Source organism: Strigops habroptila, chromosome 6 (assembly GCF_004027225.2).
Source record: "Strigops habroptila isolate Jane chromosome 6, bStrHab1.2.pri, whole genome shotgun sequence".
Classification (NCBI taxonomy): domain Eukaryota; kingdom Metazoa; phylum Chordata; class Aves; order Psittaciformes; family Psittacidae; genus Strigops; species Strigops habroptila.
This window is the reverse complement of record NC_044282.2, coordinates 52,754,672-52,889,592: the sequence shown is the minus strand read 5'-3', so window position 1 is coordinate 52,889,592 and position 134,921 is coordinate 52,754,672. Positions and strand designations below refer to the sequence as shown.

The 134,921-nt window shown below is 41.0% G+C and overlaps 5 protein-coding genes and 1 long non-coding RNA gene across 11 annotated transcripts in view; 5 read left to right on the top strand and 1 right to left on the bottom strand.

The window, feature by feature from the left end:
- Positions 1-10,931, top strand: part of LAPTM4A (lysosomal protein transmembrane 4 alpha) — a 14,928-nt gene extending 3,997 nt beyond the window's left edge. The window contains exons 1-7 of one of the 4 annotated variants that reach the window (XM_030489288.1): positions 639-1,627; positions 5,216-5,336; positions 6,851-6,927; positions 7,024-7,146; positions 8,343-8,438; positions 9,535-9,633; positions 10,151-10,848. In XM_030489288.1, coding sequence (XP_030345148.1) covers positions 1,574-1,627; positions 5,216-5,336; positions 6,851-6,927; positions 7,024-7,146; positions 8,343-8,438; positions 9,535-9,633; positions 10,151-10,225 — 645 coding nt within the window. In that variant the 5' untranslated portion in view covers positions 639-1,573 and the 3' untranslated portion in view covers positions 10,226-10,848. Of the gene's footprint in view, positions 1-638; positions 1,628-4,349; positions 4,420-5,215; positions 5,337-6,850; positions 6,928-7,023; positions 7,147-8,342; positions 8,439-9,534; positions 9,634-10,150 lie in introns of those variants that run through there. The other 3 variants (XM_030489289.1, XM_030489287.1, XM_030489291.1) reach the window with 3 other exon arrangements.
- Positions 10,932-13,387: 2,456 nt separating this feature from the next.
- Positions 13,388-28,649, top strand: MATN3 (matrilin 3). Its single transcript, XM_030489286.1, has 8 exons — positions 13,388-13,526; positions 15,387-15,956; positions 19,384-19,506; positions 19,908-20,030; positions 21,283-21,405; positions 22,218-22,340; positions 26,209-26,316; positions 28,135-28,649. Exons 1-8 carry the CDS (start codon positions 13,388-13,390, stop codon positions 28,188-28,190), a joined length of 1,365 nt encoding a protein of 454 aa, XP_030345146.1. The 3' UTR covers positions 28,191-28,649.
- Positions 28,650-31,517: 2,868 nt separating this feature from the next.
- On the top strand, positions 31,518-80,869 carry WDR35 (WD repeat domain 35). 2 transcript variants are annotated; one of them, XM_030490177.1, is made up of 29 exons: positions 31,518-31,646; positions 32,201-32,318; positions 33,114-33,185; positions 35,365-35,457; positions 37,002-37,130; positions 37,348-37,481; positions 38,963-39,128; positions 39,225-39,370; positions 40,890-41,015; positions 44,333-44,518; positions 45,070-45,102; positions 47,053-47,113; positions 54,718-54,862; positions 58,903-58,972; positions 59,703-59,762; positions 61,337-61,446; positions 63,090-63,300; positions 63,855-63,935; positions 64,069-64,205; positions 68,423-68,626; positions 70,507-70,653; positions 71,326-71,458; positions 72,374-72,484; positions 73,584-73,748; positions 74,816-74,956; positions 75,740-75,896; positions 76,471-76,711; positions 77,805-79,429; positions 80,470-80,869. In XM_030490177.1, the coding sequence occupies exons 1-28, from the start codon at positions 31,623-31,625 to the stop codon at positions 77,950-77,952; spliced, it is 3,549 nt and encodes a 1,182-aa protein (XP_030346037.1). In that variant the 5' UTR covers positions 31,518-31,622; the 3' UTR covers positions 77,953-79,429; positions 80,470-80,869. The 2 variants fall into 2 exon arrangements, with proteins under 2 accessions (XP_030346037.1, XP_030346038.1); XM_030490178.1 differs by lacking the exon at positions 45,070-45,102.
- Positions 78,947-81,621, top strand: TTC32 (tetratricopeptide repeat domain 32). The gene is made up of 3 exons (XM_030490179.1): positions 78,947-79,188; positions 79,269-79,429; positions 80,470-81,621. Exons 1-3 carry the CDS (start codon positions 79,061-79,063, stop codon positions 80,595-80,597), a joined length of 417 nt encoding a protein of 138 aa, XP_030346039.1. The 5' UTR covers positions 78,947-79,060; the 3' UTR covers positions 80,598-81,621.
- A 4,385-nt stretch (positions 81,622-86,006) lies between these two features.
- On the bottom strand, positions 86,007-102,476 carry LOC115609991. 2 transcript variants are annotated; one of them, XM_030490879.1, is made up of 23 exons: positions 102,365-102,476; positions 102,213-102,271; positions 101,985-102,077; positions 100,189-100,316; positions 98,673-98,819; positions 97,578-97,649; positions 96,450-96,617; positions 96,261-96,357; positions 95,214-95,431; positions 93,904-94,057; positions 92,806-93,014; positions 91,473-91,590; positions 90,389-90,594; positions 89,629-89,746; positions 89,381-89,547; positions 89,156-89,256; positions 88,944-89,065; positions 88,785-88,835; positions 88,512-88,698; positions 88,315-88,435; positions 87,215-87,311; positions 86,923-87,024; positions 86,007-86,411 (listed from the first exon to the last, which is right to left on the bottom strand). In XM_030490879.1, exons 1-22 carry the CDS (start codon positions 102,391-102,393, stop codon positions 86,942-86,944), a joined length of 2,745 nt encoding a protein of 914 aa, XP_030346739.1. In that variant the 5' UTR covers positions 102,394-102,476; the 3' UTR covers positions 86,007-86,411; positions 86,923-86,941. The 2 variants fall into 2 exon arrangements, with proteins under 2 accessions (XP_030346739.1, XP_030346740.1); XM_030490880.1 differs by lacking the exons at positions 90,389-90,594; positions 91,473-91,590.
- Positions 102,477-103,038: 562 nt separating this feature from the next.
- On the top strand, positions 103,039-107,417 carry LOC115609754. The gene is made up of 3 exons (XR_003991979.1): positions 103,039-103,161; positions 104,446-104,536; positions 106,621-107,417. It is a non-coding gene; the product is annotated as an uncharacterized LOC115609754 (long non-coding RNA).
- Positions 107,418-134,921: the final 27,504 nt, after the last annotated feature.

Genomic DNA, 134,921 nt, shown 5'->3' with positions numbered 1-134,921 from the left:
TGTCTGAGTCTCTGCAAGTATCTGTGGTACTTATGGACCGACAGTGGAAAGTATGTGAGTCATTGATGAGGCTGATGTCGTCAGAGCTGGAGTAATGTGTGAGACCAAGCGTTGCTTTGTTCTCTTGTAACTGCAACAGATTCAGGCTGCTAGAAGGGAAGAATATAGTGAGTTCGCGGTAGCAGCGTGCATGTGAAGTACTTCATAGTTGTGTTTTTTCTATAAACTGTATCAGCTAAACTATGTATTGAAAATATTTACCCATTTCTTCCCAGCTGTCAGCTGGGAAAAGGTGATAACTCTGAAGTCTGACAATTGTTAGCTGTTTGAGCTGAAATAAGGTCTTACCACGAAGCCTTAGGTGGTCTTGCCTAATGCTTTAAATCAGAATTCAACTATAATTCATACCTTTTGAAGGCTAAGTATGATTTGGACAGTGATAATTAAACTTGCCATTCTGCTAACAAAAAGAAAAAGAGAATTAAATGGCCTAGGGCATGTTAAGGTAATTAATGCACCGTTTAAGTGTGTCACTAACTTCAGTCGTTCAGACACTAGCTTGTGATAAGTGTTTCTAAATTAATTTGATAACCAGTGCTTGAAAGTTACAGTGGGACAAATAATAACTCTTAGGGTGGGATTTTTTGGTTTATTGGTGGTTTTTTTGTTTGTTTGTTTGTTTTGCAAGGGAGGTAGCTTTTTGGTGGGGGAGAATGCTCAGTTCAACAATAGCTTCGTGTTACTGAAAATCTTGGTCAGCTTTTATTTACTGGACAGGCTCTGTTCTCGTGCTGTGCACTCCTGAAGGAATTTGATACCAAACATAACATGGAGTCTCATAGCAATCTACTCCAGATGTTTTTAGTAAGATAAGAGTTTTGGCTACTTAATACATGTGTGTTATTCTTATGTAACAGTTTCTTTAGGCATTTTCCTATTCCTTGCTTATTTGTGTACTTACAAACCTTGCACCTAATTAACTTTTCTCCTTACTAAACTAATTATATCACTGTCCTTGTTGTGTACTTTAGGGAGTCTATGGAGAGCAAAGACATTATCTTGTAAAACGTCTTCTGTTGATGCTGTGTGGTCAAACTGTGTCTTTTAAGCGTGCTTCAGTCTGTGTGCTGCTGTTTCTGTTAAATACGTAAAGCTGTATGTGCAAAAAGATGAGTTAAGAACATTTCTAGCGGACTCATTCTTGAGTTCCAGCACTAATATAGTTTGGTTTACTCTGCAACACCCACTACTGTCCTGTGTAGGAAGGAAAAAGAAACCTGCTGTTCCTAGCTCCATAATTGCAAATGTGTGGCTTTGGAATTTGTTGCTTCCTGTAAACTTTCTTATTAGGCACAGTGTTTTCCAGAAACCGGAAGCATGAACACTGCGCTGGCAAAAATCAGATCAGAGTTCAATAAACACTCTAAAAGTACTAGCATTGTTTTGGAGGGAGTGGCTGTTTCGTTCTGGCAGCAAACTTCAGCGGTGGAATCAAAATGATGCAATTGCTACTGGTTAGCAGGAGGGTGAGGAGGATCTCGAGTCATTTGTTCACTGAGCAAGATCTCCAGAAATGAAGAAATGTAACTGGTCCCAGTCTAATCTTGAAAGTGCTAGAAGGTCTGAAGTACCCCATTTAAAATTATTAATTTTATTATTTCAGTATAATTAAAAACCAAAACAAAACCCCCATCTATCTTTGTTTCTTCAGGAATATATTTAAGGAAAAACACAGGGAAAGTCAGAGATAAGAAAGATGAGAAGGTGGAGTAGGGCAAGGCGATCTTCCTCTTCTTTCTCACTCATAAAAGGAAATAAGCAAATGATAAGTTGAATTCTTGTTTATGTCCAAGACTTCTAGTCACTTGAAGTTCTTGGGGAAACCTGGACTTCGTGCTCAGGCCTCCAGAGAGACAAAGCACTTGCATAATTAGGTTTTAAATGTATACCGTGGAGATACAGCTCACTGATTAAAAAGATAATGCTTGTTATAGTCCCACAGCCATTTGAGTTCTGATCATATGTGGAGCTAATATTTCTGTTACCAGTTTGTAATGAATGCTGACTTTCTACTTTAATACCAGATACTGGATTTTTTAATTTTGATAGAAGCTACATGAAACTTTAAGTTCAGTTATCCCAATTTTAACAGTAAAATATACTTCTTAAATCACTACAAAACTAAACTAAATTTTTTCATCTTAGTGGAGTCATCTTTTGAATAAGGATTTGAACATGCATTTTGTACTTTTTTTTTTTTTCTTATTTTTTTACTTTCTAACAAAAAAGACTAGGTTGGAGACTGCTGGGACACCTGAGGTGTCACCTCAGAATGGGACATTGCCCACCAAGTTGGATTTGTCAGGATCGGTATTTTTTTTAGGGGATGGCAGTTATCTTCAGTTTACACTGAGGCTTACCTGTGCTGAGAGTTTTCTGACTTCCCCATGTAGACCATTTGTGAACATATATTTTATTCACAGCGAGTATATTCTTTGAAGCTGTGACAGTGCCTTGCAATCCAAACCATCCTCTTGCTGCTAGTCACACTATCAGGTTGAAACCAGCATTGTGGTCTTGCTGTTAAATCAAGCTTCTGTGAAAGAAGAATGGTGATGGTTAAAATACAGGCTCTGGCTTTGTGCTTAAAAGGACTACTAATTTTGAGTTGTTGGTTACTCTTAGTTGAAATCCATATATTGAATATGATGAATTGCTCTGTGATGTGATTGACAAATAGTAGTAATGGAGTCCTGGAAACCCTGGGGTGTTAATTGGCAGAGCTTTGGATTTGTTGTTGTTTTTAAGTTACTATTTTTATTCTCTCTCACTGATCCTAATAGATTGGATTTTGAATGACTGTTTAATTTCCTATTTTCTTTCATGCCATTTCAGGTTGAGAAAATAAAGTAATACTTGAAACTGCACTCAGTAACTGGTGAAATTGCAGAGGACTTTGGTATGCTAAATTAGGACCATGGATAGGATGAGAATAGGATAAAAAAGTGACAGATGTAGGATCAGTCTCACCATTCCAAGGCATTCAAATTCCTCAGTATTTCTATATTAATTCAAGTGCTGCTTGCTCTTTACCTTGAGGCAGACAACCTGTCATGGTAGTAAAACTTGGTATTTAAGTAATAATTGAATTTCATCCTGAACTTTATCGTTGTTTCAGTTAAAATTATGACTGTTTATAAACAATAAATGATTTGACTATGAATTAATGTGTCTTTGTTTTATGAAGTAGAAATCCATGCTTCAACTGCCAGAGATCTGAATCTTGACATAGGCTTTTTAAAACAGGGATAGAGCAGGAAGGTACTTTCCAAAGTGTAGGTTGATACCCCTCGTTCACTTGGAGAGGATGGAAGAGAAGCCTTGAAAATACCTTGAGAGCAGAAAGCCAGAGTAGAGAAGGATGAAATGGGAATAGTGAGAGAATGTAGTATTCTATGCATTTGAATAATGGGGAGGCAAAATACAAGATTTAGACAAGTGGCAGATGAACAACTTGACAGTTCACCCTGTAGGAAGTGTCTTGTGAGGGGAAAAATGTGTTCATTTCAAGGCTAAAGATGTTGGTGGCTAAACTTAGTTCTTCACTGCCAGCTATACTAGTTACTATATTTTACATTCCAAGGCATAAAATGGAGGATACAAGTGGCTGAAAGTAGCTGGGATTTCTAATAAGTTTGTATAATGCATGATGACATGATAACATTTCTACAGAACAATCAGCTTTGATTTCACTGAAAGGTTCTTCTTAGCAGAAAGTGTAAGCAACCTGATTGCCATGATAGCTCTAAATCGGGGGGGGGGGGACACGACTAAAACCAAAATAAACAACAACAAAATCCTGTTTAAAAAAAAAAAGCTGGTAGAAAGGGTGAGTCTTACTGGTAGGAACTGTGAGTCTTAAAAGCCAAAACTCCTTTTAAATGGTCAAATGCTTTTTTACCTTGCTGAAAACTTTTCGTAACTGCGTAGCCACCACTGCTGTCATTAACTCCTGGAACCAAGCCAGTATAAGAAGGACTATCTGGCAGATATGCTAAGTTGTGAGAAACTGCAAACCAGTTTGTTTTTTTTTCTTTTGAGGCTGATTGTAAAAGATCCTGCTGCAGTGCCTGAATACTGATCGGCAGCTTCAAAATGCCACCATTACTTTTTTTTTATTGTTACGCAACCTTTGGCATGTCTCTCCACATAATAGTAACAGAAACTGTGCCCTGTAAGTCTCGAATAGGTTATAAATACTGTGAAGGCATGGTTTTTGTTTTTTTTTTCTCTCTCCAAAGTCTTAAGCTACTTTTGATTCCCTTGAGCTCTTCCTAGTACTGAAAGCATTTCTGGTATGTAACAAAATGTGGAAGCAGAAGTAGTCTTCAGTGGCAGTGTAAGTGAGGAGAAGGACTGGTAAGCATGTAGCCAGTGCTGAATGCTTAGAAATTCTGGGGTTTAGCCTTTGTGTGAAATTTTGTTTTAACTTCACCTGTGTTTGTGTAGCCTTCCTGATAAGGCCTAATGAGGTTTTAATAAATGATCTGGGAAGGGGAGAGACGTATGTGCGTTCTTTCCTGCTTGTATTAAACTAGCATTTCTTGGGAGAAACCAAGAAGCGAGCTACACTTGATCAGAGCTGTAGTGGAAGTTTTTCCTCATGCTCTCAGTATTTACTGTGTGATGCTTACACATTCCCTTGTACTGCCTGCCCCCCAGTGCTGTCTGAGAGAAGGGTGCAGTACCTTATTTGTGCATTAAGTTAACTCTGCCTTTCAGTTTGTTGTAGAAAGCAGAAACTCTTCCCACATATTCCTTGTTGCGTCTGTTTCCTTCTTGGCCTCTTTAACTGTTTCCAGTTTTCTGGTTCACAGATCTGTGTGTTCATCATGCAGCATCATTTATGTCATTTGCTCTCTACAAACCCTATCCAGCACTTGTTGGTTTATTTGCAAAGTTGTTTAGTTGTGAGTCATTAAAACTAGCAAGTGTTCAGTGCTCTTCTGGTTATTTTGATAGTGGTTTAACTAAACCATCTTGAAACTTAATTGTAAGTTCAGTTCTGTGTTGGGTTTTTTTGTTGGTTTTTTTCTTCCCCATATAGGTAAAGCAAAGAGTTTCTAACTAAAATAAAAGTTTTATTAGTGTGTCTTTGAGAAGCTCATAGCTGTTACAGTGTAAATAACCTTTAGGTAACTGTGATCCTTCTCAGGTGGTGAACTTGCTGATGGGCATCTTGCTGACGGTGGAAGTGACTCATCCAAATACAGTGCCAACTGTTGATATCCAGTATGAAGTCATTGGCAATTACTATGCTTCTGAGAGAATGGCTGGTAGGTGTACAGCTCTGTTGTCTGATTAGAAATAAAGCATGCAGTATTGTGGTGTATATGCCTTACACTAGGTGTGTAACGTATGCATACAGCTTTTAAATATGGTTGTCTTGTTGTCTTGAAGTTCTCTTCAATTATTCTGGGATTGAGTTGTTCTACAAGAGTTTTGAGGGTTTGAGAGATCTGTTTTACAGTCTTAATGTTAATTATTCATGGTTTGGCTTGAGGATCTCTCAGTTCTGACCTGTGACTGTCGCTCAAGTTTGCTAGTAATGAAATGAGAGTGGGAAAGGGCCAAATACCTCAGCCAACATTTTAAGTAAAATTAAAGCAGATACCTGTAAAATGTCACACGTTCAGAAATGCGTGTCGGTGTTCTTGGTAGCTTTAAGCTTATGACTGAGACACTTTAGTGTAAAATGGCTATCACGTGCTTTGGACTCTAAGGTTTTTGTTTCCCATGTTAGGATATGGGCCAGAGGGTTTTGTATGCATGAAGGGATGTTACAATTTTGATTGTGCATGTGGATATTGTGAGTAACAGTACTTGCTGGTTATTGCTGAGTACTTAGGGCTTCCTGATCAATGCAGTGCATTTTGGTCATGGGAGGACCTCCTTCTTGATGCCATCTGTGTGTGTAGATATTATTATCTTCTACTGAATTGGGTCAATGAGCGCTTCTGTGTTGTATATTCTCAAATCAGTTGCAGACTAGAAGGTTATGATTCTCAGATGATCTCTTTCAAGCATAGGAACCACAACAGTTTGGCTTCAGCATTGCTAAAAACATTAACTTACCACATCTATAGACTCTCAAACTGGCTTCTTTCTCTCTGTTTAAAACTGTAAATTGCTTGCTGTAGGAGAGCAAGTATAATCTAACTCATGGAAAGCAGCTGTGCTTCTGTCATCAGTAACTGTGATGCACGGGGAGAATCTTTATCATTCAGTTTCCCTGAGTGTCCTGGATTCTGCTACTACTTGGCTTTTGTTCAACTGCCTTTTCTTGTAAATAATGGGATACCTTCTACACAGTGATTTCCTGTTTTCCTCAGTGTTACTGAAGGAGCAGTGCTGCTCCTGCGGCCAATGACTGAATTATATAATCAAACCATTTTAAAGTGTAAAAGTTGATACTGGGCTGGCTTTACTTAAAATTCTTTCCATTTGTAAAGATAATTGCCCACATAGTTTTAGCACTGACATATATTGCAAATCAGCATCATTATGTTTAATTACTATCAATCTGTGTCAGGCTTCTAACTCGTGTGTCTGAGCTTTATTCAGGTTTTTGATTAAGGCAGAGGGATTTTTACAAATGCCTCCTGGTTTTCTTGAACCAGGTCTTCTCCCATTGAGAGAGATGAGAGTTACTGAGTTCTGCTGCTGCTTGTGTGCAGAAATGTAACTGTTGAGAGCAGAACCTAGTCATGGATACAGCTCAGGTATCTGTCAGCTGCAGCATGACAGCTTCAGGAAATGATTGATGCTTATTGTTTTTCTTTCAATGCAGAAAATGCCTGTGTTCTGTTTGCAATCTCCCTCCTCATGTTCACGATCAGTGCAATGATGGTGTATGGTGCAATTGCTGTAAGTATGTTTATAGCCCATAGTTTAAAACTTGCTACTTGAATTTTTAACTAAATATCTTCCAGGGTGCCACTTTTTCTTTTTTCTCTTTCTTAGCATCGTGTAGGCTGGCTGATCCCATTCTTCTGTTACCAACTCTTTGACTTTGTGCTCAGCTGTCTGGTTGCCATCAGTTCTCTAACCTACCTGCCCAGAATCAAGGATTATCTGGATCAGTTGGTAAGTGTTTGTTCAGCTTCAGTTGATGCTTTACATTTGAAATTAAACTTTGGATTAATTGTGTGACTGAGCTATAGTTACTTTCCTGTGCCTAAGAAAGAGGAATTCAGACTGCAGCAGCCACGGGGGATGAGTGCTAGGGTGGTTGTGAGAAGGAGACCTTACCAGAAGTGGAAGAGCTAAAGGTGTCATTGTCCCCTAGAAGGAAAGCCAGCAAGAGTAAAGAAAGAATTGTGATGGGAATTGTTGGTTTAAACTGCCTTTGCTGTGTTTGTACTCAAAACGATGATGTTTGTAACCCTTTAAGCAATGTGGTCTGCAGTAGGTTTGCTCCTGCAGATAAAAATGTGTTGATGCTTATTTGGTGGGGAAAGGGAAGAAAAGCATAGATAAGGATAGCTATATAGGATCCTACAGCATTATGGGATGGAATCTGTGATTCTGAGGGTTCTTTTTTACATTCTGTATGGCTCTTCTTAGTTTGCAACAATATCTTCTAAGGAAACTGTAATGAAGTTTTCATTAACACAGCCTGTCTTTTAACTGCAAGAAGACTCAATAGATAGAAACACTGTGAGTTAATGGGGGTCACAAGCTCTTTCTGGCTGGTGTTCAAGTAGATGTTTAAAAAAAAAATCCTTTTTAAAACAGATTAGAAAAATGGTGTTGGAGAGAGGCTTTGTTACTGTGGTCAGGGAAACAGAAGAGTGAAATTCACAGAAGTTCTTTGTTTTGGCTCTTCTGAAGCTCAGGCAAATTCTTCCCATTCTGCTCTGCAGACATGCAACTTACTGTTGGACTGACAGGAGGTAATCAACGTGTAAGTCGTTAAAGAGTTGTAGAGGACCACAGGTACAAATGTTGTGCTACAGCTGTTAAAAGGGGAATTCCATGGATATCTGTATCAGTATGAGATTGAGGAAGTGACTAGGGGCATAGTACAAGGCTGCTGTATAGGTAGCCCTTCTCTGAAGTGACCTGTTCTTGCAGGACAGGCAGTATGAATACTGTGCTTCATGGGAGGATAAAGAAGAAACTAGTGAGAAACAGAGCTCTTTGTTTCTGGGAGAGTAGTTTATGCAAGAGTTTGTTGCATTTGGTGTGAAGTTTGGATGATGTTCTGTCATATTTGTTACTATGCAGTGTTCATGCTTATCTCATCCCTTTCTCTCCCTTCCTTATTTCTTTTTAAATAGCCAGATTTCCCTTACAAAGATGATCTTCTTGCCTTGGACTCCAGCTGTCTCTTGTTTATTGTTTTGGTGGTCTTTGCTTTATTTATCATCTTAAAGGTAAGTTCAAACTTAACCATCTGTCTGTTTCATGAGTTACTATATAAAGATGTTATCAGTCGGAGTTAATTCTCAGTGCTTGGTGTTGTCACTCACTGTGCCTAACAAACCAGGGGTGAGTGTTTTGGAAGGAAGGTGGTGAAAGGAGGAAATTCATAAGTTAATTCAGAGCTGCATCTTTCTACCTACTGAAGGGTGATATTACCAGTTATTTTCTTTTTGAAAATCTAAATACAGAGGCATTCATTTGAATTACAAAAGCTGTTGTGCTGACAAGGCATATTAGAGAAATGAGTTGATAATATACATTGGCCACATCAATATTCCTTTATTGCATTCAGACTGTATTTAAGAAGAAATGAAGTAATAAAAAAGAGGTTTCCTAATTTTCTATACTTCTTCCAAGAGGAATGTCGCACTGGGGGAGTGGAAGCCTAATATGGTAGATCATGTTTTTGTAGTGATTGCGAAATTCAGTACCTTGTGTATAACCACGTGCTAACCTGACGATGAAAAATTGAGATATTAATGTTATACAGATAATAAAAAATGTAATCATCTACACAACATGACAGGATGTCTTTCTGCAGCAGTTAATGCTGACTGAAAGTCCAGGCTACTCTGCTCTGCCATCTTCTCCTTGCCTTGCCACCCCAGCTGTTTGTTTGTGCCCTCTCTTTCTCACTGGTAGTTGGACAAGTAGCAATGCCAACTCAGGGATGAGTAGGATTGTGCTGGTCTGTCCTCCTCCTCCTCGTCTTCCTCCTGGCAAGTTTGGACTGAGATCCACAGAAGCACAAGCCAGTTGAGGATTAATTTGACTAGCACTGCTGAGGCAGATAGATAGCTGAATGGATCTGTGAATTCTTTTGCTAAAACCTCTGTGGCTCATGATCTCAGTCACTCTGATAGCAGAGCTAAATGGGGAACAAGACAGGTATGTGGCTACATCTGGGAAATGGCAACTGTGCCTCGGAGATATATTGATTAAGTTGATTTATGCTCCTTTTTGTCATATGAATGTAAGCCAGCATCTAATTTCTGAATCAGCTAATGCATATGAGGTCTCTAAAAAGAGAAATCTCTCTTCTTTCAGGCATATCTAATTAACTGTGTATGGAACTGCTATAAATACATCAACAACAGAAATTTGCCAGAGATAGCTGTGTACCCTGCTTTTGAAGCTCCTCCACAGGTAAAACCTCTTTGAGATAAAAGGAACCTGTATCATTTAATTTTGAAGTAGAAAATCACTGTCTCATGTGTGTTTACAAGCCTTGTCCAGCTTTCTAAACAAAGACTAGAAAGATGAAAAAAGTTAAAGCAGTTGATGTTATGGTGGGTTATTTTTTAGTTGCATTCTTACAGTGCATAAAGTAGGATGCTTTATAGAGAGAAGTCTTTGGATGTTCTTGTAGTGGAGCTTTCTGATGGTGCTAGTGAAATTCTTCATTGCTACTTTGCAAAACTGGGAGGTGGTGGGGTGGAAAGGATGACCTTGGGTTAGGTTAACCAGAGCAGTAAATACTGTTGCACTTTCTTCCACTTCCTTACTATCTTACTAGAAACAGCAGGAAGTTCTTAAACATTTACCTGCAACAGAGGATTAAGTTGCTGATGGGGCATCAATGCTTCTGTTCTGTTTCATTTTGTTGGGGTTTTTTTTCCCCCTAAACTTCTACATTAATCTCTTCAAAATGTCTTCTCCTCAGTATGTTCTGCCCACTTATGAAATGGCAGTGAAGATGCCTGAGAAGGAACCTCCACCTCCCTACATACCTGCCTGAAGCAATTTTTATGTTGATTAACATCTGTACCAGCTTCCTGGGGGTTTTGTCTTTTAATCTTGCAAAACTGCTTAAGTAATAGAAATATTCAGGGCTTTAGGAGCAAACCGTTCTGTTTAAAATGTTTGATACAAACTTACTAAGCAAAACACATCTGAGAGTGATTTTGTTTGCTTTAATTTTTGTTCTCCTTAATGCTCTTAAACATTTTATTGCCTTAGGGCCTCACACTGCAAGAACTTATGCATGTGACTAACTTGTGGCTTTTAATAACACCAACTGAGCCAATCTGCAATTGAAGTTAGCTACAATTATAAGTGTCTGCAGGATCATGCCCTTAATTTATATTAATTTTTTTGTAAAGTAGGTCATAAAGACAATCTGATCGTGCAGCAAAATGACAGTTTGCCTTTATCCAGTTTCTGGAGGGGGACGGGGTTTGAATGTGGTATATATGTGACTCTTTTTACTTTGCACTTTCCTGATATGTTATCTTACCTTCATTGTGGTATTTTGGTTATCCCTTGTCTTGAAACATAGTAGTCTTCAGGAAGAAGTGAGGGTGGCACGAGAGTTCTATTACCATGTGCTGCAAAGGCAAGAAAAATAAATAGAAATGTGAAGATGGTTGCATGCTTCTAATCTTTATATGTATTTTCCTCTTTGTGATAAAGGATACTTAAATAAATCTTTTACAAAATGTTTATCAGTAGCCTCAGTTGGTCTGTTTGTTGGGTTTGGGGATTTTAAGTGTTTCAGTGTGCTGCAGGTGGTCCCAGATACATGCAACTTACTGAACATGGGCTTCCTATAGGTTGTTTAGTGGCTGGTCTGTTCTTCAGCAAAAGTCTTCCTGTGGGTGGAAAATGGGGATTCCCTTTGAGGTATTAAGCTCCATTTGCAGCCTTTGCAGTTCATGTACGCGGTTGTCTTCTGCTTGTCTGGTTGCTACTTACACATAAGCTGGGAAAAGGGAATTGTACTGGAGGCTTCTGGCTCTTGGGGCAAATTTGATGTCTGATGAGCTCAGGCATTAAGAACAGGACAGACAGCCAGAGGGACTGCGATGTGGTTTACACTGGAAAATGTCCGAAGTCGTTGGACAGATGTTCTAAAAAAAGAAACAAACAAAAAACTAAACAACAGAAAAATTTTCTACTCTTCCTTCTGTGTAGTAAGAGGTAAAAGATAACTTGGTGATCTGCTACAAATTTCTACAGCACGACTGTTGGTTATTCCAGCCTGTTCAAGCACATGCCTCCTTCCTGTTCCCCTAACAGTATTAACCACCAGTAATAGTTTCATGAGCTTTCCTTTTACTGAAGTTTTCCTTTATATGAGTTTTCCTTTTACATCTGTGAGACCACCTTAGGCCATGGCGGTACAAGGCCCTTGTGCTGCTGCTCCGGCAGTACGTGCCCTTCCCCTCACCCTGCATACCTGTCTCTGTTGGCAGATGTGCTCAGAGTCCAGGTTTCAAAGAGCTGCACTGCATCAGGGCTTACAAAGGGACTCCAAAACCCAAGGGATATGTAGGTGCTGGCCGAGCACCTCGACTTTGGTGGGGCTTAAAGACCATGTGAAACTGGTGTAAGAAACACAGCTGGAACTGCTGCGTGTGTGGTACTTGTGTACCCATCTCAGAGCGCACACTGTGGCCACAATCCATCTGCTCCAGGGCGACTCCCTGTGTGCTACAGAATGAAGCTGAAGCCTTGCTCTGTCCTTGGCTGGCTGACTGACCGTGAGCGGGGAACTTGGATGTGTTGGGTATGGGCAGAGCTCTGGCCCTGACGTGGCCACTGAAGCTTCCCAAAATGCAGGTGGGTAACCACATGGCTGAGCAGTATTTGGTGGCAGCAGACGCTGCCTGAAGTTGCTGTGCAGTGTGTGTGCATGCATGTGCTGTTGCTCAGAGCTGCAGCTCCCTCCAGGAGATGAAAGCTGGTTTACTCCACTAGGCCCTGTCCTGTGGCGTTCTTCTATGTGAAGGGTGGTGGTCCCTCTGCTCTGATGCTGTTTGCAGTCTTTGTGAGTGTATGATGGCCTCATCTACCGGGCAGTCAAGACAGTACTTGATGAAGTGGGGCAGTACCTGCCTGGGACCATTCTGCTGGTGGGGTGTGGAGTTGTGTGGGATCTTGTTCTGAATCATAGAACAGTTTGGTTTGGAAGGGACCTTAAAGCTCATCTAGTTACAAACCCCCTGCCATGGGCAGGGACACCTTCCACTAGACCAGGTTGCTCCAAGCCTTGTCCAATCTGGCCTTGAACACTGCCAGGGATGGGGCAGCCACAGCTTCTCTGGGCAACCCGTGCCAGTGTCTCATCACCCTCATAGTGAACAACTTCCTAACATCTAATCTTAATCTACCCTCTGTCATCTTAAAGACATTCCACTTTGTCATATCCCTACATGGCCTTGTAAAAAGCCCCTCTCCAGCTTTCTTGTAGGCCCCTTTAGGTTTTGGAAGTTGCTTTAATGTCTTCTCAGAGTCTTCTCCAGGCTGAACAAGCCAAACTTTCTCAGCCTGTCTTCATAGGAGAGGTGCTCCAGCTCTCGGAGCATCTTCAGGCTTCCTGTTCCCCTTACAGATGCTAAGGGCAAAATGACGGCTCTGAGTCAACTGTGGAGTCAGCAAAGGTGTCTTCTAAAATACTGTGCTGGAGATTGTAGTAGATTTGTGCCCTAAATCGTGCTTTCCCCTAGAGCTTGCTGCAGCTTCCCACAGGAACTGGCGAGATCTGCAGTGCCAGGGACTAGACAAAGTGCCCTGCGTTAGGTCTGACAACAGGGGAGGTGGTTTATTGTTCCTCGGTGATCACGCTGTGAGCTTTTTCTCCCATTCTTTGCAAATACTGTCCTGGAGCTAAAGCCGTGAGACCAGAAGTGCAAAGTTGGCAGTCCTGGATCAAGTGATTCCAGCGCTCGGAGGAAAGCTGTGGTTGTGCTTGAGCTCCCGCTGCTCCCAGGTTTGAAGCCTGTCCACGCCCTGCCGCCGGCTACCACAGCCGCGCTCCGACCCTCACAGCCCTTCCTTCCCTCCCCGGGCGGGGCGGCGGGGGCAGCCACTGCCGCCTCGGTCCCGTCCCCGTGTCCCCGGCCGCCGCCGGCAGCTTTAAAGGCGGCGGGGCGGCAGCGGCGGCAGCGGCGGCGGCACCATGCGGCGGGCGCTCGGCATCCTCGGCTGCTGCCTGGCGCTGCTGCCGCTGCTGCTGCCCGCGGCGCGGGGCTCCCCGCACCGCCTTCGCCGGCATCCGCGCCCGGACGGGAGCCGCTCCGGGGGCCTCGGCACCGCAGGTACCGGGCCGGCCGGGGACGATCCCCCGCTCGTTCCCTCCCTCGCTCCTCGCTGCGCTCGCCGCTCTCCAGCCGCTCCGGTGCAGCCCGCGCTGCTTATGTTCCCTGCTCCTTACGTGCTAAGCCGGGAAGCTACGCCCGGGGGACAACTCGGGGTAGCTGCAGCGGTCCGGGAACCGCTCGCTTGCAGCGACAAGTGCTAACTACTTTCTCTTGTGCAAAACTGGCCTTGCTAATCTTTAAACCCGACATAGCTCTTCCCTACCTGGATTCATTTCTTGAAACGTCTTTATTTCAGACTCACGGAGGGATCAGGCTACTGAAAAGGTTTGGGGTTTTTTTCCCCTTAATCTAGAAAGTAGAATTTTTCTGCCTACAAACCTTGCATTTGGTCTTTTTTTTGTAGGACAAGTGTTGTGAGTCTTTTTCTTCCATGTCTTAAGATACATGTGCATGTACAAACATTTCTTCATGTTTTCTCAGCTTCCCAGAGGGCACAAAGCCATTCTTCTAAATCATTATGCAAAAAACTGAGTTGTGGAATGCATGTAGAATTGTCTGTAATACACCTGGAGGGGATCCTAGATTCATCCAGTCCATTACTCTGTCCAAAGGCAAAATTAACTCTGCTGCTGTGTTTCCTGATGGAAGTAAGCTCTACCTGCGCAATTTGATTTCTTTCTTTCCTTTTTCGCTTGCACAAGAGAAAAAAGGGGTTTTAATGCATTGGAAGAAAAAGAAGTGCTGTTTTCACCCATACTTTTTAGAGACTTGTAAAGATTTTTATTTTTATTTTTTAACTGGAATGCAATAATAAAAGTAGCTTGGAGAGGTGTGTCGGGTTCCCAAAACAGCTCTCAGGGAGCGTATGCAAACCGAACACCTTATATGTTGTTATTTAATGCGCTGTTGAGCTGGAACCTCGCTTTTACTGAAATACTCTGCTTTTGGGTTGTCTGTTTTTCCCAAACCAGCTGCACAAATCCACACCCTGATGGTACAAAGCAAGTACATGGCATTGTCAGTGTCAGGTCAGGATGTCAGGATGGAGCACACAAGCTTTGCTTTGCTGCCTGCTGTTGCTGTCTTGGTTATTTTTTGTCTTCCTAGAAGTGATGCTTGTCTCTAATCTGAGCTATGGCTTTTCTGTTTCTATATCTGTATAAATCTGTATAGATTTATATGTCAACGAGGAAATTTGGAAGCTAGAAATCTGTGTGTAAATGTTTGTTTTTACATGTAAAATTACTTCATAAGTAATTTAATTTTCTTCTCTGCTCTAGAATCCTTAGAACAGTAACAACTTCTAAAGAAGCCCTTATCGCAGCACCATTTGCATCTTTTTCCTGTTGGCCTTTATTTCTTCTTCTTGTGTACTTTCGATTGTGAATTACAAAAACCAAATAATTCCTAATCAGCAATCTATATTATTAGGATCTGTTCACTATGTAATCTAGCCTGTTGTTTTACCATTTTATTTCTGTAACTTATAAAAATGGAATTCAGGCTTTATGAAAATAAAAAGTAAGTACATTAATATATGATTGCTAAATTTCTGCATTGGCTATTACATATGAACTACAACCCTTTGTTTCAAGGGTAGTTAGACATTTTGTGGGCTGAAATGTGAACCTATCAGTCAGTGCTTAGAAAAATTCTATTACTGATTACTTGCCAAAATTAACATTTAAGAATTTCTAATGCATCGCTCACTATAATTTTAAGCTTCTTTGGAAAGAATGAAGGGTGCCAACATTTATCTGATAGGAACAGTTTGCCATGATGGCTTTCACTGCCCAAGGGTGAGAGCTCTGATCCTGTGTGGGAGATGACTGAAGTGTTTCCCTTCCCTCTCGACAGACTCTGCCTGCAAGAACCGGCCCCTCGACCTCGTCTTCATCGTAGACAGCTCCCGCAGTGTCCGACCTGAAGAGTTTGAGAAAGTGAAAATTTTCTTATCAAAAATGATTGATACTCTGGATGTTGGTGAAAGAACAACCCGTGTGGCAGTCATGAATTATGCCAGCACTGTCAAGGTAGAGTTCCCCCTCCGGACCTACTTTGATAAAGCATCAATGAAAGAGGCTATATCGCACATTGAGCCCTTGTCTGCTGGCACAATGACCGGCCTTGCCATCCAAACTGCCATGGATGAAGTCTTCACGGAGGAAATGGGCACCCGGCCAGCAACCTTCAATATCCCCAAGGTGGTCATTGTTGTGACAGATGGACGGCCACAAGACCAGGTTCAAGATGTGGCAGCAAGCGCCCGGACAGCTGGCATTGAGATCTACGCAGTGGGGGTAGACCGGGCAGACATGCAGTCCCTGAGGATAATGGCCAGTGAACCACTGGATGAACATGTCTTCTATGTGGAGACCTATGGTGTGATCGAAAAGCTGACATCCCAATTCAGAGAGACTTTCTGTGGTAAGGTGGTCAGTCCAAGAGGGCAGTGTAATTTGGCTCCTTCTGGCTTCTACTGTGGTCCTACTCTCTAAGAAAGCAGTGTTTCTTTTTCAGAAGTGTTATGTGTGACATCTAAATATTCCCTTTGCCATCCATTGAACAAACAAGCCAACCCTTTCATTCAGTGAAGGCCAAGTAATGACCTTTAATTTTGAGTGGTGACCTTACCATGCAAGTAACAGACCTGATTTCAGTGGACCTTTTTGTTCCTGGCTGGTCTGATTTAGTGCAAGAGAAAGCATGTCAATCTGGCCGGGATTTGGCTATGTATATTTACTGACTTACTGAGGGCCCACACCAGAGCAGCGCAGTCTACTCATGTCTTTTGCCATCTCACTGGGAAGCTAGGAGGGTGAAAGGGTGGTGCTGAAGGGTTTCTTACAGAGTCAGAGTAGGACAGTAGTGTAGCAGGTGAGAAATTTGGTGCAGGATGAAGTGCCCAAACACAATGGCAGGTCTACTCAGGATAGGTTCTGCAGGCATTGTTAGACTTTTTCAGTGCACCAGACTTGGACCTTTCTCTGTTTCTCTGCAACTTGATTTAGACAGAGAACTGTGGGACAGGTTAAATTAGCTTTGCTTTTTCAGGACTGGTCTTGGAAAAATGTTGGATGTCTTTTTGGTTTGAGCTAGAAGTCCACTACCAATCCTAGGCCAGTGTGGGTTGTTATTCTCATTTACGGAAAAAAACAGGTCATGTATTTGGAGTATTTAGAACTTTCTATAGCTAGCTATGACACAGCCCTACTCACAAAAATCAAATTATGACTTTTTAACAATTAAAAACTCATACGAAGTAGATTTTTCTAGTACATTTCTAAGGAAATTTCTTGTAAAATGAGTCTCCATCAAGTAATTGGTAAAATTGGATGTAAAGAACATTATAAGGGAATTAAAATAACAGCCATTGCCTCAGGAACTTGGTTGGCAATGTCTCACTTTGTTATTTCAGAGCCTTACTAAAAATTGCCACCATGCCTCTTGAATACGTTCAGAGTGAATAGATGTCTTTTTCTAGGTATGAAATAAATGTGTAGAACTATCTGCAGACAGGACACTTTGCCCAATAATTAACATAGGAAATGCCTTGAGGTTTGGCTTGACATCATGTTGGGTTGCTGATGTGACCAGACCCTCTCTCTGGTAGCTGGAAGGGTACAAGTGCCCACCTAGCTGGACAGGTATGTGTGCTGTGAACATAGCACTAATTTTACATCTATGTTCTCACCAAAGCAAGTCCTTTCATAGCACCATAGAAAAATCTCTTGTTCTCAAAGGTAAACTTACTGTTTATTGTGCCAAAGTGTAGAAATTATGGCCTTACTAGGCTGGAGGATAAATCAAAGAGAGTTCACACATACACACTTCCAGTGTAACTCTGAGTTACCTGAGTGCAGTTAGCCAGAATCTGTGGGATTCATGAATAAGAACAGGGTAAAAGGAATCGTTTTTAAAAAGGTTCCTAAAACCAAATGAATCTAAAAGGGTCTTGTAAGATTATGTGGCTAAACTGGGTCTTTTCCAGCTCCTGACTGCTTTCTGGTCAGAAATTTAGACTCACCAGTGACAATTAGGATTTTCTTTTCTTTGGCCAAGGCAAATAAATTTGTTTGTAGGGTGAACTGAAAACAGTGAAACTAATGTTCAGGGGCAAAATAGTTGGCTAAGATCAAGTTCTTGATGCATTGAGAGCATCATTCAACGTGAGACCATCCTGGAGATGGAAAATCTTAGTGTTGAATTGGTGTCCAAGTCAGTTGAGGCTAGAATTTCCTACCACAAAAATCTATCATTTGAGTCTGAGCTTCTCAGTTATGTTTGAAAATATCACCCACAGATTTTGTTCACAAATCATGGAGATGAATTCTCCTATTCCCAAGGGTGTAGCAGAATGAAAAGATGCTGGATTGGTTTGAGATTTATTTTTACCAATGGAAACACAAGACCTTATTAGGGGACATCAAAATTTTTTAGAAAAAAGGGAAATGTTGCTTTGCATTCAGAAATACATGAGAAGATTCAAGCACTCTGGCTTCTCATTTCTTATCTCGCATATCTTATGGCTTTGCAGTTTGGTTTTACCAGTAGTCCATGGACACATTGTAAGAGAGTATCTAGGTCTCCTTTACAATCTGTGGAGAGAAACAGAGGCATCTTGAGGTGACCAAAGAAGTAGCAGATCCAAAGCTAAATACACTTGATAAAAACTAGTCACTAATTAATTAGTTATGTAGTTAGATCAGCTGTGAAGGAAAAGGCTGTCAGTACATAAAGTGCATTGCAGAGACAGCCCAGTGTTACCACAGTTGTGTTGTGTGTCCTGTCACCCCAGCACACGCGGATCAGCTGCCATCCACCATGCTGCTTTTCCTGTCACTGTTTGCTGTTTTCTCAGTCTGATGAGACAGATGACCTTACCATTTGCTGGGGAATTAGCTGGTCCTCAAAAATTCAATCTCATTTTGTAGTTTTCAGTTTCAGCTTCTCAGTTCTCTGAGGTTTGGACTTTTATTTCTGTGCTGTCCTTCAATTCAGAGGTCCATGTGCCTGTAAAGCTACCTTACTGTAGAAACTTCCCTCCGTATCTTCTTTTGGTTTTGACTTTTTGATCTGGTGGGTCAAGGCAACTGCAGCCCTCACACCCCTGTCTTGCACTGGTGGGTTTCTTTGCTGGCTGATACATCTGGATTATCATGACACAGACATTCTTTTCATCCCTGAGAAGAGAGTGTATTATCCTAGTGCCTCTGAGTAATTTTTCTCTTCCTCCTGGTCCTGATGTTCTTTCTGTTGCTATTTTATTTTATTTTATTTTATTTTATTTTATTTTATTTTATTTTAGTATAGTATATTTTATTTTATTTTAGTATATTATTTTCTGTTGCATTTCAGTTTACATGGGAGTTTTTTACAGTGCAGCAGGAGTTCATAAATCAGGTTGTATGCCAGCGAGCAGAAGTTAGTAAGCTGCCAGACAGTGACAGATACATTTTGGGGTTATTTCAGTTGCTTATCTGTAATAGAAAGGGACTGGATACAAAAAGCCAGAAGGTCCTTTTCATTGCCGAGTTCTCATTTCTAGTGTAATGTTACAAAATGCTTAAAATCTCTCTCTGTTGCACCCTTTTCAATCCATCCTGGCTTTCTGCCACCTCAGGTGTTGTGTTATTTCAATGCAGTTGTTCCAGTGTCATTTATGACCTCTTTCTTCTGGCTACAGAATGATGCAAAAGATGCCTGTAACTTTGTGTGACAGTGACACAGCGCTGACATTTACTGCTACTAATCCAGCAAACAGTGCAAGATGTACTTTTGTAAGCATAAATTATTAATGACTGTTCCTCTCCTCTGGGATGACTGAAATTCCTTTTCTGTAAATACCCTTTAGCTGCAAATGTGTGTGCTCTTGGGGCCCATGACTGTGAGCAGGTCTGTGTGAGTAACAGCGGATCCTACCTTTGTGATTGCTATGGCGGCTACGCTCTGAATCCAGATAAGAGAACCTGCTCAGGTATTACTCCTTTGGTAAATATGCTCAACTAGAAAAATATCACTTTTTAACACCATAATGGATTTGAGAAGCTACTTGTGTATTTCTGTTGAAACAGTGACCATCTGTATCTTCAATAATAAATAAAACTTTGCTGCAAGTAATGGTGAGAAATAGTTTGATTCCATCACCATCCTTTTTATTATGCCTACAGATCCATTCATTAGGATGCCAAAACAAAGACTTCAGATGTAGACACAGTATAGATACTTTCTCCTACCAGTTATTCTAATTCTTTCAATTACTACTGCCATTTCTGAGCTGATTCCAAATCAAAATATATCAAAAAATGTGAAGATGCACTCCATCTCAAACTACTTTTTATTAACAATGACTTGTTTTTTTTAATGTGTGTTTTACAGCTGTGGACATGTGTGCACCTGGAAGGCATGAATGTGATCAGATCTGTGTGAGAAACAATGGATCCTATGTCTGTGACTGCTATGAAGGCTACACCCTGAATTCAGATAAGAAGACTTGCTCAGGTAGGAATTAAAGGCTACTTTAATACATGAAACTCATGGAGACATGGTCATGTTTTCTGTGAGTTATATTGATTTTTTCTAGTTGAAAAATTGCTTACAGACATCAACTCTTAAAACAAAAATTCACCTGGAGCTTTTCCCCTTGGTTCCAATAACAATAGCATTGTATTTTTCTTTCAATGCATTGATTAAAAAAATGCAATGTGGCACTCACCTACCATTTCATGGTCTTCACAGTACTTCATAAACTTAGCCCCTGTGAGAGAATGAACCTACTTGGAGATGCCCTGCAGCAATGGGTCTCCACTGGAGAGTTAGTGCCATTTGCCCATAGAGAATTTAAAGCCTGATAATCTTCCCATGTGCTCTCCATCTTTCCTGTGCTCTCCATCTCTCCCCTGTAAAACTCAGGGGGTTTTACAGCTTGCTGCTTCTGCTCCCAAAGCTGTGCTGGGCTCTGCTATACGGCAACCCCAGTCTTACACCGGCAGCAGCTTCTTCCTTTCCTACTCCTTGAATTGGCACCCTGAAAAAATAGCCTATTATAAAAACTTCTTTTCCTCCAAATACTTCTCTTTGTTGTTTCTTTTAATCCACAAGTTCTGAGCAGCACCAGCCTTAGGGTAGCTATTGTATAACTGGTAAGTGCATCTCTCCCTTTGAGAGCACATAAGCATTCTTCTCACTAAAGTTTTCACTCTTCTTGTTTCTGAAGACAGAACATAATCTTCTAATGCTCCTGCTTATTTGTGTGTTTGTTTTTTTTCTCACTAGGGTTTTTATCTCTCTGCCATTTAATAGCATTTCTACATACCTTGCCTGGCTTTTTGTGTCTGTCTTCAGCTCATGGACAAAAAGTATGAAGTTATATTTGGACTCACCATAGTTACTGCTAATATTGCAAGAAACAACTTCTGCCTTGGCACACAGCAGGTTATTGCTCATCTCAGTATGGTGTTTTAGCTTCATCCTTACTGGGCATATTCAGCACTGTTATAATTGCTCATGAAAATCAGACTTGCGTGAGATGTGGTGTAGTAATGTCTTGCAGTCCTGGTATCTGCCTCCTCCATTAAACAATTAGTAACTGAATTTAGTTGTCTGCAGCATAATATAATAATGTAGTAGGGTGCTGGCTGAATCGTAATTTGAATCCTAATTAAAGTGTATTTATAAATGTTGAAGCATTTAAAATGCTTGGGTGTCTGGGAGAGATAAATAAGTTTCTTTTCTAAAACATGGTTCACCACAGCCATGGACATGTGTGCACCTGGAAGGCATGATTGTGCACAGGTCTGTTTGAATAATGATGGATCCTACAGCTGTGACTGCTATGAAGGATACACTCTGAATGCAGACAAGAAGACTTGCTCAGGTGAGACCTGATTAAGGAAATATTGTGTTCAGCTAAAAGCAAGTAGCTCTTAAAAGCCAGGTTAATTTCTCTTATTTCTCTGGTAAATTATCCAAGTGTTTCTCAACAATACAGGTGTTTGTGATGCAACAAAAATAGTCTAGGTCCAGGAGGGGTCTTGACTTTTCCTTTTTTAATTTTTCTTTCCCTTCGTTCTTTCTTTCCATCATTCTTTCTTTCCTTGTGCCTTACTGGACCTCCTTACTGCAAAGATATCCAAATATAGGAACTCCCTCTCAACTTGCCCTTTCGGAGTTGACGTGTTAAATTTGGCAGAAATTATCAGCCTCACACATAAGGTGCCCACTTTGTAACTGGCAGCGGGTACCATGTCTCTTTTTTTCAACAGCCATGTATACTCTTCTGTTTACAGTGTTTTCACTCTGTAAAACAGCGTCTTATACAACCCAATTAGAGCTGAAATCATGCCAAATAATTTCTTAAAATCCAGTTATTTGTTCTCTGAAATTCCTCTGGATAATTATTTTGCAACTGGATCACTGCTAATTCAGTTCCTTTTGCAATCTGTTATAACTCCAAAACAGTGTTGCCAATATTCCAAAAATTGTATTAATTTTATGATGCTGATTGCCAGATGAAAACGCTCTTTGTTTTCCCTGCTATGGCTAATAGCGTGCTGACGTGCAATAAAAACATCCTGGTTTGATTCCAAATGAATATATGCTTGCAAAATGGAATTACTAACACCAATTTAAAAATCTGAAGATTTGGGTATTGATTAATATTCTTCTATTCTCATGTGCCTTCCTCAGCTGTGGACATGTGTGAACCCGGAAGGCATGACTGTGATCAGGTCTGTGTGAGAGACGATCTGTCCTATACCTGTGACTGTTACCAAGGCTACACCCTGAACCCAGACAAGAAGACGTGCTCAAGTAAGAGCAGATTGCTGTTCCATATGCCCCACACCCTCCCCAGCTCAGTACATATATTGAAGTAGCTCTCATTAGAAGGTTTGGATCTGTTTAGAAACTTTCACATGCATTCACATGTTATAAGACAGTTCTGTGTCACTCTGCCTTTACCACTTTGAGCAACGTTCAGAGATGCAAAGCACTTTATAGGCAACAATGCTAGTAACTGCTTACCATTTGGTCTTTATCATCTTACAACTAAGGCCTTCACTATATGTAAAAAAATATTATGCAATATTCAGCAAGCCCAGAACTGAGACATAATTAAAGAGAGAAGAATTGGGGTTAGTCGCACAGTAAAACACTTTGCAGTACTGTGAATCTGTGTACCACCACGCAGGAGACAGTTTGATGTGATGTCCTCCCCTCTCAACTGAATTCATGTTGCCATTTGTTTCTTTAGCTTCCCAGGGACTTTGTGTCATAGTAAATATGCAATCATTTTAGAAGGTTTCTTTCCTTCCTGGTCTCCTGACTAAAGTTACTGCGTACTGGAAACTTTTCCTAGCATGCCTTTGGAGGTGACCTGGCACTTCACATCTCGTGACGCCAGCCAGCTGCAGTCCGAGTGAGCACAGACTGTACAAAGCAAGGGCTGAGGAAGACCCCAGTAAGGCAATTAGTTCATCTCACTGCTCCAGGGCAAGATCAGTTACACATCTCAGTAGTTCCCAGTAAGATTCATGTAGGATAGGCTCCCACATGGAAAACCATTGCCATTGGGAAGCATTAAAAAGCTATCATCCTGTTTTTGGGTAACCGCTTCTCCAAAATGCATTCTGTAGGAACCGATGTGTCTGCACCAGGAACCCATGACTGTGAGCAGGTCTGTGTGAGTAATGGTGGATCATGTACCTGTGACTGATATGAAGGCTTTACCTTAAATCCAGATGAGAAAACATGCTCAATTAATAATTTAATGTTCTGGGTTTGTTTGTTTTTGTTGTGTTTTTTTCCCCCTGAATATATTTACTGAAGTACCTCTCTTTAATGTATCAAAGCCTTTTAATCTGCTTAAGAAGCATTCTGTCAACTCACAAACTCCCTGAAAGTATAACCCCTTCTCATTCTTTTCTACTTGTTTCCACTAATGTATCAAGCTAATTTGATCCTTCTTGTATAGCAGTTATTGTATTTAAAACTACAGTTGACTCTTACTTATCACCATACTTTTAAGGACTTCACTGTATTTAAAAAAAATGTATAATCTGTTATAATCTGCAGTTTCTTATGAAATGGGAATACCTGGGGGGATTGGCAAAGCAAGGCTCTGGGGCATCTGTCTCAATCGTGTACCAGCACTTGGAGGATGGTGGGGAGGCACAGACGAACAGAACTGGTGTCAGAAGAACTGCAGTGCCAAACCATATCTTCTTGTCCACTCCTCCAAGATGAGTGGGGCAGGCATGAATGCACTGTTTTTCCTTCAGATGGGCAATACTGGCATCAACTATTGCCAGAATCTCTCCACCATTTAATTCAGAATCATAGTCAGACTGGAAGGGACCTCAAGAGGTACCTAGTACAATTTCTGGTTCAGAGCAGGAATAACTTGCCATTACACCAAGTGGCTAAGAACCCCATGTAAGAGCAAAGTTATAAAATAGGTGTATATAGCCGAACACCATCTGCAAATATAGTAATTTTTAATAGGTCTGGACTTAAACATAAATGCAGTATAAAAACGCAACTCTAGCATGTTCTGTATGACTTGCTGGGCATCCCAGTGGCAACAGGTCTGTCCAAGATTTTGAATATCAAATACTGGAAGACTCTACATTTCACAGAAGGACTGTAGAAGACTTCAGGGTACCCTTGGGCATTTGCCAAGGTTGGCTGGAAAAGTAATTTCGTTAAAACAGACATAATCCAAGGACAATCTGGATCTGGATCTGTCGTTGGAGAATTTAATTGCAAACATAAAAAAACCCTGGTAGCTGGTTGGAAACCAACCATGTTGGTGTGATATTTTGAACTGGCCTTCCTCCAGCTGACTCCTGAACAGCTCTTCTTTGTACATTAACCATAAAGCCTGTGAAACATTCCAAAGAAGGGAGCTGAACAAATACCGGTTCAGTGGAATCAAGGAGACACCAGTTTCAATATGGGCTCTAAGACAAATTGATTTCTCCACTGCTAGAAATGAATCTGTTCATAGATTTTGCAGTTTCCCTGCAAAATGGAAGTATCAATGGCATGGTTGAGAAACAAAAAAAGAAACCCCCAAAATTCAGAAAAAGAAAAAAAAAAAGGTGAGAAGTTGTATCCAGGTATAATATTTCTATTGTTTTACTGTTATAATGCTCACATTATTTGTTTGGCATTTATCAGCTATGCATTTATAAACTTACAGAAAAAATAACTGAATAATCTGCTGTTGTTGCCTTTGGAGGCAATGTAAAAAAACCCCATGTATAAAGAGACAGATTTTACATGCAAGTAAGACCTCTTGATAACTTGTTAAACAGGTATTTCATACTTGTGGGCCCTCTTTTAAGAAGGCTCTACCTTTGGAAACTTATTATTCTGGTCTCAGATGTAGATGGTAATCTCACTACAGTACTTGTGCTTCCGTGGCTGCTGATATGTTTGTTATAAGCCTGCAGCAAGTGGTGCAGCTTAACACCTATTTTCCTTATAGAGTAGGTAAGGTTAAATTGCCTTTCATGTAGCTAAGAACTCACAGTCATCAGCAGATGTCTGACATCATACCACAATGAAATTATCGTCTCTGAGCCCTTTGTGATCATCCCTGGTCTTGTGGTGGATTATGGAGAAAAAGGAATTCTTCAGGACAGCTGAGGCTGGTCCCCCGTAAGTCTGGAAGACAGAGGGCAAGACCTAGGAACGGGTTCAACAGAACCACTGTGGAGTGGGGCAGTGCTTGCTTTCTCTTTCTTAGGAGGCTAATGACTTCTCTGCCATACTAGCTGGCTCCTCCATTAATATTGCTGTGCCTTTTTACTAGATTTTAAACTAATTTGGGCCTGTTTGAAGGGGTTGTTCCCTCTATCCATATTCATGCGACATTGGACTGTTCACACCTCTCGAATCAAAAATTATACTCCCTATGCATGTATATTGTCAACATTACAAACCAAGACTACTTGTGGGGTGATACACATTGATAATCTAGCTGAATCTCTATTGCTTAGTATTTTAAATGAATACATGTGTTCCTGCTTTCATTTTTGTAGTATTTACCAGTGGTAAATTAAATTCTTCTGATTTCTTTCCAAGCTGAGATTTCAGTATCTAAATTCCATCTACATATCAGAAACTGATGGAAACTGATGAATCTCTGACACTGACTGACTCTTTTTGAGGTTAAAATCTACGTGCCTTCCTGCTTGGCTTGCAAAACTCCTAGAGGCTTAATTTTGGACTAATGCATTCTCAGAAGTGCTGTGTTTGGCAGTGATGGGTACTCCAAATGCCATTACAATCCAGCTCTGACAGGGCAGCAACCTTGATTTTTGTATAGATAGATTTAGTTTCTCTTTAGATACATTTAGATATAAGTAAGAAATTGTTTACTGCGAGGGTGGTGAGGCACTCGCACAGGTTGTCCAGAGAAGCTGTGGCTGCCCCATCTCTGGCAGTGTTCAAGGCCAGGGGCTTTGAGCAACCTGGTCTAGTGGAATTTGTGTCTCTGACTACACACCAGCCATCACTCACTGCTATCCCTTCTTCCCGACTGCCCTGGGTTTCAGTGCTTGCTATAGTCTCACAGCATGAGGTCAACTCCTGTTGCAGAATCAAGCGTTTTCCTGGGATTTAAGTGTTTGATAATTGTCATAAATATTCTAAATGCTGTTTTCTCTCTTAGGAGCCACAGTGAGCAGTCTCGTAACTACTGAAGAGTCCTGTAAGTGTGAAGCCATAGCTGCCCTACAGGACTCGGTCACCTCACGCCTTGAAGCTCTGTCTACAAAATATATCCTTTTTCTTACATGATCTTCTGCATTCAGAAGAATGGTATTTTAGAGGTAGCTGTTTTGATATAAGCCATGGAAGGAACATCCCTTAAAACAGAAAGTGTTTTCATGCTGATTTTAGAAACGTTATGGAGCAAAATCCTGGTTGTTTCAAATACCAGAATGTTTTTACACTTCATTGAAGGGCTTTAGTACCAAGATACAAATAAAATATATATGCCCACGTCCCCTAGGTTATATATGCTATGTTGAACATCAAGCACTGCTTTATTCATAATTCTTCCAGACAACTTTTACTGTTATAGCAAATGCTCAGTTTTGAGCCCTCCTATTATGTCCCAAAATTTTCAAGACAACTTCACATGCAGGGTTAACACAGTCCCATTAGCTGCAGTATTCCTCTTCATCCCACCTCTGCAGGCAGGCATTGTCCCAACCAATTTTCATGGACCTTCTTCTTTCCCATGAAAATGTGCTAGCCTATGAATATATAGCTGCTGGGATATAGGAGAATGGGAGAGCTGGGAGGCAGGGTGATGAGGTTGGAGGCAAACCTTGGCTCCATGATTCACCCAAGGTACCGGCTGTTGGGTGTGAGTTGCGCTGCGCTGGAATTTGCTGGCTTCATTTGCTGCAGTGAGGCGCCTGTGGCAGTGAAATGCGGTCAGCCCCCAGATTAGACATTTTACAAACATCTGGGAGAGGAAAAAACAAACAAAAAAGTGAAAGTAGTGAACTCTGAACCACAGCAAACCTGAATGCTATAATAAATGCCCTCAGATGGCACAGCAGGAACTAGTAACTGGAAGTTAAAGCTGGGCAAACTGTGGTTCATCATAAGGCACAATTTTTAGATGTGACAGTGGTTGATCACTGTTACAATTTGCCAAGGATTGTAGTAGATTTCCATCACTGGAAATTTTTGAGACTGCATGCTTTTTTCCTGTAAAAGGTGCTCTTGTTCAAATAGGAATTGACTTAGATGAGCACTACGCCTGTGGTTGTCATCCTGATCCCTGTGCCTTCAAAATCAAGGAAGAGTGGAGTATTTAGGATTAATCAAAGAAGGAGAGCAAACTAGTAAGTTTTATATGTGAACTCATTTATACAGATAAACTAATTTCTCAGGTCGCCAAAGTTTCTGAAAGCCAAATGAAAACTTCTGCCAACGACACAAGACTTCCCCAGTGCTTGAATAAATTCAGTTATTTTTGTAAGATCTGATTGCAAATCCCTCTGCTTGCAGTGTGATTGGAGTTCAGTTTATCTGTCTGGAAAAAGTGAAGGGAAGATGCTGATTTTCCTTGGATTGTAATATATAATTCCATGGAATCCAGGTAGTTAAAACTGAATACCAAGATAATGAAACCTGTAACATCATCTCAATAGTATCGCGTCCTTCAGAGATCAGTCTTTCTTCCCAAGAGATAAGGAATAAAATGCAGTGGTTTCAAGTTAGGAATATACTTTATTACAAATAACTGAGGCTTTCTTCCAAAGTTATTCTTTGGTGGGCAATTTGTATCCCTGGCATCCTTTCAAGGCAACATGGAAAAAGCAGCAGAGACAGCCACCTGCTGCTCTTCAGCTCTGAATGTCACTTGGTCCAACTCCTTCTAAGAAATTAGGGTTGTTGAGATCATTTGGGAAGTTGCCAGACCTTGGCACATCTCTAAAATGTTTTGAAATCTCTGGTTCATGCATGTATTGACCTCATCTAGAAAACAGACTGTTTGTTGAAAATGTAGCAATGAGAAAGTTTATAGATAAAACAAAACTTGTAGACATTGAATTTTTTGCCCTTAACCACTGACCACTAGATGAAGTGTCTGAGAAGCTGGAGGCATATCAAGGCAGGCAGCAGGTTGTCTGAGCTATCATTTTACTTAATTTTCAAATACTCTTTCAGAATCAATGCTTTTTATTGAGTTCAGCAAGCTTTATTTTGTGGCACAGCTCACAAAACAGCAGTTGGTTTGTTATTACTGACAAATAATATGTCAAGAAGACTTCAGGAAGACAACAGACCCTGAGGATCTTCATGCGCAGTCGCTTTATAACCATAAAGCTATCTATACCTGCTGTGCTTTGTTGTACAAGCAGTACAGCAGGTACTGCTTTTCTGCAATAACTGCATTTTTATTATCTTGTTTAAAAGTAAATACAGAAAAAAAGAAAAAAAAAGAATGGATACAGTATATGACATTGTATAAAACTGTGAAATAGCAAGGCAGAGTAAATAATGTGTCCATGTCTTCTATCCATTAAATGAGAAAGTAAGTTGGGGTCTTGTAATGTATTTTAACAAAATAAATTATGTTATGCACGCTGATGTTGGAATGTTTTGTATATACAACTGAAAAATTATGTGTGTTATGAAATAAAAGGTTTACCAAAAACAGGGAAACAAACCCTCAAAGATAAAGGAGGCATAAATGGAAGATACTGACAGAATTAAACAGTGCACTACGCCCAAGTCACATAGTTGGGAAAATAATAATTTGATTTTAAAACCTGCAAGTCCTTGTTAATATAGATAAAAGGTTTTATAGTATTTTCAAGTATTAATAATGTTGTTTAACACTCAGAAGGATAAAGGCATCCTCCAAATTTTAGTTTTTCATCCTGCAAGATTTACTTATGTTATTAGTCAGTTATTTCTGTTCTTGTTCCATGGACAAGATTGAGAAGTCAAGTACTGAGACTACTTGTGTCAATTGGGCTTGTAGAATAAAACACGCAAGCTAACAATTAAAAAATTTAATCGTTAAAGGAATTCACTCATTTTGTACACTCGGCATTTATAATCATCCAAATACTTTAGAAACTATATTTAAATATATTTGAAGATGGAGACAAAACTATGATTATTAATAATATATTTTCTTAAAGAATTGAAAAATCTAATGTATTTTGTAGAGATCTACAATATAATTATTACACAAAATATTTCATCAGTAGCTGGTATGCCAAGGACATATTATAATGACATCTGTGCTTTCTTCATACCCTGCACATGATAGATACAAACAATTGCAAGGAAAATCAACAGGCAGAAGTTCACTTGCCACATTCACCATACATACGAGTGGGACTTCAGGTGTATCTATGCAGTGATGTTAGGATAATAGATATTAGTACTAAATAGCACAGGTGAACATGGAACAAAAATAAGAGTATAAACTCTCCAAGACTGCTGGATTGGTCTGTGGTTGTTATTTTGTGATGTGTCCCCACTGACACTAATTTGCTGTAGTTCAATTAAAGTTAGCATGGGACAAGCTAGCTATGCTACACTTGCTTCCTCAAAGCGCTGTGTGTATTTTTTCTGTAAGTCATGGGGTTTTATATTCACTTTGCTTACTTTCATGTCCTCTGCTTAGACATGGGTATTATACAAGCATTTAGAAGGCCAGAAGTGTGTCTTGGCCTCCGTAATCGGTAAGAATAAACATGTTGTAAATCTAATGCAAGACTTTTCAACTTCTTGGCAACTGGGAGTGGATGACATCAGTCCCATTTACACTAAGGCCAGTTGTCAGATGAGAAGTATAATTTTATATGATAGTGGAAAACTGTCCTGAAGACCAGATGTGTTTTGCAAGCTGTCAGCTGGGCAGGCTTTGTTTCAGGCATTAGTGTGCATAACTCCATTTTACATTACAACTGATAGTATTTACATTCAATTCCTCTGTTCAATTATCTTGTCTCAGTTTGTGTTTGTGAGCAATGGGTAAAACTCCAAAGTGACATATGTGGTATCTTTAAAATAGGACACACCAGAATGTCCTATTGACTGAAATTTTGACTTAAAATATAGATGTGGAATGAGTAATTAAATTGTTTTAATTATTGGGGCAGTAGAACTTTCAGACTAATGTAGAGAACTGTTGTGAAAAGAACTAAATTTGATCTTTTGGGTGGTATTTTAAAATTTTTATTCTGAATAGAGTATTTCTGTTAGAAGAGACCTACAACAAGCATCTAGTCCAACTGCCTGACCTCAGGCATTTTTTAAATTACTGTTAGCTATCTTATTCAGTTCTAAAATGCTTACAGGGGTTCAGCCAGCTTTGATTTATACGTCTGTCTTATGTACGTGCTTCTAAGTTGGCATCCGTCAAAAACCTGAGTGCCCAGTGCTCCTCAGTGCTGCATGTTCATGTAACGTCAATAAAATGATGATGACGATAACGATGTGGCTGGCTCTATTACTCTACGTTTCCAGATGGCTTCTCTGAGGGGAAGAGCACTAACCTTGACAAGATGCAGGTTTGAGAACTTGGCTTCAAGGTGATCCTCCTTTGACATTAAACAAATTGCTTCTATTTCAGTGTTTGTATTGTGGATAATTGCACTGTGGAGTGCTTAGCCGCTGTGAAAGCCAGGGAGATGCTCTGGGAGACATAGCACTTCTAGCTCCTCCTGTGTCAGGCAGGCGAGTTTTAAGAGCAGGATGCAGAAGACACAGGACAGTCTGCTGCACATCTCCCATGTTCAGCTACAAAACAGCATCGGTATGGAAAATATTTATTTTGCAGCTGCGTCCAGCCTAGCTTGGAGCCAGTGCTGCAGAGCCAGGCTGCTCCTGAAGCCCCTGCGGCACGAGTCCAGGCTTGATCCTTCCATGGGGCTCGCTTACCCTCTCTAACCCACTGAATCAGGGCGTTATTCACCTGTGAATGTGAGTAACTGCCCGACCAGACTTAGCCGTAGGTGCAGGGAGCACCTTCCGAGGGAGCGGGAAGGGCGCCCAGTGCCTCAGCCGCATCCGCCGGTTACTTCGGTTAACAGCTACGCTCGGGGCACCTCTTGAGCTTGGGCTAACCCTCAGGATGTACAGATACAAGTTACACTAAAAACACTGTGTACAAACAATCTGGGATTCACAAGCTTTCGGGTTTCCCTCATGTAAAAGCAGAGTGACCGTTATTAACGAATTACCACTGCTTTCTATCCACGGTGAGTACGACCGTTAATCACTGTGGCAGGGCGGGCAAAGCCCCAGCCCACCTTCCCGCTCAGGGGAGCCATCCTCTGCCGTGGCTGCCGGCAGGCGACGGGCAGAAGGCAGGACAGCGCCTCATGGCTGACAGCGCCTGAGGCGGCGCCCCTGCGTCGGGGCCAGACGGGGGTAAGAGCACATTAATGGCGCCCGTGTTTCTCTTCCCGCTCCCGGAAGAAGAGGAGCGCCCCGGGGCTCACTTCCGGCGGCGGTTGCCGGGGTGACGCGGTCAGCGGGGAGGCCGCGCTGGGCCTGCTGCGCCGTGCTGCCGTGAGGGGCGGCGCGCCCCGCTCCGCCGGGATGTTCATCTACCTGTGCAAGAAGGTGCTCCTGGGGCACGGAGGAGAGCCGGGGCGGCAGGGGGCAGGCGGGGAGCCCCCGGGGGCTGGGAGCGCAGCGGCCTCGGGGCGCTGAGGGGACCCTCGGGGCTCTCTCCCGCTGGCTGCGGCGCTGGTGGTGCGGCCGCGGGGGTTGGTCCTTGCCCAGGGTGATGCCCTGATCTGCCCTGCCAGCTCCTCCGCGGCCTGCGTTCAGGGCTTGGGGCTTCTTTGGTCTTGAGATGTCGGCTCAGCTCTTGTCAGAGCCCTGTGCATCCCTCTTCCTTGCTCATGACATCTTCTCTGCGCACCTTTAAAGATGTCCTGCTATTATGATTTACTGCATGTGTTCGCTTACCTTTTCTCAAGCCTTGTGTTGCAGTTTCTCTAGTGCTTGTAATTCCGATTGCTTTTGTTTCTTTTTGCACGTACTGATCTGTTGATACAAATAAGTTTATCTGGTGTGCTATCATCAGTATCTTTGAGGTGTTCAGATAGACAATTTTAAAATAAAACATGATTCTTACAGCTGTGTAGAGATACAAAATACTTCTTTTTCAGATTGCAATTCCTGGTAATGTTCGATTAAGATGTATTTCCTGGAATAAGGATCAAGGTTTCATAGCCTGTGGTGGAGAGGATGGATTACTAAAAGTCTTAAAATTAGAAACACAGACAGGTAAATGAGTGCGGGTAGTTTTAGGTTGTGTTTGGTTTTTTGTTTGTTTATTTGTTTTTCTTAAGAACAAAATCCACTGCACTTCAGAAAGCGTAACTCCTTCCACAAGTTACTTGACAATATTGCACATGTTTTAAATCTGTACATAGTTACGTATTTACCAAAACATCCAATGTGCTGTTACTTTCTTTTGAACAGATTTCCTCCAGCTTGTCTTACCTGGCACATGTGTAATTTGTGTACCTGTTGCATCTGCTGAAGTTTTCTGCAGCGCTTTTTTTCCTTTTTCAGGGCATATGTTTCATTCTTGTTCTTTTTGTATAGGCTTCCAGTTTATTTTGGAATTTATTTCATGATTTCTTTATTTTGTTTGAATGTTCTCTACCATCTTCATTATTTTAGGGAGAAAGCTGTCAATTTTTTTCTTTTCTGAATAAAAATGTCCCAAGAAAAGTAAAATCTAATATATTTTCAAATTATTTTAAACTTTTTTTTTTTTTTCCCCGTAACAAAACATGATAGCCATAGTTGTGGTGGGGTTTTTTTGTTTGTTTTGTTGTTTTTTTTCCTGAAAGACTGCTTAACCGTAAAAAATGTATGAATTTGGATGACAGATGTGAATAGCAAATGCATTGAACTGAGGGGTGGAAAATTTATCATGCAGTCACAATTTACATACTTTCAGGTGAATAATTTTACCTATGTAAATAGTGATTAAAGCTGCAGTATTGATAGAGACACAGTAATATGTGTGCTTTGTTAGGCTGATTTTATAGCTGTTTTTTTTATTTTTAGATGAAGCAAAAATAAAGGGACTTGCAGCTCCTAGCAATCTTTCTGTGAATCAAACTCTTGAAGGTCATAGTGGTAAGTGTACTTTCGCTTAGAATAAAAAAATAAAAAACTTCACAAAATTAACTTTTGTGAAGTTAATAGAGTAATTTTGACATAACTTTTTAGTACAAGTCTGAAACAAAGATTATCAGTGTTCAGCTCAGGTATGTAATAGCTTGGCTATCTATTTTTACCAAGTTATCTGATGAAAGACCTACAGTTATGATCTGTGAGTGAATTACTGCTTTGAGAATCAAACTGATCTAGCCTTACCTCAGTTCTGGCTGATGTGTAATGCAAAATGCGTGCTGCACAAACCAAGCTCAGCTCTGCCTCTTATTAAAGTTTGCTTATGGATTTTGCAAGGCTAAGTCTGTGTCCTTTGATATTACAGCCTGGCTTGTGTTTTGTATTACCTCAGGCTTTTCTTTTTCCAAATTATTTGGTACCTGTTCATTATCCTGAGAAAGAAATATTGATATTTATTTAAGTGGATGGTGCTGTGATATGTGTTATGTTATAGACAGACTTTATTTTTTTGTTTTTTTGTTTTTAATCATGCAGTGACACTGGTATAGCACTTGTTATCTCTGACTTTAGCATGGTTAATCTGGAAGTGCTACTCAATTGCGTGGGACTGGAATATATTTTTCAGTGTTTATGTAGAAGATCATGATATGTTCGTTCACATACTGCATTTGTAGATGACAAAGAATGTTTTATAGCAGAAGAGAAAAGCTAAACAGATGGGCAGTTCATGCTGGAGTTGCTGAGTTAAACAATGATGGCTTTACTTTGGTTTTACTGTGGTTTCTTTTTAAAAAAAGAACAATTTTCTTTTACACTTTTTACATAAAGTTTTGAATTCTGTATAATAGGCTAAAATCAGAAATGACACTAAAAACCTTCTTAAGCATTTTTTCTAGCAACACATGTGGATGGATAAGCTTTTATTTTTTTATAATATATGAGATGTCCTTGTATGTTATGGTAGCTTCACATTTTCTTCTGAAGAAATAATGTTTAGTTCAGGACACCTATTTTCTGCCTTAAATATATCTTTATTTTCCCTTTATTGGCAAATTACAGTATGTGTACATACATAGACTGCAGTATAGAATCACAGAATGGTTTGGATTGGAAAGGACCTTAAGATCATCTAGTTCCAACCCCTCTGCCGTGGGCAGGGACAGCTCCCATATACAGACAAAGTTTAGAGGTTAGAAAACAGGCTAGAGAAGGATAGTGTATGAAAGTAAAAACTGAATGCAGGGAAGCATTAAACTCTTGTGAAAGAAATGTTAAATGATCATCATCTGTGGACAATGGGATATGAAGAGAATGCTAAAATCCTTACATTATTTGAAGAAGTGGCCTTTTCATGAGGATTTGCAGTTGAAACCTGCCAACAGTCAGGTTATTTTAGGAGCTTCATTAAATATGATCAAAAAAAAAAAAAAAAGAAAAAGAATTTATTTAGTGGATACTTTGAATGGATGTTTTAAATTCTGAAATAGATTACTGTTACCTTCACAAATTCATGACATTCAGGGTATCTTTAATTGCATCTGTTGATAAAGTTCATGACTAGAAGTCTGAAAAATGGAAAGGATACAGAGGAAATGGATGACTAACAGTGAGGGCATGAGGGAATGTGGTGCTTGAAGTGGCCAAGTTCATATCCAGTGTTGAAATCAAACGCTGCTTAGAAGCTGCTATTTGAAGATGTGTCAGGTCAAATATTTATGAGTAGGATCTATATGAGACTTGAGAGTCTGAAGCAATTGTGTGTAGAGTGCTCTTTCTGGTAATTGTGAGGGAGATTTTGTTTTAAAAGTGCAGCATTACTGAGAATTAACATACTAAGGGGAAGAGAAAACTAAAACTTCTTATGACAGTAGTTTTATTGACTTCCCAAACTAACCTGTCAGAGGTGATCAGAAACTGCAAAACTATGATTTGGGTTTCACATATTGAAGCAATATTCTGAGCAGAATTTGGAGAGGATGTTAGTCAAGTGGGTGAATACAGAAGCAAAAATAGCTGTTTAGCAGGATTTTGACAGAAGAAATGAGAGATACAGAAAGAATGCCGAAAACTAAATTAGAGCCAGCAGTGCAAATTTCTGAAAAGCTCCAGGTTGATCAAGTTGGATGTGGTGGGTCTTATTAACTTACTTAAATGGTGTAAATAAAAATGTATCATTTTCTAGGTTCTGTGCAAGTGGTGACATGGAATGAACAGTATCAAAAACTGACTACAAGTGATCAAAATGGACTTATCATTGTGTGGATGCTGTATAAAGGTACTCTGCGGGATAAATCTGAGATGGGATAATATTCTATGTTGTGAGAAATTTTTTTTTTCTTTTCTCTTTTTGTTCTTTTTTTTTCTTTTTTGTTTTCCAGCAGTTAAAAAAATTCTTTCCCAGACTTTTTATTTTGCAGACTGTAAAGCTCAAAATAGATTTTAAACAATTTCCAAGTTTTTATTGTAATACTTGTCGACATTTTTCATAGTGTAGTCACATATAGTGGTGGTCCTGCAGAGATACCTTAGGAGAAAATACAAATTTTTAGCCACGTGCTTTGTAAACTGCTCTAAATTTCTAGTTTCCTTCTCTGTAACTTTATTCCCTTGGAGGAAAACAGTATATTGAACAAAAAAAGAAGCAGTGCTTGACTGTATAGGTTCTGTTCTGGGTGTTGTAGTATTTAAAGAGTTCTAAAAGTGCATCAAGCACAGAAGTATTGGTGGTAGAACTACAAGAATTAAGCAACCCTGATGAGAACATCAATTATATACTTTCATAAAAACAACCTTTAAAAATGTGTAATTAAAGGAGTGGACTAATATGACTAATCCGTGTGTTGCTCTAATTGGCTTTTATTTTTCTTGATCTTTTCATATGTACATGTACCTTTTTTGGTACACTTAAATTCAGTTGAAATCCAGCAAACCTCACAGTGAAATTAACCATTTTCCAGCACATGTGGGAAAGAAAAAGAAAATAAAGGGGTTTTCTCTTGGGGATTTTTGTTTAATGAAAAATGGAGACAAAATCTCAGCTCAGCTTCTCATTTCAGGAATAAAGAATATCACTTGATTATCTTTCTGCCTGAAATGTGGTGGTTTCTGTCACATAAATCATCTCTTAGTTTGGAAAAGAATCAGTAAATTACTTAATACATATTGCTGTCAAAGATGGTTGTTCACTGTTTTATGTTTCCTAGTGTGTTCTTGTCAGTTCTGAAATTACGTAAGGACAGATCTCTTCCTGTAGGGCCCCTCTTGGACTTTGGCTCCCCTCTCCATTCCTCGTTTTTCAGGTTCTTTTTGGAAATAAGTAGCTCACATCTTAACACTGGGTTTCACAATAGTTATATCTCTGTAGTCTGGGGACACTATGGAGTTGTCTTGCTAGACTTTTACTGAAAGGGCAGAACAACTTTAATTCCTTTCTAAAACTTACTACTTCTGTAGCTTTCTGTTTGTTGTAAATTACACTGCAGAGTCATATATAACCCACCTTCTCATGTATACTTCTAAGCAGACCATTTTATAGGTTTCTCCGTTTCATTGAACACATAATTTGACTGCTTGGTAACTTTGATAAACTTTTTGTGTGTCTGTATTACGTTTTTATTATCCTGTATTTAATAATACATATCCACTATGTATTTATTTTTTTAACAACTTCAGGAATGCATATGGCTAACAAACTTCATTACCATCCTATTTGCATATCTTTTAAAATGGGTAATTTTACTCTTTGGATTCAGTATCTCATATCCGCTAGAGAATTATCAAATCAGAAGTATAACTCAGTTTTTCATTCACTACTAATAGGTGCTTGGTACGAAGAGATGATTAACAATAGAAATAAATCTGTTGTTCGAAGTATGAGCTGGAATGCTGATGGAAAAAAGATTTGTATTGTGTATGAAGATGGAGCTGTGATTGTTGGATCAGTGGATGGTAAAATTTAAGCTCTACTAATTGTTGTGGTATTACATAGCGCTTGTTTTCAGTATTATGTACGTAGTGGCTCTTTCTCTAGATAAATAGGATTAATAGTTACTTTCTAATTGTTGCTTTGACTTTCTTTAGCTATTTTAGTTTTTATGTTGGTAACTTGCATCCTATTTTTAACTTTGTGTCATGTTTATTAAGTGCAATCAATGTTCTGTTACAGGCAATCGCATTTGGGGAAAAGATTTGAAAGGTACCCACCTGTGCCACGTGGCCTGGTCCTCCGATAGCAAAGTTTTACTCTTTGGAATGTCAAATGGAGAAATTCACATTTATGACAATCAGGGAAATTTTATTGTAAGTTCATGGTGGTATATAAAGGTATTAACAAACAGGCTTACTTAACTTACTAAACTTAACTTACAAAAACTTACTTTCTCTTAATGTATTTCATGTTTGTTTAGTTGGTGGATTTCATAGTTGGTAGACTTCAGTACTGAGAACTGGACAAGATCTTGTGCAGAGAGTTTTTATTCAAGATCTATGCAGCAGCAGCATTTTAATATAAATATTTCTTTCTTGGTAGCTAAATAAATATCACATAAACTAATGCCTTTTTGCCTTGCAATAGTTATTGAAAATGTGAAAACGTGTGTGATACTAATTAAATGAAGCTTATGTTAAAAGTACTAGTGTAGTATAAAGCAGTAGTTAGAATAAAGCAATGTTTTCCATTGCTGCTGTCATTCTTTATTACATAAGGAATGTTACATGCTTCAGAGAATACCCAGTAGTGAGTGAGTTCTGCATTCCTGCAACTTTGGCTTGCTTATTTATTTTTGTCTACTTATTTGGAGTACTGGAATATATAATAATGCTATGACAAAATGCAAAATGGAAGTAAAACACAGACTTTAAATGAGTGATGTTCCAAAGAACCGTGTTAACTCTTAGATACCTCGTATGGTGAATTTCCCATTCCCCGTCTCCCTTTCCCATTCCCCGTCTCCCTTTCCCATTCCCCTTCTCCCCTTCTCATTCCCCTTCTGGCCTTTCCTTCTTTAACCCCCCGCTGTACCATTCTTTCTTCCCACTGCTCTCGTCATGGTGTTTCTACCATGTGCTGTAGATTATTGAAATTCTTTAAGTAAGTTGTTGTCCGTCCCTCCCAGCACTATGTATGGTTGTGTGTGCCAGCCCTTGCCCTCTCTTCCATAACTTACCTGGTAGCCCTCCTTGAAGTGATCCAGATGCACTCTTATCTTTCAGAAAGAGCCTGTTTCTGTGTTACCAGGTGTCCAGGGCTAATTATTATAAAAGTAAACTTAATTGTTGTTCTAATTTGGACACCTATTTTTTCCAGTTATTTTTATGTTTTATTCAAGTGACTTTTATGAAGAAAAAGCTGACAGAAAGTTTCCTTTTTAAAAAAATCTTGTGGCCAGGATTGGTTTAAATTATTTGTATTTTTTTGCAAAGTTCCAGCAGGGTTCTTTGTGCGCATGCACATGCATGTTTGTAGTGGTGGAGTTTTCTTTGTTTGGGTTTTTTTTTTTGTTTCTTTGTTTTCTTTGAAAAGTAACTCAAAAACGAAGAGTGAAAATGCCCATATTAAAGTTCTTCTTTGTAGTTAAAATACATGTTTTTGTGCTTCTGATCTGGCTTCAAATAAGGAAGTTTTTCACACTTAAAATTTTGAGAATGTGAGAAGTTTTCTTAGGACAGGAAAAAATTTTGCATAGATGTCTATTCTTTTGCAACGTACCAGTAGAGATGTAAATTGTTCTTCTAAATAGCATGTTGTATATGACTTTAAATAATTAGTGATTCTTGTTTAGGTGAAAATGAAACTGAGTTGTTTGGTGAACTTAACTGGAGCATTCAGCATTGCTGGAATCCATTGGTATCATGGCACAGAGGGCTACATTGAACCAGATTGTCCTTGTCTTGCTGTCTGTTATGACAATGGAAGATGCCAGATAATGAGAGATGAGAATGACCATAGTAGGTACCAAATGTGTGGTGCTAATTAATGAGCTGCTCTTGACTCAAAATGTCAACTTGTGTTTATATTCTTTATGTTTATTTCTTAAAAACTAGATCCTGTTTTGATTGACACTGGTATGATTGTGGTATGTATCCAGTGGAACCACTGTGGAAGTGTATTGGCGGTGGCAGGCTCCCTAAAAACAGCTTCTCAAGATAAAGATGTAAACATTGTACAGTTCTATACTCCGTTTGGTGAGGTAAAAATGTTTAATATATAACTTAAATGTTTTTTTTTTAATCTTGGTATGATTTGTCTATGTATTCATTACTGGTGGAATCTGGATGTCAAAATGTAGGTGTTTAGTGTGTTTAATGTGCTCTAAGGTATCTAGGGTATCTACCTGATCTGGAAAGATGATACAGGATCAGGTTCCCTTTTAGAACAGCAAGTTAGTGGTCAGCATGAAAATCTGAGTGCATCTCATAAAATACTAAATGATGGGATATGTATAGTGTCTATCTTTGAACACCTAACTCTGAGTTCAGACTTAGCAATAGGTGATCATCATCTACAGGGGTTTCCTTAGTTGAAAGTATTAAATGGAACTAAAGGTTTTAGCAATAATGTTATGTCTCAGGTTGCTAATGTCCTTCAAATTAACTGAAACAGGTGTTCCAGATGCTGTATCTACTATTTAGAAGTAAATCTGTTAGATTTTTGAATTGTTTTGTCCTAGTTCTCATATTCAAGTACAGGCTTAGTGTTTTGGATGACTGTATCTTCTGTGAATAGTGTGTGATCAGTATGTGGACTTGGTATTTGCATCTCATCAAAGGCATGAAATAGGTACTACACTATGCCATTTCACTGAGAACAGTTTATTTAGGCTCAAAGTTATGCCCTCAAAAGGCAAGTTAGATCTAAGCGTAAGTATCAGTGGTCTGCTCGGTAAAATGCTGTATTTTTTTAAAGTCCAAGACTATTCAGAATCTGACAGTTAATAATACATGAATGTATCCTTTATTACATACACTCATATTATTTGCAAACAAAAAGCTTCCCAGAAACAAGTGCTCTGTGGGACTAAGGTTACAGTTCTTGAAAACGTCTTTTTCAATTGTTTCCTTCAGTCAACTTCAAATTCCACAGCAAAATAAAGATACAAAAAAAGATGGAAAGTCTGTTTCTTTGCTAGCTCTTAAATTGGAAATGGACATCTAACTGCCTTTCTTAGACTTTTTTGAAAGGGAATAAAGAGGAAAACGCCCTTTGCCTCACTACGAATTGTGTACCTATGCAACTAATTCGTTGCATGGTCTTGACATAGATTAGCTATTTGTTGTAATTTCTTTAAACCATCAGTTAAGGATGTACTGTACATCAACTGGGGCATGTCAGGTAGCGGTGTTACTGTTGTGTATATTTTAGTAGCGATTGAAATTATAAAGGTGATTCAAGTTACCAAACTGAGGAAAAACTGTTTATATTGTCATTCTCCATCTGTTATTTATTTTTGTAAGTTTGAACCGTCACTGAGTTCTGGTTTTTCTTTCTCTCTGAAAAAGAAAAAAAATTGAGGCAAAAGAACACTTTATGGAAATGCATGTTAAATACCTGCTTGTTTGCATTTGTATTGTATTTGGAGAGTCATTACAGGGTACTGTAAAGAGGATCTGTGTTTGGTTTTCATCAACTATCAAAACTGTTGTTAATGTATTTTAGAGTGTTTTCCTATGATAAATACCAAATCTTTCCCTTTCCTTGTTTTACACAAGCATTTGCGCACACTGAAAGTACCTGGCAAACAGATCTCTGCCTTGTCTTGGGAAGGAAGTGGACTGAAAATTGCACTGGCTGTCGATTCTTATATATACTTTGCAAACATTCGTCCTGATTACAAGGTACATTGTAACGTGGCACTTAATTGTATTGATAAGTTTCCTGTTATTATCTTTCTGAGTGTGTTGAAAAAATAGTTTACTATATAAATCAGCGCTTAACTTATGATTACTGCTTGATCAGCAGGACTGACTTGGAAGTTTTAGTGGAATGTGAGTCTCTTGGTGGTGGAATGACTTTAGCCATTGCTTTTACAATGAATGTATGATTTTATTTTCATAATATGTAAATGTATGCTTTGTTAATATTGGGCATGTTTCTAATGTTGGTAGTAACAGGCTGTCACGCAGGTAAGGCTTCAGTGTCTTCATTGCTGTTTGGTTAAACTGAGTGGGCTAAGTGATACAATGGGAGTTGTTTGAGCCTTAGTTTTACTGTCATACTTTTGGTGGTGAATTAGAAGTTTGAACCAGGAGAATTGTTTCGAAACCTGAACAGTAGAAACGAACACAACCTGATAGGTGTATTTCCTACTTACATTTTAATTCCCAATATACTTTAAAAATGTGTGAATTCAGCTAATTCTGAATCATGTTTTTATTCTGTCTACCTCATAGGGTTTTTGTTCGTTTGGCTGGGTTTTTTTGTTTAGAGTTAGGACTATTTAACTTAAATTTACAGCTTAATAAAAAAAAGGCAATTACTGTCCAGTATACAGTATTGTATTCTTTTTTTTCCCCCCCCCACTACATTATATGTTCTTTAATCATCCGTGTGTAACTGCTGTGATTAAAGAGACAGAATGTAATGTGAGGAACATACTGCAGCTATATTGAAATGTATTGTTCCACTCAGTTGTGAAAAATCATTGGTCAGGGAGTTATATACACCAATCTGCTAGGAAGCAATCTCAGATAGCTTGCTGTAAATCTGCTGGAAAAGACTTTGGAAATTTGAGCTGGAATTAGTCTTGCAGGAAATGCTACCTAATGTTTATTCTGGGAAATGTGTAACAGCTGGAGCACAGGCCTATTGCTTTTTCTTGAACTCATCAATATCAATGAGACTATGTGTGTTTCAAGATCTGGCACAGTTTGCAAATGAATAATATTTTGAAACCTGAGTTTTAGAAACTGCATATGTAAGCTCCTTTTTTTGTTTTTGTTCCCTTTTGCATATTTAAAGTGGAAAAAGATGTGCTCATATGAATTTATTTCTGCAGCAAATAAACTCTTAACCTGTAGGTAGTATAGTCAGTTTCAATGTTAAATATTTTTGTGGTGAATGATATGTGTTGTCCTTCAATAAATAACCCACATTACTACTGCTATGTTCTTTCTGACTACATCAGTAACTAGATATTCTAAAAAGTTACAGTCCTTAAATGGTAGTGATTCAAAGCTGTCATTAACTGTGGCTGGGTTGGAATTAATGAACTGGAGATGAAGTGTTAGTATCACATTATCTGTCTCCTGAATAATCCCGTTTCCTGTATTTTTCAGGTATTATCATAATAAGAGAAAGGGGTTCTAAATTAATATTACAGTAAAAACTATGAATAGAGCTGACCTTTTTTAAGCTATTCATAGTTTACATGGAATCTTTCTGGAGTTGTAATACTAATTTAGAGTCTATACCTCTAGTTGCATTTCTTCTGGTATATATTACCTTGTTCAAATCTACATTGGATTTCACTTTATATCCTCGTCATCCATCATTCTGGGCTCCTTTGACACGTTTTGAAATCAGTTTTAGATTTGACAAACATGATTTACAGTTTACTGAGTTGTTACCTTATAACTTACTCCTCTCATATAAATTTTGAATATTCAGAATAGTGTAAGTTCCAGTTTGCATCTCTGGGAAGGATCCAGTGGGTAGTGCTCTGATTGGAATAAGGGTAGCTTTTTACAACCCTTCTATTTTTCTTCCTGTATCCAAAATGAGCTTGATTTTCTTCAAAATCCAGGTCGGTTGTATCAGTTAGGTCATCTTCATTAACATGCCTGTGGCCTTTCTGAAAGATAATAAATGAGAGTAATAAATGAAAGAGGTACAACTTCTAGGGCTAAAAACATGATGACTGTCCAGTGTGTTGTATTTATCTATGTTCATCTAATCCCTTTATCTATCTATCTATCTATCTGTTTATTTATTACATCTCTACCTTGTGTGAAAGCTGGATTTACTGATCTGTGATTCCAAAAATCACAATGTTTTTTACATCTGCCTACTCCTGTTCCTCTGGCTATCTTCCACAGCATTATGTTTGAATTCCCGTTGAACTCTACTTGAGAGATAACCTTTGGGTTCTGACAATTTATTACCATTCAGTTTATAGATGTGTTCTAAAAGTTCTTTCGCTAATAGTTTATTGTCTTGGTTTCATTACTTGTAGAGTGTGGGTACCCTTCTGGCCAGCTCTCTAGCAAACTTTCTGCTCTCACTAGTAAATGCTGATGCAGAGAATCCTAGTAGTTTTCCTACAATTTCATCATCATCCTGAAATGTTTTGCTTTATATCTCCTTTATTGGTCAGCTTCACCTCTTTTCTGAGATGTTTTCTGCATTTGCTTGTTAGAAAAGGTCTTCATTACTGATTTCTATAATTAGTTGAATGCAATAAAATACATCTTCATGGGTTTTACAGTGTTCATAGAATCACAGAATGGTTTGGGTTAGAAGGGACTTCAAAGATCACGTAGTTCCAACCCCTCTGCCATGGGCACAGACACCTTCCACTACACTCCAAGGTGCTTGGATATTCCATTTCTTCTTTTGCCTTTTTGCCCTTTCTGCTACCTGTTACATGAATAATTACGTTCTTCTGGGCAGAAGGGAGGATTTTTCTCATGTCATTAATATGGAAGATGTGATGTGAGTTGTTATATTGCTTTAATATAATCGGTTATTTTTGTCTGCTTCAGGAATTGCACTGTTTGAGGTGTTTGTTTATTTCCCTTGGGAAATGAACTTTGAGTTTTCAAATCAATAGTCACAGAGCAAGCATTTTCATGGCAAAAACCATCATCACAGTGGGTATTCCTGTGTACCTGCTGAACAAGGAAGAAACAAGGGAAAGTGAGATCTTGTCTCATTTTGAGGTTGATCCTTCAATTCTGATTGCAGTAGGCTATTCTGGTGATAGGAAGGCTTCTTTTGCCTGTTTCATACTATGCAAATAACTTACTACCAGAACTGTGTTCACATACTTTTAATAAATCCGTTCATCACCAGAACAGTAGAGAGTATTGAATACTGTATATGTATATACTATATATTGTGTATATGAGTAAACACTCTTTCATAGCTGTGAACAATTTATCATTGAATTCTTATAATTTCTGATGGGTTTTATCAAAATTGTCTCTCTTGGTAGTGGGGTTACTGCTCCAACACGGTTGTTTATGCTTATACCCGACCTGATCGTCCAGAATACTGTGTAGTCTTTTGGGACACAAAGAACAATGAGAAGTATGTGAAATATGTCAAGAGCTTGATTTCCATAACAACTTATGGAGACTTCTGTGTTTTAGCAACTAAAGCAGATGAAAATCAACCTCAGGTAAAGTCTTTTAATTTTCACTTGAAACACTCTGTTCCACATGTAAGTGCTTTACGCCAGAATAAGATGAAATATAAAATTCTGAATCTGTCTCAGTGTGTCATTCAGTTGTCATTTGACAGAATGGCACTAGAATGGACTCAGTGTTTAAAAAAAAGAATCCCAACAAAGTCGTTGCAAAAATGTGCAGAACTGATTAACTGCCTCTATATTTTAATTCCTTGTAGCCATTAGTAACTTACTGAAAACTGCAGCCTTCCAAATTAATGTTTCTTTAGAAATATTTAGAATGATTCTCCAAAGACAAGCTGAAGACAAGGAGAGCATCAGAATGGTAACGAATACTTAATCAGTCAGAAGTGATGGGGGGGGGGAAGTGAAATTTTTAGGTAAATCCCATGTTCCTACAGACTGCTCCGTTTGTTTATTTATTTTAAATGGAGTGACAAATGATATCATTTGGTTAATGTATGTTTGGTTAGCGTGATGGATTTTCTTCTTGTGTTTGCTTCTGAATTATTTTCTATATCACTTGTATATTGCTTACAAAGGAGGAGCATGAGACCGAGTCAATTGGTGCAACGGTAAAAAAAAAAATGCTTTATGCTGCTTTGCTTGATTGCACAATAGGTGGTACTGTCATATGGCTTGAAAATCTGCTACCCATGGCCAAAACCATTTGGTGAAGTTGAGTGCAATAAAATGAGATTTTTTTTTCTGGATTTTGCTTTATAATAGGAAACAGACAGTGGAGGCACATGGTGTAACTTTCTTGAGCATTTTAGCATCTAAGAATTACAGATAATGAGCATCTTTCAATTCTTTTGAAATGGCTCCAGTGTAATTATTAACACTGGGGGGGGGTGTCAGCTTTTAGGAAATGAAATGAACAAGCTTATCCTTTGCGTAGCAGTTCATTAGAGTTGCTTTATGAAAAACAAATTTGTTTTGCAATAGATTTTGGTCATTAGAATTGTGATTTCAAGATGGCATCAGCAATAGCTGATGGGCAAAAAGGACTAGTTTCAGCAGGAACTGTTTAAAGGTGAATGTGAGTAAGTTAGTTACAAAGAACTTACTGTTGATACCCATAGCAAGGTTTGAGCTTTCTGTTTTCATCAAATCAGACAATGATTTGATGTTCCTGCTCCTGGCACCACTCTATCTAGCTTGCGCAGCCTCTGTCTTGGATGCTGTTACTCCATAAGACCTTGGCAGTCTCTGATCTGCTGAGGTAGAGCCTCAGAAATAAGTAAAAAGTGCATAAAAGAGAAATTGATTATAGAGTGAATGTTGGGATAATTTACCAGAGAAGAATTAATATAAACGTAATGGAAACAAAAATTTAAATAATTTTAAAAGCCAGAAGTGGTTTCCTACAGAAGTGGAGACTCAACATATTTTTTTTGAAAAGATAAATTTGAGAATGCTGGTGGTATATTTAACTCATGAAGTAAAAATACTATTTTTGAGAAGGTTTTATTAGTGGCAGAGCCAGAATAATAAGCTAATTAATGAACAGAAATCCTTGTTCAGAACTTTTTCATTGAAAGAATGAAGTTCATATAGTAGCTGAAAACCTGAATTCTGCCATTCTCGTGTAATGAAAGAGCTATCAATCAGTCAGTTTCAAGGGGTAAGCTGTACAGTTGCTGTAGACTTTACAGTAAAAGTTGCTACTTAATTTCTCATTCAAGACATTCTTATTTCCTCGTGCAACCATCATAAAGCTATTTAATCCTTAATTTAGATCTGGAGAAATAAATACATTAGCAACAACAGTGAAGCACTGGTGTGTAGGTCAATTTTTATTTATTTGCATTTTCTTGAGTTTAACAGACTAAGCTGAGGTACCTGTGCTACAAAAGCCTTCCCGAGCAGGATTACAAGAGGGGCTAAACTAACAAAACTCACTAGCTTTTTAGTATCTGCAGTACGGTAAGGTAGAGGATAGCCTTTTTCACAATTCTCCCCACACTGTAGCCTTCTTGGAGGTTCAAGGAGATCAAGGTCTGCAAAAGACCCTTGCTATAGCCTAACTTCTGGGAGCTAGCGAGGGGCTCTGATGTAGTTTATTAGATTACCTATTGCATGGACAGCTATGCGACAGTTGAGTCACTAAGAAATTGCTGGTGTATCATGCTAGTAAATCATTGCAGTGCAGCATGTGCTTCGCTCAGCAGGGGATGAGACACTGGCTGTCTTGCCCGTGTGTTATCTGTACCACCTGCTGGCAGTACATCCCATGTAATGTATTTTGTCTGGTAGATTTGCTCCTTCGCTTAAGACAGCTGGTCATGTCCCTGTTTTGCCCTTGGCTTCGTTTATAGTGCTAATTGGCAAATACCTCATTACTCTCATGCTTGTGCTGCTTTATAGTTACTGCAGTTGTGGTCCCTCTGTTTTCTGTTGCTGACCAGCATTAGATTGTGTGAAATGTGGGTTATGAGATACACTTTCACAGAAAACCTCATACAACTTCCTGATTTAGAAAAGATGTGGTACCAATGACACTTGCTTTTATTTTCATACAGTATGTGCTGGTTCTCTGCAATTCTATTGGCACTCCCTTGGACCCAAAATACATTGATATTGGTAAGCAACCTGCAATAGTCTTACTCTGTTGCATTTTTTTCTAGTCTTTATAATGAACTTCTTATGCAGGTTGGTTGTTCAATGAAACAATCGCTGTGTGGTAACACCCCTTGCATCCAAATGTTTTCACCTTCTGTTCTATACATGGTTTAACTATGATTTTTATATTGGCTTCTCACTTAGACTTGACTCTCCCTAAATGTAATAAACGTGTAATCAGGGGTTCCCATGTTGTGAACTGTAATTTGTACTGGAAATGACCTATCTTCTCTGCAAAAAGTAACTCTTCTGTCTAAATTAATCTCTTTAGAGAAGTTAGTTCCAAGCCACACTGCTAATACTTGGTGTTAATATTAAACGGACAGCCATTCTATCTGGTAAAATAGATGGGAAAAGTGGCTAACAAAGTTTTGGTAAGAGAAATGATGGGGAAAGTAAGGTGAAGAACTGTAAGACAAGGAAGGAACAACAATTCACAGAAGCATATAGGTAGGAAAAAAATCAAGCCAAGAATAGAAATAGTTGAGGTCATAAAGATGATTATTTTTCTCAATCAGTACTATTGTCACCAAAATCTGGGAAATAAGCTCTCTAACCAGAATGACAGGTTAGACTACTGAACAGTTTTATTTTTCATTATGCAGTAGGTTTTTAAGTGTCATTTTCTAGCATTGTTCAGTTTTTCAGTGATAGCAGGAAGAAATCAGCTGTGGGTCATTCATATATATATAGAGAGAGAGAGAGAGAAATTCATGGCTTATATTGTAGATCAAAATTGAAATGAAGAGTATCCTGCTCTGATGAATCAGTTTTACTTCTTTGTCCTCTGGAATGTGTGTGAAATATTGTCATACTTATGTTATTTCTGTTTATGTCAATTTTACAATGGATGGAGGGGAGAAAACAAAGAAACAAACCAACCTCACTAAAAAACCCCAAACTGAGCACTGAAGTAAGATGGTGTGGTGGGTGGTCGTGGTGTGGGTGGGGTGTCTGTTGTGTTCCCCGTGTCCCGTTCTCTTTCCTGATCAGATGTTTACGCTGTATGTGCCTACTTAGTCTCCTGGACTGACTTGACAGGTGGGATTGGAGTGGTGGGAGGAGGATTCAGGGAGTTACAGGAAGTAGTTTCTATCATTTCTACAGTTGATGTCTAAAATAAGTTCAGTGAATCATTCCTGAAAGGGGTCTTTTTGCCCTCTGCTGAGTACAAACAAGCCCAGGGCAACCATCTCATCTCTGTCAAAGATGTCTAAAAATAGGTGAGACAAATCCCACTCAAATGGTCAAAATTAGCTTTGCATGTCCACCTCTAAGTCTGCATTTAAGATCTTTTTCTTTGCATTTTTCTAGTGTTCTGTTTATGTGAGCTTTCTAAAGCTATCTGTAATAGTTTTATTTATTTACGTTGTAAACAAAGGTATCAGTTTGTGATTCCCCCATTACAACCCATCTCCTTCAGCTGTCTGAACACAAGAAAAAAATCTTCCCCTGTGACTGAAAACAGTTAAAGAGAAATGCAATTTAATTGAAAAATGATGTAGTTATTCCAGCTGGGTTTGAATTGTGCTGAAGAGATTAAGATATCTGGAAAAAGCTTCTCTTCCTTTAGCTTAACTAAGCATTCTGCAGTCTGCTGCTGTTCCCTCCAGGGTCAGAGGATCAGTTTAGTGCCTAGATCTAACATGTGGTTTCCTAGTGTGAGTTCATTTGTGAAAATGCTAGGTGTTGTAGGCTTCAACCTCATAGACAGGCAAATACCTGAGGTGAGGAATATTTGGATTTTTGAGTCCTGAAAATTTTCTGTAGTCTCAGTAGCTCAAACATAACAAGCAAGTCTTTCTTTGCTGTATAGTCAACAGCCAAAGATTCAGCCTTTTCTTTATATATACAGTCTGTAAGACTCCTTTTGAGTTAGCCCACCAAACTTACAGAAGGGACTGAAGGTGGAAGTGAAAAGCAAGCACCAACAATTGCAAGACTTTTGGAACATGTTGTGCTGGTTTTATCATAGCTGCTTTCCTTTTCTGTGATCTTTGAAGATAAATCTTTATAGAATGACTTGATATAAGGTCAGTTTGTGCGAGACGTAGACACTTGTACACAGTCAAGGCCTTAACATGCAGTATATCATGCTGTTTATCACAGTTGGAGCTTCTTGGCAGTAGAAAGTATAATCGGTCCAGTTTGGCAGGGTGCTGAACTTAAGCAGCTGACTGGCCTTGCTGAGATCAATAGAGAGAGAACACCTTGTAAAACCTTAAAGGCAGATGACCTTCTGTAAGTTCTTTCAAGATTCCAGATGGTACACACATCTGAATTGTATGAATTGTCAATTTATAACATTTTATAAAATTATTTCAACAAAGTACTGTTAATCTCCTAATGACAAAATAGTTGTGACCATGCACAATGTTTGAGTCACCCCCAGGAGGTGCAAATCTTACACCAGTAGTTCAAGAACGGCTCAAAAAAAGTGCTTATTCCCTTTATTCTGTTGAATTTTTAATTACGTCATTAGCTTTCTAATGCTTGCCTCTGCTAACAGTGGCAAAAAAGGATTAATCAGTCATTTTCTGGTGAAAAGCCATCACTTCAACTTTCTTTAGACGTTGATGTATGGTTACACCTTAAAGTTCTTCCTAATGTTGCTCTTATTTTGACCAAAGGCATTTTTCTTCCTGTGCTTCCTGTGCCTTGTGTTTAGGGTCCTTCACAATACCTAGTGTTTGCTTGCCCATAAATTACTCTTTTCTACATTGTCTAGCATTATTATGTTCCATAGGTACAAACATTAACCAACACAGTTTCTTCTGTGTTTGTTTCACAGGCTTTCTGTCAAAAGTCCTTTAATGAATAACTAAATATAAACTATAGAAGGTTAAATATCTTGTTATATAATATCTTTTTAATGGAAACACGACAGATGGTATCTGCTAAGAAAATGTCACTCAGGCTGGATTATATCATCTTCTTACATGTGCTTAGGAGCACTGGCATAGCGAAGTGTTGAGTTATCTTTTACACATGTGTTAGCGCCCAGTGCAATGGGTATAACAGCCTGATCAGTGTACAGGTGGGTTAAAGGCAGAGTGATGGAATCATACCTCCGTGTATCGCCTCCTTCCTGGACACCTTAACAAGGACAACTGATCTGCATGTGAAACAGCACTTGAACTGCCGGTACTTGAAGTTGATAATTTTAAACTATAAGTGATTTTCAGTATCTTGTTGTGTTCTGTAATCTGTGGCTGTTCATGAGTTGTCCCATGTGCAGTTCAGTTGTCCCTGCTGCTGTCTGATGCTTTCTTCTATTTATGAGCGAACATTTCTAGAGACATTTGAATCAAGCTCTAAAATTAGTCTGATCAATAACATCTACCTAAGTTGGTCACAGTTTCTGAGAAACAGCCTTTAACAGGCTTTTATGAAAGCAGCAGTTTAGTTTTGCGTCTGTCAGATTGCTTCCTTTCAACCAGATTTAGGTGGGATTACTTGTCTCTCATGTTTGTATATCTCATTTCATATACTAGAAAGTGTCTTAGCTTTGTCATGCAGTGAAGTAATATAGTCATGCACTAAATCTGTTTTCCATTATTTTTTTAAAGAAGATTAGACATAAAAGCAGGTGTTTTCTAACTGTTTTGAAGTGAGATGGAGTGAGCGTGGATGAAATACTGACATAACAAAAGGTTGTTTGAGATTCCTGGATATCTAAGAAATAAAGTTTCCTTCAGAGAGAAGGTTTTATGAAGGGACAGTGAAGAGAAATGAGGTGAGAAAAGAAAAGAAGGGCCAGAGAAAACTTAAAGGGCAGTTGTTCCACATGTTGATGTTGTTTTGATGGGGTGGTGTGTTTAATTGATTTCAGTATTTGATCATTGAAAAGTAAGACAACTGTTTAAATGTTTTCAATGTCTGAAAATTAAGTATTAAGGCATTAATAATGAAGTTAGCTATCTGCAGAATCAGTGGGAAGAACTAGACAAGCTAAGAAGCCCACATGTTTAGCATGGAAAACTGCCATGCAGTGGAAATGCTGACTAGAGGAGTATCCTCTTGCCTCCTGACTTACGGTGCTTGCTTTTCTGTCTGTTTAATAGCCAGAGCATGAATTCTTTGAAGGGCACTGATGCCCAAGTGAGCAGCACTTGCTGCTAAAATTGAGGCCACTGCATAAGATGATAATACTTCCCTACACTAAAGGAAACTAAGTAGTTAAACCAGCTGCTTAGAAAGGAATTCTAGATCTTCCTCCACCTGAAGGGATTGAAACAAGCATCTTTCCTTTCCCAGGAAAGGACAAATCCCATTCCTTCCTTCTCTGTTCAGCAACAGCCCAAACTTGGGAGTGGCTGGCGCATCCTTTCCTCATATTCAATCTATGCTGTTACACAGCCAAGAAAGAAAGCATTTTAGGAGTAGAGTGTAGCCCAATGATTAAGGCTCTGAGGTGAGAAGGGGGAGTAGAATACTTTTATTTGGAAGGGACCTATAACAATCACCTAGTCCAACTGCCTGACCACTCCAGCACTGACCAAAAGTTAAAACACATTATTAAGGGCATTGTCCAAATGCCTCTTAAACATGGACAGGCTTGGGGCATCAAGCACCTCTCTAAAAAGCCTGTTCCAGTGTTTGACTACCATCTCTGTAAAGAAATGCTTCCTAATGTTCAGTCCATGCTTGGATTTTAGTTTCTTTTCCCACATATTTTTCTGTTTCTATTTTTTTTTTTTAATGTTTGCTTGTTTAGTGCCTGTCCAGTATAAAATGCTAGAGCAATTCTAGAAAAAATTCCCATATGCCCTCCTTTTATGCAGTTGTTTAAGCTACGTAGGCAATTTTGTAAAAGTTTTGGTTCCCACACGTAGATGCTGCTTTTCTGGATGTGTTTTTGAAAAGATGTGATATTGATGATTGTGTGCTGTGTATCCCTCTCCCTGTGATTTCATATTTGGCTTAAATCCTTCCATCGCTGTTGGAACGCAGGGAGAGCCCTGCCCTCCCTGCTCGCTGCTCATTCCTGCCCTCTCCAGAATTAGTGATTTTCTGTTTCATCCAACTTAAACTAATCTTTTATTTATTTATTTTTAAGTCAGTTAGATGAATGAACTGATCCAGCTTTGTGGTCAAACTAGTGGTAGAGCTGATACAAAAGAAATGGCAGGGAAATGTGCCAGGGGTTGGTATGTGGGGTTTTTTTTTGATAGCAACAATCAGTTTAAGTCTTAGGCATGCTCATAAACTGCCTAATTGATTGTATTCCTCTGGATAAAGCATGGATGTGTTGCCATCTTGTTTCTGTATCACAATAGGGCTTATGTGAACATCCTTTCTTTTCCCCAGTTTGGATACTTTGAGGTGTGTGCAAATCGTAGAATGGTTTGGGTTGGAAAGCTCATCTAGTTCCAATTCCCCTGCCATGGTCAGGGACACCTTCCACTAGACCAGATTGCTCAAAGCCCCATCCAAGCTGGCTTTGAACACTTCCAGGGATGGGGCATGCATCTAGGGATAGGTAAATGAGTAAGTTTAGCCTCCATGGGAGCTGTAGGTCAAATGGGGAGGCCCCGGTCAGTCTGAGAAATGCCCATGGCTTTCAGAGATGGGCTTAGTTTAGCCTTGTCTTGGAGTAAAGTGTTTAAACATTGACTAAACTGAGTCCAGATATGAGGCTTAGTACTAAAATCTTGTGATTTGAGCAAGAAAAAGCCTTATTCCCACACAGGTCAGGAGATTCTCATGTTTCATTTTTAAAGGATAAAAGCATTGATTGTTACAGCAGGTACAGCTGCAAGGTAGTAAAAGAACACAGCAAATACATGGAATTTATTAATGCTGTTAATGAAACAGAGGAGACTGCATCTTCAGTTGTATGTGACTAATTATTGAAATGAATGTGCTATGTGAAGTATACTGAATTGCATATAATGTAAACAACTGTATTGCTCACATGTTAAGCATTGTCGCTCAGCCCTCTTACCCACTATTTACATTTGTACTGGAAAGTATTCTACAGCTATCAGGTAGCTTACATAATTCTCTTGGTTTCAAAGAGATAAAATCTGTTCAACCAATCTTTGGCCATCTGTCTCTCGTAGCTCTGCTCTTCTTTATGGCAGGCTTATAGCTCCCTCCAGAGTTCTGTTCCTTGCTAAAATACAGAAGAAAATGTGATTGCTGTAAAAGAATCAGATTTTGTGCTCACAGCATATTATCTGTATGACTCTGTTTCACTAACAGCCTGGGCTACACGATTCTTTTGAATTTGCCTGTTTTGTCTGGTAGCATACTGATTTACCTGTAGAATTTAAAGACATTGCGGGGTTTACTTAATAGGTTACAACATTTTTTCTGCGCCTTTTTATGTGCATTCACTGGTTTTCAGGTGAATCGGAGGATTGTAAAAGGGAAAAAAAAAGAGCCACAATGCAGTCAAGACAGTGCATTATAAAGAATAATGTAATGGCTTGAGTATATAAATGTATCATATGTATTTTTTTATTTCGTTCACCAAACACTGGCAGCAAGAATGAGATACTCAATTTATCCACATATCCTAAATGGGCTTAGGGCTAAAGTATAAAAAAAATGCCCAGCCTTCCTACACTGTGATCTTTGGATGCAATAAAGGAAACTTAAGTGCACACTTTGCTAGATATTTAATTTGCTGCCATGCAGATAAAGAACTGTTATTTGGCCCAGCTATTAACTAAGACACAAACAGCATTTCTAGTTCTTGTCTAACTGAAAATTTGTTAACTGCTTTTAAGTGGCGCTAATCAAAGAATCTCTTATAGATTGTCAGCTTTGGAGTAGTATTCCTTTTGTTTATATTGGAATAATTACAAATATGTCAGATATGGAGGTATTTTATAGATCATAGAATCATAGAATAGTTAGGGTTGGAAAGGACCTTAAGATCATCTAGTTCCAACCCCCAAACCATGGGCAGGGACACCTTGCACTAAACCATGTCGCCCAAGGCTCTGTCCAGCCTGGCCTTGAACACCACCAGGGATGAAGCATCCACAATTTCCTTGGGCAACCCATTCCAGTGCCTCACCACCCTCACAGAAAAGAACTTCCTCCTTATATCCAATCTAAACTTCCCCTGTTTAAGTTTGAAGCCATTACCCCTTGTCCTACCACTACAGTCCCTAAGGAAGAGTCCCTCTCCAGCATCCTTATAGGCCCCCTTCAGATGCTGGAGATGTGAAATATTCCTGAATTGGTCATAAACCTGGCAATTCGTTTATATGTATTTGATGTCTTCTGCATTAGCACATGGAAATTTGCTGGAATAATACAGAGAACAGTGCTGATTTTAAAATCAGAACTTGTAAAAAATTTCTGTGTTCTTCTGACCAAGGCCACAAGGCCCCAATGAAATTTCTTACCAATTAATGAAAACTGCTGCTAGGTCGTGTGCGTGGGGGGCTGTTTTGGGGTTTTTTTTGGGGTGTTGGTTTGTTCTTTGTTTGTTTTTTCCTTTTAACCTATGGAGATATGGTATCATCCATTTCGGAAAAAGTTTACAAATTAACTTCTAGTCCAGTACTTGCTGCTCTAATTTTACAACCGTTTGGGTTTCATAACAGGGCCGTTGTTTGTCACAATGACCAAAACGCATGTGGTAGCAGCTTCAAAAGAAGCGTTTTACGTCTGGCAGTATCGCGTGGCCAAGAAGCTCACAGCAATGGAATTTAATCAGGTAGCACGGACCAGAAAAGAAGGCAGGGAAAGGTTTGTCTTCTGACTTTGTCATTTTTCTTCCTTTCCATGGATATCATTGATAAAGGTGGATTTTCCCATGCCTAAAATGTGAACACACGTCTTCACATTTTTTTTTTTACTCAGATTTGCTGACTTGCCAGCGTCTAAGACTAAATACTAAAGAATAGTTTTTCATAACAAATCATAGAATCATAGAATCATAGAATCGTAAGGGTTGGAAAGGACCTTAAGATCATCTAGTTCCAACCCCCCTGCCATGGGCAGGGACACCTCGCACTAAACCATGTGGTCCAAGGCTCTGTCCAACCTGGCCTTGAACATTGCCAGGGATGGAGCATTCGCAACCTCCCTGGGCAACCCATTCCAGTGCTTCAGCACCCTCACTGTAAAGAACTTCTTCCTTATATCTAGTCTAAACTTCCCCTGTTTAAGTTTGAACCCATTACCCCTTGTCCTACCACTACAGTCCCTAAAGAAGAGTCCCTCCCCAGCATCCTTGTAGACCCCCTTCAGATACTGGAAGGCTGCTATGAGGTCTCCACACAGCCTTCTCTTCTCCAGGCTGAACAGCCCCAACTCTCTCAGCCTGTCTTCATACGGGAGGTGCTCCAGCCCTCTTATCATCCTCGTGGCCCTCCTCTGGACTCGCTCCAACAGCTCCATGTCCTTTTTATGTTGAGGACACCAGAACTGTATGCAGTACTCCAAGTGGGGTCTCACAAGAGCAGAGTAGAGGGGCAGGATCACCTCCTTGACCTGCTGGTCACGCTTCTTTTGATGCAGCCCAGGATGCGGTTGGCTTTCTGGGCTGCAAGCACACACTGAAGCTGGCTCATGTTAAGCTTCTCGTCAACCAACACCCCCAAGTCCTTTTCTGCAGGGCTGCTCTGAATCTCTTCTCTGCCCAGCCTGTAGCAGTGCCTGGGGTTGCCCCGAACCAGGTGTAGGACCTTGCACTTGGCTTGGTTAAACTTCATAAGGTTGGCATCGGCCCACCTCACGAGTGTGTCAAGGTCCCTCTGGATGGCATCCCTTCCCTCCAGCGTATCAACCGAACCACACAGCTTGGTGTCGTCGGCAAACTTGCTGAGGGCGCACTCAATCCCACTGTCCATGTCGCCGACAAAGATGTTGAACAGGACCGGTCCCAACACCGATCCCTGAGGGACACCACTCATTACAGGTTTCCAACTGGACATCGAGCCATTTACCACAACTCTTTGCGTGCGGCCATCGAGCCAGTTCTTTATCCACCGAGTGGTCCATCTATCAAATTGATGTCTCTCCAATTTAGAGACAAGGATGTCATGTGGGACAGTGTCGAATGCTTTGCACAAGTCCAGGTAGATGACATCAACTGCTCTGCCGCTGTCCATCAGTTCCGTGGCTCCATCATAGAAGGCCACCAAATTGGTCAGGCAGGATTTCCCCTTAGTGAAGCCATGTTGGCTGTCACCAACCACCTCGTTGTTTTTCATGTGCCTTAGCATGTTTTCCAGGAGAAACTGTTCCAAGATTTTGCCAGGCACAGAGGTGAGACTGACTGGTCTGTAGTTCCCCGGGTCTTCCACCTTCCCCTTCTTGAAAATGGGGGTTATATTGCCCTTCTTCCAGTCATCGGGAACTTCACCTGACTGCCAGGATTTTTCGAATATGATGGACAGTGGTTTAGCAACTTAAATGTGTGTTTGTTATCCAAATCTCATAGACTTTTTTGGACTAGTTCCTGTTCAGTGTCTCCATATAAACATAGAATCGTAGAACAGTTTGAGTTGGAACGGACCACAAGATCATCTAGTTCCAACTCCCTGCCATGGGCGGGGACACCTTCCACTAGACCAAGTTGCTAAGGCTCTGTCCAGCCTGGCCTTGAACACTGCCAGGGATAGAGCATTTACCACTTCTTTGGGCAACCTGTTCCAGTGCCTCACCACTCTCACAGTAAAGAACTTCTTCCTTATATCTGAACTTCCCCTCTTTTAGTTTGAACCCATTACCCTTCGTCTTGTTGCTAGAGTCCCTGTTGAAGAGTCCCTCTCCACCATCCTTGTAGACCCCCTTCAGATACTGGAAGGCTTCTATGAGGTCTCCATGTAGCCTTCTCTCCTCCAGGTTGAATAGCCCCAACTTTCTCAGCCTGTCTTCATATGGGAGGTGCTCCATCCCCCTTATCATCCTCGTGGCCCTCCTCTGGACTTGCTCCAGCAGCTCCATGTCCCTCTTATATCGAGGACACCAGAACTGCACACAGCGCTCCAAGTGGGGTCTCACAAGAGCAGAGTAGAGGGGCAGGATCACCTCCTTTGACCTGCTGGTCATGCTTCTTTTGATGCAGCCCAGGATACCCTTGGCTTTCTGGGCTGCAAGTGCACACTGCCGGCTCATGTTAAGCTTCTCATCAACCAACACCCCCAAGTCCTTCTCTGCAGGGCTGCTCTGAATCACTTTTCTGCCCAGCCTGTATTTGTGCCTGGGATTGCCCTGACCCAGGTGTAGGACCTTGCACTTGGCTTTATTGAACTTCACAAGGTTGGCATTGGCCCACCTTCCCTCCAGCGTTTCAACTGAAGCACACAGCTTGGTGTCGTCAGCAAACTTGCTGAGGGTGCACTCAATCCCACTGTCCATGTCTCCAACAAAAATGTTAAACAGGACTGGTCCCAACACCGACCCCTGAGGGACACCACTCGTTACTGGTCTCCAGTTGAACATTGAGCCGTTGACTGCAAATCTCTGTGTGCAGCCATCCAGCCAATTTTTTATTCACTGAGTGGTCCAACCATCAAATTGATGTCTCTCCACTTTAGAGACAAGGATGTCATGTGGGACAGTGTCGAATGCTTTGCACAAGTCCAGGTAGACAACATCTACTGCTCTGTCCCTATCCATCAGTTCTGTAGCCCCACCATAGAAGGCCACCAAATTAGTTAGGCAGGATTTGCCCTTAGTGAAGCTGTCACCAACCACCTCGTTGTTTTTCATGTGCCTTTTCATTTGCTTGCTGTGTGCTTCCCTTACAGAGCTGTTTGTCTACATGCTTTTTTCCCCTCCTCGTTTTCTCCTCTATACTCTTGGTTTCTCCTCTGTACTCTATACTCAAAGCAGCTATACTGCTTTGATAACTTTAACTGCTTCTCGTGTGTCAGTGGCTATAAGGACATAGTCTATCCAGCTAGTTCTTGCATAAAGACACTCGTGTCTGAGTGTATCTTTGACATCTAAGCCTGTATGGACTTTCATCCTTTCAAACTAAACAACAAGCCAAAGTCAACATCTTCTTGCCTCCAAAATATTTCCTTCCCAGGTTCTCATTAGTAGCATAAACTTTTCTGTCACCTCCACAAGCTTGCAACTTTGTTATGATTTTCTTTTGTGTTATTTTATGTTTTCTTCCTTAGAGATGCTATAGCTTTCTATAAATCCACTGTCTCCTGTCACCATATGTTCATAATAATGAGTAATTGTTTGTACATGGTATAATAACTAACATTGTTCTAGTACCTGAATGTCCTAGCCTTGGACAAGATTGCAAATTTGATAGAAATGCTGAAAAAGTAAGTAATTGTAATTCAGCATAAACTATGATTTTAATATTGTAAGATCTTTTCTAATGTTACTTTCTAAGGCAAAAGAGAAGTCATGATGAAGTATTGAATATAGTAATATATACATTTTGTGGGTATGAAGATGAAGTTCTTCATAAGGACGGAGAAGAGCCTGTCTGAGGAAATACGGAAGTTCATGTTTGAAAAGGGATAATTGGGGTGGTTGATGATTTGCAGGAATTTCTTGTTGCAGAATGAAAGTTTATAGATCACATGGGAATAGACCATCAGAGGCAGTGAAAGTGAAAGCAAGTAACGTATCTTTATATCAATTCAAAGTAGGGTTATCAAAGGGGATACTACTGGAACATAAGATCAGGCATAGCTTTTATCCTCTATTCCAATTGCAATGGTTTCTTCTCCAAGGATTGAGGATACCTTTATGCTATCAAAAATGATCTTTTCTTTGGGCACACCTTTTCTCCTAACTTCCCTTTTCTACAGGATTTATCATGTTGATGACACCCCTTCAGGACCTGCAGGTGGACACCTTGATTACGGCAGAGCTATTGAAGTGAGTGATGTTTTTAACTAGTTAATTGTGGTGTCACTGGTAGCTTGAAAGAGAAGTAGTTAGCATTGCGTTATTTACTTTCACAGATTTTCATCAGTAGAAATGGTCATGCTTAAACTTTCTTTTACTGCTGTTTTGTACAGAAGTGTTATTTTAATTCCCTCTGGTAAGTGTATTGTTACTGTGCCATTATGTATTACTGGCAATATATACCAAACTGTAGGGAACATAGAAAAAGTATATTCCAGGTCCAGTATGTGGACACCTGCTGTCTTCTTGGTGAGAAGCAGCTCCCCTTACTTCATCAGAGTATAAGCTCATTGAAACTCAGTAACCCTTGTAACCTTTTCTAGTATTTTTACCCTTTTTCACTTTATGTGTGTGTGTGCATGTGCATGCTTGCTTTTGTACTTACCAATGTAGCTGAAATTACTGGCCTCACAAGTTAGGCGTAGTTGCCTTCTTGTGTTTTCTGTTAAACACCTGTTACATTTTGGGTTTCTTATTTTTCTGGAGGAGGGGCAGGGGAAAAAAGGAAGCTCTTTAATATTATTATTGTCATGATTCTCATAAGAAAGGCTACTAATATCATAAGCCATCCAAATACTGTATGCTGACAAGGTTTAATAGCCGCTTTTCATGTGGATACTTAGCAACATTCTTGTGTATTTATTTAAATAAAACTTCTTTCTTACCAGTGCATTAAAACTGAAACATATTACTTGTATAGTTTCAGGGAACAAGAGATCCAATTTGTGCAATAACAGCATCTGATAAGATGCTACTTGTGGTAAGTTACATAATTAAAATAACTCCTAATTGCCTCTTTTGCTTGTAGGCAGGAGAGTCTTCTGCAGTGTGTTCGTAGGCAGTCATCATTTCAAAGCATTTCTGAATTTAGAATTTACACAGATAAAATCTCTTCCTAGGTGTCCTCAACGATAACTTTAACAGGTTCTTCCATTAACCTGGACTATTTATTTAGCAGGGCTGACTCACTAAGTGCTTAGAATTTAAGCACAGACTAGTTGCCTGAGTTAGTACTTACATGTAGGGTTTAATAAAATCCAGGTCTGAACTTAATTCTGTAATCTGAGTTGTGGGAAGTCTCTTCTAGGCTGTATGTAAATGCACAAAGATTTACAAAGTTTGTACCATTAATATGTAAATAGACAATGTGTGAGGTATTGTGTCATGCCAAACATCTGGTCCTTTTTTTTTTTCCTGATGAGAAAAGAGTGATCTCATTAGATGAACAGACATATGGGCGGGCTTTAATACCGACCAACTGAGCAGAACAAAGATAGAAAAAGAAGACTTTTTACATTTTTATCCACCTTCCTACCAGCATTGGACAGGGTTTTTTCCCTGTTCTTCTCTTTTGTTATGTAGACCATGTCTGAATGTTCATGGGGAATTGTTGGACTCCTGACACTCTTCTGTGGGCTGTGTGTGGACTTCAGTTATTTTTTTTAACAGCCTTGATTTAATCAGATCTGTAAATTGTAGGAGCTTAATAAAGTATTTGTTTAAATATGGTTGGTGAGAAGCACAAAATGACCCAGCAATGTGCACTTGCAGCCCAGACATCCAACTGTGTCCTGTGCTGCGTCAAAAGAAGTGTGACCAGCAGGTCGAGGGAGGGGATTCTCCCCCTCTACTCTCCTCTCGTGAGACCCCACCTGCAGGACTGCATCCAGCTCTGGGGCCTCCAACACAAGAGTCGTGGACCTGTTGGAGTGAGTCCGGAGGAGGCCACAAAGATGACTGGAGGGCTGGAGCACCTCTCCTATATAGACAGGCTGAGAGAGCTGGGCTTGTTCAGCCTGGAGAAGAGAAGGCTCTGGGAAGACTTTAGAGTAGCTTCCAGTGCCTAAAGAGGGTCTATAAGAAGCCTGGAGAGGGACTTGTTACCCTTAGGGCATGTAGGGATAGGACCAGGGGGAATGGTTTTAGAATCATAGAGGGTAGATTTAGATTAGGTATTAGGAAGAAGTTTTTTCCTGTGAGAGTGGTGAGGCACTGAAAAAGGTTGCTCGGAGAAGCTGTGGCTGCCCCATCTCTGGCAGTGTTCAAGGCCAGACTGGATGAGGCTTGGAGCAACCTGGTCTAGTGGAAGGTGTCCCTGCCCGTGACAGGGGGGTTAGAACTAAATGAGCTTTAAGGTCCCTTCCAAACCAAACCATTTGTTATTCTAAATCACAGAATTTGGATCTTTCAAGGTGATGACGTTCTCCATTTCCATTTCTGCTCTGTCACTTATGCAAAAACTCTTTTGTCTAGGACAGCATATAAATAAAACCTTTTTAAAGAGTTTATTAATGGTAAAAATTCTCTCAATAAGCAAGCATTGCTTCTTGCTAGGGAAGAGAGTCTGGCACTCTTCAGAGATACAGTCTTCCCAACGTTGGTATAGTACAGAAGTTTACCCTGAACTGTCATGCGTATCAGCTGTCTTTGAACTGTAACTCCAGGTAAGTTACGGATCTGCTTCTAATGCAGGTATCAATTTTAAAATAAACCAATACAACATGAGTTCTATGAGTCTATAATAACTATGTAGTAATTTAGCTTTAAACTACTAATTGTAGTTGTTATTAATGGTTGCTTAAACATTTATTTATTGCTAATTAATTACACCTGGCCAGTCATCAGATTGCTCAGACTGTGTTAGTAAAGCTGTCTTATGTTTTTAACTCTTTACAGTGTGTGTGTGAAGTTTCAGGCAACATATATGGAAGTATCTTTGTGTTACTAGGTTAACCAAGCATAAGCTTCATGTGATCATGACATGAATTGATGAAAATATGGCATAACTTGAAACTTTACATCTCTAAGGCTTCTTTCTATTTCTGTGTCTGTCTGATGCCTGGAAACTTTGTTCATCCCATGTTAATTTTCCACTGTTACAAGCTGTAGCTGGTGGCAGTGCTTCTGGCAAGACTGTTCTTCCTAAGCTTCAGCAGTGCCAGTACTGAAGATGCTTTCTACTTAACAGCTATTTTTTTTTGCAAGAGAGAGTGCAAGAGTCTTGGCAAAAAAGACAAAAATATACTGATTAAAGAGAACTTGTAAGACAACTTTAATAACTTCAAAATAACTTTATAAATTCAAACAAAATTCATAATGCATATGTAGATCACTTACCTTTTTAGGTATAGGCCAAAAATAGATGGCTTCAGTTAAAAGGCAATGTAGAATCATAGGTTGGAAAAGACCTGTAAGATCATCAAGTCCAACCATTACCCCAGGACTGCCAAGACCACCACTAAACCATGTCAAACATGATCTAATCAGAGCTGCACTGATTTTGTTTTTGACCCAAGCTGTTGCCTTCCTAAATGACTTTGTTCTGGTGAAAAAGGCTCAGATCCATAAGTATTTTGAAGTTAACTTTCTAAATTGCTTTTGAAATTTTAATAGGGATTAAGAGTGTCTAAATACCTTTCAATAAATGCATTTAAAATGGCACTGCAGTAAATACAGACTCCTATGATTCACTGAACACCTATTTAATTGGAAATTTTCAAATGTAATCCCTTAGAAATGATATTTTCCCATATTTTGAATGACTTCAAAGATTAATTGGATTATACTTCATGTTGTGTGGAAAAAAACCTAAAGAATACTATGTAGAAATAGAAGAAATCCTATTTTCGAGATTAACAGTTTACATTTCTGCTTTGTCTTTTTACTTTAAGAATCTGCTTCGCTCCCTCCTAGTAAATAATGAATAACAGTTCTGTTCAGTTGTTAATTTTAGGCTCTGTCAAAAAGTTTGGTGAGGGGCAAAACTTGCAATTTACTCAACATGGTATCTGAGCTACTAAGGATCTTCAAAATGCTGGATGAAAAACGGGCATATTTCAGAACCTTTGCAGGGCCAGATCCTGCATGAGGAGATGAAAAACTTTCCAGGTCTCTGGCCTCTCTCTGCTGTGCAGATAAATGAAAATCACATGCATCTCACTGAATCTGTGGAATTATATTGGTATTAGATTAGAGGGGAAATTTGGCCTGAGTGTGCCAGTTTAGGGAACTATTTCATATTTACAACCTTCAGTAGTATTATTTGGCTGCCTTCTTTTTTTTTTTTCCTTCCTTTGTTTTTCTGCAGTCGTGTTGCTGTCATAGACCTTTCAGGTGTTTTGACTTTCTTTGACTTGGATACACGGGTAGTAACCAGTACAGGACAGCAAATGATAGGTGAGCAGCTGAAACTGGAACGCAAAGATGTCTGGGATATGAAATGGGCCAAAGATAACCCAGATCTGTTTGCAATGATGGAGAAAACAAGAATGTATGTTTTCAGAAACTTGGATCCAGAGGTAAATATTAACATATGTAAACTACCCATTTTACAAACCCTCTTGTAAGTGAATGGCTCTGTGTTGAATAGTATTATTCTTGTGCTTACCATTCAATTAGGCAAGTGTTTATATATTCAGACTTGCTCCTGGTAATCTCAAAATCTTGTCAGCTCTCATATGGGACTGCTGTTTAGAAACAAGTAAGTAAAATGAACTATCAGTCTTGGAAAGATAAAAATGCTGTCATATTTTTCTTAAATGTATGTATGAAACACAATTTCAGTACAGATATTTGTAAAACAGTTCAGTTGAATCTAAATATTGACAAGTGTGGCAAGTGTTCCTTCACCTCTTTGTCATAATTTATAGAAAATAGGAGTATTTTAAATTATGTCTGTGTATATGGAATTGTCAATAATGCTGCTGATTTAGTATTTGTTTCCTGTTGGAAATGCAATTAAATCCCAGTTAGGGGACGAAGAAAGTCTCTTTATGTTATACATAATGAATTTGGTTAGGATTTAATGAGACAGAATACAAGTTCATTCCTTTGTAACTTATTTAACTTTAAGGAACCTATACAAACTTCTGGATATATTTGCAACTTTGAAGACTTAGAAATCAAATCTGTTCTTCTCGATGAAATATTAAAGGTTAGTATAATTAATTTGTATTTTGTAGGAAAAAGTTGTTGTCTGTCTTGGTAACTTGAATGGTAGATATCTAGGTTGGGTGAAAATAAAGGTGACATGGAATAAAATTATGTTTCTTTATCCATTATGTTAGAATCCTGAACATCCTAACAAAGATTACGTCATCAATTTTGAGATTCGATCATTACGAGACAGTCGAGCATTGATTGAAAAAGTTGGCATTGAGGAATCTTCCCAATTCATAGAAGACAATCCACATCCCAGACTTTGGTAAAATCTCTTTATAAGCCAATTTTGTTTAAATTTGTGTTCTTTTATATTCCTTTCCTGTTCAGACAGATCTAGTATTAAAGTAAAAAACTTCCAATTAGAATCAGCCAAAGCAGCATACACTTTAAACATATCATTTAAGAAAAAGAAAAATCACCCCCCAAAAAGGTAACAGTGCTCTGCTGCAATCTGAAGGAATGCTATTCTAAGTGAGAACATCTCTTCAGTGGGCTGAATTGCCTCCCAGGGAATATTACAGCATTATGGGAAGGCCCAAAGAGAGCCTTGCAGTCCCCTGCTAGCGTGGCTCCCCACCTCTTTCACAGCTAGTGTTTTGGGGCAGTTTCAAGCTGTGTGGCATTATGATTTCTAAGAATGCAAGAAAGGGAGTTTTTTGTTCCTGAGCATTTGAGAATTCATGTTTCGGGAGATGCTGAGCAAGTGTTCCAAGACTTCTCAGCAGCCATCTCAAAAAAAAGAACTTGGGGCTAGTGCTTCCCAGGGCTCCTAGTTCTTGAACCCAAAGAAGAGGGCTGTTACTAAATTGGAACAGTTGTTTAATTACCTAGAATTTCTAGGTAATGTGTGTGGTGTGTGTCATAATAGTGGGTATAGGGTACAAGCTCAGGACATCTTTTTGCTCTATACTGTATGAACCCTGAAATGCAGTGCTCCCTGCTTGTGGGGGCGAATCTAAAGGAAATGAAAAAGCTGGCAGAAAACTAAGTTGGTTAAATCAAAATTCAAATTGATCATAAGTTGAGAGGGTATTTATTTATTTATATGTTTTATATTGAACATTGATGACAAAGAACTTAAAACCCAGAAAAGGGAACACATAGGATGATAACTAGGTAAGAGCAGTGGATTAATCTTGTAGCATTTTGGACAGGCTTTAAAGGACAGAAATAAGAAGGGCTGGGTATGTTAATCATGTTATGATGCAGCCCCTCAGAAGCAGTCTGAGAAAAGAAGATGTTGGCTAAACTAAACATGGACTCAGCTATTAAACTAAACTTGAAAAGCCTGCACAGCAAATATGTATCAGTAAACCTGTGAAAACAGGAGTTCTGGAAATCTGTTTTATAATCTTGTGTCATAAGGGCTGGAAGAGTGAATAAATGCCTGAGTAGATACTTCAATGAAAATTCAGTAGCAGAAATTGAAACTCCATTGACAAGTCTCTTGTTGAATGATGCTATTTCTCTTCAACTCTCTGGAGATTTTTTTCTCTGTCTCTATCTTTCTTTAGTAATTTTTGGCTCTGTTTTGAAGCCAAGTGATTTCTTGCAGCGTTGGATATTTGGTTTGCATCAAGGCAGGTTGCAAGTTCTCTGTAATTCTGACAGTTCAGAGGGGAGTTTAGAATTGCTGAAAGACTGGCCAAGACAACTTGCTTTAAAAGTTTGTCCCAAAAAGCATTCCTTCCTATCCAGTTGTGCTTTTGTCTCCAGAATGTACATTTTGAGAAACAGGATTGATAGCTACATGTTGAAAGTTTCTGTAATAGTACTGCAGTTTTATTAGTTTGAGTATGTAGTGTTTTTGTGAGTCTTCATTTTTACTAATGTCTTGAACTAGCTGACGATTTTGGGAGTTTTGAAGTTGTTCAGTGCCTTTTGCTAGTATCATGTATTTATTTAATATAAAATGACTATGAGTTTTGAAAGTCTCTGTCTCAGTAGAAGTTTCATATTGTAAAATAACAAAATATATGTTAAATGCTGTTCACCTTACTCCAAAATTACCATGAACTTAATTTTCATTATGCAAGGAAATGTATGTCACATATTTATACAGACGAAATGGATTAGAAGTGCTGGGTATAAAGTAAATATATTCTAGCTCAAAATTGGACAGTGCCCTTAGTGTTAGAACTTAACAACAGAATGACGTGTGTCGCAGATCAATTAAACTTGCCATCCTGTTTTTCTCTTGGTTTCACTGATGTCAGTGACGAGCACTTGAGTTGAAGTGATACTAACCTCAGATTGATTAAAAAATACTGAGTTAATTCTGCATAGGCATGGCTTAGGTCACTGAATACAGCAATAACATTACTTGGTTTTGTTGGTGCCTACTGCACTGCCTTTGTTTCACAAGATTTACCTAGCCTTATTTACCTAGCCACTGTCCATCATATTTGAAAAATCGTGGCAGTCAGGTGAAGTTCCCAATGACTGGAAGAAGGGTAATATAACCCCCATTTTCAAGAAGGGGAAGGCGAAGACCCGGGGAACTACAGACCAGTCAGCCTCACCTCTGTGCCTGGCAAAATCTGGGAGTAGATTCTCCTGGAAAGCATGCTAAGGCACATGAAAAACAACGAGGTGGTTGGTGACAGCCAACATGGCTTCACTAAGGGGAAATCCTGCCTGACCAGTTTGGTGGCCTTCTATGATGGAGCCACGGAACTGATGGACAGGGGCAGAGCAGTTGATGTCATCTACCTGGACTTGTGCAAAGCGTTCGACACTGTCCCGCACGACATCCTTGTCTCTAAATTGGAGAGACATCAATTTGATAGATGGACCACTCGGTGGATAAAGAACTGGCTCGATGGCTGCACGCAAAGAGTTGTGGTAAATGGCTCGATGTCCAGTTGGAAACCTGTAACGAGTGGTGTCCCTCAGGGATCGGTGTTGGGACCGGTCCTGTTCGACATCTTTGTCGGCGACATGGACAGTGGGATTGAGTGCACCCTCAGCAAGTTTGCCGACGACACCAAGTTGTGTGGTTCGGTTGATACGCTGGAGGGAAGGGATGCCATCCAGAGGGACCTTGACACACTCGTGAGGTGGGCCGATGCCAACCTTGTGAAGTTTAACCAAGCCAAGTGCAAGGTCCTACACCTGGTTCGGGGCAATCCCAGGCACTGCTACAGGCTGGGCAGAGAAGAGATTCAGAGCAGCCCTGCAGAAAAGGACTTGGGGGTGTTGGTTGACGAGAAGCTTAACATGAGCCAGCTTCAGTGTGCGCTTGCAGCCCAGAAACCATATCCTGGGTTGCATCAAAAGAAGCGTGACCAGCAGGTCGAAGGAGGTGATCCTGCCCCTCTACTCTGCTCTTGTGAGACCTCACTTGGAGTACTGCATACAGTTCTGGTGTCCTCAACATAAAAAGGACATGGAGCTGTTGGAGCGAGTCCAGAGGAGGGCCACGAGGATGATAAGAGGGCTGGAGCACCTTCCATATGAAGACAGGCTGAGAAAGTTGGGGCTGTTCAGCCTGGAGAAGAGAAGGCTGTGTGGAGACCTCATAGCAGCTTTCCAGTATCTGAAGGGGGTCTATAAGGATGCTGGGGAGGGACTCTTCTTTAGGGACTGTAGTGGTAGGACAAGGGGTAATGGGTTCAAACTTAAACAGGGGAAGTTTAGACTAGATATAAGGAAGAAGTTCTTTACAGTGAGGGTGGTGAAGCACTGGAATGGGTTGCCCAGGGAGGTTGTGAATGCTCCATCCCTGGCAGTGTTCAAGGCCAGGTTCAACAGAGCCTTGGGCCACGTGGTTTAGGGCAAGGTGTCCCTGCCCATGGCAGGGGGGTTGGAACTAGATGATCTTAAGGTCCTTTCCAACCCTTACTATTCTATGATTCTATGATTTTTGCAGAAAATTCTGGAGCTCATTCAAGCACCTTATGGGCATTGGTTGGCCTGAAGGTGTAAATTCTCTAATTGTAGAAGTAACCAATGAGGCAATACCAGTACAAGGTTTCCCAAACTGCCCTGGTCATCCAGACTGCCATCCTAACTGGACAAGGAACATTCAGGTGGATTAGAAGGATAACTTATTTTTCATGGCCAATTTAGTTGGAGGCCTTCAGACTGAGGCTGCCATCAAGGCTTAAAGTAATGATACATGCATAGGTAAACGTACATACATACATACATACCTAAAAGTAACTGCATTGAGACCAGCATCCCATTTCACATAAGACAACTGTAATAGTGAACCCTGCCTGTTCCTCCCAAGCCAGTGTCATTTGAACAGCTGAACAAAAGAATATTAGCAATTATTTGAACATCTCTCCCTGAGCAAGTACTGGATAGATCACAGAATGTAGTGGGAACAAACATAGAACAGAATTAAGATTAGTTAGTAAACAATAACATTGTGGTAACTTGAATGTCTTCTTTAAATAATTATGAGTTAAATGGATCCTCATTTAATTTACTTTATTGCTGTTTTTCAGTCTGTTTTGTTTGCTTTTCACACAGGCGTCTCCTGGCTGAAGCTGCTCTTCAGAAGCTGGATCTGCAGACTGCTGAACAAGCTTTTGTACGCTGCAGAGATTATCAAGGTATTAAATTTGTGAAGCGTTTGGGCAACCTGCAGAGCGAGTCAATGAAGCAAGCAGAAGTGGCAGCCTATTTCAGCAGATTTGAAGAAGCTGAAAGAATGTATCTGGATATGGACAGAAGGTAATTGCATGTAGCCATCTCAGCAGCAAATAGAGAAAAAAAGTCTGAGCAGAAAAAAAGCTTTCCTTAATAAAGAATGGCTGTTTTAGCACTGAAGACGCTGCCAGTTTCTGGAAAGACAGAGAAGGATCAGATGGAGAGAATTTTGTTGTATCCATAGATAACCAATTCTATATGGAAATCAGCGCGTTCCAAACTGTTTGCAAAACCTCAGTGCTCTAGGTAGTGCTGTGTTTCATACATGGTTTCTTGCAAGTGTTTTGTTGGTATTTCAACTGGGATTCAAAACCAAAAACAATCTCAACTAGCATTTAATTTACGTAGTGTTGCTCTTAGCTAGTAGCCAAGTACACATTCTTTCCAATTACATATACAAACAACAGAGTTGTTAATGAAGTGTAATCTCGGGAGAGACCGAAAAGACTCTGGATGAAATTGTGGATCAATCAATGGAATTTTTGCTCAGGAATGAAAACAAAGCAAAATTACAATATTACTGGGAAATGTAAATTAACACTAAGTAATTAGCTAGAGCACTCTCTTTACCGAAAAAGGCTAATGAGGAATAATAAGCAGCAGTTGCATGATGTAGCCTGTAGGTAGTGGTCAAACATGGAGAAGCATGACTCACTTATGCACATGTAAAATTTTAAAGCTTTGATTAATGGAGCCATTAGAAAAAGCAGGGAATGACATGGAGAAAAAAAAAAAATTCTTCCGTTATGCCATAAGAATGAGAAACCTTCCTCTTCCCAGTAAGCGGAAGGGAGAGGCAGGAGCTGTGGAGAGATGCATGGTAGAGCCTGGTAATGGAAAACTTCCTTGCACATAACTAATTAGCTAATGGAAGCGTGCTGGTTTGGAGAGGTAGACTGCCTCATAAGTACTTCAGTTGCACTGCAGCAGTGATTTTTACATATGGCATATTCCTCTCCACATGGCTGAAGAGAAACTTGGCCATTAAATGACTGCAGAAGTCAAAGACTTACTTTTTTTACTGGTTTCTTCAACAGTAGCACATCCTGTTTCCAGCTACAAGAATATGGGAATTCTGTATTAACCTTATGTGTCTCCTTACCACTAGAAAAATCTTAATAAGGATTTACCATAAATCAGGCTGAAATAAATCTATTTTTTGAATAAAATTTTTTTTTAGATAGATGCTCTTACTTAGCTGACTGCCCTGACTTCTTATTGCCTTCCTTAACTCACTTGTAAGTTCAGGGCATTTTTAGAAGTGTATAGATCGCTCCCATTTATCTTCTATGCACCTGCAGAATTACTTCTCTGTGAAGTAATAGAGAATTATTCTATATGGTGGAAAAAATGTGCCAGGCAGACACATGGTGGATCATATGTATGCATGAATAATAAAAGGGAAAGACTATTTCTGAGTCTGTTTTCTTTCATCCAAAGTCATCTTGAATCTGAAGGAGAAGTCTCTGAAATCCATGTTATTACAGCTCAGCTTTAGACTCCATTATTCATATTCCTTCCTCCTTGGCCCTTCCCCTCATCTCCCTTTGCTTTTTGCCTTTTGCAGCTGCTGACATCTATTGTAGCAGTCAGCAGTGAAAGTTAAAGAATGGTCTACAGAATAAGAGGAAACTTGAAGTAACATCAGTCTCAACTGTCTCACCAGCTACTCATTTAACTCCTAATAACTAATAGGGAAGTGCATACGTATGATATAAACTATGAGCTCTCTGAGTATTTGCTTTTATGGAATAATGTTTCAATTGTAAAGAAGATATCTGGGATCACTGTGGTACCTGCAGTGTAGATTATGAACATGAAAATATTTTGGATGCTTTTCTCAAGTTTTTTGTTAGCTATTTTATTGTCTCTGACTTTTTCCTGCTATGTTCTGTTCATACTAGAGATCTTGCCATTGGGCTGCGGATAAAACTGGGAGATTGGTTCCGAGTATTGCAGCTGTTGAAAACTGGCTCAGGTGATTCAGATGATGCCCTTCTTGAACAAGCACACAATGCTATTGGAGATTACTTTGCAGACCGTCAGAAGTGGTATGTTCTGTAGAGGAACTGGTAAGAAGGAAATTACAAAGGAAATTATACAACTGATGACAAGACTTAATTTAGGAGGAGGGACAGACGACAGGGAAGTCAGGATGCAATAATTTTGGAATGATGAGATTTAGCTCAGACCTTTATGGTTCCATTGATGCATGTACCTTTGAACAGAGAGCTGTTGATCACCAAAAGAATGAAGGTGATAAAAATCTGAGTTTTGCCAGAAGATTGTCTGCTTCAAAGGAGGGGAGAGGAATAGAAATTCCTATATAGTTGTATTAGGCTGGATATAGAAAGTATTAAAGAAAAAAACAGAAGTATGACGGAACAGTAAAGCCCTTTCCTGAAAGTTTAGTTCTAAGCTGTTGTCCAGCCACGACCTGTGCAGATGTGGAATATAGTGTTAAGATTCCTTGAATTCCTAACCTTATGCTAGTTAGAGAAACAATCTTGCTACTACTTAAATATAATGATATCTGAAACTTAAATGCTTTAGTGCATTTTAGAAAAAGTGAATTTCTAGCTACGAAAGATCCCTCAAGCAAAGTTATCTATTTAAAATAATGTCATTTGAAATTTACAAATGCAAAAGGCTTACACAATGAGAAGCTTCACTTGTGTTTATATACCAGAATCCAGCACACTTTTTTCTTTTTTCCTTATTAGGTTAAATGCTGTACAGTATTATGTACAAGGACGAAACCAGGAACGTTTAGCTGAATGTTACTACATGCTAGAGGACTACCAAGGACTGGAAAATCTAGCTAACTCACTTCCAGAGAATAATAAATTGCTCCCTGTAAGCAAAAAACATTTTTCATTGTCTTATGCTCAACCATTTATTTAAAATTTCCCATCCTGGGAGGGTTAAGTAAGAAGGAGAAAAGGAATGGAGTATGTGACCTACTCACTTAAGCACAGTGGTGTTACTTTGGTATTGATCTCTAATATTCCTCCATCATTCTTCCTTTCCCTTATGGTCCAGGTTCCCCAGAAAGACCTGATTATTCATTATGCTGTATGGCCACCTGGCTAAGTCATAGTTTACTGCACCCCTCCCCAAATACTGACATTTCTCTCTGAAATAGCTATGCTTCACTGAGAAGTCACTCTTCATGTCTGGACACTTCAGCTTTCATTTTGTTGTCCAGCCTAGGGGTTTTTTTGCCCTGAATTCTTCCTGATTGTTTATCCTTGGTTTAACTTCTTACATGGTAGCTCTGGTGGGAATGTTAATGTTCAATGAAAACTGAAGATTCTGTCCTGAAAGGAGGGAAAGTAAGTGGTATAGCCTAAAATTACCTACTAAGTAATAGCCAATTTAAAACTATGATATGATTAATTAACCCAAAATGCTTGATAAATGTAAAACATGCTCATTTAATACCATTTTCAGTTGTCTGAACAAAGCAAGACATAGCACTTTCTTTTTAGCCTCTTCTGTGTAAGAACACAGTCCCTCTGGTACAATTTGATAGAAAAATATTTAAATGGCTTTTATTTTTTAATTTAGAAGCAGTGTGTGAAAGTAGCACACTGTTCTAAAGATTTACAACCGTGCATGTTGTCTTCCCAGAATCCATGAAGCAACCAACCTTGAAATTCTCCAACTTCTTGGAATTAAACTAAACAAGAATATAATAATACTACAGTTGCTGTGCAATGTACTAAAAATCTGGAAGTGAGTTTAACATGGTGCTGATGCTTTTTGCAGGATATAGCTTATATGTTTGTAAGAGTGGGGATGTGTGAACAAGCTGTGTCAGCCTTTCTGAAATGTAATCGACCAAAGGATGCGGTAGATACCTGTGTACATCTCAATCAGGTAAACCAGCAGTAGATAATCTGCTTTACCAATACCAATTTCTGTTCTAATGCCCAGCTAAATATAAGTCTGTGTTAAGTGTCTGATGATTTGTCATGATTTCTGGAAAATTCATACTTCATGCTTAAGATAGTTACCTGAAATCAGGATTAGACCTCTGGAGGGACAAAGCTATATTCAGCAGTGCTGCTTCTCTATGCGCGTGTGGTAAGTGTGCTCGGCATACAGACACTCGGCATTTGTAGAGCCAGGCTATACTGCCTCCTGATGGAATGTGAGGAAGACTGGAGAGCTTGTGGCTGCTCATTTTCTACATCCCCCTCCTTCCTGGTACAAATGCAAATGTATTTGTGGCTGCATTAGGATGTAACTGGAAAAGAACACATCTGAAAAATGATCTGTGTGTTTACAGTATACACCAAGTATGACTGTGCAAATGTTTGTGTCAACACAAACAAGAATGAAACTGAGGATGGCTGTGAGGAACTTGATGTATGGGAATGGCAGGACTGGCTAGTGCTGGCTCTATGTGAACATTTTCCTAGTTTATGGATCTGAAGGGCTACTAGGTTATGAGATTCTATTAAGTTTCACAGTTCTGCCAAACTTTTGATCTGGGGCAAACACAGTAGCCAAGATGTTGAAGATCAGGAAAATTCACAGACAAAATGAGGTGTGTAGAAGGATAAAGTGTTACTGTTTGTGCCTTAAGCTTATGGGCTGAAGTCTTCTTTTAGACATGTTTTTGAGAGTCTGGGTTTTAGTAATTTCAGAAGTGTTGAAATCCATGTGAGCAGCAATGAAGTAATTTTTGCAAAGCTTTTATCAAACCAGAAGCAACTGCTTTGTATGTGGTTTTGGACAGAGGTCCAGCATTTGTTTCACATGCCATTGCCACATGATTGGCAATGATGTTAGCATTTGTTTTCTCTTGCTTTTTACTTTAATTTTATAGTAGCATGGTTCTAAATGGTGATGAAATATTGCACACAAATGTTGCAGACTATTCATGGATAACCAGCTTGTTCTGAGAATGTATTTGAAAAATGAGGTCTGCTTTCTGTATTTGAAAATGATAATTCTCTGCTTTCATTTCTAGTGGGATAAAGCTGTGGAGCTGGCTAAAAATCACAACATGAAAGAGATTGGATCCTTGCTAGCCAGATATGCAAGTCATTTACTGGAAAAGAATAAAATCTTTGATGCTATAGAACTCTATCGTAAAGCAAATTATTTCTTAGAAGCTGCTAAGCTCATGTTCAAGGTATTACAGGTTTTATTTTTATGCCAAATAACTGGTGTTTTGGACTAGCTCTTATTTTTCCATGCATTTTTTTTCCTTGGGGTTTTTTCACTTTTGTTTTCTTGGGGTTTTTTTACTTTTGTTTTCTTGGGGTTATTTTAGTGTTAACAACATACAGGCAATAAGCAGGTGTCACAGAGGATACCGCAAAGATGAATCCAACTTTTAAGTTCAGGTGTCTCTATCTGAAATAGTTACCCTGGATGTCGTTTGTAGCCAGTGGAGAGGAGACTTTCAGAACACAAACCATCTGATTAATTTATTTTGAGACTTTCACTTCAGAGTGAGATGAACTGCACTTTTGAAAACATACTGTTGTCAACATCAAGGATTGCCTAGGAAAGGAGTATAGCAGACCATTCTGGGTTCATTTTCCACGTTATTTTATGTGTTGTCTGGGTTAGGTTTTTATCTCTTTTATTTTTAAATTTTAATAAAAAATCAAATTTAGTTAAATTTTGGTATTTCTTCAATTAGTTCCTTCAATTAGAAAATGCTATGGTGTGCTTTTAAGGTAAAGGTGTTGCTTTTATTTGGTTTGTCTGCAGAGATTTCTGTACATAGCTCATAAAGTCTGTAAGAGTGATACGTAATTTTTACAGCAAATATTTAAAGTAAAAAATAAGTATTTATATGCTGTTTTCAAAAGCCATTCTTCTTTTCTCGGAAAACCACCAGACCTTATTGAAAGCTATGTATTTCTTAGACTTCAGTGTTTTAAAATGACTATTTTTTAGTTTATTTTTTTATATTGTCAATAGACTTATGCAGGGTTATACTGCTTTATGCTTCCTGAGAATCTGGCTTTATATACTTGTTAGCTAAATAAATGTAGAGAAATGTGCATTTTTCACTTTGACATTTTCATTTATAGTTCTATTTGCAGTCTGAATTACTGCATTTAAGTGCAGGATTATTTATTTTGGCATGATTTTTAGGTTTGTACAAGCATGCAATTGTCCAAGAGAATGAAGTGACTTTTCTAATTTTTTTAATCTGCATTAAATTCCTTGGTTTTGTTTTTTAAGATTGCAGATGAAGAGTCAAAGAAAAGGACAAAGCCTTTGCGAGTTAAAAAGCTTTATGTATTATCAGCCTTACTTATAGAACAGTGTCATGAACAAATACAAAATGCACAAAGGGGAAAAGTTAAAGGAAAAAGTTCAGAGGTAGAGTATGTTTTTTCTTTTTTCCCGAATTCTGGTATGTGTTACCTAGGCAGAATAAAGCAAGCTGTCTTAATAGGCTATTACAGTTTTTATTTAATAACCCTTTTTCCTGCTAAGAACAAAGCTTTCCTTAAGCAAGTGTTCCACAAAAACATAATGTTTAAAGTAGTATTGCAAACATTTAAATCATGTGTTAATAGATATTTTTCTTAAGTTTAATGTGTTTTTCTTAATATTTTCACTACAACAATGAAAATCATACTAAGAAAGTCCAGATTTTTTTTTTTTTTCCTCCTGCAAGACTCTCCTGTCGTTTAGGATTAAGTATCAATCCTAAAGAGAGATCTGTGATTAGATTAAGCTATGTTGGCTATAACTGAACAGGGAGATGCCTCCAGATATGGAGGATGCAAATGGAAGATTTTTTTTCTGCTCACGCTTTCATCTTCACATGCACAAATGAAATAGTTTAAACTGTTTTAAGAGATCTAGTGTTGAAATGCAGTATTAATCCAAACTATGAACCAGTCTGCAGATGTGCACAAAATGTATATGTACACATGTACATGACATTTATCTTCTAAAATCTGCACCATATGTTCTGCCTATGCACTGTATAAAATGCCTAACAATGCTCACTTTAGGTCCATGTATTTATATTTTCCCTAGTTAACACAGACAGTGGTGTAATCACCAAGTACAGAAAAGTTCTTTTCATATATCCCCATTTCCTGCTGTATCTGGTTCATATAAAAATTACATGTGATATTGTTTTGTTTTCAGACTGCTTCAGCTCTGGCGGGTTTGCTAGAAGAAGATGTTCTTTCTTCAACTAATCGCTTTGCAGACAATGCTTGGCGAGGAGCTGAGGCTTACCATTTTTTCATACTAGCACAAAGACAGCTCTATAAAGGTTCTGTAGAAGCAGCACTTAAAACAGGTAGGACTTTATTTTTAACTGTGTAAAGAAACTGTTCTTGCTAGACCCATGGAATTTAAAACAAAACCATGTAATGAATTGAATATGGCCGCGGTCAAGATACCTGGCAAGTATTTTCTTGGAGACAATGCAAATCTAACTTGCCGAATGTTACCTGGTTAAATTGGACAATCTCCGTAGATGTTCTGTTGACTGTTTTGTTTCTTTCTTTACATTATAAGGCATGTCTGAATTCACATTGGACCTCTCTGTAGAGCTTCATAAAAAAAATTGTGGGAGTTAGAGAACCAAATAGTGCCCTATATTTTTTCCAAGTAATAGAGATCCATTTCAAATACTTCTAACATGTTTTCAAATAAAAAAAAGTGTGTCTCAGACACTGTAATTTCCCACTCACCCCCCCTTATTTTTAATGCATCCTTCATAGTCATGTCAATGAAAAGACATTGGTTCATTGTGTCCTATTTGTAAGATTAATGCTGTCTACTAGTAGCAAGTATTTAATATAATGCCTGCACTTCTCAGAAGACATCTAATTAATTTCCTCGGATTTTATTTTTTTTTCATTTCTTAGCTTTTCATTTGCGAGATTATGAAGACATTATCCCTGCAGTTGAAATCTATTCTCTTTTGGCACTCTGTGCATGTGCAAACAGAGCATTTGATATCTGTTCAAAAGCCTTTGTTAAACTAGAATCATTGGAAACTCTTAGGCCAGAGCAGAGACAACAGTATGAAGACCTTGCTCTAGAGATATTCACAAGACGTAGTCCGAAGAGTAACAAAAAATCTGACTTGGATGACATGCTTGATAGGTGGGTTTATAGTTATATGACACGGTAGTAATACCAGCTTTTTTTTTTTTTTTTTCCCTGCTTTTGTATGTATTTTGGATTTTAGCAGGTTTTGTGTGACCAAGTTGGTATTTTGCTGCTTTAAACTAAATATTGGGCAAGAATGATGCAGGTATTAGGCAGTTTGCACAAAGGGTAATGTAACACTGTTTTATATGGGAGAATAGACACTGTATTTGAGGAACTGGGCATAAAGATATAACTTCATCTTAATTTGAAATGCCTGTGGACAGAGCACGGGAGTTCTAGGACCTTTGATAAGGTGTCACATGCCATTAAAGTACTAATGTTACTGTTTGTATCACCATTGTGGTGTGATGCAAATGTCAACAAGTGAATGTTTAACCATTATAAACTGGCAAGTCTCCAAGGCAAGAAATACCTACATCTGTGTGGTGTGAGGAGATGAATGTGTCAAGTGAAAGATTTAGAATATGAAGGACATGTGTAAGTGGTAGGTCCTTGTAGTGGCTGTACCCACAGTGGTGTCTTTGACATACGTTTCCCACTAACAGCGTGGAATTTGTGAGTATGGAAATAGATTGTGACTCAGTTTTCTCTTGAATGAATAGGATTTTAACCTGTCCTGTTTGTACTGTGCAGATGTACAGGATCTCACTAGTGGCTTTCATGTTGACTCTTCAGAGGAAAAAATGCAATAGTAGAGCTGGTGTTTAATCAGACCTTATCTTGATATACCCTTAATTGCTTCTCTTTACTTAATCTTTGGGATCTGCTGGTCCTGCTTTGTGGACTATATGGTTCTGGGGGGGTGCACTCTGTTGTGTGAAGACTTATATACTTGGCTATGTTAACAGTGAAGCATTACAGGATTTAGTAACTTCTGATCAAAAAGTGGCAAATGGCACTCATCTGAATAGAGCAGCAGTGTTTTACAGATCAGCATCACAAGTTTTGTAAGTAGCTGTAGACACACAGTTTATGCTGTCTTGCAAAAAAGAAAACCACAAGTTTTTCTTGCTATTTTAAAACTACGTTTTTATTCCTTCAGCTTTATTTACATTTTTTAATTTTTTTGTTTTTCCTCCAGTAGCGTAGATGGGAAACTTCCTGTATGTGTTGCAACAGGAGACCCGATCCTGGAGCAGCGGTTCTGGATGTGCAGTGTCTGTAAGCACTGTATGAAACCCAAAGAGGCAAGCAATTGTAGTTTCTGTCCTCTGTGCCACAGCACAGTATAGCAGAAGATAAAGGACTGTTTATCCTCATATCTGTTACAGATCCTAAAAAAAGTCTCTAAAATGTTACTGACTGATGTACTAATATTTTGAAATACTGTATTCTAACAGATAGTGCCACTATTGGAGAAACACTTAAAAACCAAACGAAACCAAACAAACCACACAAAATCCCCAACCAACCAAAAAAACCCCACCAACCGAAAAAAAACCCAACCAAACCCCCAAAGCAAACCAACCAACCAACCAAAAACCCCAGAAAACCCGTATGAAAAAACTTTCCATTTATATGAAGAAAAGACTGTGGTAACAGACTCCAATTTTGTTACATTTTTTTTATTTTTACAAAGGTTTAAGGTTAAAGCATTCTGTTTAATTGTAAATTGAGCCTTGTTTCAAAACCATGCAAATTTAATGTCGATTCATCGTAATATGTTTTACTCTGGGCAAGCTCCAATTTTCATTTTTGTAATTCCATAGGACATGACTAGTTTTTCTCAAAATTCACTATTTTTTTTAAATAAATAATTCCTGAGTTTAAATAATACCGCTGTATTATTGTATATGGTTTTTCTCCTACTGGTTTACTACAATGGTACCAGTTTAGGCATATATTTGTGCTGTTTTCTTTAGTCAAGTGTTTTTAAACCCAGGAGAGCAATAAAGGGCTTGCAGATATTTAGTAATCAGTCCGTTAGGCAGTGTCTGGGTTCTCGAGCTGTGGTGGTGTCTTCAGCCAACTAAGGGAAGCGTGACATCATCTGACACTGTGTGTGCATTCGGGTGCTTTTGGGAGGAGAGCGCAATGCCTCTTCTTGCACAGCCTTTCTGCGCAACTAACACCTCTCGCCCAAATGTAGGCCAGGTAAGAATAAACCCCATTTTGCACGGAAAATACTAAACAGTACGATGTCTTTTTTCCCGTCCGGGTACCTGAGTTTCTTTCTCCCTCCTGCACACGGCCATTAGGGGGCAGTGCCCGCCGCCTTACCCGCGCCCCACCCGCGGGGCGGGCACTGCTGTGTGCGTGCCCTTCGCGGCTCCCGCGGCGCTCGGTCCGGTGCCGGCGCTCGGCCGCCTCCCCGCGGCGCGGCGCGGCGGAGCTGCCGCCATGGAGCGGGTGCAGGCGGTGGGCGCGGTGGAGCTGCTGGCGGCGGCGCAGGCGCAGCTGTCGGCGCGGCGGCTGTCGGCTGCGGAGGAGCTGTACAGCCGCCTCATAGCCCGCGGCGCGGGGCCTGGGTACGTGCCGGGGCGGGGTTGTGGGTGTGTGGAACGCAAGGACCGTCACATCATAATGGCCGCTCTCTGTCCCCGCGCAGCGCCGACCACCACCTGGCCACCGCCCTCAACGACCGGGGCCACATCAAGTACTTGCGGGTGGAGTTCGCCGCCGCCATGGAGGACTACACGGCCGCCATCGAGTGCCAGCCCGGCTTCGAGGTGCCCTACTACAACCGCGGCCTGGTGCTCTACCGGCTGGGTACGGGCCGCGGCCGGTCACGCCAGCGTTCGCCCGGGCGACCCAGGGCAGGGCAGGGCGACCCGCCACGGCGGTCCTTGACCCGCCACGGCCTGGCCGCGGCTCCCCGCCTGCCACCCGCGGTCACTTCCGCCAGGGCAGGGAGTTCTCCTGGCGCCCTACCAGCGCTCACTGAGGGCCGAGGGAGCTGTTTTGTCCCAAGGTTCACTCGAAGCCGGAGGATAATTCCCCCCGTTTTGCATGGAGGGACCTGCCTGGCACGGGGAGGGGGTAGAGGCTTTCTACAAGAAATGAACAGTGCAGACTGAGACATGCTGTTTTCAAGTAACGAGAGGACATTTTGGCTACAAGTCTGCCCTGCATATGCAGTTAGATATCCCTATTTGCAGAAGTGTTGCTGCGTCATTTAAAATCATGTTATTCAGGGAAAAGTAGGGAGAAAGATGCAGTTTCAGTTTTAGAAAAAATTGCATTGGGGTAATATTAGCCATTTCCAGTGGCTGCCATTGAACTGAAGATAAAGCATCTCTTGGCTTTGTGCAGCTGTAGTGAGCATGGCTGCCTCAGCTTGCGGTGGCCTCTCAGCCATCTCTAGGGAATTTGCTGCCTAAGTTTTGAATATGCTGTAAGAAAATGACACCCCTGGTCTTTTTGTTGGAGCTTGGCAGTGGCTCAGTCAAGGCCTAGAAGTTGAGGGACTAGAGAGAGCCCTTGGAGGATGGAGCAAGGGCACAGGCTGGGAAGCAGTAAGCCTGTGTTCCAGGTGTAAGCTAGCCTGGCTATTGGCAAGGGCCTTTTGGCTCCTTCTTTTGGAATAAGCTGGCTGAATTGAGCCTTAAGCTCGTTTGAGGTTCAAAAACAACACACTCTGGTTCATGCTCTGAAGACCTGTGACTCCCACTTGAGAGAATCCGAAGGTAATGGGTCCAGTAAGTACAGTTGCTACTTTTTCTTAGTGAAAGTAGGAGGCATTCTTCAGTTGTGGTTTGTGAGTTTGAGCAGCCACAGAAAGATAATTCTTCCTTTCTTTTTTGGGACAGGATGCTTTGATGAGGCCATGAAAGATTTCAGGAAAGTATTAGAGTTAAATCCCCAGTTTGAAGATGCTGCACTGAGTCTAAAGCAGGCTATTCTTGATAAAGAAGAAAAACAAAAGCGAGGTTATTGAAAATGCAGCTACTGGTGTGCAAAAACTCGTGATTTTTGTCATCGATGGATGAAACACAAGATCATTTGCATCTGTTATGACCTGCTAAAGAAACCTTGCTTTGGGGTAAATAAGTTAAAAATGGATTATGATTGCAAAAGGAACTATTTTTGCATATGCTTAGTGCTGAAGAAGAGCATAATGTTAGATCTCTGTGAGATACTTGTACAGATTTTGTACAGATGTACTTTATAAAGACATTGGAAGCCTAATAAAAGCGGATGAAGTCTGTAGTTCTCTTGTTATAACTGTGTTTCTGTACTCTTTCACAGATTGTTTTAAACAGTCATAGGAAAGAAAAATCACTAAAACATGGAAGTACTTAAGATTGGAGCTTGTGAGAAGTACAGTGATTTAATAATGATTGATAGTATTTGTCCACATTCAAATATAAATTTAAGCTAAACATGAAGTTGTTAGTTACAAGGTGTTGTACTGGAGATGCTGCAGTAACTGATTTTCTTTTCACTTCAGAGTGTTTCTGTATTAAAAAAAACACTTAGCAGAAACACTGAGATTTCTTTAGGAAACACCATCTGTACCTGGCATGGGGAATGTGGCACAAGAATTCAGTCCTTTGTTAGTTCATTCACCCCTTGAGGTAGTTTCACATTACCTGAACAGGCAGGACCAGAGCATACCTATTTTTTGTAATCCTATTGCAAAAGTATTGGACAGATTAATAATTGAATGAATAAAAATGAACACAGGATTTTTATCTCATAATTGTCTTTACGAAGGTTATCTCGGAGAATGTAGTTGGGCTGTTCGCAGTAGGAGTTGTGGCTTTCTCCTTGTTGCCAAAAAGGTTGATTGCTTCAAAAATACCATATGGAATCTCTGATTGAGCTGGCTGTGAATGCCCAGGCAGCTTCATTCCTCCATCATAGGGGGGACCATTGCTGAAATCTATAAATCATCAATGAGAAGCATCCTTGCCTGTTCATAGCAATGTAAGTTCTAATAAATACTTTTTGATTGCCCACATGAGCCTTAGAACTTTTTTTTTTTTAAACAAATTGTGCTAATGGCAGTTCTGCTGCTTATGGTGAGTTTCTGCGTGGATGGTCCTGGAGCTTGCACAAGTGCAGGGCCTGCTGAAGATGGTGGGACCTTTTGGGTAAGTCATGAGAACAGTCTCTTGAACACCTTTCCCAGCAGCCTTGCTGAGGTTTCTTTCAGCTTTGGGATGGAACTGCGACAGCTGCAGTCAGCAAATTGGGAGCATGGTGCTGAGAAAATGCTGCATTGACCTCTTGTGCTCATGGCACTTGACAGCTGCAATTTTGAAGTTACATAAATATCACAGAATCAATTGTAGGATGGTTAAGGTTGGAAAGGACCTTAAGATCATCAACTTCTAACCTCCCCTGCCATGGGTAGAGAAACCCCCTGATAAATATGATAAATAAATACGATGCATGATAGCAGGAGGTAGCCATTTGCAGTTTGGAAAGCAGGCTGTGATCTCGTAACAATGACTTCTTTTTCCCAAAAGCTTAATTTTGGGCTTTTCTGAACATATTAAGCATGTGCGTTGCTTCCGTTTGTTTATCTTAGTGCTCTGTCTCTGAAACGACACTGATAATTTAAGGACTTGGCATGTTTCATGCCATGTTTCTGTCAAAACCTGAGAAATCACACCAGCTGTTGGCTGATGGTAAGGTGAGCTAGAACTAAACCTGTTTCTGACTTACCATGCCAAGAAAATTGAAAAGAGAGTATGAACAGTTGAATATCACCTAGGAAGTTTTGCTTTGAGAGGAGAGATTGCAGATGTGGTTCTGCACAGAACACTTGACAGGATACAGAAAAAAATCAGAAGATTAACAGCAAATAAATAATTCAGAAAACAAAGACTGTAGTGATAATATCCCTCTTAATTGCCAGCTTGTTTTGTGGATGTTGCTTAATTACTTCTAACACATTGTTGGCATATAAATATTTCACTGGACTGGGAGCAATTTTATCACAGATGCTCTGCGGTATTTCCATGTCTCTTCTGTAAAGGATGAACTGTCGTGGTGCATTTTGGTGTAATTTGGATTTTTTTCAAGATAATTTTGGCCAGCAAGGTTCTCTTGTTTTCCCCTCTCATGTGCACACAAGTCACTTAGTTCTCTGGCTTTACATCACAAGACTAATTGGGGTTTCAGTCTGAAATTATTAAATAGTAGTGTGTGGTGTTCTTTCACTCAGGCCTGTTGAAAAGGTACAAACCACTGTTATCCATATGAAAATAAACCCCGAACTTGAAGAGGAGGATGTGTTTAGTTACTCCTCTTGTCCTGCAAGGTTTCCTGTTCATAATCAATAAAGAATTAAAAGTCTAACGGAGAGTAGTAAAATTTTTTCTATGCAGTGTTTCCACATGGAATTCAGACAAGCTCTCAGCTTGTAAAAGGAGCAGGGCTTGTGTGGTTTGGATGCTTTGCAATGCAGGGGTACTGTGGCTTTACCCCTTCATCAGGCTTCACAGGGGTTGTCTCTGCTTGAGAATTACAAACCTCAATAGAGCATCTGGGTCAATCCTGGCTGCCCACTCCATTGCCCTTGTGAAGTGTTTGCTAGTCAAAGTCACGGCACTGCACCAGTAAGTCCAGCAGGTGGTTGCTGCTCATGTACGTTGTCTCTGGCCAGAAATATTTTAGATGTGAATAATTCACAGCCACTTTCCCAGGGTTTCCTACCTATAAACCTACTTTCTGAAACCCCCTGACTCTTTCCTTCACGCAGCCTTCACTGGCAGCCCTTCTCTTTAGTTTGTTCCACATAGTTGGGATTAATTTGGCAATGAGTAACAGCGTTCCCATCTGGTGATTTACCTCTAAACTTACCAAAAATACAGGATTTCCTCAATACGTTACAGAATAATGTTGGTTTCTCCTCACTCCTTCTATCTGGAACAACGGTCTCTAAGAGCTTACCTGCTCAGAGAACAACGCAAAGAACAACATCATCACCCTGTGCTTTTCCCTAGTGTTCAATTTGTCCTACCGAAACACAGGAGGAGGAGTTGTCTAACAACTTGTAGTTTTGCAAGGCATTTCCCTTGCTTACACAGGAAGGTAGGAAACAATGATGAAATCTTGGGTTAGCAGGGCACAGAGCAGCATAAGAAGTGTTTCATATACATTTAGTGTGAGATGCAGTGTGGGGAACTAGGGGAGCCATTCCAGAGGGAAAGCTGCGGCACATTGAGGGGAAAGAGCTAGGTCAAATGGCTAGAATGTGTGCCTCTTCCACATGCTTTCCCTCCGAGTGGACAACAGAAGTAAGTTGGCATTAAAACCTGAAAATCTTTGACTGTTACAGCTGAGGACTGCACTGTGTGCTATCCTGTTCAGTAGGTAACCTTGGTAAAATTCTGTGGGGAATGAACACCCCTATCAATCAAGCCCAGCTATGCAGGTCGTGCTCTCCCCTGGCACTCAGAAAGGGAAGGGTTCAGAAAGAAGCAAAAACAATGTTCAAAACTGAAGGTTGCTAGGTGAAAGATGATGGTCTATATTCTTTTGTGTTAGCAGATTATTGTTGGTCTGCCTAATCCTTTCAGTAGAGGCAGAAGCTGAATCGATACAATAGGTTCAGCCTCAGCCTGTGGCTCTTGTGCGTGGTGGATGGGCTGGTTGCTTTTTCATAAAAAAAGCTTTGGGAGATCTGGTCAAGGTGGAGGCCCATGTAGCAGCATGCTGTGATCATTTGAGTTGAACTCTAGCCTATTTCTGAAGATTAACTGTTTCCAAGATTTTCCTTATAGTATCCCTTTAGTCTATGAGTATGTAGGGATTTGATGCAGTGTATAGCATCGCTTCCTACAGCTCATGACAATCATGGGCCTGAAAACTGCAGTCTACCCCATCTGCAAACCTGAGAGGAGGGACTAATCCCAGGAGAACTTAGATGCAGAGCAATGCACCATGCAATAGCATGGCTGAATCATAGCTCAGGAAAGACACCCTCAAAGCTAAACAGTGATTGCCTAACCCTAACATACTTGTGTGTTAGTGTAGAAAAATCCCATCTGTAACGAACAGCAACCAAGGTAGGAGAAGGAAACCAAGGACATGGAATTTGCCTGGCTTGTCTGTGAGAATGTGGGAGCCTGAATTGCCTGTTGAAATGGGAATGCAGGTCTGTCTCACCACCTCCCTTTTCCTTCCAGCATGTTCAGAAAGGTCTTCCCTTCCCCCAGGTGGTGGGTGGATAGGTATGGAGCATTGCTGGACCACTTCCTGGCTTTCCAGGGCAAAAGGGAAAGGTCTGGGGTATCCCACCTGCTGCAGACAAGTTTACCTGAATCTACTCTGCAAGACTGCAGAGCTAGCGAACCTTTGTGATGCAACACTAGACCTCAGCTGAGTGGAGCTACAGTGTCCCGTCAGCACTTGCAAAAGAAGAGCTGACATCCAGTCATCGTTATTTAACCTTCACCCCAGTTTACAAATATCAAAAGGACTGCTTTTAAGATTAACAGAAAGTTAATCTAAGCTGATGAGTTTGTTGCTGTTAACATTAAAAAAAGGAAAATGTGCTCTCTTGAAAAACGTGTAGGAGCAGAAAGCTCGCTGGACTCTGCAATGTTAGCTCGGGACAGTAGAGTGCGCTGCTCCTGCAGCGGAGACGAAGGCACCTCCCAAGCTGCTGCTGACGGGGGTCTTGGGATCCCAGTAACCTCCGATTTCTTTCCACAAAACGTAGTCCTTCAGTAGATTCGGCTTTAAGACTACATTTATCCAGCAATCATCACAGGCATGACTGCAGCTTTTGGGAAGCGTGCCACGTACATGCAGTCATCGGCGTGCGTAACCAGCCAGCTTGTGGAGACGGAGTCTGTGCAAGCTGTGCAAACCCCGTGGAGGCTGCAGGGGTGTGAATGCTGTGGCCTGCACCAGCGGCAGAGCAACTGCCCCCTCCCCACTGCTGATGAACACCTACATGTGCTGCAGATGATACCGCTGCAGTTACAGCAGAGGCACATCCTGAGTGGTCAGGGCTGGTAGTTGCCTGTCTGGTGTGTCCTTGATCTCTAGGAAATAGTTGAAAATGTTTTCTGTGGGCACAGTAAACAGAACACCAGGTAACTTGTCCTTTTACTCGTGTTAGAGCATCCATCTTCTCTTATTTTGTAAGTTAGCCTTTTCCATACAGGGCCAGGTGAGAGGAAAATGAGGAATTATCAGGTTTCCAAGACACTCAAGTCAATGCAATGTTATAGACAAAAATCTGCAGTAATGGGAAAAAACCCTGTGCCGTTGTGTTGCATGTGGAAGAGGCCCTAAGCAGCAGATTGCTTGGCTCTTTGAAGCCAGAGCTGGTACACCAGGTGGTTGGTTTTGCACGTTAGCAAGGAGATGGTCTGCCCTTATATTACTTTGTACGTATTTTTATTTGACTTTTTAGATTTGCACTTTACATTCACATGAAAGGATTGGCAGTCACTTTATGAAATATTACAAGAAACAGCTGTAATCAATGCTGGAATAATTTTCATGACCTGGAAGTCCATATTTCAACTGCTGGAAGAAACAAGAAGTGTTATTTTTCAGCCTTGGGGTATTTTCTGGTAAGTTCTTTTGTAGCCACTTCAGAGAGGCAACAGGTTACAACTACTAATCCTGTTAGCAGACCCTAGCACTTCCAGTGTTGTGGTGCTGTTCCAAGTGTCTGGTCTTTTCACTTCAAGCAAGATAGTTGTGGTGGTCACTGAAAGAGGTAGCTTCCGTGTCCAGTGGCACCGTTTGGAAAGCAGCAGCACAGCAGAGCTTTCGGGTGCTGTTGGACACACACACACATTGGAATGAGGAGTGAGGCTGAGCACACAGATGAATAGCTCTGGTTCTCTAAGGGCGGATGAAGCTATAGGTTTAAACCCTAACAGTGTGGAGGATTTGGACCCTTCAAAAGAGTTTGGAATGTGGCAGTGATTTGTGCATTAGTATTTGATTCTAAAATTTTGGATCCCTTTTCTTTCAGACTGGGGGCAGCCCAGTTGAAAACCTGTTGAAAAAATATGTTTCCAAAGCTACAGCCCACCTCCAGCATGCCCTGTTGTACTGCTGGCATCTGCTCCGGAGCCATGCCACCTGTGTTTGGCTTGGCAGGTAGCTCTCCTTCCCTCTGTTACGGGCTCACGCTTAGACCAGGAGACTGCAAACCCTGCCTGTTGCCTAGTTCTTGTCCCAGAATTTATGGATCTACGGTCTTGAAGGACAGGCTATGAACTGCTTGTGCCACAAAGCATGGTGACCTCTCTAGGTGAGTATGCAGGGCTTGGTATTCTTACCAAATTCAGTTTACATGCATCATCTCAGATCTGGATCAACAATCCAGACTGGTCCAGCAAGTACGTAGCCCTGGAGACTGGCTGAAGAGTGACCTGGAAAGGCTGAGAATGATACACGGTGTATTTGTGTAGTTTTTAAAGAATACGTATGTGCTGCACATTAAGTGCTAATGTATTAAGGTGTAAACTAAAGGTACACAGTCCAAGCATGCCAAAGCCAGATGTCCTAAATCCTTTAAAAACATCAGGTCAGGAGTGCTTTGTAATGGCTCTTTTTCTCCTGAACACCTACCCTTCCTCTCCCTGCTTGAGCTGTGCTGTCCTCTGCAGGGGCTGCCAGGTAGCGTGTTGGTAGGAGAGCATGCTGCCACTAAACAGTGCACATACACCTGAGGAAAAGAAAAAGTACTGCATGGTCTGTTCCAAATCTTGCTTTGCAGAGCATTGTTTTGTCTTTTCTCTCTCTCTTGCAGAAGTCACAGCTGATTAGACTTAGGCTGAACACTTGCATGTGGCACCTTCTAGCTGAACCTGCCTTGAATTTCAAATTTGGTGTCAAAGAAGCCCTCAGGCAGTTTGGTAACTGAGAGGCTGTGACAGGAGAATTTAAAACCTCACGAGCTGCAGTGAGGCGATGTATCAAAGCTAGACAGAAACACAATCTAGTGCTAGATGCAGCTGTGCACTTAGGAAGCAGCACAAGCCAGAATTGCATCATGTTCTTTTCTAGCAAGTTCACAAGTTGAACTGCGTATGAAAAGCCAAGTCAAAAAATTACGTGGCTACCTAAGCTGCCCAAGTAGGTGTACTGCCATGGCTTGTGCCAGTACACATGCTAAAGTCCACTCAACTGGGTGCACTAGGAGCAAAGCACCCTCAAGTGGCTGTCCTGGGGTTTTCTTTGCTCTCCTTAGACCTGTTAGAGGAGGACAGAACCTCAAAGGTGTAAGACCAAACTCACATGCTTCTGCTTCCCTGCCCATTGCTCTGGCATCTGTGGAGATGCTTGGCTGGCTGGGGCAGATGGGAGACAGCAGAGCTGACTTCATGTAAATGTTATAGCATACAAGTTGACTTTTCTGTTCTAGACATTTTGAGCTGAAGTGCTGTGAATCTGATGCTATAAAAAGTCAGGAACACCATATAAAAATTATATTTACATACCAAACTTTTCTGTTTACTCCAGCCAGTCTGATCTCAGGTCACTGAAACAGTGTTGCAGAGCAGATTTGAGTAGAGAACTAGATTAAAGCTGAGCACCAGTCAGGCTGCTTGGGTTGAATGCTGCCTGGGTCTTAAGTCCATGAACTGTTTAAATTGGCTATTTTTAAAACAGTCTGAAGTTCAGAGCATAGTGTCCATGAAGGAGGTGAGCCTTTCACTTGATCTTACCTGTTCCAGTCGATGTACCAGGGTCCTTACTGCTAGTCTTTTGAAATGAGAAGGGTGTCTCACCCTGGGGCTAACTGCCACTGGACAGAACTCTGCAGCATATTCACTGCCATTAGCCTCACGTCTGTTTGAGAGAATGGATCAACACATCAGGAAGAAATTCTGCCATTGAGCGCTTTGGTCATTCAATAACTACTTGCCTGTCCACAGTGATGTTCCATCTTGGAGTGCTGTTGAAGTCTGGAGACCTGGTTACCCAGCAGTTTTCCACGTATAACTCAGTGTCGGGGCTCTTGTCTTTCAGCTCCACCTCAAGAAACATAGGCTCCACAGGTCGCTTGAGTATTGCCATGTTGGGCTCGTAGAATTCCATGAAAGATTCATCTCAACAAAGCGTCAAGGGATTTAATTGTTTAATTTTATTTAAAACATGCTTGGTAAATTTCTGGATTTCTTAGGAGGAGACTTACCTTTGGACACTCTTGAAACTACATTCAGGGCTTGTCTTACCCTTCTGTGTACTGCAGAAAAGGAAATGTTAGTGGGGTTCTTTAGTAGAAAGCAGGTCATGGGAACTTACAACTGAGAAAGTCACAGAAGTTTAAAAATTGAGGAAGAGAATTGCCTACCTGCAATATTTGATCTTGATACCATTGTACCAGAGCCAAAGGGAGGTGATGTGGATGGATCACTAGCGAAGGCACCTAGCACTAGGGTCTCTTTTGCTCGATAGTAGCACAAGACTGTTAGTCTATAATAGGAGAAGGAGTAATTTTTGTGTTCACTTTTTCTTCCTGCAGCTGTACCAAAGCAGACAGTGTCAGTGAGAAGTAGCTCCTACCTGTAGTCTGGATCTCTTGTAATTGTTGGTATGCTCTGTTCTGGAAGAGTCTCCTTCTCATAAGAGATTTCATTTTCATAAATAATGTGATCACCTTCGAACTGTATGTATGGGAAGCATGTTAAAAACTGTATCTTCTCAAGAGCTGGGGCAGGGGAACAAAAGAGAAAATGCAGGAGAGACAGAGACTTCCAGCAGATGTATCTGCTCCAGCCATGGGCTTACCCTTACTAAAGTGCCACAGGTAGTGACATGGAACTTGAAGAAGGCATGTCCTTCATCATGCTCTCTAGGCTTGCAAGAGCTATCCCTTAGTTTGGTTTTACTCATATCAATGGCAGGAACTGTCTTCATTTGAGCAGATATCATTATGGTACCATCTGGGTGGCATACTGAGAAAATTGGAGAGTTGGTTATAAACTCAATGAAAGAATCATAGATCATTTTACTGGTCAATCAGTGGTATAACTTACCTATAAACTCTGAAGAATGAAAACTGCATCTAACGGAGAACATCTGTAAGGTCTCCATAGTTCTCATTTTCCTTAGAGCAACATCAAACCTTGCTTTAATTTTCTGAAAGGACACTTCCTGTGAAGGAGGTGATGGAATAAGTCTCCTGTTAAGGCACGTGATCCATATGTGCAAAGTTCTGCTCTTTAGCTTGTGCCACTTGAATACTGAGAAGTCACAAGAGTTAAGTCACTGTGAAGACTCGAGCCTGACACAACATGGGGGCAGAAGTTTTCTTGTATGAAATAATTGGTCACTGTCACAGAGATAAATTTTGGCTGATTATTATAGAATAGTGCAGATGCTTATTACAGCATCAGTTTTCCCCTCCCATGTCTTAACATTTCTACAGAATGTTCCTTTAAAAGAGCTTCTTTTATAAAAGCTATATTGAAATATTTTTTCTGGCTCGGTGCAGATGGGACATTTTGCCTCATCTTACTAAAAATATTGAGGAGTTTGTTTTTGAAGACTCGGTGCATGTCGTTTAGAGGCAACTTAGCACTGCAGATTACATAATGTGTGGCACTACCAGAAGGGTCCATGTCCGATACCTCTTGTCCTACTTGCACTGGCTTGGAGTCCTTCCCTTTGGAGGTTTTCCAATACATGGAATACCACAGCACCATAAACTGTGACTGTAGGACTGTGGCTGTGTAAGCAATGTAAGCAAACATCCCTACAAGCTTTAGAGAAGGCATTGCTATATGGTTTGTGTACCTCATAGATAACTCCTGCAGCAAACAGAGGTATTTGCAAGATCAGGTGTGTAGAATTGGTAGCTGCGAGATACCCGTTGGTAAGTGCAACGTGCCGGTTCAGGAGCTTGTTACCAAGATACAGGTTCCAGTACTGGTGCAAGCCAAAAGTAGGGATGGCTAGATACAGGTTTTCTTCATCACAGTAACCAACTGCTTCTGGTAGTTCTGTGGGAAGAAGGAGGGATAAAGAGTTAGCAATGAAGGAAGGTCTGAGCGATGATGTTTGGCCCAGCCAGGGAATTCTATCATGGGCAAAGTTTGCACTGGCACTGCAGCAGCACTGTTATGTGCATGCTGGCATCATCTGCAGGGTTTCGGCTGTGCTGTGGATGTAACAGCTCACTATCGGTGGGATCAGGAATCCTCATGCTTTAGCGGTGGCCTGCCAGATTGCTTCCGGGACTACTCCCTTGTTGCAGTAAGGCAAGCTGAACTATGTATGTAAATATATTTTTTTTTGGCCAGCCTTCTTTGGGTTGAACCCAGAGCTATTTCAAACATAAAATAGGACTGTGAGGAGACTGTCACCTTCATGGCATCCAAAACGTAAGAAGTTTGAGAAAATACCAGTCAGACCTCCCAACTGTTTCAATAACCTGCTAAGTACAGCTCTTAGTGTCTCCTTACAGAAATGCTGTCTTTGGAGTTCACAGCAATTTATTTGAATCAGTCGAGTTCTGCCCTGGACACAGATGCAGAATTGCATTTGAGGACAAACTGAAACTCATAGCAATGTCTGAAAGCTTTGCCAGTAGGTATATGTTCAAGTTATGAGGCATCTTGTTCGCTGAGTTTGCAAGCCAACTTCTTCTACACACTAGTTTTTATTGCTCTCAGTGTCTCGAGAGCAGACTGTCTTGCCAGTATGCAGGAGAGCTGCCATCAGAAAAGCAGCAAGTGGCTATGTTACCAGTGATGAGCTATTGAAGGGTGGGGTTTTCCCAAAAGCTCTCATCCTCAGCCTAATGGGGTTTTCACTGAATTCAATGAAAATCTGATCCATGCCATTGATGCAAACCATTTAATATCAGAGAAAAGCTTACCAATATCAGCAATCACACACTCCACCTCTGCTGAGTGATAATAGATTGTCAGCTCCGGACCCACGCTTAGAGTGTAGTTAATGAGGAGAGTATATTTTGTTTCATTTCTGTTCACATACTGAAAGAGAGAAGTGCAATGCTGCAGTAGCAATGGCTTCCAGCACAGACAGGCATGTATATCCTGAGCAGTACTAAATAATTATTCCAACACGCTCCTCTCCCCTGCAAATAGCTCAGTCTCTAAAAACGTCATTTCAGTTGGCCTAAAACTATTCAGAAATCTGGACTGGATTCAACAGCTCTTTCAGCCAAACATAAATGTGGAGAATGTAGTGCCTGTCCAGAAAATGGAGGCAGAAGTGAATGCAGTGGTGTTTCCTCTGTAGCCCACTGGTGAAAGAGCTCGTAGAGGGAGAGCTGGGTCCAAATCATTATTATTCTTTACTCAGGGTGTGGACTGAACCCAGGAGAGTAAATAATTGGTAAAACAGAAGGTGTGAGTAGATGCTGTAAGAGATCCCTCATCTCTCTCGCTACCCTCATTTACCTCACTAAAAGTGCTCCCAAAGCAAAACCTGCTGTTCAAGCTCAAAGAAATACTTCTGAAATCTTTTGGCTTCCTTTGATCCTTAATGCAATTTAACTGTAGTTTGAATGCAGCCTGAAAGCTATTTGCACAAATCCTAATCCTGTGTGTTCACAATGTTGTTCCTTGTAACAGAAAATAGCATCGTGTGATTTGGTTGAAACAGTGGTAGAGGACTTCCTCCCACTGAAACGAGATGCTGTGAGTTTATACTTTTTACAAATATTTAGATTACAAATGGTCTGAAGCTTAACAAAATTACATTTAGAATACCCTGAGCCTGCCTCTACATGCTCGCATGGTGCATGGCCTGTGCCAGTGGTCAAATGGCTCTGCATAAACAGTAGGTTTGGGAATTACTGGATGTTGGTAACTGGTGTTTGCAGGACTGCAATAATTAATTATTTTATTTCCAAGGCACTTCTGTATCAAGAAACGTCATTTAATAGAAATTTGACAAGCTTCTTCCTGCTGGGCATGCGCTTGCACATTAGGCGTGCTGGCGGACACTAGAGGAAGTCATATCTCATACCATCTAATTACACTTGATGCTGCATGTCTCCCAGAGACCTGCAGAGAGCTAGGTGGGGACATACAAGCCTCTAATCTTAATTCAGATGAGCTCAGACACATTGACACTGTTATGATCAAGTAACAGTTGTTGGTTAATAAAAGCCAGGCTATGTTCTGAAGACGGACTGCCCTACCTCCTCCACGCAGCTGCTGAAGTGACCTGCTGTATCTTACCTCCTTTAGAACATATGGATCATCAAAAGAGACTTCCAGGATAAATCCTTTAGTTCTATTAGAAAAGGGAGTTTCATAAATCTTAAACCCTTGGTGCTGTGCTTCCCTCAGGGTAAATGGCACATTTCCTATTGCGATTGCCACCAGAGAGACATCGGGAAGAAAGTGTCCAAATGCAACATTAAATAGCCTTTCCTCTGGCAGAGTATCTGTAGGGAGAGAACATTGAATTACTGCTGATGAGGATCAAGTAACGAAGACGGTTGGGGCGGCCTCCCATTCAAGTTCCAGGAAACTTAGCCAACAGTCATCTCTTTAATGGCTCTGATTAATGAGTGTTTGTGTTCTAGTCAGATCTGAAATATTCTGAGTACATGAGAATTGCTTCAAGCTGCAGGAGATTAACAACAAATACATACAACTTTATAGAAGTGGGTTCAGTAACTTTCTAGAGGTGCACTATGATGTGCAGTGAGATGTGCAGTGACTTTCGTATAAAGAAATCTAGAATCTAGTTCAGCCACATAAAATATGGAGAAACTATCATAATGTATGTGAAGAGGTTCCTTTTCCTTTCTTTATCAGTTATCCAGACAGCTCCAAAGGGGTTTAGTGTCTTAATGCATTGGAAAATACCATAAAAAAAAAAATTACTGCACCACTGGATGGCACAACAATTTGTGTACGCTCCCAAGACAACAAATGCAGTCAGTCTGGAGGAGAAAATGCCATCGATGAAGGCTGTCCTCAGACAGTTGTTCTCCTCAGTGTGATTTACTGCACATCACATCTTTATTCCAGGGTTCGAGTGCTCCCTGGAAAAATCTGGCTTTTAGTGTGAAAGAAATGTTTATGTTCTTATCAGCAACTTAGAATTTTCATCTCATCCCATAATGACATCTGATAAATGGTTCCTCCATTAACACTAAATGTTTGGGGTTTTTTATAATACCTTGAATCTTGACTTTGGCTAGCAAATTGGAAGTGGGAGTAGTGAATATTTTGGTGAATGTAGGTGTGTGGCAGAGGTCGAATAGAATAACGTATAACACAGCAAGATCAAGAGAGTGGTAAAAGTCAGTAAGAGGAATGACTTACTGTTGATAACAGTTGGTATTTGTGGCATGAAAGGTGTGGTGATGGATTTGATGACCGTATACTTCGTGGTTTGCCAATCTGCATCTGTCCACGTGTGCTCCAAAAACAAGTCAATACTGTAAATGACTCCATATACACCACTAGATATGGAGCTCTAGGAGGTAAAATTTGTGTTTAAGTCTTAATTCGCAATAGCTAAATAGAAGCATGACAGAATATGGTTAAAATTTTTACATTACAAAGAGAATACGGTATTCTAGTACAGTTTGGGATGGATTTTGATGGGGGAGCTTGTTTGTTGGTTTCTTTCTTTCTTTGCTTGGCCCATTTGTCTGGTCCGTGGTTGGCTCAGGTACTGCTGAGATTCTCAATAAGGAAGTATCAGGTTTGGGGCAGGAGTGTCCTCATTGTTTAGTAAGCAACGATATTTGCATTTATATTTTTACAATCCCTGTATTACCAGTCATGTTTCTCATTCCGTCCTAGGTCACTCTGAAAGTTTGTTGGTGCTTCCAACATTTCTTCAGACCAAGCCTGTCTGGTGTCTACACATGGTGATCAAAGTGCCCACTGATACACAAAAATGTGAACTTCTGAAGGGGGTAAGTCAAAACCACAGCAATGCCATCTTCACAAATGGAACTGATAAAGAGCCTTGTGATAATATTGCCAGCTTCTTTCTAAGTGCTCAGGCTTGAATGAGCAACCTGATCTAGTGAAAGATGTTCCTGCCCATGCCAGGGGGGTTGGACTAGACGATCTTTCAAGGTGCCTTCCAACGCAAGCCATTCTATTCTGTTCTACTGAACATTTCTTTCGACACTGCCTCTGTACCTGTAACTTACAGACTGATAAGGAATATATTATGTCCAAAGCACCTGCACCTAAAGTACATGCTGGGGACCTGTCTCATGCTAATTCATCCTGTCTGCATGGAAATTGTCTGGGAAACTAACTTTGCCCAGTTAGTTTCCCAGATTGGCCCAGGCCAGAAGCTTACCAGGACTAGTTTCATAATGTAACAACACAGACAATTGAACTCCAGTGCTGAGGAATCCCTTCACTCTGAATTTACTAGTATAGTTTATAAACAAAAGACAGTCTCTTACTTCTCTCATGTTTTGTAATCATAGATACTTAGTGTCTGATTAATACTTAGTGTCTGCTCCTTCTGATGCAGAGGAGTATCTAGGTCTTCAAATATTTCTTGTATTTAAGAATTTTAAGCAGCAGCCAATCGCTATTTGGAATTATCATGATTTAGAAACATCTTCCTTTGAGTGCAGGCGCTCAAATGTATTTGTACTAACCTTTAGCTTGCCTCCTTCTGCTCCAATAGGGATAGTTATTCTGATGAGTGTCTCGTTGTGCTCCAGTAAATAGTTCTTGTCCTCTGGGTTTACTATGACTTGATCATTGACTCCCATTAAAATGCTTTTAGACAGAAAGGTGGATTCTTGAACCACTAATGTGGGGATAACACTTGGCATAGTCCATGTTAGTGTAGTGTCAGTGAAACTGATGCCATCTGTTGAGTTAGACAGACAGTCCCAGAAGTCAGGGTAGTTACAAGTCAGTCTTCACTCTGCAACAGCTGTCTTTCCCTGGCTGCTTTCCACCAGGGTACCTTTACAACTTTCACTGATACTTTCACCTTGTAGGATACTAGCCAACCAATGGCTATCATCTTGTCACAGAAACTGGTGCTCAAAGTAGACTGGAAACTGAATCAGCAGTTTCAGGTGACTAATTCATTTATTCAGAAGAACAGACAGTCAAGCTCCCAGATGCCTGCTCTGTTGTCCTTCTGGTCCCAGGAATTTTGCCTTGCTGGCAAAAGGAATAGGGCACAGAGCCACTTGTTTCGACCTTCTTTTGGCTTCAAGGTCATGACAACTTAGAACCTCCTGCCTCCTCATCAGTTGTTCACATTAATACTGTTCTGTGAGAGACAGAAGGTGCAGCCACCGCTGTTCTGCAAAAAGCCAAGCTAGTTCTGCCTCTCTAGGGGAAAGGACTATGTGAATCCCAAGGATGCAGAGCTGCATCCCCCACGTGGAGTTATTTCCAGGGGAGGCTCCCTGGCCCTTCTGCAGCAGTTTTACTTCACTCATTTCCCTGCATCTAACATGGGGGCTTAAGAAACTGGACACACTGCATTGGGAACACAAGTAATGTAGCATCACAGCAGGGAATGTGTTTGTCCGGGACTAAAGCCATGGACTCTTAGCTCATGTTGCTCTCAGGGCAGCCTGTAGACCTCTTTTCTTACAGAGTAGGTCACAGGGAAAGGGGAAGACTGTTTTCTACTAGCTTCTTAGGTGGTTATTTTTAGTGAACAAGGAAGAAAACCTTACCAACAGGACAGGAGACAGTGGTGTCAATCAGCAAAAGCAGCCACCGCTGCCTGTACATAGAAGTGGAAGTGACCATGTTCATATTGACACCACTAACCTGTTGGGATGCAGGCAGAAGAAGAGAACTGATGTTCTAGAGCGGCAGTGGAAACAGCACAGCTTTGTGTCCCACTGAGGGCAACAACTCACCATGCTGATGTCAGACTCGTTGCTGTGATAGGGCGCACGGAGGTACACTCGGGTCAGCGTGTTATTGAAGCTGTAGCCCAGTTTTGCTGCATCGCTTACCGTTATTCTTTTTCTTCCTGATGGAGAAACAAACATCAGTTGCCATAGCTGGTATGCAACATTTTGAGTCTGCAAGAGAGAGATGAACTTCATCAGATATGAGTTTTCAAAAGCCTCTTAGAAACTCTGATATCGTAGCACCTAATTTCCTGTAAGAAGCTGGAGTAACTGGAATGACACTGGATGCTGCTACTTCACCCCAGTCAAGAAAAACCCTTAATTTATACAAAGATAAGGAATTCTATAGCTCTTTAAGGCATCTTTAGAGATAGTCTTTTAGGGGCCCTGGAAGGAAGTTAGACTGGTGGTCTTGAACAAATTCCTTTGGACAAAATGCCTGTGCTGTTAATAAAATGGTTGCCTTCATGTCTCTTGATTGCTTGGAGCAGTCTGGAGGCCAAATGACAGACTACCTTTTATAGCATGTAGCCATACTGTGTCAGAGATAGAATGAGAGAGATGTCTGTACTGGTCTAGAACAAAGGATCCTGAAATGGTAACCATATGAGATGATAGTCAAAAAGGAAAATGGGCATATGGAGCAAGTAAGACATGAGAAAAATAGGACAAGTGTATCTATTTCCCCCTAATACTTTCCAGCCTCAAACAATTTTCAACTCACGGGCTCTTGAGCTATCTGTAGCTTCTTTGTATTTCGTATGTCTTATTGAATTTCTCTTCAGTCAACTTTTCCAGACTCTTCTTGAGATCAAGCAAGCTTTTAGCAGCCACAACATCTTTTGGCAAGGACTTTGACAGATTCACTACCCATTGTGTGAAGAACCACGTACCTTTGTTTGTCTTGAACTCAGTTTCCACTAATGTAACAAGCATATGGCTCTGTTCTCCCACCTAAATGTCTTTTTGCAGTCTAGAGCTCTAAAAAAACTTGAGAGGTTTTTCGGTACTTGACGGCATCTTTACCATCTCCCTTTTTTTGACAGAGATAGAGCTATGCCCCAGGAATGACTCATAAGACTAGTGAGAAGAGGCAGGCTAGGAACTGTGAGGAGAGAACCCCCTTCATACCTCTGGCAGTGCTGACATCCACGCTACGGTGTAGTCGTTTGAAACTGCAGGGACATCAGTCTTCACTGACACCTGGGGACACAGAGCAGATTCTTTGGGAACAGACCAATCTTCGGCATTACTGCAGTCTTGAGGAGCAGAGAGAGGGCTTTCAGATTTCTTCTCCAGTGTCTGTTGGGATTTAGCAATTCACTGGAGGTAATGAAAGTGTTCCCAAAGAGGTTCTTGATGTGGACTTAAAATTAAAGTAAAAGCCAAGTATAAGGCTTGGCTTATACAAAAAACAAGTATAAGGAAGCACGGTATTGGCTTCAACAGGACTGGTTCCCTTTTCCCATGCAGGCTGAACCCCTAAAAATGCAGGATTCCTAATATCTAAGGCAGATGCTATGGTGTAAATCTTGCCAGCATGTGCTGCAGAGTGAGATGAGTTCTGGACACTGAGTTGGGAGTCAGTTTTTGCCTCAGACATCTGTACCACAGTGCAAGTGTGTTGCAACACCCAGACATGATTGCACAACCTCAGGTCCTAACAGGAGAAAAGGCAGTTTCTTTGTCTTGCCTATAGTAGGTGCGTACAAAAGGCAGTGAAGTCTGTTTGTTTCAGTGCCTTATTTCTACACTGGTGCGTAGATGCTGGTAGCAGGCTGGGCTTGTACCAAGCAGTGGGAGCCATGGTCTGTCTCACAGTGATGTCCTGTTGGTTGTGTGATGCAGCAGGGGTGCACCTCTGCAAACTCTAGGTTTTATTTCTTATGAGTGACATTCTCACAAATGCTTCAGCACTTTATAACGTAAAGGTACTCTTGTGAGTTAAATAGGTTGGTCTGGCTGGCTGCTGATTTGCTTGCAGTGGCTTACATAATGACTTACATCATCCGTACAGTTAACTGAATTTCACTGCATTCAAAATACCTATGACATGTAAATGTGTTACTAATAAGCATCTACAGTTACACCCTCTGCTGAATATCAGCAGGTCACTATTATGCCTGGTACATAGTGTAAAATCAACTTCTGACAGGAATTTGTGGAGTTTGTTGTGCCTGGCAGGGAGCTTGGATGTAGCTTTGCCTTCAGTGGGAAAGCTTTTACCTCCATGTAGTTTTCTTCACACACAATTTCTCTTGAAGCCCAGGAGGAGTAGGAGCAGTACATAGGGTAGGTGTAGGTCACAGCTGCCCTCATGCTCGGAAATGAGGAGACCTTGATGTTCACAGTCAGTGAAAACAGCTCATCTGCCTGGGAAGAAAAACAGGCGATTCAGCAGATAGTGTAGAAGGTCTCAGGAGCGGCTGCACGGGACCATCCAGCCCAGTGTCCTGTTTCTGAGAGTGTTTTGTAGTGATGGAAACAGTTTGAGAGTTGCAGTGACAGCTCCTCCAACATACCACCCTGTATGAAGTGGTTTGTGCACTTTCTGAGTGCTTTCTGAGCCAGAGACATTGCCTCAGTACTTACAGCCTTCACCTCAGATCACATCTCAGCACTATTCTTGCCACAGTATTAAGGAGTAGCTAGTCAGGGGAACTGACCTACCTCACCGTGTGGCTCATGTTCCTCCCATTCATGACTGCTGTGTGCCTCTGCATGAGGGAAAGTACTGGAGCTGTTAGCTTGGTGTAGGTAGCTCAGATCTCTCTTACAAATGCTGTTTAGAGTCTATCTTGACTAGCTTCAATATGAACTCCTTTTGGTCCTTCAGCTCTCCAGGATCCACACATGAAGCCATGAACTGTGCTTCTATCTGACATGGATGTGTATTTTTATGCAGAAAAAGGGAAAACCTTTCCAGAGAAATTTCCAGTCTGGAAATCCTGGTCATTGGACAGCACGCTGTACACCCCCTTTTCTTGTTGGCATAACCTTTGCCCATAAAGTTTTACCTTATTTTTTCTGAGGGGCTTCCAGGACCAGCCAGACTAAACATGGATAAGCAATGAAGTTTGTACCCTGATGTGTTCTGTTTCTAGGTTCATTTCATCTCAACTAACACTTAGAAATTGGAAATCCAGGCTACACTTTTACACATATTTTAGGAAGGGGTGAATCACCTTCCAGAGAAGCCTGTTTCTCTCCATTGACTATTGTGGAAGCATAAACAACTAGTTTAGACTAGACATTATCTTTCAGATGGCTAAAGTTACGTGAGACAAATCTGGGTCTAATAGATGTGTGTGATCTACGTTCCTAGGCATGTGTTAACAGGCACATTACCACACAAATTAAGCCAGGAAATGATCTGCCAGAATCACACTGCAAATGTTGCTTTTTCAAGCAATGCCTACTTCTTTCCAGAGAGGCTTTCAAGAAACTCTCTGGCAAATCAGCAGCTACAAGGATATGCTTGAGAACTGGCAGCTAGTCAGCAGCATCAGGCTAAGTGTCATTTCATGGAGAGAGGAAATCCCATGTCAGTCACACTGAACAAACCTCATACTGGAGAGCCTTTGCCTATTCATTTCTACACACCATCAATACTAACTCCTTGAGTTCACTATTTCATGAGTTCTCAAAACATGCCAATAGAATGCCATATAATATCTCAATGTTGTCTTTTTGGAGAGGATATACTGTCTGAGTTATTTTCAAGTCCATCTCTGGGTCTTACCTCGTTGGCCACATGGCAGCCAAGCACCGATGCGCGGAAGACGGGATTGCCCCACACGTCTTCTGACAGGACATAGCCGCAGCGAGATGCTAGTTTCTCATCCAGCAGAAGGGGGCCAGCATAAGGATCTACAGAAAAAAGGAATGACATGTGCGATGGAAAGCTCAGGGCTTTTAAAGCACAGGGCAGAGTAGTGCCGAGGCCCCCTCACAAAGCTCTCCTCTGAAAAGAGGTCCAGCTGGGTTGGGTGTTCTCCAGCAACATGTGCAGCTGGTGAAGCTATGCTGTGTTAGAGTGCATGAGAGAGTTTGGCATGTCTCAAGCTCACACACATTATGTTCACTTTAATGCCTGTTTCTTTGTGTCCAGAAGCTTTTGCCACAGCCACCTTGAAGTACTGTTACAGAGAGTTTTTCTGAGGCATCACATACATTACTCCCTCCCTGTCTGTGCTCTCTAGTAATGAGTTATGGCTACCGAGCCCATCCATTTCTAAAAATCCTCAAGTTGTGATAATCTGCTGCTCATTCTGGTCAAAGGATGCAGTCACACACCTATTTTGGATGGGCACTTCTACAAATTGTTCAGGTTTGCTGCTCATCTCTGCTTGGCAAGGCACTGCATGCTGTTAAACCTAACTGGGGGAGCCAAGTAACAGGCACGATGGGAGCTGGCTGCGCTCAGCTTTTGATGCTGGTAGAGTCAATTAAATCATATTTTGTTAATTATCTGCCTTCTGATTAAAGAACTATTTTAGTCTTGGGTTAGACACAAGAATCTGTACAAATAGATAGAGTTTTAACTAGCTGCCATTGCAATTTCTAGATTTGTCTGTTATCTTTATATGTCGAATAGTACTAATAACTGCTGTTTCAATAAATGTAGTCTTGCAGCCAGGATACACTAAGGAGATAAGTGAGGAGAATTTTGGAAGAAGAGGGAATAGCTTTTATGAGACCAACTGATAGAGCTGGAAGAAACAACCAACCTTACTGTGCCCGAAGACGGGTCTGTTTTTTCCAATGATATCAGTTGCTCCCATAAATGCTATCACTTCCCCCCCACCCTTACTGTATTTCACTTTTTCAGTTCTGCCTCCAACTCAATTGAAAAAACCCAAAACCCAGGAAAAAAGTGGACTGATCTCAACAGAAAGAAATCTGGTTTGGGGTGAAATCACATACTTTTTTCGATCTAATGTGAACATTTTCTGGTTTTCATTTAGTTAAGTAGATTTTTCTTTTCCTCAGCAAAACGGAAACCCTTTGTTCAATCTGAACAAGGGATATTTAACTGCCATTGTGCTGTTAAATACAAAGGAAATTAAAAGAAAAGAATCTTTTAATTGCTTCATCACTCAGTACTCACTGAGATTGTGTTTTCTGGTATTACCCAGCCTACACTGGTGGTGTTATTTGTGCTGTCCAGGACACATCCAAACTGCAATATCACCTTTGTTTTCCTTGCTAGACATGTGTAAGGGCTCAGCAGAGGAAAGAATGAAAGCCAAATGACAGTCCTTCCTCCTCAGACCATTTTTTCTTCTTTCCACAGCATGTTAGTTGTAAGGGGCAAAGGGGACTGTGGCTGTAGATGCAAGCTTTACTCATCTATAGGGATACTGACCAAATTGAGGTGCAAGAGGCCAGATCTAGGTAGCAAGGATGTCTGCAAATTCTTTGGGGTTGGTTAGCAATTTTTGCATAGATGGCAGCAGCATCCAGATCTCAGACATTCAGATCACTTAGGTGATTTCCCAGCCTTCATGGTTTTCAAGGCAGCCACTTGTGACTCACCATTAATTTCCAGCTGGAAGAACTTTCCCTGGAGCAAGAGTTTATTCAGTTTCATCCAAAAAATCCTGGAGTGGCAACTGTTCTCTACAAAACCTGGTAGGAACACAAACAGAGCAGATCAGCCAGTGGGACCAGAGAGCAGAGAAGAGGCACATCTTGTTACAAGCAAAATAACCAAGTTTTCATCCTTACGTCTCTCCACTATTCTTTTATCATGTTTTCACCAACCTGGGGGAGCCATCTGCCTCCCTTGTCCCAGCCAGAACAGCAAGAAAAGCAGCCAGATCCTGCAGTGCAAGTACATGAACAAATGATGGGGTGAACGGAGAAAAAATGATCAAGATGGAAAGTGAACAAGGCAGCACCCAAAGTCTCATTACCTGCATAGAGAGCAACCCACAGCCTCCATCTGTCACCAGAGACCTGTGCATGGGCAGCAAAGTCCTCCTACCTCTGACATAAAGCTGACCCACCTGCGTAGAGGTACCTGGTCAGACCTGACCTTTTACAACAGAGATTGTGCTTTCTTCTCCAAACCTTGTGTGTGAATTAGGAGAGGTCAGTAGCTTCTGTCGTGGAGGGCTGAATCCTGCAGTGCCCTCCAACGTTATCTGAGCTCTGGCAGTGGGAGGCAGCCTCTGGCTTGCTGGGAGGGCAGAGCACCCTTCTGGCAGGTATTTACAAGGTCAGATGCTGCTGCTAAGCCTAATTTTAATGACTGCAGCAGAGGATGCTCGGTGCTTTCCATCAACCCCTGGGAAGAAACCTCATTCTTTACAAGCCACTTGGGTAGCTTTGGCTTCAGGTCTTAAGAGCACATGAAACATTCCCCCAGAGGTACTTTAATTGGGTCTACACAGGAAATACATTTTTGTTTCTGTGAAATGTCCCAGTGACCCAGCCATGCCAGAGATAACAGCAGTTCTTTGGCAGCTGCGTGTTTTGCTTTTGTGGATCCAGTTAGGTTGCCCTTTGATTTGTTTGATTATCAGAGAGTGTTTTGGGGAAAACATCTTGTTTTTAGAAGTGCTCTGATGTCTCTGGATCAGTCAGACCATGCACTGGTCAGTAAATGGCCAAACACATTGCCTGGGAAGAGAGAGAGTCATTGCACCTGGGGGGAGCTGTGGCTCTGGGACTGCCCGTGCCCTGAGAAGCAGAAAGGCTGAGAGGTTTGGTGAGCTAAAAATACAGCTCGTGTGGCATGGATGAGCTGAGCTACGGTGGGGTGAGAAGTACAGGACATTTAAGTTGACATTTTAGCCATTGAAACCCAGGGCTTATTCTCCTTTTTGTCCCCATTTTGCGGCATTACTGATCCATTCTTACCTTACTTTGGTTCACATGCATGAGCAGAACAGTGCTATAGAAATGAGATTGTTTTTACAGTATACTTCACACTGCTTTGGGATAGAGGAAACCATTGGACATGTCCACTCCCAGGACACAGTGCAATCAGTGTAATCCCCTGCTCTGTCCACCTCTGTCACAGAGCCTCTGCGGAAACAGCAGAACCCACACCGCTGCCCTGCCAGACATGCTCACTTTATACTGGTGGCACGCTTGTGTGAGTGCTCTGGAGCAGAGCTCCGGAGCTTTAGCAATCTCCTAATTAATGTCCTTTGGCCACAAGACCATTCTCATTCAGCAGGAGCTGAAGTCCGACTTCTGCAACAAACTTCTCATGAGCCCATGCAGGACTCGCTGCATGATCCTGGCCTGTGTTAACTCTGCGTCCCCAGACCTGGAGTGACTCTTCATTGAATCCAGCTGTGGCTGGAATTCGGCTGGAAATGGCGGTACTCAGATACCACAGTGATGAGTGTGGTGTAACAATGAGATTTTGGATTTTGAGTGAAAACTTCAGTATATTTGGATAGAAAACTGTTCCAATTTTGATAAGGCACTTCCAAGAGCCATGTAGCATTTCTGCGAGATACTGAGAGTCAAGGTCTGAGGGAGCCATGTTTGAGAGAGCGTGATTGCAATTTAGTAATGAACAGCCAACCATCAGGACAGGTACATGACTGCAATTAGCTGCCTTCTTTGCACAAGCAATGAGGAGGTGAATTTATGTGGTTTTAGACAACTCAGACCATCGCTGTTACTCTGTTTCTGGCATAAACTGTGGTTCTAAATGTGGCAGAAATGACTTTGGATGTGACGTAGCAATTGTGGTCAGTGTGCAATAGCCAGCTCTTAGCCTCACTGTCAACCAAGCAAATCAAAGCAAGTCCAGGTCAAATGGTTTTGGCTTCCAAGGATCGCTTAAGTGCTGTGGAAAGCACTGTTAGCATTGGGCGGCTGGAAGCACCGGCTGCTTGTGGTCCCTAAAGTCCCTCTGGTACTTATTATAAAGGTAGGGAGGATAAGCTTGTGCATTCCAGATTATTACATTTGTCTACTCGGTTTTCCTTGCCATTTTGGCTGCATAAGAGAACCCATCTTAATGTTCTTGTAGGGTGATAAACAGCTGCTGTGTTTTAGTGCTCAGTGATGGCATTCTGTGATGGGTAAGATGATTCATGGCTTGGGTTCTTTCGGGCTGAAAGGTACCGTATGACTGTAATGCTTCGGTTTCTCTTTTTTCCTGCGTGGGTCTGCAACCGGCTTTTATATTGTATGGTGTGATTGAAAGTTTAAAACTGGCCATTTGGAGCAGCCAAGTGAGGCTTGCTTTTAGTGGTGTAAAAAGGCTCCAGCCCTTTGAGTCATGGTGTTTGTCTTTCTGTGAAATCGCCAGGTTACCTGAATGCTACAGAAGAAGACTTTTTAATTTTTCTGTCCCAAGTCTTTTAATTATAACTTTATTTTTTCCAGCTGGTTCAACTGCAAGGAAGTGTTCTTTTTGTTTTTCACTAGGTCCCCTGTGATGATCTAAAGTAAGCCTCATAAGTCTGATACTTAGTTTGAGTGTGGAATAAAGTAAAATTGTACCTGTTATTGGGCAAAACCAAAACTAGTGAACAATGGGAAAGGAAATGGGATGAAGCCTGGTTTTAATGTACTGAAAGCAGAATGCTTGCTTATATAGAGTTGGGAGAAGCCAAGATAAGGGATCTCTGCCCTGCTTGCTCTCTTGCAGCTGCAGGTTTGGCAAATCTGAAATACAGATAGAAATATTGATATGTCAATATTTCAAAACCTAGAAGTAGCTGCCCAAGAAGGTGATCTAAGATGTGACAACCAACTGGAGAGAGCCACTAGGGAAACTTCAAAAATGAGATGCTAGAGGAGATGCTTCTCCATGGGAAGTGCTATGCCTCAGAGTAAGCTGAGAATGAGACATTCAAGTTATGGGTCCAGTGTGTGAGAAATGGGAATGATGCTAATCTTCATCTCTGAGAAACATTTTCTCAGGGTATGTGTCTGCAAGAGACAGAATGATGCAAGAGGTACCTTCACCTGCAGGGTAGCACTCGTGTTCTGGAAGGGGCTTGGTCACCTTTAGCATGGACATGTACCCGAGCTCTGCTCTCACCTGCATGTGCCAGGAGCTTGTAGATACATTCAAGGGGCTTATAAATCCCCAGGGAAAAGTAGCATATAAGGATAGTTCTGGTTTAACTTCATACAATGCTACAAGATAACCTCACTGATGCAACTAAAATGCTCAGTCCATTTTTGTATGCACACATCACGATTCAGAGGGCTGAAACCTCACTTGTGTGCAGATGGTCCAGCGGAAAATATGCCCTGTAAGGAACAACTATAGAATTATAGGCTGAAAGAGGCAATTTGTTCCTATCCCCATAAGCTAATGGTTTATGCCCTGGACTGTGAGAGTTTACATTCCTCATTTGTTATTCTAAAACTATTATTATTATTATTATCTGTATAATGTGTGTTTAGAAAGTGTCGTTGTGTTTATGCCATTTTTATCTTTAAAATACTCCACACTCAAATTCACATGAATTCCAAAAAGCAACACTTGCTATCATTGCATGCCACTAAATCATTAAAGTGGTGGAAAAAGCACAAGAAGCAGACCTGTATAATGATGGGTTTTAATTTTTTTTTAAACGTGCTATTGGTGTTAATTCTGTGTGCCTGTTATGTTTGTGTTCACTGTAACTGAACAATAGAACTTTGTTTTTGTTCTTTGTGTAAATTAAAAACATCTGTTCTCTTCATACGAAAAGTTGTTTTTTAAAAGAAGCTGGTCTGATCTAACTAAATACCAATGCTGTGTCCACAATGAGTTACTATTAATATTTGGGAAAGGCAACCATCCAAAGCAAGTGTAATGTCAAATCACTGGCGGGAGTGCATATTTATTGCTCGAAGTGACAGATAAAAATGCAGAGGTTACAAAAACAAAATTCTTGTGGATGACTAATGATGCGTATATATGCCCCCAATGCCCCATCACCACATTTACAATTGGCAGGGTGTCCTCCACTGCCTCATGCTCCCCAGGATTAATCGACAAGGGACTGGTAGCTTGGCACCCTCCCTGGAGGAGCGACGCTGCTCCCACCTTCACTGCAGCAGACCCCGCATGGAGTGATCTTCAGGTCATGCTGGAATTTGATCCATCTATTTAATTTGTCTGACTTTTCTCCCACCTCACTCTGGTATTTGACTGCATGGGTTGACTTCCCACCAAAGGCACATGTCTTTTCTTTCCATGCAGGTGGAGGAGGTGGCGCATCCACTGCATGTTTCTGTAGTGCCTGTGATGCCAGCACAATGGTGGTCTTCAGACTTGTCTGCAAAGTCCTGATATAAAAGAGTTGGCAGCCCAAGATGAAAATCTGTCATCTTTCTTGTGAGGAGCAGCCCTGCTTTCAGCAGCAGTCTTGCTGAAGTAGTTGGATGTTATTTCAGAGAAAAAAAACACACTATTTGTCATGAGCATGGGTGGCAGAACTGGGGTCTGAGAGGTTCAGTGCTCTTCCTGCCTGGGTGGCTATGTTGCTTTGTCACTAATGTACTTGAGGACCTCAGAGATGATGATATTGTCCTCACAGGCAGATGTCTTGGGAAGGAGATACATCTAATTAACATTTCTTGATGAAAGGCCTGATTCAAGAAAGCATCTCTATTGAGTGCAGCACTTTGCTTAAATCTTATTTATTTCAGTAAGATTTAAACCCAAGTAAACCCTTTCCAGATCTTGGGCATGCCTTTGCTTCTCCCCTTCCTGCTGCCTCTGGTGTCCTGTGACAAGTGTGGCAAGAACCGAGGAAAAAAGCTTGGCTGTGTTAAAGAAACGGTTATTTTGTTGATATGCTTATTGCAGTCAGGGCCACAACAGCTACCAACCTATTAGCAGTGTAACTTCCGTTCTTCCTCTTAAGATGCCCCATCCCAGTGTATCCTTCCTACCTTCCGTTCTCTTGCAGAGGAGCCCTGTGCTTCTTCCTTTCCCGTGGCCTTTTCCCTGACTACCCCTAACACCCATGTTATTTATCTCTATTCTTCCCATATCACCTCTGCTCTCTCTGTGCTTTGTACTGCACTGTGTCCCCATCCTGCTCCCAACAGGCACCCGCACTGGTGCTGGCTGCAGCCCGGGTGGTGGGCAGCTGCTTCCCACAGAGTCCGGCTACCATCAGCTGGTCAGGGGTATTTCACCTTCATCTCAGACACCAACAGCTGCTTCCAAGATCCAGCTGAGTGCAGAACTTGCTGAGTCACGTTTTCGCCACAAAACCACTTGTGCTTCCTGAGAGTTGCACAGTTATAGGCACGGCTTGGCCAGAGAGGAGCAGACAGCTTTCACCCTGAAGTGCATCCAGGAATGCTGGCAAGAAGACACTTTTAATTTCCTATCTCGGGTTACTGCAGCGCGGGTTAGGACTACAAAAGCTTGAAATCCCTGGCAAGCTAACACTGTACATCTGTCTAAGATGACAGCCAGTGTGGACAACCGTGGGCTTCGGCCCATGACCAGTATGAAACACTTTGTTCCTTGCTGAGCAGCTGTCATTAACAGTGATCTGTGAGGTTTCTTCCCAATTTCACTTGGTGGTTTGCATGGCTGCTCTCTTCTCTGGAGAGATCTCCACACTTGCCTGTTCGGCTGCAGAGGTGATCTACTGCTCGGCCTCACCAGCTGATAGTTGTTCTTCTGCTGTTGGGGGTGTGTGTGCTGTTTCCATCAGCCTGATGAGCTGCAGCTCCCTGCATCCCCTCAGGGAATTAAAATCCGTAAAATGGGAACAGCACTTGGTCCCCAGGATGGTTACGAGGGATTAGCAGTGAGTGTTTGCAGGGACACTTAAGAGGAGCTATAACTCTCCAGGCTCAGTGAGTGGAGGTTTGTTTGGGAAGATGATCTGTGGAGTCACTGCCTCATGTTACTGGCAGCTTATGTGCTCTTTCTATGGGCAGATATTGGTGAATTAAACTGGTTCTGCACTGGAGAAATTTGGTCTTTTTGTTTCATGGGACCTATTAGACTTCCCTTCTTCTTAGTAGGACCTGGCCCTCATGGTCCACAGTGAGAGGGAGAACAAAGTGCAGTGTCCTCTTTTGTTCCCTTGAGAGTTTGGTTGCTGTCAGAAATGATCGTCCCCAGTTATCCAGGTTGATCTTATGCATGATGCTGCTGTTACCTGCAGCGATGACATTTTTAGCGTAGGGGTAGTACAACTGCTGCCATGGCTGGCTATAATTCAAAGAGTAGTGTTAAAAGCAATAGTTGCCCACAGCTTTGAGGGTTCTTTGCCCCCCTTTGCTCTCCTGATAGCACAGCCATGGCGCAGATGGGACCCGTGTGCAGCATGGCAGTGCTGGCATCAGACCCTGCGCAGACGCTGCTCTCCAGTCCCTTCCCAAATGCCCTTCCACCTCCCTGGGCCACTGCAGACAGCAATGCAGGTCTTTGCGTTTCACCGGTGCTTTCCTGTCCCTGATGCACTTGTGCTGTGGGTGCTTTTTTCCCTTGTTCCCATTAGGTGTCTCCCTTTTCCTCCTTATGAACTAGCTGGAGCTGTGCATGTTCTCGCAGTGGTCACCCATCACGCACCAGCCTAAGCTGGGGCAATCAGCAGGTCACTGCCACTTGGCATCCCTCTTTCCCTCTGGGGCTGAACTTCTAGCTCAGGCCATGTTGCCAGATAGTGTTCTGGGATCTTTGCACAGGAAATTTCCTTGGTGGGACGAGGAAGTGGGATCCTTCCACCAGCCCCACTGTGCAGGGCTGTGCCCCCTCCTTTTCCCACCTTCCAGGCCATTGCACTATGCTCGTCAGTCTCTTTGCAGTCCGGGGTAGAAGGCATCTCTGCCCGAGGAAGCACATGTGTTTGCAGGCAGTGGCAAACCACTGAATATCCATACAACTTTGCAGCTCCATCAAACCCACCTTGATGGAGTTTCAGGCTGAGCCCATATTTCCTGGTGGCAGGAAAGCAAGCCAGTAATGTGTGAGAAGGGCTTAGAGGACTGTTGCCTTGTAGCAGGTACTATATGCCATTCCTGTCTGGGGCCTAGGATGTTCCCCTGTGTTATGGATGCACGAAGAAAACATGCAAAGAGGGTCACCCGACAGCACAAAGGTGACTGCCCCATCCCTGAATGCCACTATGAAATGATGACAATAATACTTCTGTGCCTTATTGTGGGGAAGAAAAGGCCCTTTTGGCAATGGGATATCTGGGAGGCTTTTGCCTCTCTTTCTGCAGCTGGTTTCAGATTCTACCTCTGCTATAATCAGTTTGGCTCTGTGCCTCTGTGACGTCCCATGGAGCTATCTAAAATTATTCAGGTTTTGTGTATCTTGACATTAGACACAAGTTTCTGCTGATCCAATATTATTTGTTGAACAAAATACAACAGGTTGTGAAGGTAATTCACAGAGATCATCCAGCCACTGCCATGGCTTTCTCCCCATCTGCAGATCACTTTGCATGGGGGTTTTTATGGCACTAAAAGCTTTATAGCTGATTGCATTATTTTATTCTTCTTTCACATGCAACGCTGATGTGGCAACACTGGCACTCCTGACAAGCGTATCTTCTCACCATTTTGTAGAGGAGAGGACTTAAGCTTGAGACTAAGACACTGTCCTAAGGTTTAAGTGCTGGAGGGGAACCTCTTCACTGAAGTCTTTTGAAAATTTTGTTTTTATTTGTATTTATTTATGAATTCTGGGCATGGGCTCCTGTTGTTGGCAGTGCTGTTGGTTCAGCTGTCTCACAAGCAGAGTTTTGCCCCCGATGCAGCTGCATCTGTAATCTTTGGGATAGGTTGACTTATTTAAACAACATGTAGCATCTGGTCTCTGTGGCTTGGGTGACTTACTGGAGGTCACACAGCAGAGACTGGGAAACAGCCGAGCTTCGCCGCCTCTGATCTCTGTGCTCGAAGTTTTGCAACTGTTTCCTCCACCACAGAGCAACGTTAATGTCCACAGGCAAAAAGAGGCCACACAGCTGTAGCCAAGCCTGGGAGATGTGGGATACAAGGTGGCTGAAAAGCTGGCTGGACTGCTGGGCTTGGAGGTGAGTGGTTAATGAGCTAAAGCCTGGCTGGTGGTCAGGGCTCCGTGATGTTCCTCAGCTGCCAGTACTGGCACCTTCACCAGGGCCCCAGGCAATGGGGTGGCAGGCACTTCAGTGAATGATGCCTAGCTGAGAGGTGCATTGAGTATGCTGGAGATTTGACTGCTATTCAGAGAGACATGACAAGCCGAAGAAATGCCCTTATGGGGCCTCAGCATGAGGAACAGGGATGGAGGGGGTATCTCACCTCACTGTTGTGTCCACCTGCCAAAAGGAGTGTGGCTCAACTTTACTCAGATGTTCATAGCAAAATGACAGGAATTGATTGTCACGATCTGCAGCAAGGGAAATCCTGGCTGAATATAAGGGAAAAAAATTCGCAGTCAGTGTTTAACCATGGCATAGTTGCCCAGAGACGCTGTGCGATCTCCATCCCTAAAGGTTTTCAAAACAAAGCCCTGATCAACCTGATCTAACTCTGAGCACAAGTTTTGACCAGATGACTTCCAGGGGTCTCTTCCAAACTAATTTATTCCATGACTCTACAATAGCTGGACACTTTCAGTATAATGCCTGCTGTATTCTCCAGTGAACTGAACTGAATCCTTTGTCAGTATTGTTTTCACAGGCACACCTTTCATAACCACCACATACATCACAAAACAGGAAAAAAAGTATCCAACACTGAGAGGAAAAATTGAAGCAAAATAATGTGGAAGAGCTACACAAAACCTCCAGTGTCTCAAAGCTGCTGGTTGCTGCTAGTGTTGGCATGAGAGGGAGCATAAAGTGGATTAAGTGCAAGGACGAACAATCTGAGGCATTCTGCTAGCAGAGTCTCTTGTCATCCTCCTGCTTCCCAACATTATGGTGATCCAAGCTGTGCACAGTCTTGGATGAGGCTCCAAGCACTGAATCACTTTGACTCCCCTCCCTCCCCTGCGATGATCACACGTAGAAAACAGACATGACTGAGAGACTTGGGCCAGTTTATAAAAGGAAAGCAACTTTTCAACACAACCCTCCATGTAAAAGGACTGCTTAGTTTTGTCACTTAAGAAACACCCTGATGGCCTGATGAGAAACATACTTGTCAAGCTGAGTTTCCTTCCTTAGGCTTGAGGAAGGTGGGTTTAGGAAACTGTAGTTGCTGTAAAAAGGTCATGGTGGCCTGAAGATGGGATCTGTCCCTTGATGGCCTTCCTCCCCCATGGCCCATGCCATGTGTTAGTACCAAGATGCTGAAAAAAGGTGACAAACATATCTTCCCTGCTGCCAGAAAAGCGCATCAAGAAGGTAATTTCTACATGGCTTGAAGCCTTTTGTATTAGAAGAATATTAAGGCTACAAAGTGAAATGCTTTCAATGATGTATTATTAACTCTCTCATTAGTATAAAAGAAGGAATTCGTAATTGGCATTGGCTCCTTGGGAGCCAATTGCATTCCGTAGGATTCCCATTGCACATGGGAATTAGACCCTGGGCTTGAACAATCTTGTAACAGAGCAAACAATTAGTGAATGGGTGCTCGGGTGAAGGGTTTCTGGGCATATCTGTATTGGTATTCTAAACTGTGCCGGGGCACAGGCACAGGTGATTGCACACTTTAGCATGGGCAAATTTGTGTACTTTACATTTCCTGGTGCAGTCTGAAAGTTAGCAGAGGCAGGTAGGAGATCTGCAGTGAGAGCTAAGAGTGTTTAATGTGTGGATGCAACTAGATAAAGCTTACTAGTATAAATGCATTTCTGTGTTTGGCTCCCAGCCCTACTTGTCCCTGCACCTTAGACCTCATCCGCAGCCTTGATCATGTCTTCTTTGATCTCTGCCTTCTCACCGTCTTGTTTCAGATCTGCCTGTTCCCATTCTGCAGTGTTTCCCTGCCCAATGCATCCCTGCACTTTCCCTCCAATCCCTGGCTTTGCCCCATCTCTTCTCTTGGATGTGGTTTAGATCATCTCCTCGGCTTACAGGCTTTCCCTGTATTCTTCATGATTTGCTTCACTTCTTAACACAGGCATTACTTCTGTGGTGTCTGACCTCATTTTACCTTCATTTTTACCACTAATTCCAGACTGACTGAACTAATAGGCAGATCCATGTTGTTGCAGTAAAGCTGTTTTCCTCAGGCTGCAAATCAAAGAAACACTTCAGTATGTCCTTAAGCCTATCACCCTCGGTGTTCTTAAGCACGCTTTCCTGTTGCCCCGAGCAAGGAGGATGCCTGCTGCTGAGCGACGCGGGATTGCATAGTGAGTTGATTTAGGCTCTCGAGCAATGTTCAGAGCCTGGGCAGGGCTGATGTTAAATCACAGATGAAAACAGCAATCTGTCAGCAGTATTTTTCCTGTTGTTGTTGTGGCCCAGACAGTTGTGCTGCTGGCAGGCCAAAAGTGACATATATGAAGAAAAGAGACCAATAAATAGAGGTCAAGGGGAATATTTAACATACTGTATTCTAAGCAGTAAAACACAGGAAAAACAAGGGCAGGCTTTACTAGGATGAGCATAGTGTATACCTAGGGATAACCCTCCCTAGAAACTGGCCATGTGCAACAACCTAGGGAAAATGGATTTGGAATCAGCCATGCCTAAAGCTTCAATTAACACTAGCTTGGTCAAGGTTACCCTTACTTGCACTTAGTATCATACTGAACCCAACATCTGCAACAGAACTGTTTCTGTGCTGGCCAGACTTTGAGACCTTGATAATCACAGTTTCCTTGTTTGCACCTCTAGAGTCTGTTGTTTGAGATTGCTTTTCTTTGCACTTGCAAGGTTTGCCCCCATCCCCCAACATAAAGCAAAATTTCAAGGCAAATTAATTCAAAGAATATTTTGAGAATATTCTTTCTGTTGGAGTGAGCCCACTCCAACTGAGCTGCAGCAGCTCAGTTCCCTTGGCAAGGAAGAAACCACTATGATTACAGGCAATGTCCCCCTCCATCTCTGGGATTTGGGCAGCTTTAGGCAATGACAGGTAATTAGTAGCTCCATGGTTAGGAGGAACAATTTCAAGCAGTAGTTACAACCATTTCTCACTCCTCTCACCTAGAGGAACTGAGCTGCTACTCAGGCCTGCCTTGTTCCCTTCAAAGCCCTTGGCCTTTGCTTGGGCATCACCATAGAATCATAGAATCAGGTAGGTTGGAAAAGACCTGTAAGATCATCACATCCATCACCATTTTGAAGTTCTGCTCTTACACACATGTCAAGCAATCCCACTTCAAAAAGCCAAACCCACTGACTCCAGAAGGACCACTCATGTGCTTCAACTTATGTGTGTTTACATGCAGTGCTTGACCAGGCTTTACCTTGGGTTACCACCACAGAGACTGAGGGGAAGTCTGTTCAAAGGGTAAAAAAAATAATGAAGCATATGTCTAGCAGGATTTCATTCCAGGTTTAAATTATATAAACACTCTTATAATAAGCATCTTTGGCAAAATCCATGACCCAGCTGTGCCACTTCTCTTTGCAGTACCTCTATTCCTGGATCCATCCTGCCGAACTGCAGGAAATTTTTTGAAGTGCCTAAGTAAGCACCTCCTCAGGTCACACTCCCACAGCATTCAATAGAGGTCAGCTTCTCCAGACATCACGTTGATCTTAGCTCAACTCTGCTCTGGAAGTGGAACAAAGCCTGTCTTTCTTCTGGGACTGTATTGGGTATTTATGGTGCCTGGGCTCCGAAACTGGCCTTGGTAAAATCCCTAAAGCTGGGGGCAGAAAGGGATACCCTCAGGTCTTAATGTCAAAGAACCACCTATAAAGTTATTACTAAAGCCCTTGCACCCAAAGCTCCCCCTGAACTTGAGCTCGTTGTTCAAAGTTACTGACCTGGTCTTGCTGCTTCTGCATCTCCTTGCATGGGTCCTGAACCAGAGCCATGGGCTCAAGCGGGGCTGCGGGTGACTGCAGCCGTCTGTCCTCTGTGCCCAGAGTTGTGAGATCAGAGTCTGAGCATTCACATTCTCCACATGGATGGTTTTGCACTACATGTACAAACCAGATTACTTTCAGTGAAGAATCATGTATCACGCAGCAAGTTAAAAAGGCAAAACTCTTGCCCTTCAGTAATTAGTTTCTAGCTATGGAAAATAACAGATAATGTGTATCCACAACAAAAAAAGTGGAAAATAATCTCAAGATTTAGATCTGATTAATACAAAATACTGCATGAAGTATAACTCAGGATATTCACTGTGTTCATTGAAATCTCTCTCACGCAGCATTTTAAAAGACTAACATTTTTTAAAGTAATCTTTTTCCAGCTATTCTGTATTAATAACTATTTACATAATAAGTTATTGTAAAAGATATATACATAACATATTTCTTTGAAGATATGCACTGGATAACTTGGAATAAATCCTACCTCATTTAATACAGATTTTCTGAGACGTGTAGAAAAATGAGAGTCCTGAAAAACCTGGAAAGAATTCAAATCTGATGAAAAACAAAAATATTATATATGATTAAATTTTCCAACCAGCTTTAATAAATACACTGATATTTAAAACAGAGCAAAACAGAATAGTGAGATATGTCAACATTTTTCAAGGCTTCTAATAATTTTTCAGAACATGAATACTGCAACGTTATATCCAATTATCATTGTTCCTTTTTCTTCTATAAGTGGCTGTAAAATAATTGAAAAGGTAAACCAGTAATAGAACACCTAAATCCTCTTCACTACAAACAAAATCAAATGGTGATCTTTAAAATGATCAAGTGATTTAAAAACTAAACTAAGCACAGCAAGGAAAGTATTTCTTTATAGCAGGGAAATGAAAAGCTAAAAATAACATCTTTATACAAGATTGAGGTTTGTTAATAAGATCAATACTACTTTTGCCTTTTAAGTCCATATCACATGTAAAGTGCTTTAAAATCCCCATTTTTTAAAATCCTGATTTTTTTTTGGCATTTTAACATTAGAACATACTTTCTGCTTGTAGAATTCAGTCCTTCATTCAGTGAATGCAAGTTTTTCAGACGCAGTACCTGAGGTTCTGCCAATATTTCATTATCTATTTCAGAGCAATCTTTGTCACTCATACTTTTTAAATTTAAACAGAGTTGAAATAGGAAAATAAAAGCAAAATAGAAAAGAAACTGAAACATGAGTCTGTTCAGCTGCGGCACAGCCTGTCTGTTAAAGGAGATCTGAACACTAATCTCGTTGTTGATTTACATCAGATTCCTTTAACTTTTGTCTGAGTCATTACTGAAGCTGTTCAAATCAGTTTGTAAATGTAGATTGAAGGAGCAATTTATACCATTACCTTGACAGGCAGCTCAATCAGGATAATTAATTGAAAATATCTATTTAAAACTCATCGTAGAAGCAGATCATTTAATGCTTTCCTTTTTCAAATGAGTAAGGACGATTTACTACAGAAATAGGGAATTGAAACACTTTTCTTAAATTTTATTTTCTAGAAAACAGATGTACTTAAGGGCTTACTAGCTTGCTTTGCATTGATGTGATAATGCATGATGCTTTCCAAGCCATGAAGGAACCTTTTTAAGGAGTATAAAAATTACTCGCAAATTGTAAAGTTCAAATGTTTAATAAATAAATGTTTACCAAGTTATAGTAAGAGAAACAGTGTCTGGAGTAATGGAGATTTATTATGACTTTAAAACATAGGTCCCAGTTCAGCAAATCAATTTAATGTGTATTAAGTAGATCATCAATTCCCTTAAATTAAATGTATAATGAACTCTGTCACTGCCATAAAGTTCAGACACCTAAACCAAGTATCTTTCCAGTGATTAATAAGTAAGGCACTCACTTTCAGAGACCTGCTTTACCACATGCTTCGAATTTAGGTCCTAGATGGGAGCACAGGTTATCTGAGCTGGCTCTTTCCTATTAACTTCAGGGGGAGATTTTTCCTGATGATTTTACTGCTTAGGAGGCCTCATTTGCAATTCTGTCAGGTGGATCTTCTCATCACATTGCAACATCCAAAAGGGCTAGCAGGCTTGCAACCTCTGTAAAATCAGAGGATCCCTAAATTTTGTGCATACTGGACCTTTTGCAGGGATGCAGATTTTGCAGGCTTTGGAGGCTGCTCTCTAGTCAAAATCTGAAGCGAGGTGCTGGAAGGATTTTCATGAAAGATGCTAGTGAAGAGCAGAAGGCTCCTAAAATGGACTTCTGTATACTAGTATGAAAGGAAAATCCAGATTATTTGGACTTAAAATAACATAATTCTTCTTTATAGAAAGTGCCCAAATGTTTTAGAGACAAGAGTCCTACGGAGGGGTTAATGTGTTGTTACTTCACTAACAAAACTAAGGCACAGAAAACTTTTTTCCTAGTATCACAGGGGCAGCCAGTGGTAAAAAGACTCCTGATCTCTGGTTCTATAATGGGACATGTTCTCATTGCTGTTTCTTTTCTTGTGGAGTTATTAACATATTTCTATCTTGTAATAAATAGATATCTATGATATTTTTAAGTATGCTAGCGAAGAAAATGGGAGCAGAGTGTGTTAGTTAGATATAAGGAAGAAATTCTTTACTGTGAGAGTGGTGAGGCACTGGAACAGGCTGCCCAAAGAAGTTGTGAATGCCCCATCCCTGGCAGTGTTCGAGGCCAGGCTGGCTGAGGCTTTGAGCAACCTGGTCTAGTGTAAGGTGTCACTGCCCATGGCAGGGGGATTAGAACTAAATGATCTTTAAGGTCTTTTCCAGCCCAAACCATTCTATGATTTTATGATTCTATTCCATTTCAGTAAAAACGTCTTAGTCTTTTTGGTTTGTATGTAAAAACAGTGGAAAGGTTAATGGAAAAAGTGAGGGCACAACAAAACCAAGAAAGTTTTTAGTATTTGTGAAAGCAAACCTTTCCATAAATACATAGACAACTGAACAGATGGAAGAAGCAGAGGGTTTGGTGAGCAAGGGGCTCTGCTTCTGCCTAGTGGGATACTTGGCTCTGGCATGTTTGCCCTGGGAGTACCCACAATGCCTTTATTCTGGAAGCTTAACCTGCTTTTATAGGAAGTTTTAAGCAGATGAGGGCTGTTTAAACTTATTCAATTTAAAGGGCTGCTATTCAGCACAGAAAGAAAATGATGAGTTTTCCAAACAGCGAGATACAATGACAGAAATTGCACAGCAGCACTGGAGAATAAATACACGCATTTCAGGCTGATAAGCATCGGGGTACAAACTGAGTATGAAGATAATTTATATTTGTTTTTCTTTGGCTATTATGAACTTTGATGATTTTCATCCTAATTTAATAGCACAATAAATCATTTTTATGAATGTCATGCGCTTTAATTGCTTCCTTGTTAAAATGTGAGATAATTGTCTTTGGTCTTGGAATAAAATTTCAGGGAAAATAAAATACTGTTCTGAATAACCCGAGCCTCTTAAGTCCAACAAAGTTGCAGCAAATGCAAATGTCAGAACAGCCTGCTGTTGTGTTCCTTGCTGGAAATGATAAAACTGAAAAGCACTGCAGTGTGTTAGTTGTTGCTGTTGGGTAAAGGGCTGTGGCTGAAGAAATTCTAGCACTAAGACTTAGCCTCTGACCACCTTTTCATACCATAGCAATGACTAACTAACTCCTAAAGCCCACTTGTCTAGGCAGGCCTGTACACCTCCACTGAACGTGGCAGTGCTACCCTCACACAAATGTAGCACTTTCTGTAGAGAAAGAGCTTTGTTGCTCAAAACTTTGTATGCCTGCTCCTTGGGAATGACACCAAAGAATACCTTATAAATGAAGTATGCTTCCCATTAGGGATTACAGCATCATTTGATCAAAGTCCACTGGAAATAGCTCTTGGCAGCTACGGACGCTTTCTGTAACTCTTCACTTGCTTGAGTCTGATTGGCAAAGTTGGGAAAAGCAAAGCTCATTTGAGGGCTAGAGAAGAGAAGGACACAACAGGGGTTTTATTGTTGTTTTTGTTGTCTTTTTCCCAGTTTTAAGGAATGGCTGTGTGAAATTGGTTTTTTGGATGCAAATAAAACATTGACAATGTGCTTACCCTTCTATGGAGTTGATCGTGCCCTACATGCTGGCTCAGCTTGTAGAAAGTAATGCGATACAGGCATCCATCGCTTTAAAATTAAACAATTTTTTGGCAACTCTGGTGAAATATATTGTCATCGGTTGTAGAGCACCGACACACTTGATATAGAGTTAAAGAATGTTTGGAAGACTTCAAGCTCTCTCTGGTTTGAGTTTAATGAAATCTGGGCAATCAAAATGTCTACCTGGCAGCTCACTAGAGGCACTTCATGTTCATTATTTTGTAGTTAAACTATCTATCTGCCCCAATGTGCAAGGCTACAAATTTGTATACATTTTTATAAAGTCTATTTCCATTGTAAATTACCCATAAATTAGATACAGACATTAAGGCACCTTGGAGGGGTTTTTCAATCTCTATTTTGGTATTAGGGATAGATGTTGCTGAGTTTTGTTCATTGGTTCCTCTCTTGAGAAGATCAGTATTTGCAGCTGGGAGAGAAATACATCACTCCACTGCCTCTTCTTCTCATTCTATGGGCTATAAATCATAACATTAAAAAAGATGAAATACTGGTGCAGTGCCATTATTTATGGCTTTTGTTTGAAGACTGTGGAGCATCTGACAAATGTAAATTGATCCTGACAAAACCTCAATGAGTTATTATGCAGCTGAACATGTCCTCCATAGAGATGGCAAAACGTAAGTGATATGATTTATGAAAACCTCCATACCCCATAGTACTCCCTCCCCAAATACATTGTAAGCATAGTCCTAGTTAAATAGGTTTGAGACAGTTTTCGTGTTGCACATAAATCTACAGTGCCTTTAAGACCAAAGGCAGAGAGTGATGGAGAGAGTAGATCCCTGTTTTCTGCCATGCTGTGACTGCCACTTCAGTGTTTGCACTTCAATGCAAGAAACACAAGAACCAGTTCACTGACTTTATTGGACTTTGTCTTGATCCCAGGTGATGGTACCCAGCTAGTCTGGACACAGAGATGCCGTTTGCCTCGTCAGTGGAGAAGATGAAGTCCTGCTCCCAGCTTCCTCTCCTAACTTGAAAAAGTATGATAGAGAATGGAGGATAGGAATGCTTTCCCACTGACGCAGGTCCTAGAAAATTTCTCTGAGAGGTCTTCAGGCCTCTCTCACCCCTTTTGTCTCCAGACATGTTCCAGTTAATTTTACTTTTATTTCCTTTGTGTGAGTGTAATGCGCAGATTACGCAGCTGTCTTTTTGATTATTAAATGGGGTTTCATAGTTTAAATATACCACATGCCTGTGTATATAATGGTCCCAACATGTTTATGACAGGTTATGTCATTGGTTCCCTTGTTAGGGGAACTAACAAAGCTTCTCCATTAGCTTAAGAGGCTTGGGAATTTTGTGCATCCTGTTCTTGTTGCTGTATGTCAGTGCTGGGCATATTGCCATTATACCTTTGTGCATAATTCACTGGTTAAGAACATGTGAATATGTCTCCCTCTAATGTGTGGCTCCAATAACAACCTGCTCATTCCCCAAAGCCAATGAAGGCAGTCTTGCCAATTCTTGTGATTTTATTGTGGGTCCCTTGACATTTGGTGTGTGCCTTAAAAAACACAGCTCCTGGAGTTGAGTGCATAAGAACTTCAGCCTTCATTTGAAAAATAACATAAAATAACATATTCTGAGCCTTCCTGTTGTGAAAGTGTTTGGAAGTGGACCCCAGTGGTTAAAACGCTAGACAGTAAATGCAACCAACCCCGAATGTGTTATTAAAATCATATCTTGTGGTGTATTTTTTATTTAAAGACAAGTTCATGAGTATGGGAACCTGTCTGTAACTTTTGGATGGCTAAAGCTGGCAATGTAAGAAATGCTGTTTCTGTTCAAGTGCTGGGCTTGATACTTTTGGTGCTAAAATTCCCATGCTTGATTCCCAATGACAAATATAGTGCTGATCTGTGTGAAGCTTGGGGTTTGTCTCATCTGCAGCCAGCAGCTTCGGGCTAGCCTGTTGAACTGAAATCCAGGTATGTTGCACTTGGTCAAAGACAACTCTGCTTTAGTTCTTTGGCTTGGAAGAAAGATCAGACCTGTGCAGGTGCTAAGCAAATTCCTCCCTGGTTACATCTTCAGAAAGACCTCAGCTCCAGAAGCCACACAGCCATGTTAACACAGCAATGTTCTCTGGTTAATATATCCTGCTTTTCAGCATGGTAGTTAGTTTGGGCACTCTGCTACAATAATACAGCTAGACAACTTCCAGACAGGAGCTGGGTTGCATCTGGCCAGCTCGGAATTTGGGGTAGAGTGCATTGGCCTGTCCACACCACTGTAAGTAGACTTATCTTAAGAGTGCTCAGGGAATTGCTTCTTCATGATACACTGACAAAAAGAGGCCCTTTGTGAGTGAAGCTGAAGGCTGTGCTTTTTAGCGCACTGTACCTGCAAATGTTTGACAACTGCCGTGTTCATACATGTGCAAAAATGGAGTGTCCCAGGCTGGATTCACAAGTTGCATCTTGGGCTTTTAATTATCTGCCCATGCATGTATCTATAAACACCTTCTTACCTGGACTGGATGTTATGGAGATCACAATCCTTTCATCAGAAGTTGGGTCTTGTAGCAACTTCAGCACTGGCTTTATGATACTTACTGCTCAAGTCCTTTATGTTCTTCATCTTGCTGGCTTTTTCCATCATTTTCCTCCTTGGGTTGAGCCAACACCTGTGGTCCCATATGGGCAAATTTGGCAGGTCCAGGGGATGGATAACAAGCTCTGGAATATACTTTTCCAACTGTGCCATCTGGCTTATAGGAGAACATTGGCTTAGCTGTACTGCCAGTACTGGAATGACTCTTGAGCTGTCTCCTAGTCAAATGGTTGTAGGGCTGGCTGGCTTGCTTTGTTTTCCTGGACAGTGTATTGTCTTTTTTTTTTTTTTTTTTAAAATATATATGTCTTTTTATTCCTTTTTCACAGTGAGAAATGTGGTCCATCTGACATTAAAGCCTTGTTTTAAATTCCTTGTGCAGTCTGTGCGCTAGGTCTATTAAGATAAAGGGAAGTCTTTTTCCAGTGTCTGCATATGTTCTCGTTGTAGCTGGGAAAGGATTTCTAGGAACTACCTGTGTCTCTGCTTGCAAACATCCAAATTTGAGCTCTAAGAATGGGAGTAGATTTCCTCGCTTGCAAAACCACAGCTGTGGTTAATGACTGTAATGGAGATGAAGCAGCACATTTTCTCGTGAATATTAATAACTCCTGTGCACATTGTCCACATTTTGCAACCACATTTTCAAACCACTGCATGTTTTTCAGAGGACAGCTGCTCGAGGGAAGCCTCTCTTGCTACCAAATGCTAGCACTTTGTTTTAAAGGTCTGCACTCGATTTAAAGAGTAGAAATACAACAGGACTTGTGGCCCAGCACTAGAAAAATCAGCAACCCTATAAATCAGCTAGCTGCTATTGATCTTAGTTTCCCCAAAAATGGTATCGGTCTTCAGCATTCCTCAGGCTGAAGGGAATGAGAAATTCATTTTTGAGTACTTGCCATGGTGCATATGTCAGTATTTGCCACTAACTTTCCCTCATCGCAGCCATCTGCAACCCTCCTGAACAAAATCGTGTGCAGCATTGTGTTTAATGTTCCTGAAAGAAAGGGGAACATGTAATAATTATTTTAAAATAAACACCAAAGGGACAAGTACTGTGTTCTTTGGCTTAATTCATACATGGATGAAATCATTTTTCTAAACAGGCCTGCCAATGTCTTGTTTCAAAGTCTGAGCCTTGGAGGAGGCCTGCAATCACTGAATGGTCGGCCATCCCTCCCTGCTCCCGCCATGCTCCCAGCTCTGCGGCACCCCACTAAGCTGCAAACCATAGCCACCACAGCACAATGGCTAGGAGGCATGAAATATCAACTCAGGATAAAAATACAGCGTGGGCTATAAATGTGAGTGCCTGGGTGCTCTGCAGCAGCCAGTTCAGCTGGCTGCAGGATTTGCCTCCATCCCAACGTGGGGCAAATGCATGTGCTAGTCACATGTTCTGGTGCATGGCCTTCAACACATGGGAGATGCTCTGTTGTTGGCTCAATGGCTCAAAGAACTCTTGGGGATCAGCCTTTCCCTCAGGGTAGCCTGGGGACATGTGGGTCCTCCCGTGGGTCCCATGCCATCTGGCTTGGTAAGATGCTGCCCACCTTGCCTGGCACATGAACTGCTGCTGGCTGCACTGTTGGGGTCTGTGCTACAGGAAGGTGTAGCCCACCACTGTGTCTAACTCCAGCACCTGTGCTTCAGCTCCTGACATGGGCAGCATTAGCCAGCTCTGTAGGTATATAATTTGTTGTGTGCATATTTGATAGGTATGTCACAGAATCACAGAATAGCTCAAGTTGGAAGGGACCCATAAGGATCATCAAGTTCAACTCCCAGATTCTCACAAGACTACCTAAAACTAAACCATTTGACTAAGAGCATCCTCCAGACACTCCCTGAACTCTGACGGGCTTGGTGCTGTGACCACCCCCCTGGGGGAACCTGTTCCAGTGACCACCTGCCCTCTTAGAGAGGCACCTTTTCCTAATGTCCAATTCAGACTGTATGCTGGAGACCTTTAAGCACACACCTCATTACTGCTGCTTCATTTACCTTAGAAACAGAAACATTATGCACACAAAGCTGGAGCAACAGCATGATGACCTGAGAATCACATTTTCTCTCTCTCTCTCTTCCTTTCTTCCCTCCCAATCTGTCTCCCTTTTTTGCTACATCTTCTGTGCACCTCAAGAGACATCCCCAAAGGCACCCAGACAGCACAGTGGCAGCAACACAGAGTTGGGCACGTAGCAAAGACCATCCTGAAAATCACACCAGTCTGCCAGGCCCTTAGCCCACACAAGAAGGGGCCACTAGGCTGAATGTGTGAAGATGCTGAGATCCCTGTAGGTTAATCATGACCACCCAAGGGCTGGGGGGGTGAAGTTCAGAATAATGTCTAGCTCACATGTGTTTCAAATGTCTTTTTTCTTTTTTTTTCAGAGCTGATGGGCACAGGAAAAATTGGCATTTGTGTGATCATGCCCAGTTGCAGGAGTCCAGACATGATGACCTCTGGGCCTGTGTTCCTGCACTACTTGTGTGCGGGACAGAGGACCAGGGACTTGGCAAGAGTGTTTGCCACCTCTTGGCAGCCACTGTCCAGTTTAATTTTTAATTACCTCTGGGGCCAATCTCGAGATATCACCAATGCCCTCTGAGGGAGTTGCATCAGCCTGTATTCAGAAATCACCCTGAAAACTCAAACTTTGCCTTGGCATTCATTGTGACGAACATTTTAAAACTTTGGATTAATTGAGATGAAACCCTATAACTGACTTGTGGGTTTTGTTTTGTTTTTTTTTAATTTCCAAATCATTGTTTGATTTCTCTGAAATAGTGACCATCTTGCCAAACAGAACGTGGTACATACACTATTTATTTACTGTTTATAGGAAAATCTACAAAACCTCTCCCATGAAGGGGTCCCATGTAGGACTCCATAATTCCCACTTATCAATAATTGAAAGAAGTGGGCTTCATCTTGTCTACCTGCACAAGGCTGACTTTCCCCTATTAGCATCATTACTTTAGCGCTGAATGAGAATAATTCATGCCAATGAATGCTGTGCCAGCACGAGGAACATTTACAGACAAATCATCCTGCACTTGTAGACAGCACAGAGTTAGAATATAAATGCTTTGAAGACTTGCAGACATTGCAGCGCGAAGATGCTAATCCAATGAGCAACATCCTGAATAGATGTCTGCCCTGTAATTGCTTGCGTGCATGTTAACACTAGCAGGCGATGACCTGACCACCAGGCTGAGTGTGCATGTACGTGTGTGTGTGTTTGTGCAGGGGTATGTGTGAAAGAGGGTGACTTTCTTGATGCTGACATTTTGATGTACAGTAGTGTTTGATGAAATGCATTGTTTTACCCTAAGGAGGGACCTGATCAATCACAATGGGTTGATCTCTGTCTACCTAGTCTTAGCCATGTTAGTCAGTGGCTAGGGAGGAAATTGTTACTCCCCAGCCCGAGTGAAATGAGTCATGAAAGAAGCCAAGATGCTGGCTAGAGATCCTGTGTGAGTTTGATACAATGTTCACTATGTGTTGGAAGAGCTATTTTAAGAAGAATTTGGCCAGAATCCTTGACTTTTGATTATTCTTTTTTCCTTCTCCTTGCATTTTACTGTTTCCCTGTAGCATGTTCTAAATGTTGTGTCTTGATTTATATCTGTAAATAAATCTCCTTATTTATGAAGATGTAATGTCCCTAGGGTCCAGGAGGCCCCAGCCATTCCATGTAACTGAAAGAGACGTTACCTAAGTGGACCATGAATCAGAAGTGGGGCAGACAAGGAGAACTATTTTTACCAATCCGCTCTACTTATGAGGAGGTCTGCCTGAAAGGCAAGTGGGCGCATCTGGCGGGGGGACTAGGAAGGTGCTAGGAATTATACCTGGGGTATCATTTCTGAGCATTACAAGGTGCCTGGGCTGTGCTGAATCAAAAACAAGGGAAGGAAGCAGAAGAGACAGTGAGAAAGCTTTTCGTGTGCTATCTAAGCAATAGCCAGGGCATTCTTAACAGAGGAAGAAAGGTAGAAACTGGTGGCAGCTGCTAAAATGAGTAAGATACTTTCTGTTTCTTGTTTGCCAACAGCAACCAGATAGGAAACGTGTAGCAGTGTAAGTTAGGCTGGTCATCATGGAATTATGATGCAGATTTTCTTGAAGCTTCATAGGCTTCACTTCCATTCCTCCACTCACCCTCTGATGCCATGAAATTAAGCCTTGTGTTAATGGTGCCATTTCTGGCTAGAGTCCACACAGACGTTACCTTTCCATACAGGTTCTGGTTGGAGAGGTGTGATGTGGTCCACAGTGACTCCAGGTCATGAGGAGTGCAAGTATCTGTCACCCGACTTTTCTCTGTATTTATGGCCTTTTTTGGTAGGGCAGAAACCTTGTCCTAATATGAGTATAATTTCTGTTGCCTACACTTGGGAGATTTCACAGACTAGGGATCAAAAGTCTTTTCTTGCTTGTTTATTTTATTTTTAATTGGCCTTTATTTTTTAGGAATTTGTTTTACTCATTTATCTTGGTAATAATACTCTGCTAGCTCTTCTCGGTGAACTGAAGATGAAGAATGGCTTTATGTACTTCTACAGACAGTTTTCAGAGCCCTTTGTTGATAGGGTCCTGAAGTATGGTTAGAAAAGTAACTGTCTTGGAAATGCCCTCTTCTCACTCAAAATATCTGCTCTGGGTTGATTCTGAGTCTAAGTTATTATTGTCAGTGATTACTAAAGATAATGTGTTTATTTTAGTGAACTAACAAATGTTCTACTAGCATGTTGTGTTTGAAAACATGTACATGGACTTTTGCCTTAAAAGGCTCTACTTTCATGGGAAGATTGAGTCTTCCACATGAAAAATGCAAAGATTTGATTAAAATCAGGAAATATTGCAGGTGAAAAACATCTTAGAAGTTGCCATTTCAGGCCACCCTCATGTCCTCACTTTCTCATACAGGCTTGATCCCCATCTGTGTGTCCTGCTCTAGTCACAGGATTCCTACTTCACACTGCTTCACTTTGCTGTGCGAGGACATCATGGTGTATTGGGAGATGGAATTCAAACAACTACTATCATGAAGCAAGCAGCATAACAATTAAAAATTGAAATATTTGTTTATCAGCTTTTTTCCCCCAAAAGGCAACACTTGCAAGAAGGGAGAAAAACACGCGTAGGTAGGAGGCTGACTGAATTCCTCAACATGTCACTTCAACACACTTATCAGCTTAGTAATGATGACAATGTCTTATTACAAGTAGTGAAGTAAGTGGCAGAAAGCAGCCAATACGCTTATCAACTCCCTTGAGGAGTTTGGAGAGTGACAAAGAAGAAAAATCATCTTTCATCTTGCACATAGACCAAATATGATATGTAATCACAGAAAAAGAGTACACAACAAGCCAGTCTTTGCCAGCTGTCTAATTATAGCTGCAGCCAACTAAATAGCAGCAACATACAGTCCTCATTAAATCTGCTGTGCACAGAAATTATTAGGGTCCAGATAAGCTGGGACAGAGAGGGGCTGGACAGAAGTCATGCAGGGGAACTTGATTGAAGGTTGAGGAGCCACTCTGTGGTCCCCCATCTTTGTGGTCCAAGGAGCTGAAACACTAATATTATCAGGACCCGCCTATTTTTTTTTAGCAGTTCAGTTTATGAGTCACCCAGGAATGATAAGGACAATTATTCAGCCACTATCTGTGATACTTTTTGAAGTACTTTCCTGCTGAAAACTTTCCTTCCACCTTTTTATGATCATGTTTTCCTTTGCTTTGGCGTCTTTTAGGTTGTTTTGTTCACTGGTAGGAGATGGGGCTGCCGCTCTTCTCAAAACATATGAACAAATAAGTAAATAAACTTTCTAGGCGTTTAATACAAAAGAATGCTGGTTGCATGTGGGCGGCTGTGATTAGAGTAACTGTCTTCTGCTTCACTTCTGATCATGTGCAAACCAGACCCTCGAACTATATTAATGGCTTAATACAGTAGCAATAGCTGAATGATACGGGAATAGATCAGATCAGCATTTTTCCCCTGGAACAGTTCTTTAGGGAATCATGAGATTAAAAAGTAATGAAAACTTAAGCAAGAAAAAAGCCACCCCATGTTTTCCTTGGGCCCAGGGATGTTTAAAAACAACCTGAAAAATCCCCTGAATTTTTCTACAAAAAGCAAATGACTCTTTGAAGGCAGCTGCCACCAGGACAAAGAGCTCTTGCTGTGTAGCCGGGAGCAGGCAGCACAGGGAGGCTGCTGTCAAGTGGAGAGTTGAAACAAGCTCCTCTCTGCTCCTGCCTCCCTCACCTCCACCTCCCTCCTGGCACTGCTGGGTCAACAGTGTGGAGTGAAGGGCTCCATCCGCTGTCCTCTTTCCTTTTTCATCAGAGCCTGACAACCATTGTTTCTAGACTCAAATTCTTTCAGCTTTAAATACATACATCTGAGCAGAGGGATAGTATATATAAGCCTGTCACTCAGAGCCAGAGGGTATCCACAGGAGCTTTTGGGTCTAGAAAGGCATATATGCACAACATGCAAGGCATATTACAGATTATTTGCTTCTACTTATTCTCAAAGACCAATGTGTAAGAGTTTAAGGGCTAAACTCATTCTTAGCTGTGCACTGAAGTCAACAGAGTTAGACCAGGACTGTGTTTGGCAGTATTTCCATATCCTGCAATTCAGCATGGAATATGTAATCATCTGACAGAGGGTTCAGTATGTTTAGTTGTATAACTGCTAGAACAGATAAAGGATCAGCCAGGCAAACAGTGAAATATGAAAACAGTTCTCGTAAAAACATCCCAGCCTTGGGGCATGCATCTGCCAAGACTACTCCGTGGTGACATGAATGGACATAGCATTTAACTACTCTCCAAGAGAAGAGAGGATTATAAGGAGGTGGGGAAAGCAGAAGAAGCCAGAGCAATCCTGCCAACAATAGCAGGTTGCAATACTTAATCTCAGTGCTTGTGCCAATGCGCTTCGAAACTGCTGTTGTTTTTATGAGGAAAAATGCAGAAAAGACTAATCTGTGTATTTATGTCTGTCTGGAAATGTTATAAGTGCCGTGTGGTCATTCTGATTCCAGAACCAATGGGGTCGGTATTCCCAGGATGGGGAGAAATGGACAGGGTGCCAGAACTCAGTGGCTACACGTGGGACCGAAAGCAGAGAGAGTGAGTAAATGGAGGGATTCAGTAAAGTGGGAGACAAACTGGGAACCTTACCCATGTTTCCAAATAACAGAATTTTCTGGGCTGTTTCAGCTCAGTGCTACAAATCATACGCCCTTGAGAAGTTCTAGAGCATCATCGTCAGTCCTTTCATAACAAGCTTCCCTATTATGCAATTAATTTGCTCATTTATTTTCTGATATGACTGTAACTGATAGTGTTATTTTGCAGGAGTTTATGCTAGTGATGCATGCTAGAGCAAGCATCCTGTGTGCCATAAGATTTAATGAACACACAAAAAAAGTTCAATAAAGGGGCAGTGGTAGCATGAACTTCCTTCCATGCCAGTATTTTCCTGTGTTTTCCTGTATAACGTTATATAGAATAAATGACTGCACCTTATTATCGACTCTTCTTTCTGTTCTCAATTGCAACAGAGCATTTATTGAAAAAATGTAATAGATTTTTAATGGTGGCTACTGTGGTTTGGTCTTTGGTCTCTGTAGGAAAATGGGGGAAATTCTTTTGACAGTGACAGCAGAAGTTGTAAATGTAGTGCTGATTTTTTGTGGGCATTAGGATCTGTAAACAGATCACAGGCACACTGCGCAGGTTATCAATCAATATTGGTACAGGGCAGGCTTAATGTGATAGGTATCTGCATCCTGCTCCTGTTCCTTAGCTACTGCTGTTCCCACTGGCTGCTGGGAGAGCAGGTGCTTTGGTGTCAGGTTGTCACTGGTCACAGAGCAAGAGAGAAGAGCCGGGTTTTCCACTGGCTTTTTGGAAGGTCTGCAGAAGAAATGGATTTGGATTCAATGGGACATGCATTCCCCAAGGAAGGTGGAAGAATAACACAGATGATTTGCTGCTACTTCGTACTACTCTTTGGTTACACAAAAACATAATACACTGATCTGTCTTTCCTATCTGATCCTGTCATAGTAGTCTCCATGCTGTCTAAGAGTTTGATAATGTGTCTCTGGTGGTTTGTACAGTTTTGTTTTAATCCAGCTAAAGCTTAGCTCTCTTTGACTGGTAAAAGACAGTGACAGGTAGAAGTAAGGTTTCTTTGGCTTTCTTTGTTGGGTAGGACAGATATTTGGCAGATGAGTTACCCAGGGACCTGGGGATTAAAGTGAACCTTAAGTTTCTTTCCTACTTAAAAGTCTCTGTCACTCCAAACTTAGCATTTTTTTTCTGTATAAACCCTAAACTACTGCAGGGAATAAACATTTTCTAGAGGACAGTGCTCCATAAATGGTGTAGTAGGATGTTAATTATCTGTGATGTGCTGCACATCTCTACAATATACATGGGATCTCTTTTGTCACTGAAGTGTTACTTCCGAGAGAAATTAAATTTATGTCGACAGTTAAGGAGGTGAAAATTAACATGATTCTTGTCTAAAACAGATTTATCTGAGCTTCAAAAAAGATTTCTTGGTGAACTGGCCTAAACCTGGGCTAACCCAAGCCCAGGATTAGCCCTGGGCTAAGCAAAACAAGCCCATGTTTTGCTTCCACTAGATACATCTGTAAAAACTTTAATCTTTTAATAGTTGTATATCTGTTAATGTTCCTACAATTTTTAAGGAATGGAAAGAGCATTTCCACCATAATAACGTTGTATTTTGATATTCAGTCAAGTTTGTGACCTTCCAGATCCAAATCTGACCGTTTAACCTGATAGCCTTACACAGCAAAACTGAGATTTCAGAAGTGTCCTGTGCTAATGGGAATTTGAGCTGAAATAGAAGACTGAAACACTTCCTTTGGAAAAGGAATAGATAACAAGGAAAATGAAAGTTCAACAATGTAAGTGCTTCAAATACAGATTCCCACATATTTTGTTGTAATTTGCCTTGTTAATTCTGTCAAGCCATTTCTTCTTTGTGTTATCTGGGATTACATCTCTCAAGGATACAGGATAGAGAGAAGGAGAAACTGTCCTTCAGATTTAAATAAAAATAGATCAAGCAACAAATAAATAAACTTTGCACTCGTGTAGTCAGACACTCACACTGCGTACCTCAAGCTGTAATATCATATGAAGTTTATCAGAGGAGTTGGAACGCTTACATTGGCTCCATTGCCAGATTTCTCCTGGGCAAATTACTATCCATCTTCCTAAATTCTCTTGGCATTTTCTACTGGTGAAAGAAAAAAGGTTTGCCAGGTGCTGAGGCCCTGGACTGCACTTAGGTCCGGGCTCATCTCCTGTCTCAGTGCATGGTCCCTGTCTGAGAAAGACAGTGGTGAGAAGCTCTGTGGGTCAGTTGTCCACTGGGCTGATAACTCAGGGTGGATGATCAGGGAATGAATTATGGAGGCAGGCCTTAGCAGGTGGAAGTCTTCCTCATCCCCTGTTCTAGACACCTGCGTGCTGCTACTGTAATAGCTCCAAACCCTGCTTGCTTTTTTTGCTTAGAAGAAGTTAGATTTCACTAGTATTATGGATGGGTGAAATGACTCTTGCAAGCATGTAGCACAAATGACTTGTATGAGTGCCACAGTACACGGAAGAAATCTGAGTCATAAATCATCATTAACATCTGCTGGAAAATGTATCTGTGCCCCAGCGGTTGTAGGTTACTCTGTCGGAGCACTTGACATGATATCCACAATTGGTGGTGTTTGTTATGTTTGTGACACAAGTCCATAAAGATTGAGAGTGCTAATGGCTGCTTTAATAGGCATGTCAGATTTGGCTTAATGAATTTGTTAATATCAAGCAACTTTCTTCCTCGAAACAACGGTGTTGGTAAGTCACAAGCTGTTATTCTTGGATCCCCACTTTAACAAAAGCCAGCCTTTCTGTCTGAACGTTGCTGCTTTCATATTTTATTGCAGAAATTACAGAAAAATATTTGGCTTGTCTAACGAGGGTTTGATGATATAGTATATATTGCTAAAAATGTGTCATCACATTATTCCTACAAAAATAAGCTTTTGTGTTTTTTTTCCTTGTCCATTGGCATTTTGCTAGTTCAAACTGGGGAATACGGGATGTCTATGAAACTTGTCTAATAATACAAAACAAATGATATGGGTGTAATGCGGGTATTATCAGGGCTACATAGATCGTTCCTTTACGCTTACGCTTGTTTTCCTCCCTCTTTAGATCTATAAGTTTAGACTGCTGTTGGCATCTGTAGTTTCAGAGGCTTTAGGAACACAGGGTTTAACCTCGCTGAATGTCCTTGTTAATCCGTGTTCTTACATGTGCTAGATCATGCAATTTGTTTTGCAGGAGGCCTTCAGGGCCAGGAAAGCTTATTGTGGTTATCTAATCTGACCTATTTCATTACGGAGGTCACTGAATAGCTCCCACAGGATTTCCTGCAGCTGGGAGAGAGAGTACTTGAAGAAAGTTTTCCATTGTGATCAGAGATGGCTGAAGGCTTTTTGGCAGTGTAGGCAAAGTTTCTTTTCAGGGCAGCAGCAGAATGGGCTGTGAGAGGAAAAGGGCTGGAAGGGGCCAGGGGATTTCAGGAGGTGGGGGTGACGATCTGGGACGGGTCAAGAAGACTCTAGTAAGGGAAGTGTGAGATCAGTGAGCTTTTGGACACCACAAGTGTCAAACAGCTCAGGAAAAATCAGAGAGGACTGCAGAGAAGACGTGGAGGTGATTAAGGCTATTTTTTGGCAGGCGTATGATTCAGGAGGAGGTCACAGGGCCAGGTGTCCATCTCACATAGACAGAGAAGAAAGGTCATGGTTTCCAGAGAGGGGATAGAAAAAGGGATATTTCTGTGTGAGGTCTAAGTGGGAGGCCAGGACAGATTTGAAAGACATGGGAAGTTTTGAGGCAGGGACCCTTCTGCTTCCCCCCTCACCCTATCTGACCCCTTCCCCTCTGGTCCTGCCTTAAAGCTCCCTCACTTTGGAGGGGTGTGAAGCCCCAGCTGCGCTTCACATGGCAGCCGACCCGCCTGGGTGAGAAAGACATTCCTATTTGTGCGTTTCCTATTTGTCCTACTGTGTCTCAGGGGACTAACACAAATGGATGGGGAGGGGGCTGTAGGCAGGCATGGGGCTGAAGGGAGACCTGGGGAGCAGTCCTCCCCACTTCTGCTGCTGGGAGCATCAGGATGGGGCATGAGCTGCTTCCCACTCCATCTGTGCCCCATCACAATCCCAATCCCTTCCCCTGGGGCAGGATCAGAGAATTACCCCAGCATCCAGCTGAACTACACCTCTTTTCTGGCACTGCATGAGAAGGCAGCTTGTGGATCCCTTCTTCCCACTGCCCACGGCTCAGCCTTACTCACCTGCTGCTATGATTTGGCTCTGATCTTAAATAAAAGCCACACAAGTGGTGGAGAGTCTATTAATGCTCTCGGTAAGTCATTTCAATGTGTTGTGAAAAACACACGCCACTTTACTAGTTTGAAACTATTTACCACCAGAAGTGTGGGAGAAAAAGAAAGGGAGCAGAAGAAAAGTGCAAATTTTGGCAAGGCTGGTTGACTGCTGGAAAAAATGGATGGCAAAGAGGGCTTTTCTCTAGACACAAGGTCAGAAACACAGGGCAGAGAGAAAAAGCTGACATGAATTGGATTAGGCAGCTAACGAAGGATTGAAGCAATATATTATATTGCTACTGTGGAGGAAAACAAATACCTTCCTCCCAGAGATGAGAGATGGGGAAAGAAGTGGATATTTGTTCAGTGTAGAGTGCAAAAAACTGATGGTTGTCCTGTTGGAAACAGGATTATTGGCTCTGTGAGGGGGAAAGTGGAGAAGAGTTAAGACTTTCAAACCTGGACTGAAGATTTATAAACTGTTCTTGTAAAAACAAAGGAAAATTTTGCTTTGATAAACAGAATTTGTCAAATATTGTATCTTCTCTGTCCGGTTTACTATTCCCTCTCTGACACTGACCCAGACCTGATTTTTCAGAGGAAGCCAGTATGCTTTGTGTAATACACAGAGGGAGTAGCTCAGTCTTGTGGAGGAGAGTCAGGCCACCTAAATCTAAAAGTACAGCCATTGGCTTTGTACGCTCTCCTTTTCTACTAGTCATGCTGCTTGACTTATAACTGGAGTCATAGTACATTGAGGGCTTTCTGAAGGACTCTTTCTTTCATGACACAGAGCAAACCCCAGAGAATAAGGGTGCAAGAAGAGACCACAAGGCTAGACAATACTATTGCTTGTTGGATGCTAGACTGAACAAGCCCGAGCAAAGGGGCTTACGTAGAAAGTATAGGAGAATAAAATAGGATGCCCCAGTGTCTTCTTACTTGTTTTATTTGCAGCAGGGAAATACAAAGATGTCATATTCTAACTGGAAATGAAAATCGAAATGGCTTTTTTTGAGAACGATCAGATCCTGGGAGAACATTTACACACCTCCATCTTTCAGAAAAAATGCTTCTGGTAGCAGTGTGCTTCCTTCAACAACTGAAGGAAAGAGCGTTATGGAGAAATCAGGTTGCCCCAGGTGAGGACTGGTGGTCCGGTCAGCTGTCTCAGGCGTGTCGTGGGGCCAGTACACATCTGGATGCACTAGGTGGCAGGGTCTGCCCGCAGCACGCTGTGGGATGGTGTTTGCGCGGGACAGAGCAGCAGGTGGAGAGCATATTTCCTTTGAGATGCCAAAAACGAGTCCAAAAGATCTCTATCTGAAGATGGTATGCAATTCATTATCAAATGCAAAACAGCCTGCTCCGGCATAGTTCACTGATGAGCAAGTCTTACATTTAGTTGATTGAAACAGAAAAAGGGGAGTTTTCCTATCAAAATGTCTCTGAGCCTTGTCTTCAGGTAGAAAGAGAACACCACGGGAAACAGCTTAGTGACCTCTTCCTCTGCCCTTTTGAATATTAATACATTTAAACTAAATTGCTTGTTAAGTCCTGGGCAGACAGAGATTCATGTTTGCTCTCATATCCTGCACTTGGCCTGACAGAAACAGCATTTGATTCTTGCTTTGAAACTGTGCTCAAGAGCAGCAAACTGCAGGTGTGTGCAAAGGGCCTACTGGCCAGTGGGGGCAGAACCTGAGGTGTTCTCTACCAAAAGCGTGACTTTTTTTGAGAAGCCTTGGTCCAGGGGAGGGCTTTTTGTGATGAGAAAGTGGTTGGAGGTGCTGGTGGCAGCTATGAGAGGTATGAGAAAAAGAAGGAATCATATCCTTGCTTCTGCAGGAGATATTGAGGTGATGTGATTTGGCTGTAAGTACATGGAACATTAATAACAAGACCAAGATCGGTGCCAAATATGCTTACTGGAGCCCTGAGCTGAGGTGGTCCAACCATGTCTGGCGTGAAAGCAGGTATAAGCTGGTTTCTGTGGTATAGGCCAAAGACATTGACATTGTCTGACAGAAAGAAGACCAAGCTTGGGAATAGTAATAAACCTGACAGCAGTATTTGAATTTGCTCACCCTGAAAGTATACTTTGGTAAGGAGACAGTTCCTGTTTCTCTCCACTGACAAACACTGTGGTTTTCAGCCTCCTCTCTGTAGATTGCAACACATTAAATACACATTTTCCAGATGAGATCCTGCCTCTGCTGGGGAAGTTTTAGAGATCTCCAGGTCACAAAAGCTTGAAAACCACCAATATGGTTGTAAATTTCTCCCTTTGAACTGGAGAGGTATGAGTATAAAAGGCAGGCCCAAACCAAAATGTGAATCTTCATACAGAGCCCCTGTGAGGGACTCTAGAGA

Excerpts from the sequence above, each read along its gene's own strand:
- MATN3 (XM_030489286.1), top strand. The coding sequence starts at position 13,388 with ATGCGGCGGGCGCTCGGCATCCTCGGCTGCTGCCTGGCGCTGCTGCCG. Across the intron at positions 13,527-15,386 it reads CGGGGGCCTCGGCACCGCAG|ACTCTGCCTGCAAGAACCGG; the intron begins GTACCGGGCCGG and ends CCCTCTCGACAG. Across the intron at positions 15,957-19,383 it reads ATTCAGAGAGACTTTCTGTG|CTGCAAATGTGTGTGCTCTT; the intron begins GTAAGGTGGTCA and ends AATACCCTTTAG.
- WDR35 (XM_030490177.1), top strand. The coding sequence starts at position 31,623 with ATGTTCATCTACCTGTGCAAGAAG. Across the intron at positions 45,103-47,052 it reads CCGAGTCAATTGGTGCAACG|TATGTGCTGGTTCTCTGCAA; the intron begins GTAAAAAAAAAA and ends ATTTTCATACAG. Across the intron at positions 64,206-68,422 it reads AATCCACATCCCAGACTTTG|GCGTCTCCTGGCTGAAGCTG; the intron begins GTAAAATCTCTT and ends CTTTTCACACAG.
- TTC32 (XM_030490179.1), top strand. The coding sequence starts at position 79,061 with ATGGAGCGGGTGCAGGCGGTGGGCGCGGTGGAGCTGCTGGCGGCGGCG. Across the intron at positions 79,189-79,268 it reads GCCCGCGGCGCGGGGCCTGG|CGCCGACCACCACCTGGCCA; the intron begins GTACGTGCCGGG and ends GTCCCCGCGCAG. Across the intron at positions 79,430-80,469 it reads CCTGGTGCTCTACCGGCTGG|GATGCTTTGATGAGGCCATG; the intron begins GTACGGGCCGCG and ends TTTTTGGGACAG.
- LOC115609991 (XM_030490879.1), bottom strand. The coding sequence starts at position 102,393 with ATGGAGGCTGTGGGTTGCTCTCTATGCAG. Across the intron at positions 89,747-90,388 it reads CTGCAGGAGTTATCTATGAG|GAAGTGTCCTTTCAGAAAAT; the intron begins GTACACAAACCA and ends CCTCCTTCACAG. Across the intron at positions 89,066-89,155 it reads ACAAGAGATCCAGACTACAG|ACTAACAGTCTTGTGCTACT; the intron begins GTAGGAGCTACT and ends CTCCTATTATAG.